We start from the raw sequence: 144,179 nt of genomic DNA on the forward strand, positions 1-144,179 counted from the left end.
CCGGTATTGTAGCATGGAAGTGCCACAATAGACATTCTTTTAATACATGTAAATGGATTTGTTACTTGCCTTGCAGCAGACGTGCAGAAACACACAAAATATTTCACTGCAGAGGAGCGCTCGCAACTATCGACAAGAAACTCGTTAGAGAAACCAAAGAAATTTCTTTAAATAATTTTAAATAAAACGAAGAGGCCACTTTACCCTCCCTGGCCAGTAAAGCCGTCGTTATCCCTGCTATAAAATGTACTGTGATGCTGTAGTTAATGTATCTAACTTGTGAAACAACTGTAAGATGACAGTGAATGTTAGGCCATTCATTCGTATAATGATACCTTACTGTTACCAATACTGTCCATATAACATTTTTCATAACGCAGTGTCAATTAGAATAATTACTAGCTTGATTTTTCTGCAGTAATTTCACGGGCAGATAGTGTAAAAGTATTTTAAAAAGATTAACACGTTCGCTGCCATCGGCACACCAGTCCGCCCGGCCGAGACTCAGCTGTTGCGAGGCATCACGGTTTAGTCGGACACAGCCATTCGGCGTGGTTTATGGCGCAGGCACTCTAAGATCGTATTGTTTTCAATTTTTACTGGTGCGGTTCGCATTTTTTCCCTACAGTTTTTCTCTGTTGTGAGACTGAATATGGAAAACAATCGTGACATGACGGGCCCCTCATAATCTAAGAAACGTAAAATACGGCGCACAATAAACGTACAAGAACTAACGGATGCGGAATTATTACGAATAAGAGAACAAAGTTTTCTTCTAATACTACATACATTGCATTTTTCTGAAAATCTAAAACAGGGCGAACCAAAACCAACCGACAGGTTGTATAAAATACGTCCAGTTATCAGTTTTTCAATGAAAGGATGTACCAAGTGTACTACCCTTGACGAGAACTGTCACTGGACGATTCAATGATCCTTTGGGGTGGAAGATTACTTTTCCGTCAATACATCAAAAATAAGAAGCACAAATATGGCAAAAGCTATATATTTTGACAACTCCCACTGGAATGGTCCTAAAATTCGCGGTATACACTGGCATGATGGACGATTTAGGAGGAAGAGGCCATGCGCAGAAAAATGTTCTTAATTTACTGGATGATAAGTTGAATGCTGGTCACCACGTGTACATGGACAATTATTATAATAACTTCACATTGGTTAAGTTCTCTTGGATAAGAAGACTCACTGCACGGGAACTCTGAGGGCGAATAGGAAGGATACACCCAAGGAAATACAGAAGGCAAAATTACGAAAAGGTGAAGCCGTTGCCAGATTTTCGGAAGGAGTTATGATAGGTAAGTAGCGTGATAAGGGGGAGGTTTGCTACATTTGTAATGCATTTACAAATGAAATGGTTGAGGTTGAAAACAAAAGAAAGGAGAAGAAATTTAAGCCCTTCGCATGATCAGATGTTATCATATTACCTGTCGGAACGAAAAACCATACGCTGGTACAAGAAACGTTGTATCCACGTTATGGAAATGATGCTGACAAACGCACATGCCCTACACAATAAATATTCTGACACAAAAATGCCCCTTCAAGAATTCAGACTCAGTATTATAATAGCACTGTTGCCACAAAAGCAGGTAGAACGGACAGTAAGAAATCCCCAACATGTTGTGGTAAAACGAGAATCAACTGAAAAATCAAAAACACCCAGAAAAAAGTGCAAATCATGCGCCAGCCGAGGACAACGAACAGACAAGATTTACGAGGGCCCAGATTGCCCAAATAAGGCAGGATATTGTTTGAATTGTTGTGTTATTCACCACCTCCAAAGGCAGATAGCATTTTCGTTGTTCTTTCATTTTTCGACAATTATGTGTAGGTACTATTCTTGAACATTGTATTGGTTTTATTTGTGTCAGTGTAATAGGTAATGTTCTTGATTGTATCTTTTCTGAGATTTGACATACATTACATTTCAGAAGTTTCTCCAAGATCTTGTGTTTGTTTTTGAATGCTGTTTATAATATATTTTTTGTTCAATAAATATGTCGTTTGTCAGTAGGGTGTTTCGTTTTATTTTTGAATATAAAATAAAAATGTAGTACTCTAAACTGTCACAGTTTTCAGGAAAAATAAACGAGTCGCACTAGCATGTCCATGGACACCCGCTACAGAATGTGGCCTGATATGCCACTGACGCCTTAGTCCGCCCCCAAAAAATTTGATTCATAAGAGTAAATTTTATCTTTTACTTATAAAATAAATACACTTTATATTACTTTTAGCAATACAATTTGAGATTCTATTTAAAAAAATAATTGGTTACGTAGCAACGCAAGGCCAATTACAGTGGCAGCGAACGTATTAAATTAATTATCTTGTCCACTTTTTTCCAGCTCATAGTATCGTCGAAATGCGCACATCAAGATTTTGTAGATTCAGCTTCACATATTAACTTGTGTTTATGATGAATCATTTGTTATTGGCTTTGTATCTTTTACCAGCAAAAACGGATGTTTCCGTTTCGTTAATACGAGAGAGAGGATTGTTTTGTGTAAAACTAGACAATAATTCATACAAGCATTTTTTCTTATAATTTTGCCTGTTGTCTAACTGTTGTGTGTCAGCTCCAGATAAAAAATGTATTCTGCTCTACTTGTACTACTTCAATTAGAAGACTGTTACATATTTGACAAAAACAGTAAATGTTGGAAGTAATGCCAGAAATGCCAGAAATGATGTGCCTTATCTCTAGTTGTTCAATATTTCACCCGATTTTCATATTCTTCTTGTGAAGTATGAGAGGAGCTTTACTGCTAATTACATGCGGTACGACATCAGCGATTTTAAGAAATTCTGCAAACCTACACACTTCGTATCAGACACAGAAAATGTAAAAAAGTTTTACAAAACTGCAACCAGTCGCTTCTTTGAATAATTTTGTTTTTGAATAATTAAGTTACATCATTGATGTAACTTCCCGAAACCATCTGAAGATGATCTTGAAAAGGTTCGAAAACCGGTTCTTGGAATAACACATAATTATTCCAAAAAGTGACTGGTTGCATTTTTGTATAACTTATTTACATTCAACATATAGTCATGGTTCTAAAATATCCGTAATGGATAAGCATAATCTAAGACATAGAAAATATTTACCTGGGCTGAAGCGGTTCCATTCTTGTAAAATTTGGTGAGTGAATTGGTAAATAATAAAATCAGTTACCCAACACTTATCGAATCTGAACTGGTTGAGAAAGTATGTTGTTGTTATAAAGGAAAAACACTATTAATGTGGGTCTTTATATTACAAAATGTTTAAATGTGTGTGAATTCCTATGGGACCAAACTACTGAGGTCATCGGTCCCTAAACTTACACCCTACTTTATCTAACTTAAACTAACTTACGCACACACACACCCATGCCCGAGGGAGGAATCGAACCTCCGATGGGGGGAGCTGCACCGTGACAAGAAGGCTCAGACCGCACGGCTACCCCGCGCGGCCTTTATGTAAAAAGAAAAAGAAATGAACACTTTGGACAATTTTCTTGTAAAGTTTCTTAAGAACTGTGTATTTGCACCTCCAGACAGACACATTAAGTGTTTGCAAAATGACTCTTTTTTAAATTACTTCCACTCTTCGTTAGGAGTACCATCAACTTTGTAGGATCTTTTATTTTGGTAGAGATTTTGTTAATTTTATTGAAACAGATTCGTGATAGCACCGGATGAACACTGAAATCCTTTACCTGTTACCTCCAATAAGATTCAAAATGATCATGAAAAGTGTTGAACAAAGCATTCGAGTTTTGATCTCAGTTCCTGTGCTTGCAGAATAATAATAATGAATTAAGGATGGCTCTGTCTTTATGCAATTACATAAATTATTGGTTTGTTTCATCACAAAAACATTTTTCACCACTGTTGTGGCATCCTCAGTGGTTTTTTCCTGAAATATATACATATTGTTTAATTTTATGATCAAGGAAGATAATACATCACATGTTGCTGTCATTAAAATTGTATGTGCCTTCTACCTTTTATTTTGCATTGTGTGTGACCTGTGGCTCCCACCAAAAATCAGCCACAGGTCTAAATTAGTACATCATGTCGTTTGCAAACATGAGGGCGTTAGACAATCATCTGCAATGGATTTACTTTTTATCATCCAAACTTTAAATGTATTTTTTATTATAATTCGTATTTTTGGCCTTCCCTCTCTGGTATATTGAAAGTTCTTAGCTGTGACTTATGTGAGAAAGATGGTTTCTTGTAATTGGGCTGAATATGAGTTTTGTGAAATTCAGGCCTGGTGAACTGTTTCGCGTTGTTTATTACTCATGGATTATGTTTCATATTTTGACGATGTTTGCAAGATTTCTCAAAGCTCGTTTCCAAATAATGCGTCCTGTTATGTTGCTGTGACTTGGACACACGATTCACTGCACAAATTTACGTCTCTGATGCGCTTCCGACATAGTGTCATCCGATAATTCGTTTAGAGCGTTGAATAGTCTTTTCTTGCAGTTTGCTGTTAGAACAGTGTTGATTTCTTGGCCTGTGTGATAGCTTACTGTATATGATAATTTTCTTCTATTGTTAGAATTTGCTGCAGATGATTATTGTGTTTTAGGATTTGGAGGTCGGTTATTGTGCCACTGGGGTGGTGGTTGTTTTTGATAAGATGGTCTGCAAATGTGAAATGTGTACTGTTACTTTTCAGTGGTCTTAAACGTTCTAAGTGTCTTGTCCTGAAATTTTTACATGTCTGTCAAACGTATACTGAATCACAGCCTTTGCAGGTTCGGTGGTATATATATGTTTTGTTTCCTATAGTGATTTACGTTGTAAGAGGTATGTGCTGCCTGCGATATGTAAGCTATAAGAGAATCTGAGACCAAAGAGCAGTGTTGACTGCCGTACGAACTGTGTAGCAGTAGCAGTAAGTTGTTGCTAGTGAGCAGTCGCTTCTTTGCGCTTGTCAGTCCTGTCTGGTGTGTCATGTTGGCTGGGCCAGTCACAGTGCAGCAATGCCGGAGCCTGAGTGTTATTGTATAAGGTGAAAAAGCAGCCTCGCCCATATCTAGTAATATTATGTAAACCCACATGTAAATGTTTTAAAAATGTCCTAATAATAATCTTTGTCTAATTTCTAACAAGCATTCATTTCAATTTAAAGAATTTAATATTTTTTTTTAATGCATGATCATTCCGATTGTTGCAAAAGAAAAATCATTTGCTTCCTTTCATAAATAACAAATGTATAGGTCAGCATTGCACAGAGCTGTGCCAGAAAAGAGCTATTGTAAGAGCAGATAGTTGCCTACTTTATCGAGGTGAGAATTTTTGCTTTTTATTCAGAATGAACTTACAGGGCCATGACGCAGCACTGCTGTCGTCCAAATTTTACCAGGGTACTGAATTTATTTTTTATTACGAGGTTTAGGAATTTTTCTGTTTTGAGCTTATATTAAATGAGAAAAGAATTTTGTGGGTACATTAAATGGGAACCAATTTGGTTCAGAGGTTACACAAAAAATAGAATCATATTATTATTATTATTATTAATTAAGTTATTTTGTTAGGTTACACAAAAATTAGAATCATTAACCAAATAATAATATAAAAATTCATTTCTTGTGGGGAGGTTACACTTGGCGACCCTGTCAGGATCGGATTTCCTTTGTGAATTTCTGAGAAGTAGTCAGATATATGCTCTTATTTACTTAAATGTAGTTTGCATCTGCCGCAATGCATTTACTAATTTGTCACTCTTTCTTTCACAGATCATCGGCAATTTATTGCTCTTTGTTGTAATTGTTTGTTTCATTTCGCTTTGTCTTTGTTTCATTTGTGCTTAATTTTGATTTGTGAAAAAATGCCGTGAAAAACTGTTAACAGTACATCGTGATGTGCAATGAGTGAAATTGCCGACTCAATTAATTTGACCGATAATACCTGCGACACTCAGTGTAATGGCGATAATCCTCCATTTACAGACAATCAGTGCATATCGATCACTAGTAATGATTTTAATGCTAATGATGAGCGAACAAATGCAATTATGTCCAGAGTAAACGTAACAATTGATGACGCAGCACATTCTGATACAATGAATGCTGCTCAGTTTGACACACCCGGTTTTGCAAAATTTGCATAGTGAACAGATACATTTTTCTCACGAAGATCAACAATGTAGGCAAAATACGTCAGACTTATATGATTCCGAGGTAGTGACCAACAGTGCACATACAATTGCCGAACCTTTTCAAGAATCAGAAAATGACCAAATGGTTACACAAAACGTGACAAATTCAGATACACCACCACATAGCTCAGAGAAAAGAGTCGCTAATTTTGGCTTGGATCAAATTATGGCAGTATTGCTACAACTTAACGAAAAAATAGACAACAATTCCAAACAGCCGAAGAAAGAACAAGATAACAGCTTCAAAGAACTTAAAGAAAATTACAAACAACTCAGTAAAAATTAGACAACAATTCCAAACAGCTTAGTGAACAGATTACAGCTGTTTCCGTGGAATGTCATGATGCTAAAGAACAATTACGTGAGGAAAATAAGGCTTGTGCTAGGAACAGTAGTGAAGAAATTAAATCTATGGCACAAGAATTAAGTAATACATATGCAGCCACAATTAAAATACTTAGAAATGAAATTAGTGCAGTCGCTAAACAATGCTCTGAAAACGCAACACAGTTACGCGACGAGTTTAAATCAATGTCAGCGGAACTTTCACGTACACTGGATGTGAAAGTAGACGCGAAATTTGACCAACAGAATAGCGAAATTGACGAACGTTTTAATCACCACCTACGAAACAGTGAAACGCGTTTCCGTAAATTTATGCAGGAACAGAATAAAGTAAAGCGACAAGTCATTGAAACAATTACTGCACAGAGACAGGAAGATAAACGTAAATTGTTTACGAATGCAAAAACATACGTAGACAACAATATTGCTACAGTATCAGACGAAATTAATGCTATCAAACAGTTGAACACCGAATTACATGATGAAATCTCTGATCTTTAAACAAAAACAGACACACACACAGTAGACTTTCAGACGATGACCGACAGACTTGAACAATTAGAACTAATACAGGATCCCGATGCCATCAAAGCAGACGTTAAAAAGTTGAACGAAACCACACATAAAATACAAAAACAAATTAATGCTTGTGATAATAAAAACGATGATCAGGTAAAAGCACTGACTGAAAAATATGATGAATTGGCCAGTCGTGTTGATGTTATCGAAAGCAATAATGACACCAAATCAGACGATACGTCACCTGTTTCGTTTAATCAAACACCCGAATTTCAAAATTTACAGCAGACAATCAGTGAGATAGGTTCGTCCAATAATACATTACGTAGAAAATTGTCAACTTTACAGCAAGAAGTGACAGAAATGAAAAATGTTTCAGCCTTTAACACATCACAGCATACGCCACTTTGGGAACATTTGTCACACTCACACAGCCAGTGTAACTTAGGTAATGCACAGAGACTACGTGAGTTAGATTCCGAACAGTCACAGACAAATAGATTCTCATACAATCCTGAACCTGTTCACACATTCAGAGACGATAACGTTGATTATAAGCAATTTTTATCCGTGAAAAAATTTAAGGTGCTTAATAATGACAGAACACAGATTCACGCTTTGGACTGGATACGACAATTTGCTTTTGTATTTTCATCAGCTTGGCCTGTAATGCTGAAACTAGAATTGGCCTGGATACAACAATTTACTTTTGAATTTTCACCGGCATTGCCTGTAACGCAGAAACTAAAATTTATTTGCAGCGCGTAAGAGACCTCATGGGATTCATTACACTTCGATGAATATGTGCCGTAGCGTGCACAGGGCCCCGAGCCGTAGTAGTGCTATTTCATCTTTAGTTTTCTGCACTGCCGCCTTGTCTTCTACTATCCTTTATATCTATCAAAACAGCTCTTCAACTATCGATCTATCTAGAATTAGAAACATGTAAAGAAAACTTGATATGACAAGTTTTACCGAAAGTGACGGTTTTCATTAGACACTCGCGAAATAAAAACAAATACCAGCATAATTTTAATAAGACAAAATTCAATCATCAGTATGTGTAAAATTACCAGCAACAGCAAGCGCATTTTGGCAACAATAGAGGCTTTTCCCCACAACAGCAACAAAACTAGCCGGTTAGCATACCTAACCAACAATGCAATGTGCAAGGTCAACCAAGCTTTAATGTTTCGCCGCCTACACGTATAGCGTCGGCTCCGCCAAATAGTAACGCACAGCAACAAGGAAATCAGTACGTACAGAAAACACATCATTTCAATTCCTATCGCAACGCGCCATGTAGCAATGACTATCATGACAGACGTAAAAATAATGGTCACAATTTTCAGCGTACGTTTAATAACAGTTGGTCTTATCAGCAGCAAAATCATCCGCAACAACATATTATCATGAACGAACCAGACAGTAGATATCATCCCGAGCGTAATACGTCAGGAAGAAATAACAGAACAGTACAAATAGTGGAAATGCCACAGCATCCTCCCGCAAATGATAGCACGTCAGATAGAATTAGACTAGATATAGTACAGGTTGCATCTTCCAGCAACGAAAGCAATACTTTTGACACAGAGAATCATGTTCACGAAAATGTTATTACTTTTGACGACATCCGAGACACTCTTTTGCAGGAAAAACCAGTTATTCAAAAAAACCATTTCCCACCCTGTCATTGAAGTAAAGATTGGATCATCTAAATTTTCAGCAGTAATCGATTCTGAATCACCTATGTCAGTTATAAATGAGGAAATTTTCAACGAATGTAACGAAGAGAATACCTATCCTACGCTATCATTAGGCAAAATTAAAGTAAAAGGAGCAGTATCTGGTAATGGAGTAGACGTAAAATTACAGACACATTTATCATTTTGTATTGCAGGTCATACATTTCACTCAAATTTTTGGATAGTTTCCTTATTGACAACAGACGTTATTTTAGGTACGAATTTTCTGGTACAACACGACGCAATTATTGACTTTCAAAACTCCTATTTAATGTTAAAGGATGAAAATGTACAACTGGCTTTAGAATTTCAGCACTCTTTATCTGTAGAAGAACAAACAATTAATCGTACAGAGGTCATTTCCACATCACGTAACATAGACTGTCATTCCACATTGTTCACAGATACGTACGTACACAACTATAATACTCCAGACGAAGCCGACTATGACGTTATACAAATGATTTCTGATAAAGTTAAACAGAGCAGTGCAAATACAGACGACGAACGCACGCAACTACGCAAAATTCTTTTACAGCAAGCTCTAGTTTTTGACAACGTCCCTGGTACTATGTCCGGTTTTATGTATGAATTTCAAGTTAAACAGCACGACACATTTAAAGCCAACCATTATCCTATTCCGTATATTCACAGAGAACAAGTTAAGAAAGAATTGCAAGCTATGCTTGACCAAGGAATTATTGAACCGGCAGTTAGTCCGTACATAAACCCACTCCATATTGTTAAGAAAAAGGATGGTTCACTTCGTCTCGTACTTGATTCGCATCACATCAACGACATTATTATTAATGAAACCGATCGCCCACAGACACTAGAAGAACGTCTACAGAAATTTCATGGTACTGCTATTTATTCCACGTTAGATTTGAAATCGGGATTTTGGCAAATTCGGCTCCATCCGAACTGCAGAAAGTACACAGCTTTTCTCTGTTTTGGTGACTGTTATCAGTTTTGTAAATTACCGTTCGGTTTAACTATTTCTTCAGCAGCATTTATTCGCGGTTTGAATAGTATACTTCCGACAGAACTTAAAGACAGAATCACAACGTATGTAGACGACATTCTTATTGCAGAAGCTAACTGGTCTGAACACAATCTGATTCTTGAACAACTGTTACGAACTTTACGTGCACAAGGACTCACAGTTAATCTTAGCAAAGCGCACTTTGGCAAAACTTCTATAAAATTTCTTGGACATGTAATTTCAGCAGAAGGCATTGCGCCTGACCCGGAAAAACTTCAAGCTGTACGTGACATTACTGTTCCTACGACGAAGAAACAACTACGCAGCTTTTTGGGTTTAATTAACTTTTTTCGTAAATTTATTCATTACTCTGCTTTAGACACCCCTAGATTATGTTAGTTGACGGGTAAAAACACTATTTGGTCCTGGGATAGCCAAGCACATTCTGAATTTGTGAATTTGAAAGAAACTTTGTTGAATGCACCACTTTTATCACATCCAGATCTTTCTAGAAATTTTTCCATTGCTACCGACAGTTCTAACACCGCTTTAGGTGTACACATTTTTCAGGAAATTGAAGAAGATGGTACTACAGTAATTAAAAACATCGCCTTTGCGAGTCGCATTCTGTCACCTCCTGAACGCAATTATTCCGTTACAGAACTTGAAACATTATGTGTTGTATGGGCATTTACGAGATTTAGGAATTTTGTTTATGGAAGACACACTACCGTTTTACACAGATCATAGAGCTATACAGTTTTTACTTTCCGCTAAATTTACACACGACAGATTAAGCAGATGGATACTTTATTTACAGGAATTTAATTTTACATTTGTTCACATTCCCGGTACACAAAATATTGTAGCAGACGCACTATCCCGTTCTCTCAGCAACAATAAGCAAGACATCGTAACCAACTTCTGCAAAGCAAATTTCAAAAAAATGGTTCAAATGGCTCTGAGCACTATGGGACTCAACTGCTGAGGTCATAAGTCCCCCAGAACTTAGAACTACTTAAACCTAACTAACCTAAGGACATAACACACATCAATGCCCGAGGCAGGATTCGAACCTGCGACCGTAGCGGTCGCGCGGTTCCAGACTGTAGCGCCTAGAACCGCTCGGCCACTCCGGCCGGCAGCAAATTTCAGCGTCATGTATATTCAACAAGTTGCATTTGAAAATTTCATTTCGTCGTCATTACGAGACATAGCACAAGAGCAGAGTAAAGACAACGTATGGAAAGAAATAAAACACCTTTACCATTAGAAACCATTACACTGTACGCAATAATATTCTGTTTCGCCGCTTTCACCCTGACAGCAACAACTGGTTACTATGCATTCCTGACGAGCTTGTTAACAAATTAATTTGGTATACTCATTTAAGTTACCCACATTATGGAGCCAGAAAATGTTTTCTAATACTGAGACAGAACTGTTATTTCACCAACATGGAGAAACGTATTCGACGAGTTTTAGCGTCATGTAAAATCTGCCAGAAAGCTAAGTCAGACATGGCTTCACATATTCCTCCGTTACATCCCATTGTACCTGTGAAATTGAGACACATGGCCGCTGTAGACATTTTTGGTCCGATTCCCAGAACTAATAGAGGTTTTTGCTACATCTTTATCGCTGTTGAACTCACTTCAAAATTTGTTACCTTCACTCCGTTACGCAAAGCTACTGCTAAATCTGTTTCGAAAGCATTTGTAAAACATTTTTTATGTCATGTAGGGCATGTATTGAAAGTAATTTCCGACAATGGACCACAATTTCGATCTGCTACATGGACACGTATGTTATGAACAAGAAACATTTCTCCGATCTATATATCCAAGTATCATGCTTCTTCGAACCCTTGTGAACGATTAATGAAAGAAATTGGTAAACTGTGTAGAATATACTACCATAAAAGACATATTGATTGGGACACACAAATACTCTCATTCCAGGAAGTAATTAATTCCATACCAAATGAATCTACTATGCTATCTCCGACTGTTATACTGAAAAATGTTGAACCACCTAACAAAATTAAAGAATTAATATCCTTTCCTACATCTCGTCGACTACGACACCATGAAATAATTGACATTGGGCTGAACAACATCAAACGTGCCGCAGAGCGCCGGAGAAGACAGCAAAAACAGGTTTGTACACGCCTTGACTTTGACATTGGACAGAAGATATTAGTGCGGACACACTATTTATCTAACAGAGGAAAGAGAAGATGTAGTAAATTTGAGCTTCTATACGCAGGTCCATATAGAATTCGCAGCATTCCTCACCCCAATGTAGTACACGTCGAAACTCTGAGAACCAGAAAAAGTAAAGGCAATCACCATGTCTCCAATATTAAACCCTTTATTGCATGAACATACTTTATGATTTATCACACTGTAATGCCATTTTCTGATTTTTATATGACCACTTATACAATTATATTAATGTGATTACTTACTGATGATTATTATATTTTTTCTTGGAAAGTGCCTGGCAAGGTAAAGTTAGCAGGTCGCTTTTCTTGTCGTTACACATCATACCGTGCATATTTTTCCAGATAAACTTACATATTTTATGACCACTTACGCAATTATATTAAAGTGACTACTTACTGTTGATTATTATATTTTTTTCTTGGTAAGTGCCCGGCAAGGTAAGGTTAGCAGGTCGCTTTACTCTTCGTTACACATAAGACCGTGCACATTTTTCCAGATAAACTTACATATTTTATGAACAACAATGCAATTCTATCTAGTGACATATTAATTTTATCAAATTCTCTCTCCATTAAAGTATTCAACTCTCGCCTCTATCAACTACACAACATACAAGCAGAACACAAAGAAAGTCATTTCTTGTCGTTATATATGAGACCGTGCACGTTTTCCATTTTTTATGTATGTATGATTGTTTTCTTGTTTCTTTGTATGCACTATGAAATCTTTAAGATATAACAAACACCAGTTGACTTTGACATTTTTGCCTTATGATATCTCAACATCGTGACTATTTTACATTTTTTTGCTACTACATTATGACAGTCTGTGTACATTTTTGCACCTGCACACTGTCTGTGTTTTGGACATATTACGTTTTCCGTCATGCTATGCTGTATGCTTAATTATGTCACTAGCAACCAGTTTTTATTTAATGGGTATATGATTTAAATGCAAGACATTGATCATTGTTCATCATTTTCAGAAAGCAATAATGTGTAAAAGAAATAAATGAAACAAACCACAGTGGATTACTATGAAATGGGAATTTCACCTTCGGAATGAACGAAAGAAGATGCAATACCTCGTCACGAAGAGTAAATGGATCAGAATTAACAATCATTAACATGAATATACTATACACATCGTACGAGAGCAGTCTTAACTAATTTTTTCTTTCAGAATACGAGGCGATTGATGCAGGCTGTCAGACAGAACTACACATCTTAGTTTTAGTGATGAAATATGCTAGAAATAAGAAACTCTATACTATGAGTAGTTATATGAAATAAATGGTAATATGAATAATGAATAATGAAGTGTCTTTTTGCAGATGATAATGAATGATGATGAATAGTGATGAAGAATATGGTAATATGAATAATGAAGTTTTTCTTTGCGGGTGATGATAATAATGAAGTTATGGTGATATGAATAATGAAGTTTTTGTTTACAGGTGATGATAGTGATAAATTTTATATGGCCACTAAACGTAACACTTTTAAGTTTTTCTTTGCAGATGAGAATAATGATGAAGTTTATATATTTACTATTAGTTGAGAAATGCTATGTAGTTATTTAAGTATTTCTTGCAGTTCGTTTTGACAGTATGTCTTATGTCGCATGGTATAATGACTGAAGGTTTTGGAAAGGACAGCTAGAGTACATATATATATTGAGTACACATTTCATTACCTGTTAATTCGAAGTTCACTACTTTTCAGCATAATATGCGTTTCTTCTTTCAGGTTAATAATCCATTTTGTATTTTTTCTAGGAGAAGGTATTCACGAAATTGATATGCTATAAGCAGTTAATCATTAAACCTGTTCTAGTACTTGCATTTTTTTTACCCATTTGTGTGTGTCATTCATGAATGTGATCACATATACTCTACTTGTTTCATAACCTTGCTACAGCTGACTCATGACAAATGGCGTTACCAATCCTCATTTGCAGCAATAAGTCAAAAGCAAATATTTTCATGCCCCAGAAATTAATTATCGATCCCAACACAATGCATTGCTGGCAAAAAAATGTATTACCAGTCCCAAATAATGCTACCAGTTTAAGAGAATTCTGAGTAATATTGAATGATGTTTTTGAATCACAGACCTTGAGTAATAGTTACAGTGTGTTACATTTTCAATATATCCTATGTCACTTGAATTATGAATTCTGAGTAATACTGAATGATGTTTTCTAGTCACAGACCATGAATAATAGTTACAGTATGTTACATTTTCAATATGTCCTATGTCACTGGAATGATCAATTCTGAGTAATACTGAATGATGTTTTCTAATCACAGACCTTGAGTAATAGACAGTGTGTTACATTTTCAATATGTCCTATCTCATTTGAATGATGAATTCTGAGTAATACTGAATAATTTTTTCTAATCACAGACCTTGAGTCATAGACAGTGTGTTACATTTTCAATATGTCCTATGTCACTTGAATGATGAGTTCTAAGTAATACTGAATGATGCTTTGTAATACCGCATAAATACTATGCCAATAATTTCTGTAAATAATATTTTTGTTATACTCTATAAATGCTATGGCAATAATTAACTCTCATTTTGAATGATAACTTCTGAGTAATACTGAATAAGGTTTTATAAAAATATAAGAATACTTTGTAACTGGCTAATGAGTGCCAGTAATTATTTTAAATATGTCATATGTCACTTGAATGTTGAAAAATGTTTTGTACTATTCAATACTTGCTATATGTTTAGTAACTGGCCAATGAATGCCACTGTTTCTTATTTTAATTTTGTATTATGTCACGTACATGGTATTATATATGAATACTAGTAGCTTGATGCTACATTCATTAGCTCCTATTTTGAATGATGACTTCTGATGGTTTGTAACTGGCCAATGAGTGCCAATGATTACTTTAACTTGGTGAATTATGTTAATACTATGCCATAATTAGCTCCTGTTTTGAATGATGACTTCTGATGGTTTGTAACTGGCCAATGAATGCCAATGATTACTGTAACTAGGTGAATTTTGTTAATAATATGCCATTCATTAGCTCCTGTTTTGAATGATGACTTCTGATGGTTTGTAACTGGCCAATGAGTGCCAATGATTACTATAACTAGGTGAATTATGTTAATACTATGCCATAATTAGCTCCTGTTTTGAATGATGACTTCTGATGGTTTGTAACTGGCCAATGAGTGCCAATGATTACTATAACTAGATGAATTATGGTAATACTATGCCATTCATTAGCTCCTGTTTTGAATGATGACTTCTGATGGTTTGTAACTGGCCAATGAGTGCCAATGATTACTATAACTACATGAATTATGTAAATGGTATGCCATTAATTAACTCTTGCTTTGAATGATCACTTTTAAATAATGTATAAAAATGGTTTGTAACTGGCCAATGAGTGCCAATGTTCACTGTAATCAAATGATTTATGAACATTATTCTGTAATACTTCATACATAGTACAGAAGTGTTCAGTAACTAGGCGATGAGTGCCAACAATTAGTCAAATCGGTTGATAGACTAGTGTAATTCTCAATGATGACTAGCATGAGACTTAATGTCCCTCACCTTCTGACCTAATTACCAGAAATTACTGCAATATACGTTTGTCCTGTCTATCCTTATGATCATGGAGCACTATATTTGGTTTCTGCGCTAATTCTACATTAATGAATGAGTGTGGTGTTGATACATCATGGTGTCCACCACCTTGAACAATGGAGATGTTACTATGGTTCCACTGTTTGGTGTACCTAATGTACTACCAAAATGATAACATGGAGTATTAATACGACATTTCAGTGTCTTGGCTACACTGATTAATACTTCAGGGGGGAGAGCTTCAGATTGTCTCACTTGGTGTTGTGCTTCTGTAGAAAGATATGGACTTTCAGTGTAGCTATGTGCAACCTAATGTGCTACAACCATGATGCAATCCTTCCCTTTCCTATCCTAGTTCTAGTAAAATGGTAAAAAAAATACTACAGTGCATATGCACATTATGTCATTTGTTAATATGTTTTGTACTCATTGCGTATGCATTTTGTCATTGCTTGATATGTTCTGTACTACAGTGTGTATGCACTTTATGTCATTTGTTAATATGTTTTGTACTCATTGCGTATACATTTTGTCATTGCTTGATATGTTCTGTACTACAGTGTGTATGCCCTTTATGTCATTTGTTAATATGATTTGTACTCATTGCATATACATTTTGTCATTGCTTGATATGTTCTGTACTCAGTGTGTGTCCACTATATTTCATTTCATCTTATGCACTTATATAGATGTATATACTCTGTGACTGTAAACTTAGTTAATTAAGAAAAATTGTGTATATATTTTGTGATTTCTTGATACGTTCTGTACTCAGTGCATGTGCACTCTATTTCATTTTATGTTCTGTACTTATATATATATGTATATACTCTGTGACTGTCAACTTAGTTAATTAAGTAGATTTTAGAAAAATTTGTTGCTCATGGCAAGTCATTTGACTCACCATCGCTGCCAAATTTTTGCCCCCCCCCCGCCCCCCCCACAGTGGAGGGTTATGTAAGAGGGATGTGCTGCCTGCGATATGTAAGCTATAAGAGAATCTGAGACCAAAGAGCAGTGTTGACTGCAGTACGAACTGTGTAGCAGTAGCAGTAAGTTGTTGCTAGCGAGCAGTCGCCTTTTTGCGCTTGTCAGTCCTGTCTGGTGTATCATGTTGGCTGGGCCGGTCGCGGTGCAGCGATGCCAGAGCCTGAGTATTATTGTATAAGGTGAAAAAGCAGCCTCGTGCATATCTAGTAATATTATGAAAACTCACATGTAAATGTTTTAAAAATGTCCTAATAATAATCTTTGTCTAATTTCTAACAAGCATTCATTTCAATTTAAAGAATTTAATATTTTTTTAATGCAGGATCATTCCAATTGTTGCAAAAGAAAAACCATTTGCTTCCTTTCATAAATAACAAATGTATAGGCCAGCATTGCACAGAGCTGTGCCGGAAAAGAGCTATTGTAAGAGCAGATAGTTACTGACTTTATCGAGGTGAGAATTTTTGCTTTTTATTCAGAATGATCTTACAGGGCCATGACGCAGCACTGCTGTCGTCCAAATTTTACCAGGGTACTGAATTTATTTTTTATTACGAGGTTTAGGAATTTTTCTGTTTCGATCTTATATTAAATGAGAAAAGAATTTTGTGGGTACATTAAATGGGAACCAATTTGGTTCAGAGGTTACACAAAAAATAGAATCATATTATTATTATTATTAATTAAGTTTTTTTGTTAGGTTACACAAAAATTAGAATCATTAACCAAATAATAATATAAAAATTTATTTCGTGTGGGGAGGTTACAATGTATTTTTTCTTGTTTGCTTTACATGCCACATTATACCTTGTTTCCTCATGACATTTCCTATTCTGAGTGTTATTCTGTTGTCAAATATCAGGGTGTGCCATGTTTTCTTGTTGTTTATGGCTCCTTCATCTTGTGGGCCTTCTGTGTTCTCTATTGTGTGGTTGTTGCTGGTGTGTTGTCTTGTGATATTGTTATGTGTATTCTGTGTCAATTATGTCTTTGTTTTATAGTTTAGTTTGTCAACAGCGTTAATTTTGTAACCATTCTCTGTGAAAATCTCTCTGATTGAGTGTAGCTATCTTTGTCATTTGAAACTCTGTTCAGCCTGTGTAGGAGATACCTAAGGCTGGCCAGCTTGTGGGCTGTCAGATGGTTTGGTCTATTGTGTACTGATTGATGTAGGTTCTCTGTATGTTGTTTTCTGTTGTGATGTTGAAGAAATCTACTTTTTTATCTCTTTCAGGTTGGATAAAGTATATTTTTGGGTGTGCAGTATTGATGTCTCTGTGTAACTGTAGTAGCTGGTGATGTGTTTCATCTATCAAGCAAATTATGTCATCTTCATTATGGTATCAACATATTATTCTGTGCTGGTTTTTCTAGTTTTGTTTTATTATTTTGTCAATGATTGTGTTGCCAAGATGGTTAAGCAAGGTATTGGTCAGTAAGGCACCTATGGGTGACCCCATGGGGAGTCCTTCCTGTTGGATGTAGAATTCATCTTTAAATATGAAATAATTTTGTTCTGTGATTACATTCAAAATATTTGAGACTTCTTGTGTCTGTGTTTGTGGGGATGGTGTTTGTGTTTGTGGGGATGATGTTTATCAGTCTCAGTGCTCTTTCAGTTATTTTGATTGCTTCTTCGGTTGGTATGAGACTGTAAATTAATGTGATGTCGAATGAGAGCAGTGTTCCTCTGCTGTGTATATTCATATCTTTGATTTTATTGAATAGTTGTTGTTTGTAAGAGTGTAGTGTTTTTACAGAAACATGTACATGAGCCTCGCTAAATGATATGGGGTGCAGTTGCAATATCGATCACAGGCCTGTTTGGAATATCAGTCTCTTGAATCTTTGGTACACTTCTAATTGTAGGTGCACTGGAGTTCTTTCTGTTCTATATACATGATGTTTCTAGAAGTTTTAGTATGTCTCTTTGGAATCCTTGGGGGGGGGGGGGGGCACTTTTCAGCTTTGTTGTTTAATTTTCTGTTTTCTCAGTTTAGTTATTTTCACATATGACAATCAAAGCTCTTCCTTTGTCTGCCCTTGCCGGTAGTGGTGGCCGAGCGGTTCTAGGCGCTTCAGTCCGGAACCGCGTGACTGATACGGTCGCAGGTTCGAATCCTGCCTTGGGCATGGATATGAGTGATGTTCTTAGGTTAGTTAGGTTTAAGTAGTTCTCAGTTCTAGGGGACTGATGACAGATGTTAAGTCCCATAGTGCTCAGAGCCATTTGAAGCATTTGGCCGTAATAACTGCCTTAATACACCCTGGCATTGAGTCAAACAGAGCTTGGATGGCGTGAACAGGTACAGCTGCCCATGCTGCTTCAACACGATACCACAGTACATCAAGAGTAATGACTGGCGTATTGTGACGAGCCAGTTACTCGGCCACCATTGACCAGACGTTATCAATTGATGGGAGATCTGGAGAATGTGCTGGCCAGGGCAGCAGTCGAACATTTTCTGTATCCAGAAAGGCCCGTACAGGACCTGCAACATGCGGTCATGCATTATCCTGCTGAAATGTAGGGTTCGCATGGATCGAATGAAGGGTAGTGCCACGGATCGTAACACATCTGAAATGTAACGTCCACTGTTGAAAGTTCCGTCAATGCGAACGAGGGGTGACCGAGACGATTAACCAATGGCACCCCATACCATCACTCCGTGTGATACGCCAGTATGGGGATGACGAATACACGCTTCCAATGTGCGTTCACCGGTATGTCGCCAAACACGTATGTGACCATGACGATGCTGTAAACAGCTCTTGGATTCATCCGAAAAACACGACGTTTTGCCAGTCATGCATCCAGATTCGTCGTTGAGTACACCACCGCAGGCCCTCCTGTCTGTGATGCAGCGACAAGGGTAACCGCAGCCGTGGTCTCCGAGCTGATAGTCCATGCTACTGCAAACGTCGTCGAACTGTTCGTGCAGATGGTTGCTGTCTTGCAAACGTCCCCATGTGTTGACTCAGGGATCGAGACGTGGCTGCACGATCCGTTACAGCCCTATGGATAAGATGACTGTCATCTCGACTGCTAGTGATACGAGGCCGTTTGGATCCACCACGGCGTTCCGTATTACCCTCTTGAACTCACTGATTCCATATTCTGCTAATAGTCATTGGATCGCGACCAACGCGAGCAGCAATGTCGCGATACGATAAACCGCAATAGTGATGGGCTACAATCCGACCTTTATCAAAGTCGGGAACGTGATGGTACGCATTTCTCCTCCTTACACGAGGCATCACAACAACGTTTCACCAGGCAACGCCGGTCAACTGCTGTTTTTGTATGAGAAATCGGTTGGAAACTTTCTTCATGTCAGCACGTCGTAGGTGTCGCCAACGGCGCCACCCTTGTGTAAATGCTCTGAAAAGCTAATCATTTGCATATCACAGCATATTCTTCCTGTCGGTTAAATTTCGCGTCTGTAGATCAGTGGTGTAGCAATTTTAATGGCCAGTAGGGTAATAATCGCGCGGCAGCGGCGTCGAAATTTATCATGCCGGGAGCAGGCAATACGCGTGCGCGGAAAGACGCTTGTAGTTGGAGGGGAGCGGCGGTCCTTGTACCCCTGCTGGGAGCCGCGGAAAGGCCGCGCGTGTGCTATGGGCAATGACTCTACTGCCAGACGCTCCCGTGGTTAAAGGCTGAATTAAATCTCAATAGTTTGTTGCGACTCGTGATGAATCGGGAGTTTTTGTTTTCCCTGTTGTGATGTAATGACATCCAGCACTGGATTTCAGGCGGCGCTTAGTTGATAACCTGCATGGCTGTAGATAAGATTATCCGCTGTCCGGATATATATGGCCTCCTTAAGAACAAAGTCCCAGAAAGATGACGCTGGGGATAAAATTTCAGTCTTTTCGCACCACATACGATGACCCATCTCCAGGCAATGCTCCGCTACTGCAGATTTATCAAGTTGCCCCAGGCGCGTATGCCGATGCTGGCAACGTTCTTGCACCGTTCGGGATGTCTGCCCAATATAAGATTTTTCACATTGGCCTGAGAGTTTATACACGCCACATTTCCTAAGGCCTAGGTCGTCTTTGACCGAGTACAATAAATTCCCCAGTTTTCCTGGTGGCCAGAAAACACACTTGACGTCGTATCTTTTGAGGATTCTTTCTATTCTTGAAGACATGTCGCCAAAATAGGGCAAGAACGCCGTTGCAGTGGGTTCCTCCACATCTTCATTTACATCCCTGCTTCTAATTTGCTTAGAACGGAATGCATGGCGTATCTGACTATCGGAATGGCCATTCTGTTGGAATACTGTTCTTAGGTGTTGTAGCTCACCAGGTAGACTGTCGGCATCTGAGACCACATGTGCTCTATGTACCAAGGAACGCAAGAGGCTTATGCGTTGCAAAGGATAATGACAACTTGTGACCTGCTCGTAGCTCCGTATAAGTTGATTTGCGATGGACGCTTTGTTCCAGTGTACCATCAGCTTTTCCTCTGACTATGACGTCCAGGAGGACGTCCAGGAGTAGTAAAATGCCATCTTTTTCCACTTCCAATGTGAGTAGTAAATTGGGAGGGAACAAGTTCAGATGGCAAAGAAACATAGGTAATGTCTCTGTTCCGTGGGGTCTCACCACAAAAGTGTCTTCTACATACACCAGGAGCAGGAAGGTTTGAGACTTGTCGACTGCAGCGCTTTTTCCTAAAATTCTTCAGTAAAATAGTTGGGCACCGTGGGAGACACAGGACTTACCATGCCGACAACCTCAACCTGTTCAAAATACTGGTCACTGAATAAGAAATAAGTTGATGTAAGTACATGTTTCAATAACGCCACAATGTCTTTTTCAAACTGGCTGTTGATAAGCTCTACTTTCGTAAATAAAGATACAACGTCAAAACTAACCAAAATATCCGATGCTTGTAGCTTAAAATCTTCAGGCGTCCTATGAACTGCTGCGAATTCAGGATATGGATTCATCCGAAAAACACGACGTTTTGCCAGTCACACTTGCCTATGACAGGTCCCAAAAGTGTAGTAAGATGTTTGGCCAGAAAATAGGTAGGAGATCCAATATTGCTCACTATTTGGCGAAGAGGAGTCGCGTCCTTACGTATCTTGGGTAAGCCCTACAGTCTTGGAGGTACTGCAGCCTACTGGCGTAGGCTCTTAGTCACTTTAGTCTTCTTGAGAAGACGTAATGGTTTTCTTTGGATTTTGCCAGTCGGGTCCTCTCTTAGCTTGCGATAGGCAGGATCGTCGAGCAGGGCTTCCATCTTGCTGTTGTATTCAACTCGTGACAGAAGGACGGTGGCGTTCCCATTGTCTGCAGGTAAAATGACGAGTTATTTGTCCGCTCTCAAGTCTCTCAGAGCCTTCCCTTCTGCTGAGCTGATCTTGTACTTTCTTGGTGGGACTCCTGTTAAAATTCGGCAGGTGTATCTCCTAATCTCTTCTGCAGCGTCACTGGGAAGCTACGAACTATTCTGTTCTATGCCAGCTATGATATCTCGGATTGGAACTGTCTGTGGTGTTGGTGCATAATTCAAACCTTTCTCGAGCACTGCAACAGCTGCGTCGTTCAGGATTCTGTCCGTGAGATTAAACACGATGCGTCGACGTGGTGCATTCCCATCTTGCTGTTGGGCCTCGAGACGACAATACTTTGACATTTGGCGACCCTTGGCTTATTGTTTTGACCAGTCAACTATCGCCCAGGTGGCGCTATCTACACAATCCCAGGTTAACGCTGAGAGATCTTCAGATGCAGTGACAGTAATTTTGTGGAGACCATGTGCAGTTCCCGTCCTGTATAACGTGCCCTGTCTCTCACTAGGTCTGCACTCGCCCATCGTAATCCTAAAAGCGGCCGCAGATTCAGTATGATGTTTAAACCAAGCAAAAGTTGGAACAGTTTACTTGTCATGGCATCTCAATAAAAACGCCATAGTGCACAGCAGTCTACCTCTCTTATTACGTAACTTGTCAGATTCACGTATGTCGGTGGCCATCTCCTCCCCGAAGAGCCACCAGATGTGACTTTTCATGCTTTCCCTACGGATCTGCTGCAAATACGATCTCGGATTTGCCGCCGGACCGTATTGTGTAACTCGCACAGTATTTCATCGTTGCAACTGCTCGCCATCATCAGGTGGCGGATGATAATCGTGCGGCGGCGTCAGAATTTATCATGCCGGGAGCAGGCTGTACGTGTGCGCGGAAAGACAGATGTTTCGGACATGTTGTTGCTTTAGAAGGAAACTTATCAAAAGGCCTATTGTGCTCGATTGTTCATGTCAGAGGTAAGTATGAAGCGACTTTGTTGAAGATGTCTGTAAACAGCACTTTGCTCGTGAACTGAAAAAAAAGAAAAAAATCACAAGAATGTACGCACTAAGCTGACCTTACCACACGAATTTCAATTAAACGTCTGTCGGATTGTGACGTGCGCCCCTTGGAAAATTGAATACCTGGACTAACCGTTTGAAGATGATTTTAATCAAACCAGAAAAGCTCTGCAGAAAGAAACTTCAGACTTCTGATTACTTCACAAATGAATAAATGTGTTAAATCTGGCCTTAAGTGCGTAAGCGAGAAGAAATTTAGAAAAGATCTGAAACTACGTTTAAAGATTGTTGGAAGTCGCTAAGTGCTCTCATTATCAAACTTACTATTCGTATACTCAAAATAATTTGCACTACGGCTTAAGCAAAATCCTATTTTTGTTGACACATTAGTTGAACTATATGTTGTACAAATGTAATTTTGCGCGTGTTTTTAGTGGTATGTTCCGATAACGGCTGAAAAATATTTTGTGAATAGAGTAAGTAGAAAAGAAGTAATGAATTAAAGCGTCATGTCTGATGCGACACTTCCCTGCATGAAGAGTGAATGTGTAGTAGGCAGTAAAGACTTTCCTCTTCATCATTTTGTGTGGCAGTGTCAGCGAGGAAAATTTTTGTAAAAATATTAAATTATGAGTATGTGTGAACAGCAAGTAACCGGTCTCTTTCTCTAGTAGAATATGAATATAATCTGTGTATTTGCGCACCCTGAGTTAAGGCTGTCCCAAGACGTGTAGACAGCTCTCATCAGTGCTAAATCCTTAACTTCTACATCTACATTCATCTACATTTATACTCCGCAAGCCACCCAACGGTGTGTGGCGGAGGGCACTTTACGTGGCACTGTCATTACCGCCCTTTCCTGTTCCAGTCGCGTATGGTTCGCGGGAAGAACGACTGTCTTACTGAGAAGATTATGACAGCATTTTAAATTTTTGAATTTGGTCAATAATTATACGAAATATTGAAAATCAAATTTTTGGTGCCCCTGAAAGACGTTAGATAGGCACTCCGCACGTGGGATTGTACATCATGAACCATGAACCATAAATTGTATTAGATCTTTGATTATATAGGGGGTGAATTCTGTCATTATGACTCTAACAGACGTATAGCAGCGTTTTCAAACAAAACTGCCAGAAATTCTCAGTGTCATATTAATCGACGCTGTTATACCTGCCGAATGCCCCAGAAGTAGCTTGTTACTACAGGACACCAGAAGAGCTTGTGGTGTGGTGTGATGTGGTGGGGTGTGAGTACAACGGCTGAACAAGTGAAGACCATTAATTTTTGATAAGCGTCATTTGCGTAATGTACCTGAATTGATGTCTGTTTATCATTCACTAAGTATTTGGTCAACAGTTTTACATTTAGGTAGCTGGAGACATAATGACTACCTACGTGAGGCAAGGGCCTATTTTGATGTAATTCTTGCGCAAGAGGTGCATTACGCAGAGAAGCTTCACTCCATACACTGCAAATTCATCGGTGACATAGAAAAACGGGAACTTTTTGAGACTTACGATAAAAAATAAAAAAAAACACACAACAGAAATTACTGACAAAAATGTAACCACTGCATCTTGCCTTTTAAGAGACAGTCACCAAAATTACCAGTGTTCGAAAATTACGTCCCTTAGAGACGTTCTGTTGTACTTATGCATTCCTCCAATTTGCTCTTAAAGTTCCTGATGAGTGCTGAAACATTTCATCTGAGATACCACGAGTTTCGTCTTGAATTATTTGTTTCAGTTGATCCCGTATTCTAGGCCGAGTCGTGTAGACACGACTCTTAAGGCAGCCTCAAAAGAAAAAAATCACAGACGGACGAACCTGGTGATGTTCGGGGCCAGGGAACATTATCGAATCTTGTCGTGTCAAGGTTACTAAACAACTCTCCCACAGATGCAACAGACTGCCTTGCACTGAGTGATGTCGCTCTATACTGTTGAAGCCAGGTTTCGTGATGTTGTGAAATACTGTTCAATTTAGGTGCTTCAAGAGATTGCAAGATCTCACCAGTCCGACCACAAGTGACAATCATTTTGATCTACTCTTCATTTTCGAAAAGGTTGGACCCGACGATCCCATATGCCGAAACTGCAGACCTTGCCGTAAACATCTAGCGTGTGAAGGTCATTTATAAACTCCATTAGGGTTGCTGTCTGTCCAGTAACGGTACTTCGGCTTATTCATGTAACACTTGAGATGAGAGTGGACCTCCACTAACATCCTTTGCTTGTCCCAGGAATTCCTTGTCCTGAATTTTGGTTGACATTATTTACTGACAGAATTCTAATCCAGCTGGTAATAGTTCCTCTCCAGTTGTTGCACGATCTGGAGCCTGTATGGACGAAATTTTAAGTGAAAATGGAGAATTCAACGAACGCCCTATCGGCACCCACTGCCTGAAGCCGTTAGCCTAAGAACTGAAAGCCGTGGGCTCCGTAAGCCTAAAAACGCGAACAGATTAGATATTCTGTGGAGTACGAGCACCACTTGATCGTTCTGTATGTTCTTTAAATCAGAGCCACACTCTTCAAAAGTCTTAATCGCACCCTATCTTGAAAAACGCCGGTATTCCCTCTGTGCACTTTCCAATCTATAGGAGGCAGTCAAATAAAATCGAGACATTGCAAAAAAAGTAAGTGAACTGTTTATTATTTCAAAAGTAATTGGCGTAACTCACATTTATCGCACTGTGAGACAAGACGGTCAGTGCCTTCATGGAAAATTTTAGCGGTTGCCTACAGAACTATGATGTGCCCAGGCGTCCATTTTCTCGTCTGAAGCAAACGGACGGCCATTAATGCCTTTCTTCAGGGCTTCAAAAATATGTAATTGTATGCGGAGAGATTGCGACTGTATCTAGGGTGAGTGAGGACATCCCAGAGACATTTCTGCAGCGTGGTCGAAACAACCTCAGCGTCAGGTTGGACTGCCCGCATGTCAAAAAAATAAAAAAATAAAAATAAAAATAATAAAAAATAAATAAAAAATAAAAAATAAATAAATAAATAAAAAAATAAAAAAATTCAAATATGGCTCTGAGCACTATGGGACTTAACTTTTGAGCTCATCAGTCCCCTAGAACTTAGAACTACGTAAACCTAACTAACCTAAGGACATCACACACATCCATGCCCGAGGCAGGACTCGAACCTGCCACCTTTTCGGTCGCGCGGTTCCAGACTGTTGCGCCTAGAACAGCTCGGGCGGCGCCTGCATGTCACAAAGTTTCAATCCCGGTCCCTCCGCATGCTATTTCCATATCTTTACAGCCCAGAAAAAAGACATTCGTAGCCGTCGATTTGCTTCTGACGAAAATGTGCCCGTCTGGGCGTAATCACGGTTCCGCAGCAACGGCAACCATTTTTTCATGAAGGCATAAACATTCTTGTACCACACTGGGATTAATAAATTAACGGCTATGGTGATTACTTTTGAAATGATAAACATTCCACTTAATTTTTTCTGGCAAAAACACGTTGTTGACCGTTCGTCCGACCAGTGATTAGCAAATGGCGAGATTAATTACAGCTCATGGTACCTGCTCCACAGTACTGGCTGCCATTACGAATTTCAAAAGTTCAATTTTTTTTGTGTCACCATGTAAGTTCTCATACATCTCAAAATTTACCTCAGCGAAAGATCCGCACCAAAAACTGGAAAGTAGCACAGGTCACATCAACACTCACTATAGGTAATCCGCTGAATTTCGGACCCACACCACTAACGTCGATTAGCAATAGTATTTTAGCACATATACTCTGTTCGAACATTAAGAAGTACCTTGAAGGTAACTGTCTATTGGCACACAGTCAGCACGGATTCAGAAAATATCGTTCTTGTGAAACACTACTAGCTGTCTTTTCGTACGAAGACTTGAGTGCTATCTACAGGGGATCTCAGATAGATTCTATATTTCTGGATTTCCGGAAGGATTTTGACACCGTTTCTCACGAGAGATTTCTAATCAAATTGCATGTTCATAAAATATCGTCCCAGTTGTGAGACTAGGTACGTGATTTTCTCTAAGAAAGATGACAGTAATAGCAATTGGTGGAAAGTCATCGAGTAAAACAGAAGTGGTACCGGCTCTTTGCTGTTGCTGTTCTATTTACACGATTTAGGAGATAATCTGAGTAGCCTTCTTAGATTGTTTGCCGATGATGTTGTCATTTATGGTGTAGTGAAGTGATGAGAAGATGAAAACGAATTGCAAAACGAATTAGACATGATATCTGAATGGTAGGAAAAGTGGCAGTTACCTCTCAATAAGAAAAAGTGTGAGGTCATCCACATGAACACAAAAATAAATCCGTTAAATTTCGATTACGTGGTAGATCACACTATTTTAAAGGCTGTCAATTAAACTAAATTCCTAGAAATTACAATTATGAACAACTTAATCTCAGACGATCACATAGTTTATACTGTGGGGAAGGCAAACCGAAGATTACGTTTTATTGACAAAACATTTAGAAGAGTACAGGTCTACTAAAGAGACTGCCTACAATGTAATTGTTCGTTCTCTACTAAACTATTGCTGTGAGGTAAGGGATTCTTACCAGATGGAATTGACGGAGGCCATCTAAAAAATTCAAAGAAGGTCAACACATTTTATATTTTCGTGAAATAGGAGAGGGAGTGTCCCGGATATGATAAGAGAATTGGGATGTCAATTAACAAAGCAAACGCGTCGTCGATGAGGCGAGATCTTTTCACGAATTTTCAGTCACCAACTTTCTCCTCCTGATGCGACAATATTTTACTGTCACCACCCTATATAGGGAGAAGTACTCATCATAACAAATTAAAAGAAATCAGAAATCGTACAAAAATATGTTTGTGTTCGATTTTCCAACGTGCTGTTAGAGAGTGGATCGGTAGGCAAACATTTTGATGGTTCGAAGGCCCCTCTTTCAAGCACTTACGTGTGTACTGCAGAGCAGTAACGTAGATATTTTTATATATGTTTATTCCATAAATTCGGCAAAATTTCAGAAACAGATAGCTGGAAAGTAATACCTTCAAATTCCAAAATAATGGCGTAGTATAATTCATGATTGCACTTCTCTGAGTTATTAGCTCTATTTGTACGATAATGGTCGTCTGTGTGAATACTTCCATATATATTCATACACGAACTGTTCTTTGGTGTTTAAATTATGCACTCTTTCATTATTCTAGAGGAAAATGCGTTCGGAAACTGTAAAAGCGTGAGTAAAATTTTTTGATCAGCCCCTATGTGGTCTCCCTGATTTACTTTCAAGGTACCACAACAAGGACGAAGAATACTGAACTGACTGTTTGATGTTAGTCTGGTATTCGATATTAACGCTATTGAAGTGACTCAACACAACGACATAAAAATGAAAATAATTTAATTGAGTTGAATACAAGTAGGTAAATGGAATGATACGGTGTTGATATCGGCACGACGTAGGGGACACGATTAGATGGTTTCAGCTCTTCGTAGACGACGGTAGACTCCAGTACTTCTGAGATGATCCGTAGTTGGTTGCGTCCTCCAGTGTCTCTGGCAGCTTCTCGTTGAGTGATTCGGGCAGAAACGAGGTGATGACGGCCGCCGACGCGAGGAGCGCTCCCAGTACGCCGTAGAGGCACCTGGAGTCCACTGCTGTCCCCTAGACACATGGAGTACATTTCGTGTTACCTGTCGCCTAGCACCAGTTGACCTGTCTGTGGAGCGATCTGATATGTCTGGTAAATTTCCATGGAAGAATGGAACCTTGTTCTTGAGCCTTCGTGGTTGGTAAGCTTGATTATTCCACGCATCACGTAAATAATTTCAACAACGCACAGCGTAAATATCATTTTTGATAGCCGTCTAAATTGGTGAGTGTGTCGACTGTGATTGAAAATGCAGAAAATCGAGTTTCGTTCTGTCTACTGAACGTATTCATTTGAAGGTTTGCACTGCCGCACAGAATTGCATCAAGTTCTCGCGGACTCTACACTGTCTCTGAAGACCATTGCAGTCCAGTTGAAGTCACGAAAGGGAAACCATTGATAAAATTCATGATATGGAAATGCAAGACCGCCGAATAAAAATTCGTGACATTGCTGAGGCATCTCTACTGAGCGAATGCATAAAATCCTGCGTGGAAGAATAGTTATGAAGGATCTGTGTGCGAGGTGCATGCTCTGATTGCTCACCGTCGACCAAAATCGCATCCGACACAACATTTCAACACAATGTCCGTACACGTTTAATCACAATCCGCAAGACTTTTTGTGCCGATTTGTGACTGTTGACGAAATCTGGATACAACATTACACACTAGAGTCCAAACAGTTGTCAAAATAATGGACAAAGTCTGATGAAAGTACACCGAAGAAAGCAAAAACCATTTCATCAGCCTGTTAAGTGATAGCCACTTTTTTTTTATTCCCGAGGAATAATCCTCGTATAATACTTGCAAAAAAGAAGAACCATAAGTGGACTTTATTATGCTTCACTGTTCGATAGTTTGAAACTTGCGTTGGCTGAAAAAAGACCAAGGGTGGCCCGCGAAAAAGTGCTGTGTCACCAAGAAAACGCACCATCCCACACACCAGCGACAACAATGGATAATTTGCGTGAACTGCGCTTTGAACTGTTTTTTCTTTGTTTTTATGGTTGTGATTTTAATAATTATGCTGTATCGTTCGTTTGCTAGATTAAGTCTTCTTTCTTTTTACATAGTTTGTGGCTAGATTCAATATTTTCGTCTCATGGTAAAGATTTTTTAAATCCTTTTGGATTGTCTTTATGTTAAAATATTTATTTATGGCTGCCTTTTTTCCCTATTTTTTTATTAAATAATTCGTTCCTCGTGTTCACCAGGCTTAGGCCCAAGTGGCTTCTTCTCGTTCCCTAGCTTGAAACTTTGACTTGCTGGAAAGGAATTTTCGTCAAATGAGGAAATGATACTCTCAGCCGGCGAACATTTTTCTGGGCTTGGCAGGAGCTATTTTTCCGATAGGATGAAAAAACTGCAGGATCACTGGACCAAGTGTACATCCCACGAAGTAAACTATGGCGAGAAGTAAGGTAAATTGTTTCCGAAACAAACATTTTTTCTTACTTTTTTCCAGACTTATCGAGCCACTTTCGTACATTTCTCCTGATAGAATGCACGAATCATTGTTTCGTTCAGTGTTCATCATCATTACCTGATCTAAAGAGTCGAATAAAAATAAACAACACTGGACAAATGAAAACAGTGATTTTCTCTCAGGCGGCAGTAAAGATGAGATTGAATTACTTACCAAGTGTACAATGTATGGTGCAATTCCTATTACAGCTGCAACAAATGCCCACTCCACAGCTGAACCAATCTGCCTAATACACGTTGGATGGATCTCCATGCTCTGAAGAACGTTGGTGAAGAGAGACATTACGCAGAAGAACTTGAGGAGTGTCACTCCACAAGCAACAACCCACGTCTGTCCGGAGACTGAAAGAAAAACAAATATAAATCGTTCATTTTATCAAAAGTTTAGTAAATATTTTAAAATACGAAGCAAGTAATTATTTTAGAGCATTAAAATAACATGTAAACGCGAGAACTAGTTTACAAAAGCAGTTATGCCGAGAGATATCGTACATTACCGAGTATGACATTCTTAGAGCAAGATTGATTTTAGACACTTGTGCCAAACTGAGTCCAAGGAGAGAGAATAAAACATTTGAGAATTCACACAATGTACCCGCTGGATGAATAGCGCTAAATTAAAATTAAAGGTCAAGTTTTTGAGGTTCTTAGCCATTAGACAAAATTCAACTTCTCCTAGTATCGAGGAGTGTCCACGAGCCTCATAAATATTACCTTTAGACTCAATTTATTATCTGCTGAAATCCTTTATATGTTTGGTGTTAATTACTTTTCTCTTGACAGCGGTTAGTAACGATTGCTGTAGTGGAAGACTCAGTAACTGCAATAAGAATTACACTACTTGATCAAAAATATCCGGACGTAACTATGTGTAGAGCACTAGGTGTCACGAGATGCGGATCCGCCGGTAGAAAAAAAAGCCGGGAGTTTTGTGTTGCCAGTGGAGAAGAAGTCACAGCCCAATGGGTCGGTCAGCAGCGCTCGGTAATTTACAACTTGAACTAATCACAGCATGTCACCTGAATAACTAATCAGTCCGAGACATTTCAACCCTTATAAGACCGACCAAGCCGTCTGTTGCTCGTGTGACTGAAGTGGAAACGCGAACGACCAGCCACAGCTAAGCGAAGAGCAGACAGACCTCATTTACTGAAGGACAGGGACCGTTGAGTTTTACGAAGGATGGTTATAAAATAACACGTGAAATCAGCAGATGGGATCGATCATTCGTGAGTTACAAAGTCCTTCCAGGAGTGCAGCTAGCATAATGATTGTGCGTAGTGAGTTAAAGAGAACGTTGTACAGTGGTACAGCCGCTCCTCACAAGCCACACAATTCTGTCGTGATTGCTAAACAACGCTTAAGGCGGTGCAAAGGGCCACGCCATTCAACAGTGGATGACTGGAAACAAGTGATTTGGAATTATGAATCGCGCTGTAGATTATGACAATTCGATGGAAGGTTTGGATTGGCCGAATGCACGGAGAACGTGCCGTCAGGTGCAGTGTCAACAGTGAAGGCATGACGGTGTTGTTCGTTGTTAGGGCGTGATCACCTTATGACGCCTAAGAGCTCGCTAAATACAGAAGTATATGAACACTTTTATAGCATTGAATTCTTCCTACAATAGAGGAGTAGAGACGATGATTGTTTCTATCAGCTTCGCAATGATTTGCGAACAGTAATGTTTCTGAAAGGGACGGGCTTGCCCAGACTCCCGACCTGAACCCAACGGAAAACCTCTGTGATGAGTTAGAACGGCTTTGCTTCAGACCCCAGCGTTTCTGGTTTCAACTATTGAGGGCAAATGGGCTACCATTTCCCCACAGACGCTGACACGCTTTTTCGAATACATCCCCTTCAGGGTTCAAACTGTCATGAAGGCGAAGTCTGGACATACAGCATATTAACGTCCACTAATAGGTTTCCGGATACTTTTTGTCAGATAACTTATTCGTATACCGATGCCGAGGATCTTCTTTCTTCTCAGTGAAACAAGCGATATTGTAAGATCTTCCACCTCTTTCTCATTTGCACCACTCTTCTAAGCCAGCAAGTCCGTAACCCAACACATGTGGCACATATTCCAGTCTGTGTCTCCCATCCTTTATCGTTGAGGAAGAACGACTGAAAATAAACTGATGCGCCAAAGAAACTGGTATAGACATGCGTCTTCAAATACAGAGATATGTAACCAGGCAGAATACGGCGCTACGGTCGGCAACGCCTATATAAGACACCAAGTGTGTGGCACAGTTGTTAGATCGGTTACTGCTCCTACAATGCCAGGTTATCAAGAGTTAAGTGACTTTGGACGTGGTGTTATAGTCGGCGCGCAAGCGATGGGACACAGCATCTCCGAGGTAGCGATGACGTGGGAATTTTACCGTACGACTATTTCATGAGTGTACCCAGAGTAACAGGAACAGTAACATACTGTAAAACATCAGATCTCCGACACCACTGCCGCCAGAAAATGGTCTGCAAGAACGGGACCAACGTCGACTGAAAAGAATCGTTCAGTGTGGTAGAAGTGCAACCCTTCCGTAAAGTGCTGCAGATTTCAGTGCTGGGCAATCAGCAAGTATCACCGTGCGAATCATTCAACGAAACATCATCGATACAGGCTTTCGGAGCCGAAGGCCCACTCGCATACCCTTTATGACTGCACGACACAAAACTTTAAGCATCGCCTGTGTCGGTGAACACCGACTTGGACTGCTGATGACTGGAAACATGTTGCCTGGTCGGACGAGTCTCATTTCAAATAGTATTGAGCTGATGGTCGTGTACAGGTACGGAGACAACCTCATGAATCCATGGACTCTGAATGTCAGCAGGGGACTGCTCAAGCTGGTGGCTCTGTAGTGATGTGGGGTGTGTGCAGTTTGAGTGATATGGGTCCCCTGATATTTCTAGAAACGACTCTGGCAGGTGAGACGTACATAAGCGTCCTGTCTGATCACCTGCATCCATTCATGGCCATTGTGCATTCCGACAGACTTGGGCAATTCTAGCAGGACAATGCGACATCCTAAACGTCATGAATTGCTACAGTGTGGCTCCAGGATCACTCTTCTAATTTTAAACACTACCGCTGGCCACCAAACTCTCGAGGCATGAAAATTATTGAGCATATCTGGGCTGCCTTACATCATGCTGTTCAGAAGAGACCTTCACCCCCTCTTACGGGAATTTATGGACAGTCGTGGAGGATTCGTGGTGTCAATTCCCTCCAGCACTACTTCAGACATTAGTCGAGTCCATATCATGTCGTGTTGTGGAACTTCTGCGTGCCCGCGGGGGCCCTACATGGTATTAGGGTAGGTGTACTAGTTTCTTTGTCTATTCAGTATATATCTTCTATGCTACAAAGCACACGCAATATGTACAATGTTGACGAATGCCACACTTCTGTGTAGTTTTCGTGTGCTGGGGCATTTCATGGTAACAACACTGGACGTTGGAACAGTAAATGTAGCACACATAGGGTGGTTTCCGAAGGATCATTTCCATGACTTCCTCTAGATTCAAAATAAATTATTTTCCCGAGAGCGCAGCAATTCTGATTTATAACTGAGGCGTTGAGAACCATAAGGGTATGCCTAAAGCAGACCGTTGTCCAGTCCACATTTAAGTGAATATCAAGGAAATTGGCGAGACAGCTTTTTGTGAATGTTCTTATACACCATAGGGGCTGACAGCACAGATAAACCTGACTCACTATAAGATCAGCAGATGTCAGAAGCGAATACATGATGCAGCCTCAGAACCGTCGACGATGTGCTTTATGCCCTTATGGTTCTCAGTGCATCAGTTTACGACAAATTCGTTAAAATTTGTTTAATACATAACGTACAGCAGGAATGCAAAGTAGCAGTCCGACGACGGGGATGGATTTGTACAACCAATAAGTATAGAGTGGAAGTGACTTGTTCGGAAGAAGGATATCGGGAACCGGAGGCAACTGTTGATTGCCATGCGCTTAAGATCGTAATACTTAATATAAGCTTGTAGTCACTCCACTGATTGATTTGATGATGACCGCAGACTACATTGTTTCAGAAATGTATCAATTCGAGATACGGAAACGGACCGAGAAACGAATGAGGAGAGCTTCAAGCAAAATGGGAAAGTCTCAAATTTACCGTTCGTCTTGAGACTAAGATAATAGTGCAAATATATATCTTATGTAATAATTTTATTTATATGTATATCTCCACAAATTGTTCAAAGTGGTGTCTCAGAGCTTGTATGCAGGCATGGCATCTATAGCTATTATCTATTACTAATAATAAAATCTTAAAACCATCGTATAAGTCTGTTTGAATAGGCTATTCTCCAAAACTACAAGACGAATTTTCATGGCATTTTCACAGGTAACTTGAGTATACCTTGGGCCAAAATATAGACTTTCATACATAAAAATCATATGACCCAAAAAAAAAAAAAGATATCGTGGTTTAAAGTTTTATCGAAAACCGTATTTTCTATCTGTTTGAACACGCTAATCTCAAACTACTAGAAGCACATACGGTTTTCATCGACAATTTGAGCATAGCCTGGGATCACATTTAGGCTTTATTTCATCAAAATCGTATCGAAAGAAAAAGATATCGTAATTTAAAATTTAACCTAAATTCGGCTGTTCGGCTTAATAGTCCGTATGTTTACTTCAGTGACACGATCACCAAGTTGTAGGCCATGCGGTTCTAGGCGCTACACTCTGGAACCGAGCGACCGCTATGGTCGCAGGTTCGAATCCTGCCTCGGGCATGGATGTGTGTGCTGTCCTTAGTTAGGTTTAATTAGTTCTAAGTTCTAGGTGACTGATGACCTTAGAAGTTAAGTCGCATAGTGCTCAGAGCCATTTGAACCATTTTGAACCAAGTTGTACTACATCAAAGAACCAATATGTGACGCTATAAGTTTTGTGGTACATCAAAAAAGCAATAGATGGCTCTGTCAGTTTTTTCTTTTTCTTTTTTTAGCTTAGTGACAGATGCACTTTCGGAAGTTTACTTCAGTGATGGAATTTAAGCTCACCAAAACTGTGTAATGGAACAACGCTTGAAGATACTTCTCCCCAATGTTAACTTTGTAAAAGTGGAATAGTTGACAGGAAGTGGCACGGACGAGGGAGGTTTTACCGTCTCGCTTTAAACGTGTTCAGTTCCTGGTGAGCTTGGACCTCCGCCCCTCCTACCTTTTACAAATCCCTTCAAATCCTAGAACGCCATGCGCTCCGCCTCACCTATTGCATCCGTCTCCCCTCTCCCAGGCGGATCCTACATAACCTTATTCCGTTCTCGCACCTCCTTCTTTTCCTTGAACGGATACAGATCCTCTACACCTCCCACAAACTTGATCCCCCTCACCCACTTGTCTCTCCCATCCTCTCCCACCCCGTCCGCTGCCGTGCCTGCATTCCCACATCCCACCTGCTCTCCATCTCTCCACTCTCCATACCCTCTCCCAGTGTGGCTTCCACCAACTCCCCCTCTCTGATGATGCCCTCATCCCCTCCATCTACCCCTCCTACCAACTTTGGTCCTCCTCTCCTGCACCCTGTGTTTTTCTCCTGAGGGCACCCTCTCTCCCTTCTCTCCCGCCCTCCCTCCTCCCCTTGGCTTCCCCAACCCCCCTATCTTCCCTCCTCCCCCTCCATTCTCCACTGCCACTGGCATCTACTCACTCCCCCCTCCCCCCCTTCTTTCCCCTTTTTGACAAGTCCCCGGACTCGCACATGAATAGTGAACTTTCGTGCGCCGGAGATCAGCGCCCAGTGTTTATGTGTGTGTCGTCGTGTTCGTGTTCAAGTGTTCCAGTGTAACTCGTTCGTGCTCCAAAGTTCGCGTGTGCCATCTGTCCTCACTGTGCGTGTCCATGTGTCTGAACATTTTTATTTTGGACTCTGCGCCCATGAGCAAAAGTGTTCAAATGTTTGTGAAATCTTATGGGACAACTCATAAGGTCATCAGTCCCTAAGCTTACACACTAATTAACCTAAATTATCCTAAGGACAAACACACAAACCCATGCCCGAGGGAGGACTCGAACCTCTGACGGGACCAGCCGCCCGTGAACAGCTCTGTGTGTTTTACTTTTGTATGTCTATGTTTGTATATCCACCCTGTCTGTTCTGCGATTGTCTTCTTTTGTCTTATTAGTTTTGTCTGTGGCCTACCTGTATCAGGTGTAAATTACCAATAAAGAAAAAAAAACGGTGAGCTTATATTAGGCCATGGCCAGAAACAAAGCATGAGGCCAGATTCTGCGTATTGCCCGTGTGGACCTCAGTGTTTGCTACTTCTCGCCCCGTCAGCTATACGTCGCTTTCCCGTTATTGAAGCACACCCGACAAAGATCGTTTGAAAGTCAAAAACAAATTCCACCCATACAATGTCTCTGGAACAGCTATAAATGAACACCCGGACAACGCCGTGTTTCTCAGCGACGTTTCTAACAAAATGTTACTTTGTATCAGATAGGACAATTAAGTTCTTTAAACGACGTCATTTTCCGCGTTGTTAAGTCCGCCCCACGCTGGCTGGCTTCGAGCAGCTACAGTTGTATTTCAACCTGTGTGTAAATAACGAAAATTTACGCATAATGTTATTCATATCATTGACAACAGTTGCTGACTACTACTTTCAAGGGTGACACAGTCCTACGAGGATGGTGGCAACTTGAAATTGATTCTATATCATAATATATCGAATCTTATTAGTGTTTAATAAAGGCACAGAGGCACAATAAACACAATTACATAAAACGCAGGAGATGACGTCATTTAAAGAATCAGTAGATGTCATAGAATAGCACCAAAAGAAATTAATGAACTCTCATCTTGTTCGCTAGTATCACAAACAGCGAGAATTCTTGCCATTGAAGCCTTTTTAAGTCTCCACGGCTCTTGCCAAGAGAGCCTTTTTTCACTCTCCACGGCGCTTGCACGCGAAACGTTTTACATCATCCCACAATTACAAATTAAATGGCATCTGATATCGTTGCAAAACATGCTGGGCATGCCCTCGTCGCTTTTGAAAAGGAGGATGTAACCAAAATATTAAAACTAGAAGCAATCTGCCACGTGGCTGACTTATCCATCGACTGACAATCTTTAATAGGCTAAGTAGTCATAATAATTATTTTAAAATTGGCAGAGCACGTAACTAGTTCACTGAACTGTCCACTACTCCTCCTCCAGTATTTTAAACCTGACATAGATTGAACATTTATTTAAAATGTAACTAATGAAATTCATGAATCACAAAAGGAGGAGGTGTACTTGGAAAAGGCCGGGAGATACGGAAAGATTTCACTTACATTACGTCATGGACAGGCAGAGATTCTGCCATCAGATACTGGATTATTAGGCGTACCCAAAAGCAGGCACAAACTCAGATTACAATTCAGTGAAGAGGCTACTGAAGTTTAAAAGGCAAGTCAGGAAGAATAAATGTGCAAAGAAGTGGGTACAGAAGAACTAAGAATTGAAGATAAATGCTTGAAGTTTTCCAAGGCTATACATACTGTGATAACGAATAGCTTAGTAGGCATTTCAGTTGAAGGGGAATGGACCTCTCTAAAAATGGCAAACACAGAAATTCGAAAGAAAACTTAGGTACAAAGAAGGTAAACGTGCAGAAATCATAAGTAACAGAAGAAATCCACCAGTTGATTGATGAAAGAAGGAAGCATAAAAATGATCAGGGAAATTCAGGAACGTAGTAATACAAGTCGTTTAGGAAGGAAATAAACAGGAATTGTAAGGAAGCTAAGACGAAATGGCTGCATGAAAAATGTGAAGACATCGAAAAACAAACGGTTGTCGAAAGGACTGACTCAGAATATAGAAAAGGCAAAACAACCTTCTATGACGTTAAAAGCAAGGGTGGTAACATTAAAAGTGCATTGGGAATCCCACTATGAAATGCAAAGGAGAGAGCTTATAGTTCGAAAGAGTAAATCGAAGGCCTCTATGAGGGAGAAGAGTTGTCTGATGTGATAGAAGAAGAAACAAGAGTCGACAGGGATGAGATAGGGGATCCATTATTAGAATTAGAATTTAAAAGAGCATTGGAAGACTTAAGATCAAATAAGGCAGAATGGGTAGATAACATTCTATCAAAATTTCTAAAATTACTGGGGCAAATGGCAACAAAACAACTAATCACTTAGGTGTATAGAACGTATGACTCTGGCAATAAATCATCTAGTTTTGGGAAAAATTTCATCCATGCATTTCCGAAGAATGCAAGATCTGCTGAATGCGAGAATTATCACACAATCAGCTTAACAGTTCAAGTTGCTGACAAGAATACTACTCAGAAGAATGGAAAAGAACACTTGAGTATGTGTCATCTGACGGTCAATTTTGCTTTAGGAAAGGTAAAGGCACCACAGAAGGAATTCTGACGTTGCTGTTGATAAAGGAAGCAAGACTAAAGAAAGCTCCAGACGCGTTCATACGATTTGTCGACTTGGAAAAAACGCTCAAGAGTGTCAAACACCGCAAGATGTTTGAAATTCTGAGAAAAATAGTGGTAAGCTATAGGGGGAGATGGGTAACATACACCATGTACAAGAGCCAAGAGGGAGTAATAAGAGTGGAAGACCATGAACGTAGAGCTCGGATTAAAGAAGGTGTAAGGCAGGGATGTAGTCTTCCGCTCCTACTTTGAATCTGTACATCGAAGAAACAATAATGAAAATAAAATTAAAATTCAAGGTGAAAGAATGTTAATGATATCAGTAGTAAGATTCGCTGATTACATTGCTATCGTCAGAGATATTACTGTACTAATTAGCACAGAAATGGATTGAGAGTAAGCCAAAGGAAGATGAAAGAAGTCAGAAGAAACAGAAGTGAGGACTGACGGTCACGAAGCAGAAGATGTTAACGAATTCTGCTAACAAGGTTGTAAAATCCCAATACGGACGGAGCAAGAAGGACATCAAAAGCAGACTAGGGCATTCATAGCCAAGAGTAGTCTACCAGTATCAAACGGAGGCGTTAATTTGAGGAAGAAATTAGTGACAATGTACGTTTGGAGCACAGCATTGTATGCTAGTGAAACATGGTGTGTGGGAACACTTGAACAGAAGATAATCTAAGCATTTAAGATGTAGTGCTACAGACGAATGTTGAAAATTAGGTGGACTGATGTTAGGAATAGGGAGAGGTCCTCACTGGAATAAACGGTTCTGTCCCGTAACGTTTATTTTTGTCTTGTATTTCAAGGACCTACACTTACTGCACTTACTGCACAGTATTCAGTTTACGTATTAGTTCGTACATGCGACAAACGCAAGTCTTTACCATTTCATATTTAATAGTTCTGGGGTAATAATGCATATAATTTCTGTAGCAGCATCGAGAATATAGGCATAACATGAAACACTAATAACGTTTCGAAGATCAGCTTAATTTATAGCACGATTTGAACGCCATTACAGCAATAAAGCACAACGGAAGATTGATTTTAAACGTTGAATTCACACGTTTGTATCACACTAGGAAGCTCTTTTATATCCCACGAGAAATAATTTCTGTCCGCGAGAGAAACCGTCGCTGCTGCCCCATACCGCAAAGTGTGCAGCCTGCAGAAACAATGAACAGTTATGTATTATATGTTTCGGCCGAGTAGAAGACAATTACTTTTTAGTATCGGAAAGGGACAGCTCTAGACCCTATTTATTGTATCGTTAGAGATCATAATTTAAATCATTGCCTTTCACACACCAGCCCTATAATGCTATAGTGTCTTCGGTTAGTCAGTGCTCCGCTCTACAGATTTCTCTGGTTACAATTATCCTGTATGACAATGGTTATCACTCTAAATACGTCGTAGAATCATCTGATCTGTATTTGTCTGCCAGTAATGCCAAGGGGAGTCTATAAAAACTGGCATTCCACAGTCCAGGATCAGCTGCAACAGAACCACGGAGAGCTCTAATACTGTCTCTCACACAAAACACACTATTAATATAACACTTTTTAAAAATTCTTACTGACAACGAATCAACGCTATCCATATGTGGTAAGGAAACAAATGACGTGCATGTGTTTTCATTGGTTGCTTTAGATCCGATGAAACTGTAAACTTGTAAACACGACTAACCTGCCGGTCAGTATAGACGTTCTGCTTGAACAGAAGCTTAAGGGAACTCGTACGTGAATAACTGTCAAAAAATAGATTTTTTAATTTTTGTCTTGAAAAATCCTTTGTAGTTTTCTAAATGAGAAAAAGTTTACTTCCAGCAAAATGGACCACAGAAGGTACCAAAAATAAAGGAATTCAAAAGTGGCTGCACGCAGCACGACGTCCCCATGACACACAGACAGCTCAGTTAAAAATAAAGTTTTGTTCTCATCTGTTTCGTTTTTATGACTTTTTAGTTCCTTAAGTTGGCTAACCAGCGAAAGCTTTACAGTTGCTTATCTTTTGTTTATACAGAGAGATTAGTCATTGTTTGCTGTTGTTTTGGCACGAATATTTTGTTTACAGCGAAATATATGTGTGAGTTTCTTATTGTGTGCATTAGTTTCTTATTCCACTTGAAACTGACATTGAGGGAATGAAAAAAGCAGTATGGGCTACCTTCTTTCATAAATCCTCCACAGATGACAACCCATGTCATGCAATCTGCCCTCGTGGCAGTGATTCATAGTTTGGCTACCAGAGGGCTGTTACTCAAGGTGAGACCTACAACCATAAACATTCTTTGCCATTTGCTATAATGGAAGTTTTAAAACCTGTATATAGGGATCTTAGTCACAAAGGTTATTAGAGAAAAGTTTACATGATAGGATTCAAAATCCGAATGAAAGTTTCAACAATCGTAAGTGATAACGGATACCAAAACTGTCCTAGAAGGACTAAAATCATGGAAAATAGATATGCTAGAAGCTGTTTTATGTTTTAATGACGGTACAGTGTCAAGGCTTAACGTTACGGAACTTACGGGAGGGTCTGGTGGACTAAATATTCATACAGCTCTAACAGCCATTGGCCGAAAGAGATTGACCGAAGGAGACTCTTTGAAGCAGAAAAATCAGTGTTGGAAGCCACCGAAGAAGCAACAATAAGAAGAAGAGGAAGTGTGAAAAATAGAAGAAAGGAAGAACAAGAAGAATGGTGATCCATTGATTGTGACCGGGACAAATATCTCACGAAATAAGCATCAAACGAAAAAACTACAAAGAAGGAAACTCGTCTAGCTTGAAGGCGGAAACCAGATGGCGCTATGGTTGGCCCACTAGATGGCGCTGCCATGGGTCAAACGGATATCAACTGCGTTTATTTAAATAGGAACCCCATTTTTTATTACATATTCGCGTAGTACGTAAAGAAATATGAATGTTTTACTTAGACCACTTTTTTCGCTTTGTGATAGATGGCGCTGTAATAGTCACAAACGCATAAGTACGTGGTATCACGTAACATTCCGCCAGTGCGGATGGTTTTTGCATCGTGATACATTACCCGTGTTAAAATGGACGGTACATCAATTGCGGAAAAGATCGATATCGTGTTGACGTATGGCTATTGTGATCAAAATGCCCAACGGGTGAGCGCTATGTATGCTGCTCGGTAACCTCGACGACATCATCCAAGTAACCGGAACGTTCGCCGGATGGTTACGTTACTTAAGAAAACAGGTACTGTTCCGCCACGTATGAAACGTCAACCACGACCTGCAACAAATGATGATGCCCAAGTAGGTGCTTTAGCTGCTGTCGCGGCTAATCCGCACATCAGTAGCGGACAAACTGCGCGAGAATCGGCAATCTCAGAAACGTCGTTGTAGAGAATGCTACATCAACATCGATTGCACCGGTACTGTATTTCTGTGCACCAGGAACTGCATGGCGACAACTTTGAACGTCGTGTACAGTTCTGCCGCTGGGTACAAGAGAAATTACGGGACGATTACAAATTTTTTGCACGCGTCCTTTTTAGCGGGGAAGCGTCATTCACCAACAGCGGTAACGACAACCGGCATAATATACACGGGCAACGGAAGATCCACGATAGCTGTGACAAGTGGAACATCAGCGACCTTGGCGAGTAAATGACTGGTGTGGCATTATGGGAGGAAGGATGTTGGCCCCCATTTTATCGATGGCAATCTAAATGGTGCAATGTATGCTGATTTCCTACGTAATGTTCTACCGATGTTACTAAAAGATGTTTCACCGCATGACAGAACGGCGATGTGGTTCCAACATGATGGATGTCCTGCACATAGCTCGCGTTCGGTTGAAGAGGTATTGAATAGCACATTTCATGACAGGTGGATTGGTCGCCGAAGCACCATACCATGGCCCGCACGTTCACCGGATCTGACGTCCCCGGATTTCTTTCTGTAGGGAAAATTAAAGGATACTTGCTATCGTGATCCACCGACAACGCCTGACAACATTTGTCAGCGCATTGTCAATGCATGTGCCAACATTACGCAAGATGAACTACTCGCTCTTGAGAGGAATGTCGTTACACGTATTGCCAAATGCATTGAGGTTGACGGACATTATTTTGAGCATTTATTGCATTAATGTGGTATTTGCAAGTAATCACGCTGTAACAGCATGAGTTCCCAGAAATGATAAGTTCACAAAGGTACATGTATCACATTGGAACAACCAAAATAAAATGTTCAAACGCACCTACGTTCTGTATTTTAATTTTAAAAAACCTGACTGTTACCAACTTTTCGGTTAAAATTGTGAGCCATATGTATTTGACTGTTACAGCGCCATCTATCACAAAGCGAAAAAAGTGGTCCAACTACAACATTCATATTTCTTAACGTACTACACGAATATGTTTTAAAAATGGGGGGATCCTATTTTGAAAAAAACGCAGTTAATATCCGTTTGACCTATGGCAGCGCCATCTAGCGGGCCAACCATAGCGCCATCTGGTTTCCCCCTTCAAGCTAGACAAGTTTCGTTCTTTGTAGTTTTCTCGTTTGACTTATTTCGTGAGAAATTTGGCCCGGTCACGATCAATCGACCACCCTGTATATGGACCTGGGATGCATTAGTGTCATGCAAGTTTAATAGATAAATCAAGTGTTAGCTTAAACTTGAATTTCCCGAAAGTTAAATTATTTCATGTTCTTGTAAATTTTCGCTAAAAGCTGTTAAAGATACAGAGCTGAAATTTAGTATACTGTCGTAAAACATGCTTACCTAAGAAGTAGTCTACTCTTGTGACTTAACTTTGAAAATAAAAACCTTTCTTGAACAAAAATCTTGAATTCATTTCCTAAATTTTTGATAGTCATACTAAAAATTTCTTAGTACCACAATTTATGACAGCACCGTTTTTTAAATACTCTGCTTTAAAGATAATATTGTAAAGAACTTACAGGAAAAAAATTAGCCTTCTACTTTATTTGTATTTTGAGTAATGTGTACCTATGCTGTACAAAAATAATTAGCATGTTTATTTCACCTGCAAAAAAAAAAAAATACAATTAAAAAAAGTGAGAGCTGAAACCGTGGTTCATACATATAAATATTACCAAAAGTCGTCTTAAAAGATGGTAAGCTTTATATGGGCTTACAAATCATATTCTTTGAGGTATGCTGTTTCGAAAACTGTCAATTTTTTCAAGGATTCCCTAGTATTTACGGACCAGTCCCCTTAAGTTTTTCCAGGTTAAATGTGGAAGAGAGTGGGCGCAGAATACACTGTCCACAAGCAAACGCGTTTCTGACCCTGTGCGCGTGCCATCAGAGTGGAACACTTTTCACGCTCGTATTTGTATGTTGGAGGCTGTATGGTTCCATGAGTGTTGTCATTTTCACTTAGTTGCTCGTTCGTAGTGGGTTCTTTGCAAGTGAAAGTGTTTTGAGTGTCTGCAAACAATGCCAGGTTGTACTGTTGTTAACTGCAATTCTCACAGTCGTAACACTAGGAGGACTGAAGTAGTGCTTCAAGCTTTTGATCGCAATCCAAATCTGCAAAGGATTCTCGAAATCCAGTAGAAAAGACGTTGTGAATACTGCAAATGCTAGAATAAGATGTCGTCATTTCAAAGAAACTGTTAGAGAGCTATGTTCGGAAATGCTAAATTTACAATGATAACGAGTGCTTAAGAACGAGGCATTTCCATCGTGTAATTTGCCTTGTAATGTTACACCTAGTATAAGAGAAGAAGGAAAGTAACTTTTCAACAAATGTGGTATCTGTAGAAACAGTACAGAGACTTTGCAAAAGCTTTCATCACGGGAGAAGGGCGCTGATAAATGTGCAGTTACAGAGCGCTGATAAAGGTGCAATTGCAGATAATTCAGATAAAGCCGCTTTAGAAAATTACGTAGCAGCATTATAGAGAAGAAATGCTGGTATGAAAAACACGAGCGTAAGGTTACAAGCACGTATTAAGGATCTCCATTGTCATAAACGAAACGACGTCTTCACAACAAAGACAATAAAAAAAGGAGCAAGTAAACGGTATTGTGTTTCATAAAATTAATCAAACACTGGGCAAAATATTTTCATCCAATCATATCAGAAGTTTGTTACAGGGGTCGCAACGGATTCTATGGGACAAAGAGGATATTATTTTGCAAGTTAATTTCTTTGCGCACTTTTGGGCAGGAAAGTTACAATTTTTTAGGGAAAAAGTCGGATATCGTCTATCTGCAGTGTCGACTTTGCGGTTATGGGTAAATCGCGGTTGCAGTTGTCACTAGCCGTTTTGAAGGATGTTCTAGTTTGATTAGGTAATTCAAATATTTCCTACAAATACGGCACTTGCAAAATTTCTTGAGTGAAAACGACCGTGTCAATCTGTTAGTTGAAGTTCCATTAAACTTGTGGTGAGTACAAAATCAAAATTTTTCTCAGAGCCAATTCAGAAAGCTGTAAGCTCATGTCGAACACCTATTGGAGTAAAAAACTGCTAAAACAGACTATACTTTGCGCTTTTTTCCCCATGGTTTGATACTATAGATACTTGGATTTTTTTAAAAAAAATCAGCAGTTTAAGAGCTGGTTAAGTTATTCGATCTTGAGGTAACATTCCAGCAATAGCAGAATATCAATTTACGTTTCATTAATTCAGTAGAAACTAAAATGTACCACAAATACGTCGCACAAATGAACGGCCCACACGTATCGCAGTTACCGAGGCAGACGCTGTTCCTTAGCGAGCCAATAGCGTGACAGAACTCTTACTTCCCAACTGTATTTTTCTAAGGTCTTTGGTGCCAAGGTTTCCGCATTTAAACCTTCTTTGACAATTTTCCGCTGCTTTGATATAATGTGGAACAGGAAAAGAAGTGATAAACGACAGGCCGAAATATCTTCCCCCACGTATTTGAAAGCTGCCAGAACTATTTCAAAGTTGCAGGTAAAGTTCAGCTCCACACACCCAAGACGGTAAGTCTATGGCCACAATATGATAGGTCATTATTTCCGAACCGTTGATATTCGCTAGAGCAGCGCACAGAGCTATCCTACTGTTGTTAACATCCAATACCGCGATCAAATACGTAAGACATCAGCAATTACAACAATATTACGCTTACCTGTTATTGCAATAATAATAACAATAGAAACGAGAGTTGCTGTCAGCAGCGACAACGCCTCTGTGAACCTCCGACCGAACTTGTTGCCCAGGAAATGCGCTGCCAAATGCGCCGGGGCGTCGACGACACCTTGAGCTATGAAGGCCAGGAACGGATTACCGCTCAGGTTCCCGACGTTAAACCGAATGCAGCTCGTGGTCAGGATGCATACGCACCTGTGGAAATAGGGTGACAGATGAGCCATCAGAAACATTCGAGTTCGAACGATGACTGAAAATAAGTGGTTTCCGCTCCTAAAATATGTATTTCATGTTAAGATTTTTTCGATATCGGAATGCGAATCCACACATTAATCTACCACTCTGCTGGGAGGTATCGGAACTTAGATTTCACATCACCTGAGGCGTAAAGCAGTGACAGTAAGACTATTACGAAGCTGGATATTGTCGAAAATTCGTTTTACAAGCCTTAAATTTCAAGTTTTTTGTTGTGTTTGTAGGGCTTTAATATCTGAAGTCGAGTAGCTGTTGCAACAGTGTCCACACGATTATAAACTTCGCAAAGTACTCTTTCATTCACTATACTTAATAGTCCTTCAAACCGAGCAGCGTAACTAGTGCGCTAGGTTTCTGGCGTGAGGTGGTTCTTTCCTAATATACGGTAGCACGCTATCTCATATTAGGCTAATTTCAACTTGTCGCCTAGGGGCTGGATGCAGACTCGTGTTATTAGTATGTCGTTTGATTATTTATCATTATTTTCCGATTTCTGTTGTTCCTTAGTTGCTTCAAAGTTCGTGCAGATATATTTCGTCTTTGCAATTAAATGAAGGGGAGATTGTTTTTTGCCATACGCTTTTCGCTTCAGTGGTTCTTCAGTGGCCTGTAATACATGTGTCTTTACGTAGTAGTTACCAATATGTTAATATGTTACGGTTTCTCAAGTAGCTCTCTTGTTTTTCAGGTTAGAAACAACTTTGCAACACAAATTTCTTGATGTTAAATTATCGCTTCGTGTTAAACATATAATGTTGTTAGTTCATGTGTGTCATGCTCGAAATGTGTTTACTTGGTGTCCAGACTCCAGCTGACAGGTTTTCGGCGTTTTCTCGCCCACATTTATCGCAACACGTCACTTGCAAGTTTCACTGTGTGTTAAATGTGTGTTGTTAAAGTGTGTAGTGTTGCCAACTGTCGCTGTGTGTTTATCTTTCGTCTTTTGTTTGTGTTGTGTACGTGTGGATAGATACTTGTTCATTTGTTGTGTCCCTGCGTTTTTCCGTTTCTTTCTTTTTTTTACAAGAAAGTACAAACACAAATCACCACAAATTCCACCTAAAACTAATAAACCTAGCAGACAGAGAATTAATAGCAAAAGAAACACAACTAGAGAAAGAAGGGCTCTAATGCAATCTCAGTACGAAGATAAACAACACGACATATAAAATCTGATTGCAGAATGAAAATGTAACCTTGTAGAGGAAGAGAAACAAGAGTATAGAGGAAATAAATATAATAACTGTTGTGACTTGGCAAGACAGCCAAGCCACTATGAGATAGCCGAAAGGCACGCGTTTAAGCTCACGCAGGCTGGCGTGAGGTCTGGAACAGTTAAAGGAGTTGAGTCTAGTAAAAAAAGTATGTAGCTTCTGAAATACTTAACTTTAATCCATAATTGGTGAACATCGGTCTGACGGTACATGCATCACAAGATAAATACCAATTGATAATGGCGCCTTGCTGGGTCGTAGCAAATGACGCAGCTGAAAGCTATGCTAACTATCGTCTCGGCAAATGAGAGCGTAATTTGTCATTGAACCATCGCTAGCAAAGTCGGCTGTACAACTGGGGCGAGTGCTAGGAAGTCTCTCTAGACCTGCCGTGTGGCGGCGCTCGGTCTGCAATCACTGATAGTGGCGACACGCGGGTCCGACGTATACTACCGGACCGCGGCCGATTTAAAGGCTACCACCTAGCAAGTGTGGTGTCTGGCTGTGACACCACAATAACCAGATCAAAGAAAGAGCAAAATAGGAAACTTCAAAAAGAAAATAACACCACTAAGGAATTAAAAGAAAAACTGCACTCCAATAACATCATAATTACAAGAGCTGATCTGAGAAACAGCTCAGTATTGATCAATAAAGAACAGTGATGTAAAAAAACCAAAGATTTCATTTCCTAAGGGAACATCACAGTGCTGATGAATAAAGCACAATAAACAGAAAGATTTCATCTCCTCTAACAACATTACAGAACTGAAATTTGATCCAATAGCATGTTTCCAGACAAATATAAAAAACGGCCTCAAAGACATCAGCCATATACTGAGAGACAAGCAAAAACAATATATCGCGCAGAAGAACTCGAGAGCACTAACACTTGGGACACAAAACACTTATTCCAGCGAGGCATGTTATAAATTTCATGAATGCACCATCATACCATGTGGTGAAACAAATGAACATAATAATGACGCAACACTATGAAATGTAGAATGTCAAGACTGTGAAAAACACTAGTGAACTCATTACACATATAATAGACTTACATATTCCACAAAGAGCGTCACTCAACATAGAAAACATGTACTCCTCCACAATAAAACTTACTGAAAATCTACTGACATGCAACATACTACCTGTGGGTAATATTAGACAAATAACGAAAACCTTACAGTAATCACATCTCAAAATTACTTCCAGACTGAAAAGGAATTTTAATCACAAAAAAGCATTCCAATCGGATTCCCTGTATCAGAAACATTGCCAACATATTCATCAACCACAAAGAAAACAAAATCTGTGATATAATCGTCATAAAGAAAGGAAACAAAACTGTCTGCTGGTACAAATATGTGGACGATATAATCTATACGGCAGATGAACCAACAGAGATAACAGATAAACTGCATACAGACGAAAACAGCACACAAAAAACAATTGAATTAACCATGGAAAAAGAAATACAGAAGAAAGTACATCTCTTGGATATAACGATAAAGTGAAACAGAAATAAGGACAAATTTGACATCTCTAGGAACCCAATAGCCACTGACACAAATTATTATACACGCCACGCCCAAACAACCATAAAATCAAAAATTAGTGACCCTATGGCATATGTTACACAGATTAAATAATATTCCACCCAGCAAAGAAAATTACGAAAAAGAATTACAGATAGTACAACTCATAACCACAAACAATGGTTATAACAGCCAAATAGTACAAAGTCTCAATCATAAAATCAAATCACAACTAAAGAAAAATGAAAACAAGTAGAGAACATGATATTGACAGAACCCCACAAACAATGCAGAAACCACAGCACACATAGAAACACAAAACAGTAACATAACATGAATAACGTAAAGAAATGGTACACTTTAATATACAAACACAAATCAACACACAAAGCAGCAAATGTACAAAAGAAAAGAAGATTACACATAGCTTACAGAACAAGAAGCCCACTCCGATCACATCTACGAACAACTACAGAAAAACTATGTACATACCAGGGAGCAGCTATATACCAATCCCAAGAATCTATATCAGTGTGTCGGGGAATGACAGGCAGGAATTTACAACTAGTTATTGAGAACATATAACAAGATGGTAGTATGAAGATAGATGTTCTATCTTCGCTGAACGCCTGATGAAACATGGACATGAACCATCCAGCATAGCACAAGACATGAAAATTATTAAGGAGAACAGTTGCAACAAAGAATTCACGACATTACAGGAAAGCCTTCATATACAAAGAATCCTTGCAATGTAGAAGAATGTAATTAATGAGGAAATTAACATAATCAATAACTCACTGATCATGTTAGACACGAAAACAATAATGAGCAGATAAATAAAGCATAACCAGACTAAATAATTAATTAATCCCTTCTCTCACACTTTCTGTCTCCCTCTCTTTCTTTGTCCCTTTCTCTCTCTCTCTCTCTCTCTCTCTCTCACACACACACACACACACACACACACACACACACACACACACACACACACACCAAACTAAAAACAGATACAACAAATGAACACATATAAAACCGCACATGGGCAAGTACATGCAAACAAAAGACGAAAGATACACAAACAGTGATAGTTGAAAACACTACAAACTGTAAACGCACACAAATTCAATTTACAGTGAAAAGTGCGAGTGAAGTGTTGCAATAAATGTAGGCGATAAAACGCCGGAAACCGGTCATTTGGAGTATGGAGACCGAGTAAACATACCTCCAGGACGACACACATGAACTAACAACACTGAAATTAGTAAAGTAACACTAAAAGGTAATATAAACCTCACGAAACTTGTGCTGCAAAAGTTGTTTCTAATCTGAAAAACAAGAGTGTGACGTGTGCAAAGTACCGTATTAAATAATTGTAATTAACTCATGCAAAGAAACATGTATTACAGGCCGCTGAAGATACTTAATAAACAAAATGCGTAATGCAAAAACCAAACTGCCATTCATTTAGTTGAAATGACGGAAGCCGGCCGCTGTGGCCGAGCGTTATAGACGCTTCAGTCCGGTACCGCACTGTTGCTACGGTCGCAGGTTCGAATCTTGCCTCGGGCATGGATGTGTGTGATGTACTTAGGTTTCAGTAGTTTTAAGTCTAGGGGACTGATGACCTTAGGTGTTAAGTCCCATAGTGCTTAGAACCATTTGAACCATTTTTGAAATGACGGAACATTACTCCGTGAAAGTTTGACAATATTTTGAAGTTTGTGAATCTATTTGATGATCTTGTTCTGCTAGCTCTTCATGGGCGTCGTATCATATTTGTGTGAAGCCAAAGCAATATAAAACTGTGCCCATATCATCTGTATATTATAACAATTCACTCATAAAATATAGCCTCTTGTGTGGAGTACATTGCACCGTTGAAAACGCGCTATCCTCAAGAAATAGAGACCTGGTGAGGAAATAATCCAGATCAGGTAGCAACCTCATTTTTCATTAAGAGGTTATCTGGATTGGCCTACTTCAGAGCAGTCACTATGGAAAATGCTATAAACGGCCTCTGGAAAAATGGACTCTTCTCACGTAATAGTCGTATACATAGAGTCTGATATGCAAGATGCAGAGTACTAAATGGTATCCAGCCAGTTCGCAAAATCATAAAGCCCCATCAAGAGTCACCTGATCAAGAAAAATCAGTACGTTCTGCATCTGTTGTGTAGCTAACCTCATCTACACATGGAGAATATTTCAAATAGTTAAAAAAAAAAGATGAAAACTGTAGCGGGATCGAAGGAGACCGAATCGAAAGTTTTATTCTTGAAAAGGAAAAAGAGAAAGAATCAGGAAACAATCTTCCAGTTATTCGTAGTCTGATACAAATTTGAGGGCAGTGCTTCAGATGTGCAATATGAAGAAGAAGCCGATGAATGCACATTCTGGAGTGGTTCTTTTCTTTGAAGACTAACATAGAGAAATGAGCACAGTCCATGGAATGCTGTACTTGAGCTCCCTAAGAATGTCAGCTTGAAAGACAGCTTTTGTTTTCCCTTACTGCAATTCTTTTGCACAAAAAAGGCAGAAAATGTTGGAGGGGCAGTAAGGGACACAATATTACTATTTTAGGGTGCACCTGTTTTTCGTTTGATCGGTGTTAAATGTTTTGTCTGACTGTCTCATATTAGGACACAATTTCAGTTTCTTTCCAGGCTGACTTGTTTCAGCTTTTTCCAAATTTACTTGTATTAAGTGACAGGTAGCACAAATTCCATAAATAAAATGTAAAGTATAATTAATTCACGTAATTTGCAATTAACAAACATGCAGTTGCATGTGGTCTGGCGTTGTTATGCTGAAGGAGGTGGTGCTCCATGTGTGGAAGAACTTTTCGAAATCGAAACTCGATAACAACACGATGTTGTCGCGCACGACATAATTACCATGCTACACACAATATTTTGGCGCCCTGTAACACCAGAGGGATGCAAAGATGCAGAAATGAAGAGTAAAGATGTAGAATGTCGATGACGTTTGTTTTATTTAAAAAAAGATTTTTCACACAAAAATTCGGAGGCATTACCTTTTTGCATGTCCTGGTATAGTTGGATTGACAGATTCAAGAGTGATATAACTATGGGGCTTGTTATACTTGTCACAGAGACAAATGAAGCAACAGTAAGTTACCAGGGAAGTGTGGTAGGTCCGCTGTTGTTTTCTATCTACATAAATGATCTTTTGGATAGGGTGGATAGCAATGTGCGGCTGTTTACTGATGATGCTGTGGTGTAAGGGGTTTCGTCGTTGAGTGATTGTAGGAGGATACAAGATGACTTGGACAGGATATGTGATTGGTGTAAAGAATGGAAGCTAACTCTAAATATAGATAAATGTAAATTAATGCAGATGAATAGGAAAAAGAATCCTGTAATGTTTGAATACTCCATTAGTAGTGTAGCGCTTGACACAGTAACGTCGATTAAATATTTGGGCGCAACATTGTAGAGCGATATGAAGTGGGACAAGCATGTGACGGCAGTTGTGGGGAAGGCGGATAGTTGTCTTCGGTTCATTGGTAGAATTTTGGGAAGATTTGGTTCATCTGTAAAGGAGACCGCTTATAAAACACTAATACGACCTATTCTTGAGTACTGCTCGAGCGTTTGGGATCCCGATTAGATCCGATTGAGGGAGGACATAGAAGCAATTCAGAGGCGGGCTGCTAGATTTGTTACTGGTAGGTTTGATCATCACGCGAGTGTTACGAAAATGCTTCAGGAACTCGGGTGGGAGTTTCTAGAGGAAAGGAGGCATTCTTTTCGTGAATCGCTACTGAGGAAATTTAGAGAACCAGCATTTGAGGCTGACTGCAGTACAGTTTTACTGCCGCCAATTTATATTTCGCAGAAAGACCACAAAGATAAGATAAGAGAGATTATGGCTCGTACAGAGGCATATAGGCAGTCATTTTTCCCTCGTTCTGTTTGGGAGTGGGGGAGTGAGAGAAGATGCTGGTTGTGGTACGAGGTACCCTCCGCCACACACCGTATGGTGGATTGCGGAGTATGTATGTAGATGTAGATATGTTCTATATGAATGCTGCAGAATCCGAAACTGTGAAACATTATACGTATATTGAAGGGGGATCACTACTGATGTCAGCTGCAGCGGGACATTTAGCGGAATCAGCGGCGAGGAGAGAAAATGTGTACCGGACCGGAATTCGAACCCGAGATCTTCTACTTACCTGGAAGGTGTGGTAACCAATGCGCCATTCTTGACACAGCGTTGTCGCAACTACACGGACTACACATTTTCGCTCGTCGCCGCTGATTCCGACTCCGTCCAGAATAAACAGCTATCGAATTACAAGTACTTCAGAAGGTATATATTTTGTTAATAATATTATCAATATGCCAAGCATAAGTTCAAAAGTGAACAGAAGTTAAGTTTTTTTTATCTGTTGTTGTCAGAAAATAAAATGGACCACTGAAGATGGTGAAACATCTCCGAATCATGTACGGATGTAGACTGTTCGTTCAAGACGGAATAATTTCTCCATACGAAAATCATTCAGGCTGTGAAATGACTGAGCGTACTTGAAACAAGTTGATCTATCGACTGTAGTAAACCAAGTTGGCCTTTTTTGATGATGATTCACTCCACCCACCTGCCGAAGATCAGTATGAGAGTGTTTCTGAACAGGCTTCTGTTGGTGACAAGGCTCAGCACTCCCATCTTGGGCGACCGCCGCTTCGTGATTGTGTTGAGCATAGCGAGCGTGTCGTCAGGAATGGGCTTCTCGTTGGTTTCGGCGATCCTGCTGACGACGCGGAACGCCTTCTTCGTGTGTCCTTTATTTAGCAGCCAGCGTGGAGACTCCGGCAGAAAGCTGGGACATTTGAGGCGCTTAATGTAATTTAATTTATGACAATAGGAGCATTTGTAGTGGGTTGTTACAGAAGAATACTGAAAATCAGATGGCCAGATCGAGTAACTAATGAAGAAGTACTGCATCGAAATGGCGAGAAAGGATCTTCAGGGCACAATTTGACTGTAATAAGGGGTGGGTTGGTAGGACAAACACTGAGGAATTAAGAAAACATTGATTTCGTAGCTAAGGGAAGTGTTGGGGTAAGAATTCTAGAAGGGGACGAATGTTTTACTGCAGTAAGACAATTCTCGTGGCTCTAAGTCGCATTAGTAATGCAGACATTAACAGTGTTGTACAGAACAGACTAGCGTGGAGTGTTGCATCAAACAAGTCTTCAGACTGAAGACCAAAACAGTAATATTGTAACGTCCTTTAATTAAATAAAATCTTTTCGATACTTAGTAAAATTATTCTGACTTTTATGGAAAACATTGAATGATGACAAGTGCATACAAAACTAGATACGTAATTCTAATTATCGTGTAGCGTGTTGTAACTGCAAGTGGTGTGCTTGCTCTGTGTTATTGTTAGCAAACTTTATACGAACTGATTGGGCAAAGCAACTCCCAATACCAATAAACAAATACAGTCACTGCAAAAGTCATTCAGCCCCTTAGGCACTGAATCCTCTGGCCCTGTTCAAAACTGATAACCTTGGTCCCTGTGCACATAACAATACATGAAATTGTCTTACCTCAAAACCAGCAACGTTGGAACACGATATACTCCAATCTCTCATAAAAAAAAAAAAATACTAGCTACAATCTCAGTAGTGCGCAATGCTGGCCATAATAGTTTGAAATTCACATGAAAAATGCTGCTTCTGGTCTGAGGTAAATGAAAACATTTTAAAAAAATCCAACTTGTTCGAAAAACATATGACCTAAACAGGAAGATGATGCTGATCATGGTGAAATACTAACACTGATTGTTTTTTTTAGAAAAATTATATTGCAAGTTAAGTTTGTCTTTTCAGAAACATTTGACAACTGAAGTTTGATTGATTAGAATAATGTTTTATATTTACTAACTAATTCACGAACAATGAGATTTATGCAGCAAGTATTATCTAACCTCACTAAAATCGCATAAATGCAAATCGTCAGATTACATATAGCTCTGTTACCAAATCTTAGAAACATTACAAAAGTGAAATATCTAACTATCCTTTTTATCAGATCAGTTTACTTACATTCTGGAGTTGCTCAACAATTGACAGTTATCAGCCAACTCATCTATACTAACGTGCTGGCAAAACGAAAATCATAATTATTTAACGTCTTTACTTTGCTTGCAAGACGACTTCTACTTAAATATTCTCGTAGTTCCGATATTAATCTAACACATGGTGGCTTCCAGGAGTACATCACAAAAACTGCCTCTTCCATCGTCTTTCGCTAACAGACAGCTACCCACGACTGTGCGCCTAACGCTCTCTTACTCTAATCCGCGATCCGCTTTATAAAACCTATCAGAGAGATACATCGCTTATGAAATCACAGTCAGTTTTGGTTTACATTAATATTATTATCATATTCGGATGCCACATAGGAGTGCAACCCACTAGACTCCTTTCAGTATATACACCATGTGATCAAAAGTATACGGACACCCTCAAAAACATACGTTTGCTATATTAGATGCATTGTGTTGCCACCTACTGCCAGCTACTCCATATCAGCGACCTCAGTAGTCATTAAACATCGTGAGAGAAAAGAATGGGGCCCTCTGCAGAATTTACGGACTTCGGACGTGGTCAGGTGATCGGATGTCACTTGTGTCATACGTCTGTACACGAGATTTCCAGAATACTAAACATCCCTAGGTCCGCTCTTTCCGATGTGACAGTGAGGTGGAAACGTGAAGGGACACATACAGCACAAAAGCGTACAGGCCGACCTCGTATGTTGACCAAAAAGACCACCGACAGTTGAAGAGGGTCAAAATGTATAATAGGCAAACATCTGTCCAGACCATCACACAGGAATTCCGAACTGCACCAATATCCACTGCAAGTACTATGACAGTTGGGTGGGAAGTGAGAAAACTTGGATTTCATGGTCTAGCGGCTGCTTGTAAGCCACACACCACGCCGATAAATGCCAAACGACGCCTTGCTTGGTGCAAGGAGCGTAAACATTGGACGATTGAACAGTGGAAAAACGTGTGGAGTGACGAATCACGGAACGCAATGTGGCGATCCGATGGTAGAGGGTGTGGGTATGGCGAATGCCCTGTTAACGTCATCTGCCAGCGTGTTTAGTGTCTAAAGTAAATTTCGGAGGCGGTGTTGTTATAGTGTGGTCGTGTTTTTCAGGGAGGGGGCTTGCACCTTTCGTTGTTTTGCGTGGCACTAATACAGCACAGGCCTACACTGATGTTTTTAGCACCTTCTTGCTTCCCGCTGTTGAAGAGCAATTAGGGGATGGCGATTGCATCTTTCAACACGAACGAACACCTTTTCATAATGCATGACTTGTGGCAGAGTGGTTACACGACAATAACATCCCACTAATGGACTGGCCTGCACGGAGTCCTGATCTGAATCCTATAGAACACTTTTGGGATGTTTTTGGACGCCGACTTCGTGCCAGGCCTCACGCGACCAACATCGATACCTCTCCTCAGTGTAGCACTCCGTGAAGAATGGGCTGCCGTTCCCCAAGAAATCTTCCAGTACCTGATTAAACGTACGTCTTAGAGAGTGGAAGCTGTCATCAAGGCTAAGGGTGGGTCAAGACAATATTTAACTCCAGCATTACCAATGGAGGGCGCCACGAACTTGTAAGTCATTTTCAGTTGATCAGTTTTTCAGTTTTTGATCATACAGTATATCTGTAAAAGACTTGTACCCCGTGCTAGCGTTCCTACAGCTATTACCGTAGTCAGAGGGTGCTGCACTTCGCTGTTTAATTACAACCGACAGCCAACAACAGCACAAGCGCCACATAGCTCACGTACCTCAACGCCCTCACCTTCAGAGCTAGCTACCCCACAAGCTCCTATCCACTTCCCGATAGGTACCGAAACATCGCTTTATCTTCCATTCATAATACGATGATCAATAGACATACACTAACCCCCATCCATGATTCGAAGGAGTACATCGTTGTTCCACAGATAAAAGACCAGAATTCCTCTTAGAGAATGAATATATATGCGAATCCCGTCAAACAGATTACGTCATTCTGCCAATACAAGTACTAATTCCAAGCGACGTCACCCGTCTAATGACAAGCTTGAAGACCACTATAAAGGAGACAGACTTCGTTCCAGGCAAAAAGCCAACGAATTACAAAGATGGCGATTATCTCGGAATTATCGAATTTTTACTCCGATTTGACGAGGTAGAATGGCGTTTGCATTTGACCAATATCTAGTAAATCAGCATCGAAATTTAATAAAACGAATAGCATGTATTTCAGGTTAGAAGAAAAAATAACGTTGCCTCATGCAAACTAGATTTTATTCCATGGATTACACAACAAGCGGAAAATTTCGATAGAAGGTTATTATTGTGGTGGCCATAGACGTGTGTTGTTAGTGTCTAAAGCCAGTAAATTGCCATCGTTTCACAAAAATAACAATTTAGTTTATTTGCTTTCTGAGTAAAGGAGAAACGTGTGCGCTAGAAGTGATATCTAGCGGTCCGTCAAGTAAATGCTGTTAATATGACAGCTGGCAGATGACAACCGAACCGTACCACACGATTCATTTATTTTTATTCAGTAATAATTAGTCTGAAGACTGGATTCGTCGAATATAGATAATTTTAAATCGTTTTTTGTCTTCTATGATTTATATTTGACGGTAGCCATGGACGTATTTTTAAATGTAACTGCAATACGTGATATATCAAATGTATCATGCAATTATGAAGGCGCCTGACGGTTTTTACTGCCGATATCTCCTTAACTGGCGGTTAATTTTAACGACTCGTTCCATGAGTGATGTGTTTGTGATAAATTTTCAACACATCGTTTCCTTGAAACGGTGCATTGTCGCAATGCTTGCTAGCTACAACGAAGTACTGACGACGAAATCCAGTATGCCGTCTGCAAACTTCACCATTCGCCAACTGCTATCGAGTTTGATGTTCGCATCGAGTATTATGGGAGACACATTCAGATCTCACTTCCAAGTAAGCTTAAGGTAACTCTCGCGTCTCCTGACAAGCTAAATGGAAAAACAGGAAGTATGACGAGACAGTTATTTGAACTATTGTTTTATCGTGTACTACTGTCGGAAATGAAGAAGTTAAATAAATGACAGAACAAAGGAAAACTTTCGCTAAACATGCTGTAATTCCTACAAAAGCTCTTCTTTCATCTATCACAGTTGCCTGCGGTATATCAAAGAGCAAGAAACCTCAGACCACAGCGTAATAACTTATTTTAGCAGCCAATGTGGGCAATTATTTACTACCATAGCTGAGTTCAGCTGTCATGCAACTGAAAAATGTTTCTTTCCAGACGGCATTACTAGTCGTCGAATACTCGGTAAGGCTAACGATAATAATGATCACTTGGCTGAAAAACTCAAAGATCATGGTGATTTCGCAACTCAGTAGGATGAAGCTACAGATAACCAAACGAGCGGGTTAGACAAGGCAAGAAATGTCATGAGGATTTTTTCTTCAGGAAAATTGCTTTCGGAACAAAAGCAACAGAGCTATTCGAAACACTTCATCTACATCTACATCTATACACTGCGAGTTATGTGAAGCGCATGACAGAGGGCATTATTAGCGTTTACTCCTGTTCCATTGATGTATGGAGCGCGTAAAGAATGAGTATTTGAATTCATCCGTGAGTGCAGTAATTATTCTAATCTTTTCATCACGATCCCTATGTGAGCGATACGTAGGGGTTGTAGTATACTCCTCGAGTCGTCATTTAAGCAAGGTTATTTAAACTTTATTAATAGAATTTCTTGGGATAGCTTATGTCTATCTTCAAGAGCCTTCCAGTTCGTTTCCTTCAGTATCCCTGTGTCACTTTCCCACGGATCAAATTAACCTGTGACCATTCGTTTTGCCCTTCTCTGTCTACGTTCAGTATCCCCTTTTATTCCTATTTGGTACGGGTCTCACACACTTCAACCGGTTGCATGAGTGATTTGTAAGAAGTCTCCTCTGACGGAAATTCGCCAGCATTCTATCAAGAAACCAAAGTCTGCCGGTCGGTGTGCCCTAGCGGTTCTAGGCGCCTCAGTATGGAACCGCGTGACCGCCACGGTCGCAGGTTCGTATTCTGCCTCGGACATGGATGTGTGTGATGCTCTTAGGTTAGTTTGGTTTAAGTAGTTCTAAGTTCTAGGGGACTCATGACCTCAGATGGTAAATCCCATAGTGCTCAGAGCCATTTGAACCAAAGTCTACCGCGCCCTTTACAACCGACTGAGCCAATCATTCCAAATGGTTCAAATGGCTCTGAGCACTATGGGACTTAACATCCGAGGTCATCAGTCCCATAGAACTTAGAACTACTGAAACCCAACTAACCTAAGGACATCAATCCGTGCCCGAGGCAGAATTCGAACCTGCGACCGCAGCAGCAGCGTGGCTCCGGATTGAAGCGCCTAGAACCGTTCGGCTACAGCTGCCGGTTCATCATTCCATTTCGTATTCATACAACGTGTTGCACCGTTGCACTAAGGTATTTATATGAGTTGGCCAATTCCAAAAGTGACTCACTGATGTATTGGTTATCGTGAAGTGCACAATTTTACATTTCTGAGCATGTAAGGGAAGTTGCCAATCTTTGCACTTCTTCGGAACTTATCAAGGTTTGACTGAATATTTATACATCTTCATTAAGACAGTAATTTATTATATATAACTGCATAATCCGCAAAAAGTCTGAGTTTACTATTAATATTGTCTGAAAGGTAGTTAATATGCCACATGCGCGGTAAGGGTTCCAACACACCCTGGGCCATACTGGCAGTTGCTTCTACATCTGATGATGACTTCCATACAATAGCTAGCCGCTGTGGCCGAGCGGTTCTAGGCGCTTCAGTCGGGAACCGCGCTGCTGCTACGGTCGCAGGTTCGAATCCTGCCTCGGGCATGGATGCGTGTGATGTCCTCGGATATTAAGTCCCATAATGCTTAGAGCCATTTGAACTATTTTTCCATTCAAGATAAGACGCTGCGTCCTCCCTACCAAAAGGTCCTCTATCCAGTCACAAATTTCGCTTGATACCCCATATGATCGTACATTGACAATAAGAGTAGGTGTAGTATCGAGTCAAATGCTTTCCAGAAAGCGGAAAACACTGCATCTATCTGACTGCCTTCATCCAGAGCTTTCAGTATGTTGTGTGAGCAAAGTTCAAGGTGGATTTCACATGATCGAAGTTTTCGGAATCCATGCTGGTTAGCATTGAGGAGAGCATTGTGTTCAAAACACCTCATTACGATTGTGCGCTGAATATGTTCTAAGAATCTACAATAAAGCCATGTCAAGGATATTGGATACACTTTTAAGAGAGAAATCAAAAGTAACTGGGTGAATTGTGTAGGTGTGGGTGCAGATGGTGGTCATGGTATGACTGGCGCTTACTCTGGACTACAAGCTCTGCTTCTCATGCTATGTGGACTTACTGTTTTATGCGCCGAGAAGCACTGGCATCAGAAAACATGAGCCCTATCCTTCATGAAGTACTTCAGTCAGTGATCGAAGTAGTAAAGTTCATCAAAATTCGCCCAGTTAAATAGAGATATTTTCTACAAATGTGCGTAGACATGAGGGCTGAGCACAGTCCTCTAATTTATTACGGTAACTCTTGCTCACTTTTTCGTGGTAAATATTCCGAAAAACATTTATGAACCCTCATTTGTACTTTACGGTTAACTGGTTCTAAAGAATCACTTTAGTTCTAGGAAACCCGTAGACGCCGATTTTGTTTTGAAACGGGCATACCGTTGTACACTTCTGAATAATTCAGCTCACTGACTGTATCCTTTAAAGGTAATGAGAACAACACTCTGAAATTATCAGACAAAATTTCAGCATTCAGGAATAAATTACTATTCTGAAGAAAAAGTTGGATGATACGGATGAAACTTGCGTTTTCTCTTTTCATCATGCAGTTTTAATAGGCAATGGAGTTTCATTTGAGTGAAAAACCGAAGCCAGTGTTTGTGGATCATTAAACGTAACTCTGCGATTACTTTCTGAAGTACTTTTCAAAAGAAGTTAATGAACACAACTAGATCACAGATTATTTTAGTGCAGATCTTCATTCATCACTTACCACTGAAAGACAAAAGCGTTTTATTAATATTTTTTCAGAGTCCCATTGACATCGAAGATCGTTTCCTCACCATTGCTTGAGTTTTCGAGTGTAGTGAAGCAGAAGCAGGGGCAAGTAGATAACAAAGCACTACTTTGGTGACGTAGGTTTTGTAGCAATGGTAGTCATCAACGCGAATTATAGATCACGTATGAATGAAGATAAGTAGATATGCGTCGTAATTTCCAATACTATGTCGAGGTTTAAAGAACTAATGATCACGAAACAAGCTCATCCTTTGCAATGATTTCTTTCAAGGATAAAATGTAATATTAGTAGTTGATTAAAATGTGTAAAATAGTTAATACTATACTTAAATTTACCCCGCACGTAGAGTGAGATGTCATGTGCAAAAGAATCCCCAGGCGGCCTTGTTCAGCAGTTGACCCGAAAAATTAGAAAAGCACTGCTGTATTCTACTCCTATATTGTTCTAAGCTGTAGAATTTCTTCCAGTGATGCTAGTTCCACTACATTATGACAGAGATTCTGTGTAATTTGAAAGGTTTGTAGAATACCTTGCGACAAAATGAACCCTTAGTGGACGCATGAGAATTGGCCACGTAGTGCTGCTATTAGTGCCTTTCCTGCTATAGGGAGATGAGAGCGTGGACCGTTGGTCTTTCACAAATACTTTGTTTTACATAGATGCTCATCTTGTTATTTCATTTACCTCCTTTCACAAGCACCATCTCTACTATTTCAACCATACCATCCCGCTAACGTATCCACATTAATTGCAGCATTTCCACCAGCATCATTAGCACAGACTTATCAAACTTAGTTATTACCTCACTCAGATGGAACAATACTATTGCTTTGCACCTAAAATATTGTATTTCATGCTGATCTTTTCATTTGGCCCAAACAAATTTCCTTCTTGATCTCACAAGTATTGCTCAACGATTTTAGTAACGGTTCAAGACACAAATTTAACTTAGATTGGACTGACCATCCGCATTCTTTCTTCCAGCTGTAATGGAACCGGTCAGTGGCCCTTCTTTTGTCAGGTTCTCGAGTACTCGATTCTTGAGATAAAAACACGACAAAATCCAATAAAGTTCAAATTGTAGTCCTGGAATTAGAATAGTTTCAACGATATTGATAAATAGCTTTATACAATTTTAACAATAATATGTGTTCAGACATTAATCTGAAATATTGGTTTTATTATTTTTCGAAGAACTAACTATTTTTCGTATAATGTATGAATTCAATTTCAAGCCACTGACATCGAAATCGTTGGTTACAAACTTTCAAAATAACTTGAAAAATGATAAACAATTACTTCTTATCTAAGAGATTTTGCTTGAGATTTACGTATGATCTTTGTTCTTCTTGGTTAGTTGTTGAAAGTTGTATGTCAATGGGAGTGAGATTTAGTTGTTGGCGCATTCTGCCATGTTGAACAGTTGTAATTTTATGATTTTACACCGGAAAGGTAATTAAATTTGTTCTATGTGATGAAAATGGTGAGAGTAATTGTGCATTGATGTGTTAGTTTACTTACGTAAATGCTTTTCGTGAAAAGATAATGTACTTTTTATTTGTGGAGCTATTGTGACTGACTGTAATGAAGACGCTCTAATTCTGAAGGCAATGTGGAAACATTGTAATGAAACAAAGGAAATATATGAACAGATGACTGCATTTTAACCACACATTGTCCTTCTCTGAAACTCAGAATCTAAATCATACCACAAAATGCAAATTAATCTTTCATCCAGCCACGATTTCGTAGATGAGCCCTAAGGAGAAGGTGAGTAATAAAACTTTTACCGTACGACCTTCCTTTTCAGAAATTTCTGGCTGGACTAGACTAACTTTGCCATGTGATTAAAACGATAATTAAAGAACTTTTTAGAGTCCGTACATTTAATCGGGTTGTACTTCAATAGAAGGAGGGTCACCTCACAGTCCAGATGACCAGGCACTATAAAGGTTTTTATGGGGACAATACATAACCTATTAGACTTCTTAGAACACTGTCCAAGAACACTGTCCACACTCCTGCTGCGACATGCTTCACTAACCTTCAGCATTCTGAGAATTGGAGTAACCTGTTTCGATTCCTATCCTCACACGTCCACAACTGCAGAACCTGTCCACACCACACCACACGCTTTCCAAAGAAATCCTGTTATGGTACGCATTTACAAACGCTATATCTAAAAATTCACAAACTAAAAGTTAGAGTAGCTGACATACATTAACAGCGCACCTCACTATACACGCATCTGTCGAACTAAAGCAACCATCGACATTTTGTAAGAGATTCTATACAATCAAAACAGTGTCTATATTTTGCTTCCAGTTGGTCATTCTACAAATCATTTGAATTCAGGGTGGAAGGTCTTATACATTTCAAATTTTTCTAAAGGGTTTCATTTTGTAGTCCTTGTCATCTACTGCTAAATTTCCATATTAAGTGAGGATGGAGTAGGATGACTGTGTTTCTTGATCTTTAGATGTTTTGTAAAAGTAGCCTTATATGAATTGAGCAAGTGTTCACGAGAGCAGATAATAAATTCCTTCCCTGTCTATCCTATATAAAAACTCATGCATTATGTTGGTGTATAATACTAAACTCTAATGTTTTTTTAGGCGTCCAGATCAATGGGAAAGGTACATCATTGACATCTTCATCCCAGCGATTTTAAAGGTGTTAAAATTTATTTAGTCTAAAAGCGAAATCTAGATAACCACCATATGTACTGTCATGTCTGTATACACCACGTCTTCGAGATAATGGCTCTCCCAACTTCTGTTTGCTTTTGGTATAAGGCATCTGTTTTATCATACAATGGTAATACAGTTATTGTTGCAAGTGACTGAGAAGAGGTCTTGTATAATTCAGTCATGAATTCACAACTTCTCGGATAGCTCCGGTTGTTTTCTTTTGCTGTCACAATACTGTCAGTGTACAGTGTAGTCCCAACAAGGAATAATACAGAGAGGAAAACTTAAATAGAAGATAGAGAAGCATGTGATCAAGTGATTTTCATTTACAGAGGTTGGTAATTTGCGAATGGTGAAACGACTTTTAAGAACTTAATTAATACCTGCTGAGTGCGTGCCTACCAATTTGAGATCTACGTGTATGACTAACTGTATGACTGAGGATCCTTAGTAACTCCTCACAGAATATAAGATGGAAAATATGAATACCATCAGTTTCAGTATTATTTAAAAGTTGGATGTCATATGGAGAAACAGCTAAGACGTCTTATTATGTGTACTTTCTATCCCGTCTTAAATATGTGGTCATATTCCGAGGTAATTTGGTAGCAACTAAGCGAGTTTTTAGAATACAAGGAAATTGGCCAAGAGCGACTAGGACTCGCACCCATATGGTTCAGTGCAAACTTGATTACGTATATGTACATAGTTCATCTATCCCGGGAATCGAGAATCTTAAGGATTTTTGCCTATTTTCGATATATATATTTGTAATATATATGGCCCAGGAATTCCAAGGCCATGTCAGAACCTCTTCAGTGGTTTCTCAGACTAGCCTGGACATACAAAAAGAAGTGACCAGGGGACTTCAGTTATACAGATAGATATAGAAGATTTAGTAAAATATTGTTATTTATTTACTAAAACATGACCACAGCCCACATTTTATGTTTGCATGCAATAATTTTCATCTGTTATGCTTTTGAATGACGATGCAATGTATATTCTAATGGAAAAACGGTTTTCTGTGTGATATAATTTTTTTTACTTGTACTGCGAAACCTTGCTTCTTGCCGAATTTCATGATTCCAGGTCAACGGGAAGTACGTATAAGGTTTTATGAGTGGGTTTGAGAGTTTCGAAAAACGTGACATAAATGGCCGAATCTTTTCATTGAATTGACTTAGGAGCTTAAATGTTTTACACCGCCATGGAATCACACTGTTTAGTATGGGATGTGAATTCGAACTTGATATGCCAACTTGCAGTGTGAAATGTGCATTTTTCGCAAACTTCATGCTTCTAGGTTGACGTGAAGTACTCTATAAGTTTTGATGAGCGTGTTTTTGAGTACCGAACTATGTGGCATAAATTTACGTATCTTTTGAAAGCGTTGAGCTAGAGGCTTAAGATTCTCTCATCGTCAGGTGGACTATAGGCCTTAATATGTGACATAAATTTGATCTTGGTACACTAGTCCTTTCAAGAGGAAATGGGGTCATAACAGACGAAGAGACAAAATTCCAGATCAACCAGAAGTACCATATGGGTTATGATGAGTGAATTTTCGAATATCAAAATATGTGACACAAATGGCAGTATCCTTTTATTGCAGTGGAAAAGTTTTACACCGACAAGGGACAGTACATCTTAGTACGTGACATAAATTTGAACTCGGTAAGTCTATCTGTTAGTGAGGATAAGGGTTCTCAACTGTAGGAGAGACAGACAAAAGGACAACAAAGCAATCCTATAAGGATTCCGTTCTTTCAGATCGAGGTATCGAACTCTAAACAGGCCATTATAATCTTAAAGAATATAATCCAAGAGACTCCCGTAAGCCTCTGTTTAAGAGTTTAGGTTTTCTACCTTTAAATTTAGTATTGGAGGGCAGCGTGGAGGGTAAAAATCGTAGAGGAAGACCAAGAGATGAATACACTAAGCAGATTCAGAAAGATGTAGGTTGCAGTAGGTACTGGGAGATGAAGAGGCTTGCACAGGATAGAGTATCATGGAGAGCTGCATCAAACCAGTCTCAGGACTGAAGACCACAACAACAACAACAACAACGTGTATCTACATTATGGAAACTGTCGTTTTTTTCTTTTTAACTAACGGAATTGACAAGGAATAGCAGACTATTTAAATGTTGATAATCATCACCATAACAATGTTGGTTAAATTCTCCGGAGGTGAAATAGTCCCACATTCGGATCTCCGGGTGGGGACAACTAAAGAGATACCAAAATCCTAAAGCATTAATGTAAGAAGGATAGCAACATGGAACGTCAACTCACTTCTTAAATGTGGTAAACTGGAAAACTTGAAAATGGAAATGAAACGAATGGATATTGATGTACTGGGAGTCTCAGAAATGAGATGGCCAAACGCTGGCGACTTTTGGTCAGGGGATTACAGAATCATACACACTGGAACAGCACAAGACAGTCCCGGGATTGCAGGAGTGGGAATTATCCTCAATAAAGAGATGGGGTTAAGACTAAAAGGATTTGTTCAACATAGTGAGAGGATAATTTATGTCCGATTGGAAACTAAACCAAGAGAAACAATCATAATCCAAGTATACAGGGTGATTCAAAAAGAATACCACAACTTTAGGAATTTAAAACTCTGCAACGACAAAAGGCACAGCTAAGCACTATCTGTCGGCGAATTAAGGGAGCTATAAAGCTTCATTTAGTTGTACATTTGTTCGCTTGAGGCGCTGTTGACTAGGCGTCAGCGTCAGTTGATGCTAAGATGGCGACCGCTCAACAGAAAGCTTTTTGTGTTATTGAGTACGGCAGAAGTGAATCGACGACAGTTGTTCAGCGTGGGGCACTGAGAATCCGCGGGAAACAACTCAGTATGAACGTGACTCGCCTAAAGTGAACGTTTTCTGTGCCATTTCAGCCAATAAAGTTTTTGGTCCCTTTTTCTTCGAAGGTGCTACTGTAACTGGACTACAGTATCTGGAGATGTTAGAGAATTGGCTGTTCTCTCAGCTCGAACAAGAAGCACAACAATTCATATTTCAGCAGGATGGAGCGCCACCACATTGGCACTTATCTGTCTGTAACTACCTGAACGTCAACTACCCGAGGTGATGGATCGGCCGCCAGGCAGCCCGTGACAGAGCACTTCATCACTGGCCTCCAAGAAGCCCTGATCTTATCCCCTGCGATTTTTTCTTATGGGGGTATGTTAAGGATATGGTGTTTCGGCCACCTCTCCCAGCCACCATTGATGATTTGAAACGAGAAATAACAGCAGCTATCCAAACTGTTACGCCTGATATGCTACAGAGAGTGTGGAACGAGTTGGAGTATCGGGTTGATATTGCTCGAGTGTCTGGAGGGGGCCATATTGAACATCTCTGAACTTGTTTTTGAGTGAAAAAAACCTTTTTAAATACTCTTTGTAATGATGTATAACAGAAGGTTACATTATGTTTCTTTCATTAAATACACATTTTTAAAGTCGTGGTATTCTTTTTGAATCACATTGTACATGCCAACTACGAGGCACGAGGATGATGAAATCGACATGATGTATGACCACCTTGAAGAAGTAATTAGCAGAATTAAAGGAGCTGAAAACCTTGTCATCATGGGAGATATGAATGCCGTTGTTAGGGAAGGTAAAGAAGAGGATGTGGCAGGGAATTTTGGATTAGGATTAAGAAATGAAAGAGGGGATAAAGTTGTAGAATTCTGCCAAAGAAATAAACTTTGCATTACAAATACCTTCTTTAATCATCATCCAAGAAGAAGATATACTTGGAAAATGCCTGGTGACATTAACAGATACCAAATTGACTTCATATTAGTGAAGCAAAGATTTAAAAACCAAGTTAAGGACAGCAGATCATATCCAGGCTGTGATGTGGAAAGTGACCACATACTCGTTATGATGACGACTGAACTAATATTCAAGAACATTAAAAGAAGAAGTACATGTAAATGGGATTTGACAAACCTGAAAAACGAAAATACACTGAAGCACTATCAACTAGAAACAGACAAGAAAACAAATACACAGGGCTGCAATGACATCCAAAGCAGCGGGGAAAAAATAAAAACTGGTATTTTAGAAGCAGCAGAAAAAGTAATAGGAAAAGAAAGGACAGAGAAAAGGAAGGAATGGATCACTAATGACCTACCAAATATGATGGAAGAAAGAAGGAAATTAAAAAAAAATCTCTGAAGAAGGAAGAGCAAGAGAAATACAAGAGTCTGAAAAGCAGAATCAACAGAGAGGCAAAACAAGCAAGAGAAAAATACCTTGATGATCTCTGTATTTCAGTTGAGGACAACATGAGCAAGGGAAATATCGACAAGGCCTATAAATGTGTGAGACATTGCTTTGGAGACAGAAGAAACAAATGTAGGGCTGTGATGGATGAAAATGGCAATATGTTGGATGACGATGATGAAGTTGCAAGAAGATGGAAACAATATATAGGAAAACTGTACAGCGGACCAGATCTGTCTGAAAACATCGTGGAAGAAGAAACAGAAGTAGATGCACACAACATAGGTGAACCTATATTAAAGGTAGAGTTTGAACTAGCTCTCAAAAAATTGAAAAACAACAAATCGCCTGGTATAGACAATATCCCAGCCGAACTTCTGAAATCTGGAAGAGCAAAACTGAATCAGGAGTTGTATAATCTTGTTTTCAACATGTACGAGCAGGGTAAAATTCCTACAGACTTTGAGAAAAACATTATGGTCCCCATTCCAAAGAAGGCAAATGCTACAAGATGTGAAAATTATAGGACACTCAGCCTAGTTACTCACGCCTCTAAAATATTAGCCTCAATTATCCTAAAACGCATAGAACAAAAAGTCGAAGCTACACTCTCCGAAGATCGGTTTGGATTCCGGAAAGATAGAGGAACCAGAGAAGCAATATTTGCTCTAAAACTAATAATAGAGAAACGACTAGATAAGAACCTGAAAACATACATAGCTTTCATAGACGTAGAGAAAGCCTTTGATAATGTTAAATGGGATAAGATGTTTGAGGTACTCAAAAAAGTAGGAATAGACCATAAAGATAGAAAAATGATATGGAACCTGTACAAAAACAAGACAGCAGTTATCCGTGGACAGACAAAACAAGAGGAGGTGCAGATACGGAAAGGTTTCCGGCAAGGTTGCGCACTATCCCCTGTTATCTTTAACGTATACATTGAAGAGGCACTGAAAAAAGTAAGGCAAAATTCACAGACAGGTGTAGTAATTCATGGCCAACGAATAGATATGATAAGATATGCCGATGATATAGCTGTCCTGGCTGAAAGTGAAGAAGGTCTTGTAGTTCTACTGAATAGAATGGATAAAGTTATGGGTGAAGAATATAATATGAGAATTAATAAAGCAAAAACAAAAGTAATGGCATGCGACAAAGAAGATCAAGTGAAAGTCCAAGTTCATGTAGGCAATGAACTGCTTGAACAAGTTGATAAATTTACTTATCTGGGCAGTAATATTACCAGGGATGGAAGGAGCAAGGCTGAAGTGAGAAGTAGAATAGCTCAAGCAAAGGCTGCTTTTAACAAGAAGAAAAACATATTAACATCTAAGAGCATCAGCCTTGAAACAGGAAAAGATTTTTGAAATCATATGTGTGGAGTGTGGCATGCTATGGGTGTGAAAAATGGACTCTCGGGACAGAGGAACAGCAGAAGCTAAATTCTTTTGAAATGTGGTGCTATAGACGCATGCTCAAAATAAAATGGATCGACAAGGTCACAAACGAAGTGGTTCTGGAAAGAGCAGGTGAGAAGAGGAGCTTCTGGAGTTTCATTGTTAAAAGAAGAGTGCAATTTACAGGCCATCTATTAAGACATAAAGGACTCCTGAACACAATCATAGAGGGATATGTAGAGGGAAAAAGACCAAGAGGAAGACCACGACTGAGGTACATGGATCAAATCGTGAAAGATGTGGGATGTAACACCTATAAAGAAATGAAGAGAAAGCTGAAAAACGCCCAGAATGGAGACAAGCTGCCATTGTAGCTGTTGCAAACCAATCCTTGGATTGACCACTACAGAAGAAGAAGAACAATGTTGGTGTTGTTGTTGTTGTTATTGTTATCTTCAGTCCGAAGATTGGGTTGATGCAGCTCTCCACACTACTCTATTACGTGCAAGCCTCTTTACCTCCGAATAACTGCTGCAAACTACATCATTTTGGACCTGCTCTCTGTAATACCATAAATAAAATGAGTAAATTCCAACAGAAAATATAAAACAACAAACTATAACAGAGAAAGCAAGCGAAATGAGAATATGCAAACGATATGGAAGTAGGCAAGCGATACAGACGTGTTAGCAGCTACTTTCGGAACACCGAATGGCAGAACACTGGCAGTTAGGTATTTTCTGAGGGCAGTTAGGTATCGCCAAATGACGTCAATTTCCGGTTCGAAACGTCAGTGCAGCCAGGCGTTTTACTGGCAGCGATACATTCCCGGTGTCCAGGTAGTTACTGTCGCTAAATACTTGCGAGGTCTTCTCTCCTATGCCTGGTCTCGCTAGAGCAGAACCACCTGTCAACCAGTGTGCGTTTAGCCGCACCTTTCTATTGTGTCACCCTGTGCTTCGCATACCAGAAAACTCCAATTCAAAAACAGCACCTCACGATCTAGCTTATGGCGCCTACGTTTTAATACCTTCAAAACAAGATAGTCCTACACCATAACCTATGATAGGAGACGTGGGAAGCTTCTACACAAAGGCGAAAGGACGTAAAAGAAAATCTGAGACATACATTTGATGGCGAAGTACAATGCAACTAGTTTCTCGTATACAAGGCAATAAGTAATCTAAAAAAAAATAATCGATTTTGTATTTTAATAGTACTAGTGTTAACAACTAGATAATTAGGTTTTCAAAGAAAGCATTAACAAAACAGGTAATGGAAACAATAAGCTTTAGATCAAGGAAAGAAGAGACGCTAGAACGTGGTAATCCACCCATCCTGTGCTTTGTTAAGGATTTACCTCTGACAGGAGACCAGAAGAAAACATGGCAGTGATGACACCAGCGTAAACGTTCTCCAGTCGCCAGCTGCCCATGCGGTGAGAGGGCTCACTATTGAACCCACACTGTGCATTAAGGAGAACATGAAGTTCACTGTTGAGCGGAACATGATGTCCGACAGTTCCAGTCCTGAAAAGGTTTGACTTGAGTCACTGATTAATATACTGTGTTACAACATAAACATTTACATTCTAATTAACTGCTCAAGAAAATGTACAACATGGTAAATGTCTTTCGTACATTGCTGTAACAGAAGTGTTTATACAATTATTACCACATTTTAGGAGTTATTCTTCTCCCCTGTACATTTAAACTTATTGTAGTAATTATCATTGCAGTTATTTATTCAAGAAATTATACATGGTGTTGAGAGGTGGCATGAGCCCTCTCTCATATTTCTATCTTACGATTTTCCTCTCTAATTGCATGCAGGGAAAAGTCGCTATTCCTTCACACGCGGACTTCCCACGCAGCGTCTCTCGTCACCCGGGTGGTCCGGTGACAGGCGGGCTCTGCTGATCTGGAAAGGGTTAAGCCGACGGGTGTGTGGAAGTCGAGTGAATGCTTTGCAGACGCCCGGAGGGGTCTGAAGTAGCGGCTGGGCTAGAAGTTCCGTTACTTCGCAGAAGCTTAGCGAAAACACTTTCTGGCGGGCTACCAGCGAGGCGTGGGAATGACTTGTGTACCCAGGCAGTTGTTGCGGGAAAATTCCCGCGCTTTCTGCAAAATAGTAACTGTGATTGGCTTGCTCAGGGCATAGCTCCGTGACGTAGCAAAATCAGCGCAGAAATTGGCGCCAAGAATCTCCATTGGTGGAATGGTAGTGCTCCGGCAATAGAGTGGAATTTTCCGCCGGTTTTCGAGTTGCTGATTGGAACGTTTAACCACGGCCACTGTCGTGGGGGCGGGAATGTTGTGTGTTCGGCCTGTACGGGTGCTCTAGGTAGTCGGCTCTCGCCTTTCAGTCGAGGACGTCGAAGCAACCAGCCATCGCCTCCGGTACGCCAAATCGTGTTCTTGAAGTTAAGAAGACAGATTGGTATGGTATGTCCGCAGCACCGGCAGACAGGGATTTTCCTAGGTGATAATCAGAGCTCAGCAGAGCGCGCCTGTTCGTCTTTTTCTAACTTTTTTTCTGTCTTGGGTAGCAGCAATTAATGTTGGGTTGGCTATGTGTTTTCTCTTAAGATTTGAGTTGCAAGGAATTGGCTCCACATACCACTTCGTCATAATCCTCACGATCTAGTTTAGGGACAACTTCACATTCACAGCGTTTGTTTGAGTGTCCAATTTGAGCCAATTTGATGTATTGTAAATGTTTCATGTGTTTTTGTTTATTATTTTGTGTTTAGTCTTAATAAATCATATTGTTATTTTGGACAGAACTTTCATTCTGTTAATCGGTAGAGCAACCCTATCATTCCTCACTATGTTAATGAAATCTTCGTTTATTTAACTTATTTATCAAATTAAATTATTGCAGGTGCCAAACTCTCTTCTACTCCACTGGTAGGGTTGATTAGAGTCAGTTCACGTATTTTTTTAATCCTTGTGCAACAGCAAAAGTCGGAGTTAGAATAGGGGGGCTTAGAGCATCATTTACATATGTAGATTCTAGAAGAATTTAGTGTTAAATACACTGCTAGCCCCGGCACCTCGCAGTGTTATGCCTTTCTCAAAAACTGTTATCTCGCAGGTAATTCTAAAGTTCTCATTAAGTTGTAATATTAGTTCTCCTCACAATATTCTTGCCGGATCTGCAGCTGGGTCATACGATCATCTCGCCACGGTATTTTATCATATCATCCGGCCGCCGTCTCCAGGTGAGAACATTTTTTGCTGAATCTCGCTGAAACTTATTTCTGTCGTAAACAGCAGCCCTTAAGCACGGAAAAAAATCCACCACCAAAAAGAAGTTGTGGGAGATAAAAGAAAGTTGCCAGGTGTGTTTCTACATCCGACGGATGACTTATATCCAGATATAGCTCCAGTCCAGTAAGAATGATGCCAGTAGCACCACTACGAGAATGCAAACCAGGTTTGCCTTAAATATGCACTGTCACGATCGTGAGCGTTAATTAACTTTGCGACTGCAAATAGGGAATTTGTGTTATTCAAGAATGTCTTTAAGACGACGAAGACGCCATTATACGAAGAAAACGCCCTTATCAACAGCTCAATGAGTTTGAACGAGGTTGTGCATCACGGCTGCAAGAAACTAGATGTTCGTTCCGCGATACCGTAGAATGACTTCGCAGGAATGTAGCCGTCGTACTCATTGCCGGCAGTGGTGTTCACTGGAAGGTACGGTCGCAAGAAGCCCATGTTTCGGACAGCCACGGGGCATTACCGACAGGGAAGACTTTCTTGTTCGACGTATGGATCTGGCGCATCTTACTGCAGCAGGAATTTGATCAGCAGAGAACTGTTGCAAATCGATTAAGTACAGTTCCGAGCAAATCACCCTGCAGAGTGCATTCCAATGACCCCAAACCACCACCAATTGCGACTTCAGTGGTGGCAAGTGAGAGCTCACTGGAGGACGGGATGGGGGTCTGTTGTGTTTTCTGATGAAAGCCGCTCCCGCTTCCGTTCCAGTAATGGCGGTGTATTGGTTAGAATGAGGCCATGAGCGCCTGAAACAAACCCGCCTGCGGCCAAGACACACTGGACCTTCATATGAAGTTATGGTCTGGTGTTGTTACTCCACGAACCCTGACTGCAAATTTCTACTTTAGTCTGGTGATTCGACATTCATGAATAGCATGGCAGGGGGTGTTTTCCAATAGGATAACGTTCGTTCACATACCGATGTTGTAACTCAACATGCTCTGCAGAATGTCGACTAGTTGCCTTAGCTTTCGAGATCACCAGATCTGTCTTTAGTCGAGCACGTGTGGGATATCATTGGACGACAACTCCAGCGACATCCACAAACAGCATAGACTGTGCATATGTTGACCAACCAAATGCAACAGACTTGGGAGTCCATTCCGCAGACTCTCACCCGGCTCCTCTTCGACACAATGAATGCACAGTTGCATTCTTGCATTCAACATTCTGGCGGCTACACATTAGCTATGGCTTCTCTCGTGTTTACGTTAACCTGTGAACTTTCAACTTCAATCACTGCATTATGTTACCTAGATAAATATAGCCCCAAAATTTCATTACTCCACAATTATTATTTCTAGGCATTGTGATTTTTAACCGTCGGTGTATATGCCGTGGGAAACCAACAACATCTGCGCCAAAATCCGCCACGGCTTTCACCCTGCTGGAAAGTGAAAGTACAGCACCCCAGGGGTGGAAGCTGAAATCGCTACCGGGTGTGTTGGTCAATACATTCTGCTGGGTGAGTTGAAGACAGTTGTTTTTTAATGACAGATGAAACAGGAGTCCGTATTTGACTCAAAGAATAATCATCGTCTCCATTTATAACGTTATCTACCAGTCTAAACTTTTTATCCGATTCTTACGAGTCATGGTGCTACCAGCGATAAGCAGGGAGAAGAATCTGCGTATCATCATACGTCATTCTGTCTGCAGTGGTTAGACAGTGTTCCGACACCGAACTCTATAAAGTTGTGTGCAGTGCAAGGCGGCACATACGGACTTCCCACCTCGTGAGCGGGCTTGGACGCTGACGTCTTTGGGCCGTCCTCTCGCGGCGAGGCGGAGTGACCATGAGTTCATTCCGAATTAGCGCCTGGACAGGATATGATTTGGCAAGCAAAACACGAAGACAAGCAGTAGAAACTCTCGCCGTGTGCTGGCGGGTATTATCTGTTGAAATGTAAGCCCAGGATGACTTGAAACAGACATCAAAATTCCTACTGGGCTCAAATAGATCGTCATTGAGCGTGACTCTCATCACCGATAGCTGTCGACATCTTTTTTCGACCACCTTTCTTACGCCGCCTTACGTGGCTGCAAGTGGTACACCACTCCTTATACACGTGTTTGGCGGTCCGCGTCGACACACCAACAAGTCGAGCAACTTTATTCATGTTTTGGTCTTCGGCAGGTCCAGGCACGATAATTTTCTTTTGCCAATCTCTCACGTTCCCACTGATGCCGCACAACTGATGAGCACATCACTGGTAGACTTTCGCCTGCCTTGGAGGGCCACGTGGTTACCTGGTACCGTTTGTAAACCGTCTACAGCGCTTCAGGGCGACAAGTGTGTGCTCTTCTGAGGGTACGCCCAATGGCCTTATTATTGCCATGGCAGTATATTAACAAATTATTGTATGTCTAAGTTTTTGACGATAGACTCAAGAAAAAACCGTCTACAGCGCTTCAGGGCGACAAGTGTGTGCTCTTCTGAGGGTACGCCCAATGGCCTTATTATTGCCATGGCAGTATATTAACAAATTATTGTATGTCTAAGTTTTTGACGATAGACTCAAGAAAAAAAATCAGAAAAATTGGATCGTTTATTGGAAAGAAAGAGCTTCACAAACTTAGCAAGTCCTTAATTGGACGCTATGCGAGCTGTTATTCGGTCTGGCATTAATTGATAGAGTTGTTGGATATCCTCCTGAGGAATAGCGTGCCAAATGCTGTCCAGTAGGTGCATTAGGTTGTCAATATCCGCAAGTGACTGGAAGGCCCTGCGCGTAATGCTCCAAACGTTCTTAATTGGAGAGACATCTGGTGACTTTGCTGGCCATAGTATGGTTTGAAAAGCACGAAGACAAGCAGTAGAAACTCCCCCGTATGCCGGGGCGCATCATCTTGAAATGTAATCCCTCGTTAGCTTGTCATGAAGGACAACAAAACAGGGAGTAGCATATCGTCGTAGTACCACTGTGCTATCAGGTTTCTGAGGATGAAAACCGAAGAGGTCATGCTATGAAAAGAAATGGCACCCCAGGTCATTATTTCTGGTTGTTGCGTCACATTGTGGGTGATAGTTACGTCGATGTCCCACCACTATCCGGGGCGTCTCGTCATCGGTGCTCAGTTCGAAGTGGGACTTATTGCAGCCAGTGAGATTCTAAGCTGTAAACGTGTCAGAGACGCCACAGACAGCAGTCGGACACCAGCCTAACTGTCACCCGCAAACGTCCTGACAACCATGAGTGATGGCCTGGGTGTCATTTTATTTCATAGCGGGACCCTTTTGGTTCTCATCTTCGGCACCCTTACAGTACAGCGGTACGTCGACGACATTCTACGCCCCCCTTTTTTTACCTTTCATGGCAAGCCGCCCTGGGATTAAATTTCAGGAAATTAATACCCGCCCGCACATGGCGTAGTTTCTACTACATGTCTTCGTGCTTGCCAAATCCTGTCTTGGTCAGAAAGGTTGCCGGATCTCTCCCAAATAGAGAACGCTCAGAGCATTATGTGCAGGACCCACGGACCCGCTGGGGATTTTGACTATCTAACTGATCAGTTGGACATACTTTGGCAGGATATCCTTTAGGAGCACATTCAACAACTCTGTCAATTAGTGCCAAGCCCAATAGCTGGTTGCAAAAGGGCCTGGGTTCGAGCGACGCGTTTGTGTCTGTCTTGCTCAGTTTGCGAAGTTCTAGATCTTGACTAAATCATCCGATTTTTCTGAAACTGTAATCAATTCGTTGCTGTGCATCTACATCACATCTACCGATTTCGGTCACATTCGTGGTACTTTCCTTTTTTTGACTTGGCGTAAATTTGTAAAACGAAACACTTCGCTCTGGACTTTCACATTTGCGAGGGCGATGGTACAAAACTCTATCAGGTCATTCCGATTCGTGTTTACGGTCGTCTTGCTAACATCGTTCAAAGCAAGCGCCGAGATAGTTACTTTGAAAAAACATGGTAAATTTCCTTCCGCATCTTTCCCGATAGTACGAGAGCCCAGGACCAACACCAGGTCTCACCGTTTTACGGACAAAAATCGTTAGCGTAGATGATTCTGAACCCAACTAGGTGGACAGTAACGGTCGAAAGTGTCGCAGTTGCACGGCGCTCCATTTCTGATACGTGAAACAAAATTTACGGATAGTGGTACTGCAGCAAGTCTGCTATTAAACACTTTAATAGATTCTGTCGTTTCATTAAGAACATATTTGTATTCAGTTACATTACGCGTTGCATCTGGCTTGAGAGCATTTTCTAAATCGCCGTAAAGTTTACCGGTCTGGACCATAGCCACATGGTTCAATTTTTTTTCAAGAATTTTGAATGGTTATAATGATTACCGAAAACTGTTTTTAGGCATTTTCGGTGTCACATACACTTCCAAAAAGAAAAGAACATTCCAGCGCTTTTTACCCCTGTGGTCTTCAACCGCTGTTTACTTGATACGCTCTTGCCCCTCGATTTATATCTCACGAACGCAACAAGCTTGACCTTCGGATTTCGCAAAAGAAATGAAAACCATTAAATGAAAAGAAGCTGTTGCCGAATATTTAGTTAATAATTGGTCACAACAGGACTTGTTGCAGATTTTATCGCAAACAAAACAATCTATAACAAACACCACATATGCTGTGAATATTGGGTTGATTATGATACTGTTAATCAAGCAAGTTAATGAAAATCTAACTTGTTAAGAGCACAAGATAGCAGATACTAAAATTGTTTAACATGTTTGTCAAATCAGTTAACAAGGTCGAGTATCTATTCAGTATTCAACAATGACTTTTTAACTATAATGTTTGGTAATATGGAATTTGTAAAATGTTCCTTAAAGATTTGGATGAATATTACCGTTGTTAATTCCTCCCGTTACATTGAAGTTTCGCGTTTGCTTGAAACGATCGGTTGCTCTAGCAGTATTTTTACCTGGGATTAATATCGCGCGTTCTATCGCATGGCGCAAAAGTGGCAGCAGACATCGTTGAAAAATTATATATGCTATCAAAAGGCTTTCACAGATTGAGGCGGATTTACTTCTGACACTCGAAATGTATGCCGGCCGGTGTGGCCGTGCGGTTCTAGGCGCTTCAGTCTGGAACCGCGTGACCGCTACGGTCGCAGGTTCGAATCCTGCCTCGGGCATGGATGTGTGTGATGTCCTTAGGTTAGTTAGGTTTAAGTAGTTCTAAGTTGCAGGGGACTGATGATCACAGATGTTAAGTCCCATAGTGCTCAGAGCCATTTGAACCATTTTGAACTCGAAATGTATGGAACGTCTTAGAAGAGTTCACGAGCAAATTATACAGCGAAAAACAATTAATAATGTCGTTTCGGCTAAATTCAACATTCTTATATAAATATATAAAATGAAAAACGAACATTCTTCTACAAATCTAAACCTGGATTTATGTAATTTTGAGGCCTGCAGTCTACTGCACGTAAAACAGAACTGGAATAGCATTTATTGAACACAAGACATATTCCGAAAATATGTGACAGGTCTTGACCGCACGGATTTCTGATGGTATGATGTCGAGGGGTGTAACGATTTTTCAAGATTCTCAGGTAGCCGACTACCAGAAATAAGCGACGTTATTTTAAACGAAGAATCAACATCCACAAAAGGTGTAGTTAATATGAATTTAACTGTAATATTTTTATATAGATATGAGTGACTTTGAGTAATTATATTTGTTTTCGAAGAGAAGACACTGAAGAAATTGGTTGTGAACTGAAAGGAAATTTTAATGATGACGATAATGTTGATGAGTGCAACAGTGACTAAAATGATATATTTAAATAATCGTATTTTTTGAACCTTATCCCATTTTCTTCTTGTTTAATTCATTTAAAACATCGTTCAGTACGATGGTTTCTAGTAAGCTAGTTGTTAATATCGGAATTTGAAGGTTGCATCTTATTCATCGGCTTGCAACATAGACCTTCATACGCCTCAATGCGACCTTGTAAGAATTGTAATATACCGAAAAGTTGTCTGATTAGTAAGGTACTGCAGTAAACTTGTCTAATATCAATTTTATATGCATCTGGGCAACGTAATTTATCGTCTGGTAAAGTTTTTTTAACGTTTGCATAACGATCTCGAAATGGAAAATACTCGTTTTTCCTTCAGAAAAATGATTCTGGCGCATTAATTTACTCAAATCTGCTAATAAAACAGGCTTCCAGACTGTTTACTATGATTTTTTTTATTTTTTCAAATCATTCTCCTGTTTTTCGTATCTTAAATCTATCATTCAACTGCATTCTCAAAATTAGACGTATTGCTATGATAAATTTCAGTAATATTTGTTGACATTTTGGAACATGGGTCATCATATGTGACGCAATTTTTTTTTTAAATTAGTAATTTTTCGTTTAGGGTAATCGAATCTGTCGCTTTTATACTGTTTTGACCATACTGCTATGAGACAAAAATTTTGGTCGTAGGCTCTCGTAGTACGAGTTCGAGTTTGTGCTTCATCTCTGATGACCTCGGTGTCAAAGGGACTCTAAACCTTACACTTCTCTCTTCCTTTATGTAGACACCTCCATCGTGACACGATGTGCTTTACAAAGGGTGTAAGAGAGTGATTAGAAATCAGAGTCTCAATTAAGTATAATCTGTAATCTGCAGACAAAAGAAAAAACACACATAATTCCTTATGCATATTTCTTGATGAAAACTGTATTTCCATAGTTAAAACATTCTGACAGTATGTTCCATAAACTACACCAGAAATTAATTAAATATGACCTTGAAAATGGTCGGATTTTTATATCCGCAATGATATTTTCCTGAAGTTTAATGTTAGCACAGAATAAATAAATGTGGGGAGCTTATTCAAGAATCTTCTAATGTTTTCTAGATCGAAATCTTAGAACTAGCAGTGAAGCGTTAACATACAGGAGTATTTACACTTATTCATGGTATCTTACCAATAGAGACGGTTGCTTCTGTTGTCGAGCTGTCTGCGGCAGTCCCAATCACGGACAGCACAATAAATAAGGAATATATTGCTGTCGCTGGTACGCTAAGACTGCGGCAGGACGCTATCAAGATAAGAGATACAAAATACTGAATGCGCCGGCCAAACCTGGAAACAAAATTTTACACTTATATGATTGCGTAGCGACTGTCAGAACGAGGCTGAGGTACTAAGAAAAAACAAATGAGACGTAACGAGAAATTAAAATATTTATCTAGAGCACTTCTTTGAGGACATACACTCTCTAAAAAAAAGAAGACAAGAGTAAACAGTGCACTACAAGTGGATTATCGAAATATCCAAATGGGACGAAAGTCGATAGATCTGACGTACGGGTACAGGCAAACAACGGATAACTGACGTACGTGTACAGGCAAACAACGGATAACTGACGTACGTGTACAGGCAAACAACGGATAACTGACGTACGTGTACAGGCAAACAATGGATAACTGACGTACACGTACAGGCAAGCAACACATAACAGTTTCAGAAAAAACTGGTGATTTATTCAAGAGATGGAGCTTCACGAATTGAGCAATCGTCTAATGCATTGAGCTACCTCCCACCATAATGCAAGTATTTGTTCGGTTTACGTTGATTCACAGAATTGTTGGACGTCCTCCTGAGGGATATAGTGCAAAATTATGTCCAATTGGAGTGTTAGATCGTCAAAATCCCGAGATGTTTGAAGGGCCCTGCAAATGATGCAGCAGATTCTACTGGGGGAGATCCGGTGACCTTGGTGATCAAGGCAGGATTTGGCGAGCACGAAGACGAGCTGTAGAACCTGTTGCTGTGTGCGGGTGGGCATTATCTTCTTGAAATGTAAGCCAAGGTTGGACTGCCATGAAGGGCAAGAGAACGGGGAGTAGCATATCGTCGACCTACCGCTGTGCTCTAAGGGTGTTGTGGATGACAACCATAGTGGTCCTGCTATGGAAAGAAATGGCAGCCCAGACCATCACTTCTGGTTGTCAGGACGTATGGCGGGTGACAGTCATGTTGACATCCCACGACTGTCTGGGCCGTCTCAAGACACGTCTTCACTGGTCATCACGGCTTGGTTCGAAGCGGTGCTCATCACTGAAGACAATTCTGCTCCAGTGGATGAGATTCCAGATCAAGTACGTATCTGAAAATGCCTAGGGCAGCGGTGGGAAAGACGTACATCACGTCTACCGATTTCCGTCCCATTCGTACAACTCATTTGTGGTTCGTCGTTTACCTCTCTTTTGTTCACAGTGTGTTTTCGCTTTTGTGTGGATCTTTTCTGTACCACAAAAACAGTTTTCTCTATAGAATGTAAGCGTTAACGTAATAGCTGAACTACTGTAGCTGACATAACGAAACCAGGCAACTGAAGGTCGCACGTGTCACCCCGATACTCCCACCCAGCTTCACTCCTGGTCTTGTATTGTTGCCTTGTAAAGTACCGACTGGTCACGCGTCACAGTTCTCTACTTCCGAGTGTTTGGTTTCTCTGTGTTCCATGAATTCATTGTGTTTTTGCAGATAAGAGTGATACAGTAAAACTACATTTGTGCATACCATAGTTGCTAGTTCGTGTCTTTTTTGTGGACGCCCATTCTAAATGGACGTTAGGGAACAAATAAAACATGTAATATCTATTGCCTTAAGGTTTTTTGACAAACTTGATCCTGACGGAAAAGAGAGACGGAACATTAGCTTTGGTTGAGCACAACTGATGACAGAAGCCTGTGAAGTCTCCTTAGAAAGAACAGAACAATATGTTAGCGTCACCGAAACTTCTGCGAAGGTTGTAGGCTTGTGTGCTGTCTTCTATTCGTCATGACAAGGATTTAAACGGGAAAGTAGGTTTATTCAAACGGACTGACTATCTTAATGAAGTGGTCCGAAGGACTGTCTTAGAGTTCTATAATTCAGTACCTCACAGCCAGCAAACTTAGTGCCCAGCTACGACACGAAATCGAGTACCACACGAGAGCTTAGAAACGTCAGTTTTTACCTTTCTAAAAGGCAACGCTTTTTAGCACAGAAAGGGTAAAGATGGACGCAAATTTCTTATGTAACGAAGGTATGTTGCTGCCTCGAGACCTACGTTTTGGAGACTGTTCATTTATTGAATACGGTGGACAACAAGCCACTGTTATGAACCGTCTGTAACAGCTGCTAAAATGTAATCGCTTCTGGAGGAAGGTAACATTTTCGGTCCTTCTAAGACAAGCCGTCGGAGCAAATATCTTGGTGCTCGGATTCTTTAGTAAATAAATAGTTCTCAGCGGTGAGACGATACACCAGTGACATGGCAGATGTTACCAAAATTAATTTCGTAGTTTTCTTAACAACTTTCTGGCTGGAAGTTTCTACCAGATCCAACAAAAGGCCAATTCAACAGAGACGACATTGAACACTGCTTTCGATATTTTATTTCCTATCTCACAATACTTTTATGTTATATTCCATACTAAAGAATACAGATATCTATTATTTTTCCGGAATGTTTACTAACATTTGAAAATTATTACCAAATGACCATGTTGCAATTGGGAAAGATGACCTTCACTTGCTCAGTTTGGTGATGGTCACTACAAATAATATTTTAGAAGCATATTTTCAGTATTTGTCAATAAAGAATGAAATTTAGAACCATATTGTGCAGAACTGCAGAGTCTTACGGCGGTAATACTGAATACAATGTGCTCCGGCTTCCAGCTGCGTTTAGTAATTAAAATACCAGGAACCTTCGACCAAGCACTCCTTGACCATTGCCAGTAACAATGACATTTTAAACGTTTAACACGGTTGCAAGCCCGAGTACATTTTATTCAAGAACCATGTAGCTTACTTTTACTAGCAGTACTGTAATGAAAAACTGATTACCACATTACAACTTTAATTCAAATATTCACATAAAACAACTGGGGGTCACACACAATTAGATTCATTGTTACCAGTTTTTCTCTTCAGTCGTAAGCATCATCACGTATCGTTATATCCAAATGGTTTATAAATGTTAATCTACATTCAGATGCGATGATGGCACCTTTAGTGTGTTGAAACCGGTTATCCAGTAAACAGTATTTAAGCGATCTTGGCTTTTCAGTTATTTCTACAACAGAGTGATCGCTCCACTACGCACTATGTGTTCACTGCATCAGATAATTGTTGACCTGGGATTGAAAACGCAGTTGGTCTGAGGAGCGAAATGGTTGCTGTGTAACCGGCAGGCCATTTATGCATTTCCTAACTTTGATTAAAGATACAAATTCTGTATAAATGCAGTATATTGATAGACGTTATTATTTCCGCGGGGACTATATATTTTATTGATCAGTATTTAAATTACAGTTGGGCATTTTCGACTAATCGGTATTTTCCGGTTGCGCGATTCTGTGGAACGTAGTGCAATAACACATCTCAACAATTCAAGTCATCTTCTCCTACAACGTACCGCACTCTATATAAATATGTAAGAATGGGCCCCACAAAAGAAAACTGAAGAGAATAGAAAATAGAAGATGTAAGCACTAAAACCCTAATACGCTGAATATTGCTTCATTAGAGGAAGGATTGGTAGATGTCAAGTTATTAAAATAAAAATTTTGAAATAAAAAATTAGAAATGCTTCGAGGCCATAATAGACTAATGATTAAACATTTGAACAAAGAATAAGGTTTTGGTTTATATATCTATTGCCAATTAAATAATGGATATCACTAAATTCTGAAAGGAGTTATTACAGAAGTAACACATTCGTTGCTTATCTCAAATGTTGACGCTAACAGATAGTGTGACAGATAGTGGCATTTGGATGGGTCTGTGCAGTCCCATCAAACCAGGCCCATCCCAATGTGCGAAACACTATAAAATGTGAATTTACAAGAATTTAACTTTACAGACGGAATAGTGATGAGTCACGAACATCGAGTCAGCCCATTCACACAGCTACCGATGCTTTAACTCTCAAGAAAAGGGGAGATAACAGAAACAACAGAAATGTCTCCTAACTTGTTTAAATTCAAAGTTAGCTAAATAAAACTCATCTGCTTATTTTCGTAAAGCCATATTTGTTTGTCTATTTCTTATTTTTGTCAATTTCTCGGTGTTACTCCGTAACTAATTGACTTCGCAATGGAATGGTCTTTGAACCAACAGTTTGCTTCGTTTGTTATCGGTAATGTCAACTGAGTAGTGATGGGTTTCTACTGTTCATTCAGTCTGTAATTATAGTAGTAAAAAGAAGAAAGTTTTATAACTAACAAAAATAATATACGTAAGGTGAAACCTACTTACCTGTCTCCTACGTAACAGAGAGCAAGGCCCACGATGACGGAAAGACCTTGAACAGTTGCCATAGTGTGACTAACTACCATTTTCTTCCCACAAACCCAGTTTTCTTGAGATGGCAGAGTCAACGAAAACCATGTCTCATCGTAGTCCCAACCGTATTGGCACGGTATTGTCTCATTAGTATGGTCCAGACTTGCAAACATGAGGCATTTGCTGAAGGTGCCATTCTCCCTATAAACACACAGACTGTGATCACCTGGAAACACTCAGTGATTGCAATGTAGCTCAGTAATAACAAATTTTGTCACAGGTCGCTCTAACTCCGAGTGGACACTGTACTTTTTGGTTTTGCATCGGTAGGTGAGAAATTTTAAGGTAAATATAAAAGATCAAAGTAAGATTTTGAAATTAGCTTCAGTTCATATATATATATATATATATATATATATATATATATATATATATATATATATCAGCACTAAATGTAATGGCATAGTTTCTATAGTCAATAATCATTGAGTAACTTGGAAAGAAGAACAACGCACTACAGATATTGTCTACCTGGGAATTGTTATGCTCTTCCAATCCTCGATGCTGACATTAGCTGATGCTCTCCCAGGAACATGGCACCAATGGTCAGGCACCATCATTGAAATTACAAACATCTGACTCGGAACAGAGCATACAAGAACAGAAAGGCCAACATAAATAAGATTCAGCCGAATTTGGAACTTGCCGCGGCTCCCAATTTTCTCGAGAATACCTTCAAATGTCACTTCATGATGATTCACATTATTTAATCTCTCCGTTCCGTCTTCTTTGCTCTTGGCAGTCATCTGCAACATAAAAAATAGCTAGAATAAAACATGAATGTATGAAACCATCGAATTATTAAACGGCCTTATGAGACGTGAAAATTTGAAGTGTTGTAAATATTCAGAACGGAAAAAATATCGACCGTTAAAAGACGATTAGTCTGACTGTAGGAGAGAGGAGCGCATAGGGAGGCAGTGCTGACCAACTGCCGGAAATTGGAGGCAAGAGTTAAGAAAAATCAAGACATGGACACGAGATTCTGTCGATCTAAAACAACTTTAACACTGTAAACTGGAATTCTCATTAATATAGGAATATAGTGTAAGCGACAGGGAAAGTCTGTCAGTACATAATATGTACGAGAACAAAAAGGGAAAAATAAGAACGGAAGACCAAGAACACGTTCAGATTAAGAGAGTGTAAGATAGAGTTGCAAAATTCAACCTCTACTGTTGTATCCAATAACGGAAATGAAGGTACAGAAGTATGATTAAAATTAAGGCAGTAAGAATGTCAATAATAAAAGTGTCTGATGACATTGCTATCTTCAATGGAAGTGAGGAAGAATTGCAGGACTTGCCTAGTGGGAAGTCTAATGAGCAAACATTATGGACTGAGAGTAAACTGAAGAAAGATGAAAATGTTGAGGAGTACCAGAAATGAGATTAGCGGTAAATTTAACATCAAAAGTGGGGACCGCGAAGTAGACAGAGTGAAGGACTCCTGCTACGTTGAAACTAACGAAAGGAGGACGAAGCAAGCACAACGTAAGAAGAAGAATAACGAACATCAAGAGGGCATTCTTGGCCAAAAGAAATCTATTAGTTTCAACATGAGCCTTATGTTGAGGAAGAAATCTCAGACAATATACATTTAGAGCAAAGTGTTATTTGGAAGTGAATCACGGACTGTGAAAGATGGGAATCCAAATGTTTTAGATGTAGTTTTATTGAAGTGTGTTGGAAATTAGGTGGACTAATAGGAAATAAGGAGGTTCTTCACTAAATAGGCGGAGAAAGGATAGTATCAAAAACACTAAGAAGAAAAAGAGATAGTATGAAATAAAATCTACCACGTTACTTGAGGGAGCTTTAGAAAATAAAAACTGTAGGTTATGACAAATATGACAAATGGCCGGTTATCGATACCAATAATCTACCTATCGAGAAAGGTGCCAGTATGCTGACTCTTTCATTTCCTCATAATTTTTTTACACTTTTCAGGAAACGTAATATTTATTTTACAACTATCTCTGAGATATTGACTTAATCAGTTTCAACATACAGTCGAACATGTTGATGGGGAGCTACCGTTTTGAACCGTGTGTATGACATCAAAAATGACCGGTAAGATTATTTCAATTTGTATTCAGTGGTGATATACGTTCTATCGTTCTTCATTAGTCAGATCGTCCATTTGCACTAGTCCTCTGGCCGCTGTACTTCAGCGTTTTCACGTTCTTTCTGTTATATACGCAATTCTTCGGTATTAAAGATGCAAGTTCTGTTTTCTATGGACGATACTGGATTATTTTATCCGACGATAGAGGCTTGGAAGTGAGCTGGATTTTCATCAGATAATAGTAATTCGTGTCGAAGCTTATGAGAAACAATACATTTATTATCAACAACATGTGTTGCATATTGATTTACTAGAAAGGCCATTCCTTCTATTAATGTTTTGATTAATGTGCCTCAAACAGAGCACCGCCATCTTATTTTCATGATCTTAGACGAAGAGAAGACAGAGTTGAGAGTCGTTCTGATGATTAACTTTACACATAGTGAGCTATTGTTGGAGGCTAACTACAAAATTAAGTACAAAATTTTTGCGTCCTGGTTACTTTTTCAGGAAATGAACAAGGTAATACAAGGTACTTGACCTTTAATAATTGATTTTTCAGATAGTTAGTTACTGAATTCACTCTGAACTGTTGGGTACATGACTGGGGAAACTGCCCCATAACGCAACAGATCTCTATAAGAGGTAAACTGACACATGTTGGTACAACTTGGTGCTTTGGCAAAAATCATTCACTTATATACTATGTGCTATTTTCAGATATGCAGGCCCTTATCATCCAGTTGTGCTTATGTAAAATAATGAAATTAGGTGCTACTAGCTATTAGCTATACACACTCGCACCTTTCATTTTAGGATGAGACTGCCAGAATTTTTTGGTTCCTGCGAATTTTATGATAAGTTATGTGCTACAGTTTATTTCATGTAATAACTTTCCTTTTCTGATATGCAGAAACTTCCAGTTTTGGAAAACATGTCTATCACTGTTTTAGCCCATCTTTAGAATGTTTCACTTTCTTGTGAGTTTAGGTTATTTTGTATACAGGGATAGCTTTATATATTTGCAATATATTCACTTTTCTTTGTGATTTGTACTTGTGGAATCCAGTAGACAACATATTGCTCACATTATAGTGATAACAGTTCAGTGATGCTACTGTGAAGATTGTTACGTGGATATAATAGGGAATGCAGTTTATTTCTATTTAATTTCTGATTTGGATTATCATTTGTGTTAGTAAAGCGTAAGATATTAACACTATTTGGTGGCATTAGATAGTGAGGAAAATATTTCTTTTGAAGTCAAAAACATAGTAGAATTGTTGTATTTTATTTGAGAAATAGGAAAGTGTGCAGATTGTGATTCATAGGGAGGCATTATCTGAGTTTTTTGGAAGGGCAGTGACATATTTTCTCAGAATTTCTCTCAGTCATATCGTTCTACGTTGTGTTCTAGGGAAACATTAATTTGTGCTGCTAAGGTTTCTTCTGAAACGTTAATGTTATATTTTTTATCCGTTCTGTGTCATCAGGGAGGTAAAGGTCATATCTGTGTGTTTATGTACCGAACATGTCAGTTGATGATCGGGGATGTTGTGTATTTCATTATATTCCAGCAGAAAACGATGGTGATTGGGGATGTTGTGTATTTCATTAGATTCCAGCAGAAAACGGTTAGTACAGGTCATTACATCCATCAATTCATAGGCATAATACATAGACTGGTGGTATTAATGAGCAATTTGGAATGTAGTTCTTCGTGAAAAATAAAAATTTTGGATTGCAACAGTGAACTGAAAACTTCAACCCACCTAATTTCCCCCCTCTCACTCGATAAGCTTGCTAAGTGAATTTGGTTACAGAGCTGATTGTTGAGTCATTACCACATAATTCCTACATTCTAAATATGCTGAGCAAATTATAATGTATCTCACCTGGTTGTTTACTTGCTGATTTTGGAAAATTTATCTGGGCTTAGGATTGTTGTGTATCATACATGGTATTAGGTGAGGTTCGATATAATGAAAGATTGTTGAAAGTATTTAGGTTCTTGTGGATGACAGGACAGTGCTTTTGGTGAACATTTTTCACAGAATTTTTGAATGGTTCAATCTTAAATTGATGTATTACCCAAATTTCAGCTCATATTGTAGTAAATAGTTTTGTTGTGTTTCTATTTTGGATGCTCACTAATGTTAGTGGAATGACGGTTTGAGAGCTATTCTTCACTGTTGGGATAATTATGTGGTTTGTGGTGAGTTTGTGGAGATACGAGTATTGTGGATTCTTCCTCATTTCTTGCGAGGGGAGTTAGTCTTGTGAAAATTTTTAATTCCTTGGTATCTTGTGAGATCAATATGAGATGGTTTATTGGTTTATCGATGTATTTATATTCTTTGTATGATGGACAAGTCCACAGTAAATATGAGATAGAGACAGCAAGCACTGATTTACTACTGTTTTATGTCATTATTCTGTCCTTTTGAATAGAAATTATGGCATCACAGAGGAAAATGGTTTTTCTCTTGGTCTCAATTATTTGACTTGTGAATACTGTATTTGTGTGATTTAGTGTAATCTTGTAAGGCCAGTCAAAAATTTTATTGTTTGTTTTAATTGTTGTGACAGAATGAAGAATAATGAAAACAAGAGAGGTAAGAAAGCTAAGGCAATGGAATATTCTGTTTGTTGTGTCTTGTGCAGGGTTGCTACTCAGAGAGATCATAATATATTTAATAGTGAGTCAGTTATTATATCTGGAAGTCAAAGAGTGTATGCTGTCGTCAGTGAGTGCAGGGAGTTGATTGATAAATTGGAGGCTAATGTTACCAATTTAGAAGAACACATACATGGTTTAGAACGAAATGTGAACTAATTATTGTAGAAATCACAGGGAAATTTACAGAACTGAGTACAAAACTAAGAGAGAGCTTGTATGCAGACTTCGCTGTGAAGATTTCTAGTTCTGAGGGTAAACTTGCTGATGTTGAATGGAGTCAAAATCAGTTTCAAGTCGTTGTTAATGAACAAGTTAAGAAAGTTTTTAGAAATTTGAGGGAGTAATTCGAAAAGAATGAAACGGATTAATTAGGAACGTTTCTACTGATGGTCAGTCAAGAAGTTGTTAATCTAATTCAAGAACAAATGTCACATGCTATATTACTACCAAATCTAGAAAATAGCTCTGTGGAGTTGAAGGTCAGTGTAGAGAAACGACGGTGAAATATTAAAGAAGAAATTATGCACACAGTTAAGGAGGATGATTGCTCTGGTTGATACAATCGTGATGAAGTATCTTGCATTGATAATAATGTTACTCATCTGTAAAAAAGTTTCAAGAGAACAGCAGTACATCAAATGGTATTCATTCTTGTTCTTGGCTGGAGCAATATGATTTTTCACTTGCAGTAACTTGCTTTGGCGGTGAAGATACAATTTGTGCGTCTTTACTTGGTGGGGGGTCAACCTCCAACGTGCGTGTGTGCATCGTCGAATCATATGAAGAATTTCGACATCTATTTTTGTCTATGTATAATGTCTTTGGGAGTAAGATGTTAAAAAATCAGTTCTTGAACAATGCCTACAGTCCAGATGAATTGATTCGTCTTTGGCTTATGAAACTTCTTCCATATACGCTTCCAATTATTCTTGCGGGTCAGTGTGAAGATGATCTAGGAGATTTCCAAAGGTTATTGCGAGAGATGGAGTCTGAGAATCAAGGTGAAGGGCATGGTCACTCAGTTTTCTCACTTTGTCCCACAGCCATAGGGAGACAGAAAGTGTGACTGTGACGACATGACTCACACAAAGCTCTGCGAAAATTAACAACGTCATTTCTATTGTGGGCATCCTTCTGATGAGTCCATCTGTTATTGTCACAAGAGTCGATAGGGAAATAAAAGATGGAGACTTCAGAAAGATATCCTAGATAGAAATGACTGTTGATTTAGGAGAGAGAGAAGTGAGTAGAATTTAAGAAAAATATATGGGAGCACAGGACTTGCTTTTGCTATTGAGTTACTCAGTGTGGAATCGGCTATGTTTTTTACAAAAGAAAACAAGGCCCATTGTAGGCTGTATATTACAGTTTTTCATTTAATTTGTGCAGTTAGCTAATTTCAGCCTTGCGTCATTTGGAAGTACTTGCATTTGAAATAAACGAACTTAGAAGAGAATAACATTGTGTTCATACATCGCTACATAGGTAACAACATTACACAAATCGAAATGGCATAATCACATTATAGTGTGGTAAACCTTCTTAAATGTGTGCCATAAACTTACGTGCATCACATTTAACACTGTATAAGTATTGGAAACGTCTTTCACATATGTGACCATACGCCGTAAACTCTAAATACATGTGGACAGATTCCAGATAGTAATAGTACACTATCACATGTCACATAACAGTAACTCAAACAACAACTACTGCAACCTGACAACTGCAGATAGCTGCATGATTCTGTCAAAGATACCTACAGCTAACGCCGCAGAACCATCTATAGCAACATGAAAGGAGTACATTGCATTAATAGATGGTATACCAGTTTCTGCTCGTGTATTGTAATCAGTGACAGAAGGATGTACAAACAATTTTGTCAAAATTTTTGTACAATACGTTCGAAGTAGTTCTCAAACTAGTTACAGCTTTTGTAAATTATTTACAAAAAAGTATTGATATATCATGCAGTACAATAACTCATAAAAATACGTTATTTCATAAACTGTTTTAAGGTTAAAAAGAATGTCTATGTCATAATTCATGTCGGCATGATCTGACGTATTGGTTGTTTATTAGTCATTGTAAAACTATGTGCACTGCATTTCATTCAAGAAGCAAGTCTGTTATAATCATGTCATAATTTCACATATAGAAGGGGCCTGAAATTATAATAAATCTGAAATTACACACATCAAAAAAAGTTTTGCATCATCCCAGTTCCCAGAGCTGTTCATATATGTCACTAAACACGCCCAAAGATGTAAACAACCTTGCATGAGTGGCGCCTTTTGGACGGAGGGGGTCCGACAGCCGCTCAGTTCCAGACATTCCACCAGGAAGGAGGTACACGCCTCGTGTTATCTGTAGTTCAACCATGCCTAGACGCTCAATACCGCTGTTCGATCGCGTCCGGATTGTTACTTTGTGCCAGGAAGGGCTCTCAACAAGGGAAATGTCCAGATGTCTCGGAGTGAACCAAAGCGATGTTATGCAGACATGGAGAAGATACAGAGAGACGGGAACTGTCGTTGACATGCCCAGGTTGCCCAAGGGCTACTACTGTGGTGGATGACCGTACCTACGGATTATGGCTGGGAGGAACCCCGACAGTAACGCCACCATATTGACTAATGCTTTTCGTGCTGCCACAGAACGTCGTGTTACGACTCAAACTGTGCACGATAGGCTGCATGATGCGCAACTGCACTCCCGACGTCCTTGGCGAGGTCCATCTTTGCAACCACGACACCATGCAGCGCGGTACAGACGGGCCCAAGAACATGCCGAATGGATCACTCAGGATTGGCATCACGTTCTCTTCACATATGAGTGTCGCTTATGGCTTCAACCAGACAATGCTTTTCTTCAGGGTAACGGCATCGCTCGAATAGAGTGGCCAGTATGTTCCCCAGACATGAACCCTGTCGAACATGCCTGGGATGTATTGGAAAGGGTATTTACGGACAGCGTGTCCTACTAACCACTCTGAGGGATCTACCTCGAATCGCCATTGAGGAGCGGGACAATATGGACCAACAGTCCCTTGATGAACTTGTGGATAGTATGCCACGACGGATATAGGCATGCATCAATGCTAGAGGACGTGCTACTTGGTATTAGAGTTACTGGTGTGTACAGTGATCTGGACTACCACCTCTGAAGGTCTCGCTGTATGGTAGTACAACATGCAATGTGTGGTTTTCTTGAGCAATAACAAGGTCGGAAATGATGTTTGTGCCGATCTCTATTTCAGTTTTCTATACAGGTTCTGGGAACTCTCGGAACCGAGGTCATGCAAAACGTTTTTTGATTTGTGTATATTTCCCTTGAAGAGTAAGTAGAAAGTCGTCACATAGGACATTCTATAACAAGCAAATATGTGTCTGTTTGCCTTCTTATAATTTCAAAAGAACTCAACTATTAGAGCCCGATTACATTCATTGTTCAGTGCCTTGAAGTATTACGACGTGCCAGTTTTCGGAGGTATATTTGAGCAGCCATGCTACTCCCATAAAATCATATATACAGATGGAGATCCATCATTTTGAACAGGCTGTATGACGTTCAAGATAACCGATGAGACCATTACAATCTATTTTCAATGCTAAAATACGCTGTTTGCGGTTAAACAGGCAATTCATTCGTATGTCCTCGCGTCGATCTACTTCCGAGTATTCATGTGCAGTTGCGTAGGCTTATAGAGACTGCCTCTCATTAAGTAGTTGGAGACTGGTTGCTGCGTCACTTTAATATCATTTCATTCTGTTACGTCTTCAATTTTTAGATGTTAAAGATGCTAGAAATGCGATTTCTCTTTTGTATGGATGACATTAGTGGCTTCGTTTTTGTAAAAAATATTGAGAGTTGGATTGTCATCACGAGATTGAAATTTGTGTCCACACTTAAGAGGAATAATACATTTATGATAAACGACATGTGTTGCGTCGTGATTTACTAGAAAGATAATTCCTTTTCTTCACGCTATACTTAACATGCATCAAGTAGGATGTCACCATCTTGTTGTCGTGACCGTAGCTAAAGAGAAAGCTGTGTCGAAAGTTATTCTGATGGTTAAATTTACGGACAGTGGCCCATGGTTGGAGGCCAATTATAGAATTAAGTACAATCTCTTTACAAGCTAGTTATTTTTTCAGGAAATCAGTATGGTAAGACGATGCAACTTCCTATGTTCTCGGTTGCTGGCGTGTTTGTGTGGTATCTCTTCGTCGCAGAATAATTATCGTTTAACGTACAAAACATACTGGGGCAGTATTAAATGATTTTTCAACTAATTATTTACTGTATTCGCTGTGAGTTGATAAATACATGATTGGGGAAATTTCCCCATAGCAGAACAAATAACTTTAAGTGACAAGCTAACACATGTTAGCCATTATGGTGCTTCCACTAAACTATTCACTTAGTACTCTGTGTTATTTTCAGATATGCAAGCCCTTATCATCCCGTTGCGTTATGTATGAAAATGAGTATTGTGTGACTAGTTGAGAGGTATTTATTTGAGTCAGCGTTAGGAAACTTTTCTTGGCCACTATTTTGCATATCACTTGGCTATTGAGGCTTGCTAATCACAAGATATGAGAGTGGTAGAAGTTTTTACAAAAACGCACACACACACATACACACACACACACACACACACACACACACACACACACGTAAACACATACACATTTCAGGGTTAAGTGCTACAGATACAGATGTTATAATTAATTTCACGTAAACACTACAATTTTTATTCACATTTTGACAAAAAATTGGATAAAACACTCTGAAGCGCCTTTTGAGCTAGATTTGTACGCCGTTTATGTGTAGCAAGAACACGCATGCGTTTCACGAGTATTACTTTGGCCGATGGTGTTCGCTCTGCGTTCTAAGTAAACCGGTATATTTCCAATCTGTATTGTTGCTTCTGAGTGTCATAATGTCTTCAGACTGAACACCAACTTCGACAACTAATTCCTCTTCAGTGTCGTCGATATGCGCAGATGGTAAAAGCCTTATAATTTCGTCATCAGAAATCGTATCGTAATCAGCCTAATATTCATTTCGCAGTGTCATTTACGCCATTAACACTTATATCTGAGCCCCGTATAAAGTTTGTAGATGAGTCAATGAGCTGTATAGTACCCATACATACCACAAAAATGGATGTACATATGTATGTTATAATGTATGTATTTAAGTATGTTCCACAACTTCTCCTAAACCAGCTGACGATTTAAACCAAAATTGGTACACATACCACTTACACTTACCGCGTAAGTGTGAGTGTGGGGGTAAGGAACAACAGCCTCTCAAAGGGGTGTGAGGTCGGGGTGATAAAGCAGTGTAGCTCACGACGTGCAAATACACGTATTTTATTGATCCACTATTCAAGTATGAGAGCAGGTAGCGACTTGCAGCAACCGTTACACGTAATTTCAATCCTTTACGAAAGTTTGACTCGATGCTATTCTCCACGAAACGACGAAACGGAAAAAGTTAATCGTTTACCACACTGTCGCTATTCATGCACTGAAACTGCCGCATGAACCTCGAGGTTTCAATTTTTTTACCTCTTTGACACTAAGTGTATTCGCAACACTACACATATTCACGTATACCTCTGGATGTACCTGCAAAATTATATCATCGTACGGCACATAGTTCAAGGTTATGGCGTTACAAAAACTGCATTGCTTTAAAATGAAACTACACAAAGAAATTCGATACACATACAGTTGGAATTTGTGTACAGTGACTCGAGAAATATTTTAAATATATGACATTTGCGTACACCGGCAAATCTACGGGTAAAGAGTTCCTCCTAAACATCGGTGTCGATTTCAACCAAATTTGATACACGTATTACTGCTATCTGAAGGTAAAAACTAGCAACTTCCTGTTTGTATGGGGCTGATAATGTAGACACAAAAGAGGGAGGACGAGATGGACATACTCAGAGGAGGAATAATAAGATGGACACAAACAGGGGGAGGAGAAGATGGGTAAAGAGAGGGTAGATGAGCAGAGAAAGGAAAGAGAAGCTGAACAGAGACCAACGGTGGAGAGGGGGTGAGATGGGCAGAAAGAGGCGGACGAGGAGAATGGCCACTGAAGCGGAGATGAGGGGATGGAGAGAGAAAGAAAAGAGGAGGAAATGGGCGGAGACAGGTGGAGGAAGGAGCTGGGCATAGAGAGCGGGAAGAGGAGAGGGCAGGATGAGATGGACAAAGAGTGGGGTTAGAAAGGTGGACAGAGAGAGAGCGGTGAAAGAGGTGGACTGACAGGAGGGAAAGAAATAGATAGATAGAAGATTGGAATGAAAACACACGCTTGCAACTCTGGGTACTTAACTGGTCTGTACGAAAGAAGACGATCTGGAGGAATCGGAGATCCAGATTAATGAGGAAATGGTAAATGAGGATCTACCGTAGCTCCTGTAGCCCGATTTAAAGTTTGTGGCTTTTGACAGCGAGCCGGTCAGTCGCTGCCGCCACCGGTAGGCCGCCTGCATCAGTGTAACGCCAGTCCTCTCGGCTTCCATTGTGCTGCCGCGCCCCTTGTGCAAAGAATTGTGTCTGTCAGTTGTGAAGTATGCCACTGTCTAAGCACCGAAAATTTCCTGTTTCAAGAAAAAACGCGGTTCCTGCCATAAACAAACTTTTTCTTTAATAATTTAAATTCAGACAGGTTTAACACTAAGTTTCAAGTGGTCCGAGGTCATACGAATATATTTTTGGTTACTGTTCACCAATGAAAATAAGAGATGGCCATGTTTGTGTACATGGCGCAAATCAGGTTTATGAGAGTAACCATGGTGCAAATAATAAGCCGTTTGGGATGCAATATTTAAAATTATTCTTTTCCCAGATTTTGTTACGTCAATTGCAACATTTTTTGCAAGCAACGTTCTTTTTTTTTATTTTTGGTCCTAATTTGCCTTGATGTTCCTTAAGGTAGATTTAAGCTGCGGATACAGTAATCCACTGATACTTATCACTGGAATTGTTGGGTCATGTGTGTGTCATAGCGATCACTGACTTCACAAGTGACTCTGCCTTTTTTCCCTGAAAAAGATATAGAAGATATAGTGCGTCTTGCTTGGCTTTAGACGCAGCACATGGCAAGAGACTTCGTTCTCAAGTCAGCTACTAATTTGTCTATTTCCTGTTAATGATATCTCCTCTTCACATTTATTTGAGGTCAACTTCGTAATTTTGCGATTTCCTTTTCTGTATAATTACCTTAATCTGTTTATCAAGGTCAAAGAAGCCTTGAAAATCAGTCATGTTCATCTCACTTGCAATCCAGTGTGCTCAGTTTCATAGATCTCCCACGGTAACTGTTCATTGATTCATAAGAGCAATTCTAAATCGTTGGAATAGTTTTTCTTTCACACATTTGTGAGTTTCATTTTGGCACATATTTCGCACTTAGTTTAAACCCTTATTTTATTCACTCTTAGAACCAGTTAAACCTAACTAACCCAAGGACATCACACACATCCATGCCCGAAACAGGATTCGAACCTGCGATCGTAGCGGTCTCGCGGTTCCAGACTGCAGCGCCTAGAACCGCACGGCCACTTCGGCCGGCTACTCTTAGTTGGTTGATCGTTTGATTTTGGGGAGGGGACCAAACAGCGTGGTCATCGGCAGCATCGGATTAGGGAAGGAATTTGGCCGTGCCCTTGTAAAACAAGCATGCCGGCATTTTCCTGAAGCAATTTAGGGAAATCGTGCGAAACCTAAACCAGGATGGCCGGACGCGCGTTTGAACCGTCCTCCTCTCTAATACGAGTCTAGTTTGCTAATCACAGCGCCACCTCACTCGGCGTTTTGTATGCGAACATAGTGTTATATACCCAGTAGAAGTTGAATAACAGTTTTATTAAATTTATTCCCTGTTCATTCGCTTGGAGAAGTATTAATTTGCCATTACCTGTTGGTTAGTTTCTTTTATAGCCGACAGGATTTACCCAAACTTTCTGACTTTTTCTTTAGTAGCTTTCGAAGTTTAATAAAAATTTTATGGATATGTGATAGCTTTATTTCATAACTCTTTCGATACCATGTATGTAATGTTGTATGGATGTACGCGGAAGAATCAAAGCACGGTACAAAGCATCCCAGATATGCTCAATAATGTTCATGTTTGGGGAGTTTGGAGGCCAGCGGAAGTGTTTAAACTCAGAAGAGTGTTCCTGGACCCACTCTGTAACAATTCTGGACGTGTGGGGTGTTATACTGTTCTGCTGGAATTTCCAAATCCGTCGGAGTGCACAATGGACATGAATTGATGCAAGTAAGCTGAAAGGATGCTTACTTACGTATCATCTGTCAGTGTCGTATCTAGACTTTCACGGATCTCATATCACTCCAACTGCACATGCTCCACACCATTACAGAGCCTCCACCAGCTTGAACAGTCCCCTGCTGACATGCATGGTCCATAGATTCATGAGGTTGTCTCCATACCTGTATACGTCCATCCGCTCGATACAATTAGAAACGAGACTCGTCCGACCAGTCAACATCTTTATAGTCATCAACAGTTCAATGCCGGTGTACACGGGCGCCGGCGATGCTTAAAGCTTTGTGTCGTGCAGACATCAAGGGTACACGAGTGGGCCTTCGGCTCCGAAAGCCCGTATCGATGATGTTTCGTTGAATGATTCGCACGCCGACACTTGCTGATGGCCCAGCATTGATACCTGCGCCGGCCGTGGTGGCCAAACGGTTCTAGGCGCTTCAGTCTGGAACCGCGCGACCACTACGGTCGCAGGTTCGAAAACTGCCTCGGGCATGGATATGTGTGATGTCCTTAAGTTAGTTAGGTTTAAGTAGTTCTGTTCTAGGGGACTGATGACCTCAGTTGTTAAGTCCCATAGTGCTCAGAGCCATTTCATTTATTTTTGATATCTGCAGCAATATGCGGAAGGGTTGCACTTCTGTCACGTTGAACGATTCTCTTGAGTCATTGTTGGTCTATTTCTTGTAAGATCTTTTTCCGGCCGCAGCGATGTCGGAGATTTGATGTTTTACCAGGTTACTGATATTCACGGCACACTGGCGAAATGGTCGTATATGCTACCTTTTCGGTATCAAAGAAATGTATTTCAAAACTCCAATTGGATAACGAACTGTCATTGGAAGTAATAAAAGTTCTGTGTAGTTCTCGTCGAATTTAGTTTTTGGTGAACGATATGATTTCTAACATACCGTCACATTTACATCTAAAATTGCAAATTTGGAAAATTACTCCCCCTAGGAAAAATTTCTGCGGGTGCCCATGGGGCTCTCTGTTGCAGGGGTTAGACAAAAATATGGAAACACTACGGGAATGCGTTGTTGAAGACATATGGAAATACAGGATTCGGCTGCATTTTGTACTGTTGTATTTGACCACAGAGACACCTGTTCAGTTCAGATTCAGATTCTTTATTTGCAATTGGCCACATACAGGCTTCATCAGTGATAGCAGGTTACAATTACAATCAACATATGAAAATTAATGTTCAAATCACATGTAAAAATTTAAGTGTCTTACATACAGTTATAATCTTAAATATTAATATCAACATTGTCCAGACCATATAACTCTTTTATATTGTGACATGATTTTTTAGTCAGTCATATTTTAGTTTTGATTTTTTTTATGGATCAAGCAGCGAGAGGAAACTTGTTAAAAACTAATAGGGTACTGAGTTTATGGGAATTTCCTGTTGCTGTTAGCTTGTGCCCTTCGGTGTCAATCTTTGGTATATTACTAGTGTCATGATTGTGAAATGTTTTCATTATGCCACACACTTTAATGTTTTTCCTGACAAAAACGTGCAGACACAGATTTATAGCCTCACAGTTTCTAGTATCCTAAGGCTGGTAAAATGCGGGTCGCAGTGCTCTATAGTACAAGCCGTGCATATTGCATGAACGGTTTTTTGGTCTTTTAAGATATTACTGATTAGAGGAGAACGTCCTCAATTCAGTGGACCATATGAGATTTGTGACTGAAAGAGCTTGTAATATGTCATATGGAGATAATTATTGACGACAATATTTCCTAGTTTCCACATGAGGTGGGACACATGCGATGCAGGGTGGCCAGCTGTTGTGCCCGAGCGGTTCTAGGCCCTTTAGTCCGGAACCGTGCGACCGCTACAGTCGCAGGTTCGAATCCTGCCTCGGGCATGGATGTGTGCGATATCCTTAGGTTAGTTAGTTTTAAGTAGTTCTAAGTCTAGGGGACTGATGACCTCAGATGTTAAGTCCCATAGTGCTCAGAGCCATTTGAACCATTTGATGCAGTTCGGAGCGGGCGCGCGGTTACAGGCGCCATGTCACGTATAGCGCGGCCAATCCCGCCGGAGGTTCGAGTCCTCCATCGGGCAAGGGTGTGCGTGTTGCTCTTAGAATAAGTTAAAGTAGTGTTTAAGTCTAAGGACCGATGACCTCAGCAGTGTGGTCCCTTAGGAATTCACAGATATTTGAAATCATGCTCTTCCCAACTGAGTTTGGCGTCAATATGTATTCCTAGTAGTTGACATACTTATTTTCTACATTTGTGTGTGATCATGGGTCCTTGTAGACAGACGAACGTGCCGGGAGGCGGCAGACCGTGCATACACCAGATATGGAGGACCGGGTTCTACGAACCGTAGTACAAGCTCAAAATCTGGTGTATGCACAGTCCTCCGCCTTCCTGCACGTTCGTCTGTCTACAAGGACCCATGATCACAGAAACGTCCAAAAAAGACGTGAAGTGTTGTGTGATGTGTTTAGTTTCTGTGAGGGTATTTGTTTTGGTACAGCCATGCTGCCCCTCTGCCGTTTCCATCTGATTGGCCGTACACAGACGCCATCTCGGCTTGTTAGCGACACGTATGCAGTAACATTCTGTTGCTTACAGTACCGTGCGCCAATTACACAGCTTGCAAGACAAAAGGAACAGGTGGCGCATCGTTAGAGGGACTGCCATTCGTCAACTCCATCTGCTGTGAAAACCACGCATTTCCGGACACATGTTCATAGGACTTTTTTCCTCTCCATTTCCAATCAGGGATCCTTCCCTGTTCTAGTCTTTGAACCTAACGAAACAGATAGCACACCGTAACTCAGAATGCACTATGGATTAGCACATATGGCAAGAAACATTTTTTCTTCGCTTCATGCATCACCCTTTGAAAGTGTTAACCAAAAAGCCTCGTAGGTAATAGTGGAACTCTACAACATTCCGCAGCTTATGCACCGTCTCGGTGATTTGCGGCTATTTCTCATTGGCTAACCAGGTGTCGAGTTCGGATATATGCGTCCACGCGAACGTGTCTCTGGCGATATAGCCAACAGGGCACACCTGAAGGATTTCCTGTTGCCACCGATTACTCTCCATTCTCTCTGAACTGACTAAAGCGATCCAGGCCTGTCAGTTTAGTTTGAACAACTCTCGTTCGGATGAACTGAACGCGCTATACACTTTCAGATTAATCGATTATGTCATTATGTTGTCACTCCCTCTGCCCCCCCCCCCCCCCCACTAACTGCTGAAGATGCGATCAAAATTGATGTATTATCTGTGTTATCAGAGTAAGAGATGGAACAAATAACATAAGTTATGTTTGAAAGAGTAGTAACTGAAGAGACAAGCGTATTTGCACTTAATTTACTCCAGGAACTGAAGTCAGCCACAAAACACAGGCAGAGTTGCCTTACAATGAGTGGAAGTACTTTTTTGTAACTCTTGTCGTTGGAAGGACTGTTAACTCGGAGAAGAAATACGCTGATGAGAAATTTGATCTGTCCTAATGAGTTATTTACAGTAACTCTGGGTTTGCTATCCACGAGGAGACATTTGGAGGACATCAAAGTTTCTACTACCATATTACCTCAGGTATCTTAAAATCTGTGGAGCAGGTTATGCGTAGGCACCACATACATTGCTTTACTGTCTACTTTAGCGTCATCCAGTGCGTATTATAAAAATCGATGTACTTATGCATGCCTGTTTACATGTACGCATGTATGTATGTTCTTCATCTTCTCCTAATTCAGCAGCTCGTGGTCTAGCGGCTAGAGTTGCTGCCTCTGGATCACGGGGTCCCGGGTTCTATTCTTGGAGATTTTCTCTGCATTGGGACTGGATGTTTGTGTTATCCTCATCATTCCATCATCTTCATCATCATCATTCGTGCTGTGGCTAGATTGGACTGTGCAGAAAAAGAAATTGGACTGTGTAAAATTGGCTATTTGTCATTTCGCTGATGACCGCGCAGTTGAGAGCCCCAATAACCAAACATCATCATCTTCTCCTAAACTACTGGACTGATTTCAACCAACCGTGGTACACGTATCACCTACTGTCTGGAAAGACCTACCTATCAAAGGGATGGGGTGGGAGTAAAACAGCAGCATAGCCCACAATACGCGAACACCCAGACTTAATTCACCCAGTATTTGAGAATCATAGCACTTAGTGATTTGCAACAAACTAAATCTTTGCCAGATTTTGTCTCGTTGGCAGCCTCCACAGTAGCATGAAACGAAAACAAGCTTAGCCTTTAGTACATTTTCGCTGTTCACGCAGTGAAACTGCCGTTTGAGGGACGACGTTTAAATTTATTTCTTCTTTACTGCTAAATGCATTTGTGACACATTTTGCAAACAGTATTCACGAGTACCACTAATTGTAGCAGCAAAATTAAATCATTGTGCGACACATAGTTCAGGCGATATGTTATAAACACTGAGATGCGTGAAAACTCGCGCATCATGATTGACTTTGAGATAGGTTACTGCTTTGCCACTAACACTATTTGCAAGAAATTTCGCAGACGGTATCCACATGTGCCTCTGAATGTACCTAGAAAAATATATCATTGTATGACACCTAGTTTAGGAGATAGGACGCAAGTACTGTGCACGACGTTTTAATTTATTACTTACTTACTGAAACCTCTGTTCACTACACACTTCGCAGGCAGTAGCTTCATATGCCACTGAATGTACCTAGAAAAATATATACCGGGAAAAATATATCATTTAACGGCACACGAATCAACTGGAGGACTGGGCGTCGCTCCAGGAAGAGGCCGACGACCGCTTGCATCACAAGTGGTTGATGGAATTCCTGTTGTCATGGCAGGCAACGCCACGCGCAATTCCCGATCGTCAGGCAGTGCGCGTGCTGTGTACAGTTGAATACCCGGTGGTCCACTGTATGGAAGATGCTTCGAACTGTTCTCAAATGGTAACCATACAAGATCCATATCGTACAGAAGCTTGCACCACAGGACCCACAACGTCGTGTAGACTCTTCTCGCCAGGGTTGAATTTAACGAAGGCTGGCCCGGACCATCCTACGGATAGACGAAGCTCATTTTTTTCTGACGCGTGCGGTGTACATACAGAACTGCCGAGTGTGGACAGCTTCATCATTGGCCCAATCTTTTTTAAGCAGTTTAGTGCTCAAGGACCAAATACTTGCAGTGTGACTGGCCAGCGTTGCTGCGATACGCAGGATAGCAGACCCACTCTACAGGAGAGAGACGCACTGAACTCAACAGTCTTCATGCCAGATAGGGCCCCGTTGCACATCGCTCGCGAAGTTCACCTGCTTCTCCGAAACACACTTGGAAACGATCGAATTATCAGCCGATAGTTTCCAAATGCTTGGCTGGCACGATCACCTGCTCCATGTGATTTCGGGTTGTGGAGCTACCTGAAGGACAGTGATTACCATTCGAATATTCACACATGCGCTGATCTGAAGCGCAGCATATCAAGAGAGGTAGCCAGCATATTTCTGGACATGCTTCGATCTGCTGTGCAGAATGCAATCCTTCACTTTCGGAATCTTATGGAAACTGATGAGCACCATACTGAGCCCCTCGATTCCGCATTATTTCTCTTCCCATGTGCTCGAAATTAATGTTACCAAGTTCAGTACTCGTATGGTAACTAATTTCCGTGTTATAACGTGTCAAATAGGAAACGTTTAATTACGACCACCGAGTATTTGTACAAATACGTGTGAAATATGTTAAGCATCTGTGAAACATATTTGACTTGTGCGCACGTGGGCAAAGCCAAGGGTAGAAAGCTCATCCTACGTCGAATTTGGTGCACATGTTAGTTACGATCTGGAAAGAATTACTGGGGCGTAAAAACCACAAGCCTCCTATTGGGATGGGGAGATAAGTGCAGAGAGTAGGGGTAACGAGCAGTTGGACGGGAGAGGTGTAGGAGGACATGCACAGAAAGTGGGGGCGAAAGAGATGGTCAGGGCAGTGGAGGAGGTGGGCAGTGAGCAAATAGTAGGTGGAAGTAAATACGTATCCGAATAACATCGGGTACTCAGCTGGTTATAAATAAAGACAAATATGAAATAGGTAAAATCATTGTACGCAGACGTAGACGTGAAAAGTACATTACTGACTCTTTGTTGCTGTTCGTTACGACAATAGTATAGGTTTAAGTTAGGGTGAGAAGAGTCTGAACATACTGAGTTTGTCTGGTGTGCTTTTTGCTGTGTGGTGGATTGTGAACTGCTCAAGCTAGGAGAAGCGTAATAGATGTTGCTGTAATGATGTGAAGGAACTGGAGAAATTTGCGATAATGAATGGTTGTTACTTAGTTACTTCTTCTTCTTCTTCTTCAGTAGCGCTACAGCCCTTGGTGAGCCTTGGCTTCTTCAACAATCTTCCTCCACACTTCTCGGCTATTTGCTGCTCTTTTCCACCTCCGGACTCCCGTACTGGTGATATCCATTGTTACCTCGTCGATCCATCTTCTTCTAGGTCTCCCTTTTAGCCTAACTTAATGTATCACAGCTTTCATCATTTTCTTTGGAATTCTATCCCCTGCCATTCTCTCCAAGTGTCCTAGCCATCGTATTGGCTGTGATTTCACAAATTTTACTATGTCCCTGCCTTGTATTAACTCTTGTAATTTGGCATTGTAGCGTATTCTCCAGCCTTCTTCCTCCCTTACTGGCCCATAGATTTTGTGTAGTATTTTCCGCTCAATGGCTCTTAGTGCATTTTTATCTCGTTCAGTCAACGTCCGTACCTCTGACCAGTATGTGATAACTGGGGGACTAGGGAATTATATATTAGCAGTTCAGTTTTCCTTGTAACAAGGCTATTTTTGAAAAGTTGCATATTTGCAAAGTAAGCTCTGCTTCCTGCTTGTATTCTTTCCCTTATAGTCTTTCCAATACTGTTATCATTTGTTATTAGGGCTTCCAAGAAGCTAGAAGAGGACACTCCTTTGAAGCATTTCCCATTGGTGTTTAGGTTTTTAGGGGTTCTTCTGGTCTCAGATTGTGACATTATCATATATTTGGTTTTGTTTTCATTTACTATGAAGCCAATTATTAAGGCTTCTGTTTCCATTGCCTGGTATGTTTCTGGAGTATATTGGTATTTCTTCTTACTATAGCAATGTCATCAGCGTATGCACATATCTGGCTAGTTTTCATAAATATGGTGCCTCTTTTGCTGATATATTTACTTAGTTACTTGGTTAGTTTCATGTTCACTGAATCATTTGTGTGATAAATCTTAGCGAGGTGAAAGAAATCATTTTATACTCACATCACAAATTATTTTGTAAATATAACTACAAGGTTTATAAATTATAGAGTGCAGCAGTCAGTCGTCCATTTCTAGATTTTATTATGCATATCCAGATTTCGGCTAGTGGCTAGCCATTCTCAATGCACTATATTCTATTTTCAATGCATGTCAGTCCGTGTTGTTCGGGCGTCAGTCACATTTTCTTCCGAATGGAAGATAACCAGATACCTATAAGGTGGCCATTTGCAAATGGAAAAAATAAAGACACGCATATGTGAGTTAATAATTCATACTCACCACTTTTTACACATTGCAACGAAAAATAAATTATTCTGCGGGAACAGAAGGATCTGTCAAGGAAAAACTTTTTCAGTTTATTTTCAGATTTTACTTTGCTGTCTGTCAGCAATTTCATATCACTGGGTAAGTGACCAAAAGGTTTGGTTGCAGCACTGTGCACCCCTTTTTGTGTTAACCACAAACTTAGAGTGGCGTAACGAATGTAATTCTTTTCTTCTTGTATTGTAATTTTGCACATCATTGTTCCCCTTGAACTGTAGTGGGCTACCTACGACAAATTTCATGACGGAGTAAATATAATGCTAAGTAGTAGTCAAAATGCGTAACTCCTTAAACAGATGTCTATAAGATTATCGTGGGTGAGCATCAAATGTTGCTCTTACAGTGCGTTTCTGAGCAATGAAAACTTTCTTGCTTATAGATGTGTTACCCCAGAACATTATTCCACCGCAAAATATTAAATGAAAATATGCAAAATACATCACCTTACTTATTTGTCTTTCCCAAGCTTTGCTGTGATTCTAACAAGGGAACCTCCCCATCGCACCCCCCTCAGATTTAGTTATAAGTTGGCAGAGTGGATAGGCCTTGAAAAACTGAACACAGATCAATCAAGAAAACAGGAAGAAGTTGTGTGGGACTATGAAAAAAATAAGCAAAATATACAAACTGAGTAGTCTATGTGCAACATATACAACATCAAGGAGAATGTGCGATCAGGAGCGCCGTGGTCCCGTGGTTAGCGTGAGCAGCAGTGGAATAAGAGATCCTTGGTTCAAGTCCTCCCTCGCAGTTATGATCTGTCCGTTCGTTCATTGACGTCTTTGTTTACTGTAATAAGTTTAGTGTCTGTGTTTTGCGACCGCACCGCAAAACCGTGCGATTAGTAGACGAAAGGATGTGCCTCTCCAATGAGAACCGAAAACATTTGATCGCAAGGTCATAAATCAACCGATTCCTCCTCAGGAAAACACGTCTGATATATTCTATACGACACTGGTGACGGCATGTGCGTCACATGACAGGAATATGTTGTCGACCCACCTAACTTGTACACTTGGCGAATAGGTAAAAAGATTCTTCTACCTTGCCCGATTTAGTTTTTCTTGTGGATGCGATAATCGCTCCCAAAAAAGTGATGAAAACATAAGGGTTTGTCACATAAACTGCAACAAATGACTGCAACAGTCGCACAGTTTTCCCTGTGCTCTGTCAAAACATATGTTTTTAACGTTTTCAAATTTTTCCGTGTGTAGACCGTCAAATCCTGCATATGTCCAAGCAAATCTGAACATGTCCTGGAATTTTGGAGAACGAAGTTGATTGTGTGTGTGTGTGTGTGTGTGCCTGAACTTTGATAATTGTCTGAAAAAAAAATTAAAGTTTTCACTCGAGGGAAGATTCGAACCAAAGACCTCTGGTTCCACAGCTGCTCACGCTAACCACACGACCACGGTGGTACTAGGGTAGTACTGTCCTTAATGTTACATATCGTAGCATGGACTACTCAGTTTGTATAATTTGCTTTTTTTTTCGTAGTTCCACACAACTTCTTCCTGTTTTCTCGATTGATCTGTGTTCAGTTTTTCAAGGCCTATCCACTGTGCCAACTTATAACTAAATCTGAGGGGGGTGCGATGGGGAGGTTCCCTTGTAAGTGCAAATGTGGGTGAAGTTCCAAAAAGCGCTTTTTCCCAATTTAAATTCCCAACAACATGCACACATAGGAATTTTCAAATTGTGCCCTGTTTATTATTTCCTCACCACGTGTTACACTTAACATTGGTGTAGTAACTCTTGATGCGCAGAACGGAATACGTTGTGCCTTTTTTAAAACTGGGAGTGGCACCATTCGGAGGAAACCAGTCAATGACACTTTTAAGAACCTTGTCTATCATTTATACTGTTTCTCTCTATTTGATTGGTTTACAATACTAGTGTCTTTTGCAATAAGAACTAATTCTACTTGTTATATATTAGACGGAAAATCGTTTACACATATGAGGAACAATACCGTATATAACATTGAGCCTTGTGAAATCCCACACGTCATTTCTCCTCAGCCAGCGTAATGTCCGCGGACCACATTGGCTGAATTACTAAATACTACTTTCTGCATTCTTTTGGTTAGAAGTGACATCATCCATTCGGGCTGTAACATAAAACCCATAAAGATCAGTTTATCTAAGAGAGGGACGCAGGCGAATGAATGTGTAGTTTCCATCTAAACTGCAACCTTTAGCTTATAACGACACGTCATTAATGCATTGCTCCCCACCCGCGGTTGGCTGGCATCTAAATCGCGGAGTTTCAGTTCGATCGTCTCGTCCCACACGCGCCAAGTTGCGTTCTCCGGCAGCCGGACCAGTGGTAGCGGACCGTGCACACCAGTCGCACGCCAACGCTCGTTCCCGCCGCCGGTCTTGCTACGGTATCTTCAGGCCTAAATGATGGGTCTACCCCAGCAACGCGTATCGGGACCTTAAAAACGTCGCGTTAACGCACTTCATATCACTTGACGACCTACTCGCTCGTCCAGTACGTCGACCGTTTGCAGACATCAGCTTTCATTGCGGCCCAGAGGCAGACAGTTGTCAAACCGCGTACGCTTATTGAGTTTACAAGACACATTTCTCATCATTTTCCTTCACGGTGAAGAGAGGAGTTACATGAAGCAGCAAGTAACTGACATACTGGACAGAATCAAACCATGACCATTAAAGAAGATATTGCAGGAGTCCGCACAATGCTCATAACACTGTACTGGAAACGTAATATGGAAAGAATTTCGAAATTTTATAACCCTTGTTTCATGACCCCCTACGATAGAATCAAATCTCACATACTGATTATTAGCTAATGCATGGGGAGGAACGATGATGGTACCGTATATATTACACTAATGAGCCGAAGGAATGGAAAGAAAGCACTCCTGTCGGCATGGCCAATTGAAAAACTCCGTATGTCACGTGAGTGCCATGTCATCTCATGCTCTTGCCGTCAATCACTCCGCTGCCAAGACCGGTTTTTGTAAAAATGATATCGTAATAAAGCTTCTGGTTGGTGACAGGAGGCAGCGTCGGGACTACTACATTTTCAGCCGTGTTCGAAACACAATTATTACATATATTATTGTTTTTTGTTTTTCATTTATCTACTCACGTTCGTATAAAATTACTAGACGAATGTTTTCCTGTGTGCCGCGCGGGATTAGCCGAGCGGTCTAAAGCGCTGCAGTCATGGGCTGTGCGGCTGGTCCCGGCGGAGGTTCGAGTCCTCCCTCGGGCATGGGTGTGTGTGTTTGTCCTTAGGATAATTTAGGTTAAGTAGTGAGTAAGCTGAGGAACTGCTGACCTTGGCAGTTAAGTCCCATAAGATTTCACACACATTTGAACATTTTTTGTTTTCCAGTGCATGTTGAAAAGGCATTATCTTATTCGTCTACTAATTGTCTGTCTGGTGCATGAAGTAACAAAAAAGAAAAAGCAGTAAATGACCGAGTAAATTATTTGAAACTGTTTTCAGTGAAGTTCCTGTAGTGTTTCTCGATTCATAATGAGTCGCAAACGTTAATTTCCGGTAAAATGATTCATTATGCATGGTTTACCGCTAAATTATTGCCTACGCGTAAAATCTTCAGCAATGTTAAAGACATTTCTTCGCGCTATGATCGTGGTCTTTGGAGTTTCTACGTTTCGAATGCTTCTACGATCATTATCATGCAAGGGAATGCACCAAATGTTAGTGAAAAATGAACATAAAAATGGTAAGAGTTATCTTTGACGATCTGACGGGAACCGGTGTTATCACTGCGGTAAGGCCGCTGGCAGAAGAAAGCATTACAGTGATGGGAAAAATGGCGAAACAAGAAAAGCGCTATAACAATTAAATATAAGGTTACGATAATTTAAAAAGATTGTAAGTCTTGAGAAATACCACACACACATACCCGTATATTATATATTAAAAGCATGACACTTCTCGCGGAACGCAGGTTTAATTTTATAATTAATTTGACGACCTTGTATCGTCTGATTTGATAACAAATGTTCGTTTACATAATCTTCTACGAACAAGGGTATATAAACGAAAGAAAAAAGTAATAAAATGAAACTAATAACCGGGTTTCGAACGCGAGTACACGGTGCGCAAAGGTAGGAAGCTGCGCCCCCAATCACCGTGCAACCATTTCGGGTGAAGTGACTGCGATCTAAAAGGCACATAAAATACGACGAAAAATTGACGGCAGTTTTCCCAGAAACACTCGGATAATACGAGACACGTGTTCTTTTATTTTGAGCCCTCTTTCACCAAGAAAAGTTTCTGGGAAATCGGGCTACGGCACTTACCGTGTTCCCCTCGCCAGCAGCGGACGGCACCACCCACCCCTCATCTGTCCTCGGGAATAAATACGACGGCGGTACCACACTGGCCTGGTACTACTGTCGCATTCTTACTACTCCTAAAACATTAGAGTGGTAATATTGCGTTTCTAGGGTCATTACAGCAAAAATGGTAGCTCTTTTCTCGTATAATTTCACACAGTTACCTGAAATTGGAAGTGTTATTACATACGAATACTGTTCGTGGTCTTGCGGTTGGCAGACACGCAGACCCCCGCACACAGACATAAACACACAGACAGTTCCTAATGGAGGAAATCCGCGATCAGGCGGTAATGGAACCCAGGACTTTGTGAGCCAGATCATGATCGACGCGCAATTTGCCGACAGGGTGCCAAATGAGAAGCATTGTACCAGGAGGCCTAATTCCCAGGAAGGGGCTCCCATCCAAAAATACCGTACACAGAAATCTTAATCTAATAGTTCGCACATCCTGCCCAGGACGATCAAATACACCTAAATCTATTCGCTACGAGTAAGATGCTGCAGTGGGCAATGTTCTGCAGCTACAGTTTAGAGGAGAGGAATCAGATCCTGTTCTTAAGCTGTAATCACCGTGGCAAAGACGACGCCACCAAAGATCTCCAGATAACGTCGTCCGACAATTTCGTCACAGTACGTCCTATATCCTTCGCCAGTTTTTGCCGACAGCAAGGAGATTAGAGTTAGATCACCTCTGTCTCGCCATGGACTTGCCGAGTACTGGAGTTTCTTTCCTTAGCTACTTGAATAATCAGCAAGTTTCACGAAAATACTCTGACGGAAAAAAACCGCAAATCCAAAACATAATTAATGCAGAATAATGAAACTTCGGGAGTACATTTGTCTAGGTAACATACACTACTGGCCATTAAAATTGCTACACCAAGAAGAAATGCAGTCGATAAACGGGTATTCATTGGACAAATTATTATACTAGAACTGGCATGTGATTACATTTTCACGCAATTTGGGTGCATAGATCCTGAGAAACCAGTACCCAGAACAACCACCTGTGGCCGTAATAACGGCCGCGATACGACAGGCCACTAAGTGAAACAGAGCTTAGATGGCGTGTACAGGTACAGCTGCTCATGCAGCTTCAACGCGATACCACAGTTCATCAAGAGTAGTGACTGGTGTGTTGTGATGAGCCAGTTGCTCGACCACCATTGACCAGACGTTTTCAATTGGTGAGAGATCTGGATAATGTGCTGGCCAGGGCAGCAGTCGAACATTTCCTGAATCCAGAAAGGCCCGTACAGGAGCTGTAACATGCGGTCGTGCATTATCCTGCTGAAATGTAGTGTTTCGAAGGGATCGAATGATGGGTAGAGCCACGGGTCGTAACACATCTGAAATGTAACGTCCACTGTTCAAAGTGCCGTCAATGGAAACAAGAGGTGATCGAGACGTGTAACCAATGGCACCCCATACCATCACGCCAGGTGATACGCCAGTACGGCGATGACGAATACACGCTTCCAATGTGCGTTCACCGCGATGTCGCCAAACACGGATGCGACCATCATGATGCTGTAAACAGAACTTGGATTCAACCGAAAAAATGACGTTGTGCCATTCGTGCGCCCAGGTACGTCGTTGAGTACACCGTCGCAGGCGCTCCTGTCTGTGATGCAGAGTCAAGGGTAACCGCAGCCATGGTCTCCGAGCTGATAGTCCATGCTGCTGCAAACGTCGTCGAACTGTTCGTGCAGATGGTTGTTGTCTTGCAAAGGTCGCCATCTGTTGACTCAGGGATCGAGACGTGGCTGCACGATCCGTTAGAGACATGCAAATAAGATGCCTGTCATCTCGACTGCTAGTGATATGAGACCGTTGGGATCCAGGACGGCGTTCATTATTACACTCCTGAACCCACCGATTTCATATACTGCTAACAGTCATTGGATCTCGACCAACGCGAGCAGCAATATCGCGATACGATAATCCGCAATCGCGATAGGCTACAATCCGACCTTTATCAAAGCCGGAAACGTGATGGGACGCATTTCTCCTCCTTACACGAGGCATCACAACAGCGTTTCACCAGGCAACGCCGGTCAACTGCTGTTTGTGTATGAGCAATCGGTTGGAAACTTTCCTCATGTCAGCACGTTGTAGGGACGCCACCGGCGCCAACGTTGTGTGAATGCTCTGAAAAGCTAATCATTTGCATATCACAGCATCTTCTTCTGGTCGGTTAAATTTGGAATCTGTAGCACGTCATCTTCGTGATGTAGCAATTGTAATGGCCAGTAGTGTATTTAAGTGATTCACATTGCAAAATCACAGGTTAAGGTAAGGGCTTGATAAGCCATCGCAAATGTGAAATGCTGGTACTTTAATCACCTGAGTAACCGCCAGAACGCTGAATATAGGCATGTAAACATGCAAGCGTTGGGTTGTACAGGTGCTGGTTGTTAGCCTGGGGGATGGAGTTCCATGCCTGATGCACTTGGGCAATACAGGATCCGTTAATGCGTCTGGGGATGACGCTGGAGTTATCCATCGACGACAGATATGCCGATCCAACAGAGCAAGGCTACATGTCGACACTCTGTAGAGAACGTCAGGTTACAACAGCGGTATGCCGCGCGGGATTAGCCGAGCGGTCTGAGGCGCTGCAGTCCTGGACTGTGTGGCTGATCCCGGCGGAGGTTCGAGTCCTCCCTCGGGCATGGGTGAGTGTGTTTGTCCTTAGGATAATTTAAGTTAAGTAGTGTGTAAGCTTAGGGACTGATGACCTCAGAAGTTAAGTTCCATAAGATTTCACACACAGTTGAACAGCGGTATGTGGGCGACCGTTATCTTGTTGGAAAACACCCCTTGGTTGGTGTTCATGAATGGCAGGGAAGAGTGTCAAATCACCAGGTTCACGTACAAATTTGCAGTCTGGGTGCGTGGAATAACCAGGAGAGTGCTCCTGCTGTCATCCGAAATTGTCACCCAGACCATAACTCCAGGTGTATGTCCAGTGCGTCTAACACGCAGACATGCTGGATGCAGGCCCTCAACTGGCCTGCTACTGACTAACACACCGCAATCACTGACACCGTGACAGAGCTCTCGCTTGACACCACTCCAGTCGTTAATGGCGACGGTTTGGTGACAGCGGAATGCGCGCTATAGGGCGTCTGGCTCGGAGCTTTCAAGTAACCGTTTTGTGACAGTTGGTTGTGTCACTGTGGTGCCATCTACTGCTCAAATTGGTGCTACAGATGCAGTACGATGCGCCAGAGCCATGCGGCAATCACGATGGACTTCCCTCTCCGTAGTGGCACTTGGCCGTCTGGAGCCCGGTCTTCTTGCGCCCGTACATTCTCGAGACAAGCACTGCTAGCAATCATGTACAGTGGCTACATTCCTGCAAAATATTTCTGTAGTATCGCAGAGGAAACATCCAGCTTGACATAGCCTTATTATATGACCTCTTTCAGACTCAGTGAGGTGCTGATAATGGCGCCTTGGTCGCCTTTAAGGCATTCTTATCTAACGTCACCTCACAATGTCCAGTCTGAAAGATAACTAACGCTCACGACCGTTACAGTGTCTATTCAAAGCAAACCTGATTTGTATTCTCACAGTTGTGTTACTAGCGCCACACTTACGCGACTGGCGTGAAATTTGAATAACATATTCTTACAGTTGTAGAAAAACGCCTGCCGAGTTTCGTTTATGCCCCACAGTTCTTTCTTGGTGCTGAGACTTGTTTCCCAGTGCAAGTTGAAAAGACGTTGCCCTTATTCCTCTATTAATTGTCTGTCTGGTTAATGAATTAAAGGAAAAGAAAAAACAATAAATGATTCTTGTTGACACTGTAGAGCAAGATTACAAACACTCTGCGCAACTTCAAATAAAATCAGCAAAACAAACATATGTCCATTAACTTTCAATGACCGTCATTCAACGTATATGTAAAAGACAAAAAGAAAATTGGATTAAGACTTAACAGCTAAAGCACTGAAAATTGGAACCACATAAGTCACATTTGCTAACCACCTCATACAACGGAATCACCGCTCTGCTGGCATAAAAACACCTGTTGCTAGTACTTATAATTCGTAGCCAGCTAATGCCCACCTGCCACAATAAAAAAATCCACTACAGTAACTTTTAAGTTTCAGAATTCACATGTGCCACTTTCTTCACTTGAACACATACTTTTTGAAGTTATAAACAAGGCCTACAACTTCTGTTACGCATTTATCCTGCTTGACATACTGTATTTTAAGTATAGACACGATGCTGAAATGGCTGGATAGCCATAGAAGACGCGTAATGTAATATAACGTTCAATTAATTAAAAAAAAATATGTTGCTCGAAACTTGTGATTTCCAATAAAGTGGCGATTTCAGACCTTAGGTTCGGAGACATATTCCTATTATTATATAACAGGATGCAAGAAACTCCTTCTTTCTTATACAAAACTTAAAAGTTTCTCACGATACGAGATTTGCGTGGTGGGACGTCGACTGAAGAAAACGGATATGATTTCCACCGATCTTCGTCCGAAGTCTACGTTCTTGAGTTGACGTCGGTTGCGCTCAGATCCCGCAATTACTGATCTGAAAAGAGTGGACGTGTTCGGCCAATGTCGGGTGTAGGCAAAATACGCCAATACTGGTGGCACTGTGATCGCAGCTTTAGACTCAGATTTCAGTTTAACCTGATTTTAATTCCGTGATTGCACAGGCTGGGAGGGCTTCCCATTTCAAAATTGCCCTTTATATCTATTGCCTTGTTGCCGCTGTTACCTCAAACGCTAAAAAACCCATCCTTTTTTTATGGTTCCGCGACTCAGTGAGTAGAAACGAATCCCATATACGATTATTTCGTTGTCATCTGTCTATCTGTCTCTAAGGAACGGGTAGACTCATTAAAACCTATAGGGTACTTTCTGTTGACCTACGATCAGTAAATTTGCCAAAAAGCAAGATTTCACAGGAAAGGTAAAGGAAAGAAACCCGAAAATCGTTAATTCGCAATTATATCGGTTAAAAATATTTTTGTACGATTACAAACTTCCATTCGTAACCCCTCAAAAACCTTTGGAACCGCTGTGGTGATTGTCATGTGGCTCTTAGTTGTGGGCTGGGTTACGCTTAAGACCCTTGTCGCTGTGAGAACGATGTCCTTCCCATCTATCATTGATAGGAATACGGTCTGCCGACTACCACGCCACGACGGCGCTAGCATCATGGTTCGTTTACAAACTACTCATTCTACACCCAAACGTTCCCTGACAGTCAGTGCTAACAACACGTTCAGTACCTGTAATATTTCATATCAAAGTAATACTGTTACCTGATACAGAACTAAACTTCACCTGTTGCGATGGGGTAACGATGTCCCATACAACACCAGTTGACGCATTCTGCAAAACAGTTCGATATTTACGTAACGGTCACTATCGTATGGCCTGTTTTACAGTTTTCTTCTCTGGAGACTTATGTCAAATCGTGCCAGCAATCGCAACAGGGACGAGAGCAGACGAAGTCAACGCATCGGAAGTTGCCAATTAGCCAAACGTTTTAATCTAACTCCAGAATCAATAACATTAATGAAAAATTACACAGCGAATTCAAAAATTACACAAAAAATTTAAACTTGAATTAAAACGTTTTCGGAAGACTTGAAGATCCCTGGACCGATATCTTGCCAGTATCGATATCGATAAGAAGAAAAAATCTTCGAGATTCTCGATTCCTTGGATGAACTATCGGGCAGCTCAAGCCGGAGTTGGCGGTCATGTGTGAATGACGTGTGCTTCCTTGATATATGAATGGTGTGTGTTTTTCTTCTGATGAGGAAGGCTATGACCGGAAACTTTAAGGAAGTGCCTCGTAATTGAGTCTGTCTGCAACTTTACGTGTCTTCTTTACGGTAAGCATCAATCTACCTTTTCCTACATTGTTGACATTTCTACCAAGACTTTTCATTGTTTCACACATATAATCAAGATTATACGGAACTCTAGGAGTGCGGGGCCTACTAGCATTTATGTATTATAACTAGAGACCGGGTTATATGCATCACAAAACCCTTAAAATATGCATTCAAATATGGTTGAAGAATGCTTAAAAATTCGTGAAAAATATCGAAATATGCAAGATCAAATAATAAAAAAAACATCATAGTCAATGCGTGCATTATGCCTCAGAGTCGAATCTGTGCTTATCAGTTACGAGGAAGAGCGCCTGCCACGCGAAAAATCGGTACATTTAGAATGCTGATATCATTTTCTGAATACTCTCTAGTAGAGGATAGGAAGGGGGGCTTTCTGGGATTATTTTCTAAAAATTTGCAAGAATTGTTCCTTCCTTTCCATTGTTGTTGGTAATAAGCTGATGCGATGTGAGTGAGTCGCAGCGAAACAATCAATATGTACATGACCAACTGCGAGATATATCGCACGCTGAGGGCCACTCTCATAAACTTCGAAATATTTTATCTAAGAAACAACATAAACTCACGATATGTTTGAACAGCATTAACTTTTAATTAATACTGTTGGACCAAAGCATCATTACGATTTATTTTACATTTTTCTACTATTGTAAACATAAACGACCAAGTACTGTTCCGAATGTTCGGTCGTAAGATTGTGTCTTCGATCACTCAAGACATTTTTATAAGCAGAAAAGGATCGTTCTACGTCAATTGTGGTAACTGGGCACTATTTGAATTTGAGTGCTATGTTGGCAGTTAATGTTTATGGTAAATGTTCACGTGTCCCATTAACAAAACTATCAATTTGGCACAAGGGTTCAAAGCTTGGCTTATTGTATAAATTATTTTCAAAATTTTCTTTATGTTTTCTTGGGAATATATACAGCAATGAGAAGTTCTCTAGAATAATTTTATTCATTGACTGAATAGATTCATTCAGTGCCAAACCTTGGGTTTCACGGTTTTTAATACTTGTACATGGAAAAAATGCACAGCAATGTCTTTTTTAGTACCGGAATAATTGAAAACGTCCTTGCACTGGCAAACTGCCAAAGCCTCTGGCACTATCGAAGTAGTTTTCTACCTCTCCAGTGGCCTCGAAATGCTAATTGTAAAACAACACAGTTTCGACTCACGTACCCCAACGAGTTACTACCGGTTCGGGAGGTAAAGGCACATTTCGAAGTTTTCCTTTGTAGGTCTTGAGGCGAGCAAGAGCCTTTAGAAACACTTTCTTTATGGATGAAATCGGTTTATTTACATTCACAAAGTGGAACTACTTCTTCAGCAAGGCGATGTACTCCATGAGCAAACCACGTCACATGATTCAAGTTGGGATAAAATACTCAGAGAGTTTTTCTGCTTTGGTCATATAGGGAGCAGATCTAAAATAAACACAAACACCCTTTCATCTGCAGAAGATTTTCGAAATATTTTTCTGATACCCTCATTCACAACTCTGGCGATCGTAGAATGATTTACTTTTTCAAGTTCTTTGCAGGCTGCTAAATAGGAAGAAGAAGGCTTTTCTTTTAAAGTACTAACATTGTAGTTTGCAATGCAACGGCCACAAATGTCTGTAGTTTCGTCAACTGAAATCCAGGTAGTGCTGTCCTTGACTTCATTGCGTATTTCTTCCAGAACATTTACGTAAACTGTCGGTATATAATTTTTACGCTATGTTGATTCATCTGGTATATTTTGGTTCAAACAATAGTTGCGTAGGAAAACTTTGAGGGTAGGGTTTGTAAGTTTGTGAAGAGGTATATATCCATGTGAAGCAGACTTATTTGGCTACCTTTGGACAAATCCCTGTTACTGCAACCTGCTATTGCCAGAAGTTGTTGTCGTGGTCCTTTCTTCTGCATTCGTGCGGAATGATGACTTTTCTTGACATGATGGTCTATTTGATGCTTTGTTTTGAACGTAACGTTTTTCTCGCAAACTCGACAGTATAAAACAATTCTGACACATGTAAATGTTCCAGGATGGTCAGCTATACACGAAACGAGGTTTCTTTTTCCGTGCGGCATGGCGCACAACACGTTACATACTACACGTCGTAAAGACGTTCAGCTGTATACAAGTAAACCTGTGAGACATCGCAGCTAGATGGAGCTGGAGACAGTCTTTCTAAATTTTTAAAATATTGTAAACGTAGAGCGAAAATCTGCATCGTGACTAGTTTTTTGTTCAAATATGCAATAATCGGTGAAAAGGAGCCAAATATGCAAATGCATATGCAACATACAAATGCATATAATCCGGTCTCTGACTATAACCATTGCCTAGGGAGCGCATTGTTGGATCCAGTAGTATTGAGGCCTCAAGTAAAACACTGAGCGCCACTTTTACTGAGCAGCGAATTGGAAGTACTTGTTCTTACAAAAACTTATAAATTTTGAAATCCCTTTATCTGATATGTAAAAAAATAGACGACAAATAAAATTGTGGAACAACAAAAGAAGGCTTCAGTTAGAGAGCAAAATCTGTTAAACTGAAATAAATTTGTAGGCATTCATAGAAATTACATTCGAACTGTCCGCAGCTCGTGGTCGTGCGGTAGCGTTCTCGCTTCCCACGCCCGGGTTCCCGGGTTCGATTCCCGGCGGGGTCGGGGATTTTCTCTGCCTCGTGATGACTGGGTGTTGTGTGATGTCCTTAGGTTAGTTAGGTTTAAGTAGTTCTAAGTCCTAGGGGACTGATGACCATAGGTGTAAGTCCCATAGTGCCCAGAGCCTACATTCGAACTGGAGAAAAATACTCAAATGTGTGTAGGCAAAACATACCACTTCGACTCCTCCATGAACCATTGCCGTGAACCGACTGGAGTTCTGAATGACAATGTGTGGCCTTAAAACGAACTGGTGCGTTGGAGAGATAGAGAAATCGGCGGCGCTTAGCGTAATGCGCCCGTCGTGCAAAATGGCACTCGCGCTGACAAGAAAGACAGCAATCGTCAGTTTTCCGGCAAGAAGACACCGTCAGAGAATGAGGAAGAGACAGCTTAGTCACGCAAGAGATTCTTGGCATACTGGTTAGATAAGAATGACACGATAATTAACGTTTATGAGTTCACACTTCTTGTTAGGTGTTTCAGCGATTTGTTTCGATTCCAGTCCATGAACCTCATTGACAGTGGAAAAAAGTAAAGCTTTTCGTCAGGATTTTTCTAGGTTTTGTATCCTGATTGTATTTATGTGGCCATTCTCATTAGATGTCAAGATAGAACCTACTATCCGGGGTACCCTACTTCGCTCAGGGAGTTGATATGAGATCGTATGGTAGTTGGAATAAAAGGAAACTCTTTAAAGTATAAGAGCTGAAAAATTTTTATTGAAAAATATTCTAACTATTTACAATACTTGTAAAAGTACAAGGGACAAAAAATAACGACGTATTCTAACTATTCACAATACTTGTTTGTAAACAATATCTTTCATTTTGTTTTCTGAGAATTTGTATACAAATATTTTGACTTTCGTACTCGACAGCAAGCTATGTATAGTTGACTTTGAGAGAAACAGGAGTCTTCGTGGTTGTTGTCGCAATATTTTGAAGTTTATCCTTGCGCTTTGTTAACTGTTAATCAGTAGGCTAATTTGATTGGAAATTAGCTATTTGACGATCATCCTAGTACCATTACATAGTTTTGGTGAGTTGAGATTTCTGAGTAGTATGCTCGGAGATTCAGTTTCAAGTCGAAGACAGTGTAATGGCTTTCTGGTACTTGCAAAGAGTTCAGAAATTCTGTACGGGAATTTTCTTCTGAATATTAATGTAATATCATCGGCAATATTATTTTAAGTTGCCAAAATTGTCCTTTCAAAGAGCCAGTCCGGATTGGTATAGTTGTGAACAATGTTTGGATAAATTTGGTCGATGAGACCGTTTTCAGCAGTGGCTGTTTTGTGGAAATCATTGTTGTGTTTAATGAGGCCGATCGTCAGGTCAGTAGGGTATGTACCTTCGCCTGTTTGTAAATGTTGTTGAGCAAAATATGCTTTTGTTTCGTCTTTCGATAGTTAAACTCTCATACTTTTTGTTAATCACAGTGTTTGTGTGTTTGATCAAAGATATGATTCTTAAGCATGCATTGATCACTTCTGCTGGTGCTGAATTGGGAATAACTGGAAGTGTTTGTCGAAAAGCTCCCGAGAGTATCATTAGACATCCATCAATTCATAGTTTCCTCGCAGGTCTTGTAATGTTCTGTCCATGGCTCCGACTGATGTTTTATGTGCCATAATGAATTCGTCTCACAAGATATCTTTACCTTGCTTGAGAAGTTCACCCCGTCCACATGCTCTTCCGGTGTTACGTGCCGGGAATTGTTCTTAGGCTGTACTCACCACTAGTTGTAGTGCGAAATCATCAGTTCGTCCTCCTACAGCACCGGATGATGCCAGTGCAAATGAGACTTGGTGTCTACCACGTACTTTTACCAGAAACAGATTTATTAAAAACGTTTTCCCGGTGCCGCCTGGAGCAGCCAAGTAAATACACTGAAGATCTAAAAAAAAAAAAAAAAAAAAAAAAAAAAAGGCACACCTATCCAATGCCGTTTAGGATCCCGTCAGCACGCAGAAATGCCGCAACACGACGTGGCATGGACTCGACTAGTGTCTGAAGTAGTGCTGGAAGGAACCGACACCATGAATCCTGCAGAGATGTAGATAATTCCGTAAGAGTACGATGGGCTGGAGATCTTATCTGAACAGCACGTTGCAAGGTATCCCAGGGTACACGAGTTGGTCTTCGGCTCCGAAAGCCCATATCGATGATGTTTCGTTAAATGATTAGCACGCTGACACTTGCTGATGGCCCAGCGTTGTAATCTTCAACAATTTGCGGAAGGGTTGCATTTCTGTCACGTTGAACGATTCTCCTCAGTCGTCGATGGTCTCGTTCTTGCAGGATCTTTTTCCGGCCGCAGCGACGACGGAGATCTGATGTTTTACTGGACTTCTGATATTCACAGTACAATCGTGAAATGGTCGTACTTGAAAATCCCCATTTCATCGCTACCTCGAAGATGCTGTGTCCCATCGCTCGTGCACCGTGTATAACACCACGTTCAACGTCGCTTAAATCTTGATAACCTGCCATTGTAGCAGCAGTAGCCGACCTAACAACTGCGCCAGTCACTGTCTTATATAGGCGTTGCCGACCTGCCGGCCGTTGTGGCCGAGTGGTTCTAGGCGCTTCAGTCCGGAACCGCGCGACTGCTACGGTCGCAGGTTCGAATCTTGCCTCGGGCATGGATGTGTGTGATGTCCTTAGGTTAGTTAGGATTAAGTAGTTCTAAGTTCTTGGGGACTGATAACCACAGTAGTTAAGTCCCATAGTGCTCAGAGCCATTTGAACCATTTTTTTTGTCCTTAGGTTAGTTAGGTTTAATTAGTTCTAAGTCTAGGGGACTGATGACCTCAGATGTTTAGTCTCATAATGCTTAGAGCCATTTGAACCATTTGTTGCCGACCTCAGCGCCGTATTCTGCCTGTTTACATATCTCTGTATTTGACTACTTATGCCTGTAGCAGTTACTTTGGCGGTTCACTGTAATTCCGCCAGTGCTGTGGTCAGTCCGGTCCATAATAACGTTGTAAATTTCCTTTTGATTGTCATTGCGGAGTGGCTTGTTGTGAGCAATGTATTGAAGTTGTTCGTTGATATTTTAGCTTTTTCCCTTTGTAATTTCGAGGGGTATCACACTGATAGCATCTTTTAGTGATGTTTGCATCCCAAGCTGTACCAAGGTCTGGTTGTTTATTGCTATTCACCTACTAAAAACATTTATCTTGTAGGCGAGTGAGTGTTTCCTTAAAGATATCGTCGTTGAATATGTTGGTCAGATCAGGATGAGCTTGTCGAAGTCGGTACAGCATGTCGTCACTCATACTCTCTTTGGAGCCCCATTGCTGTTTTGGATTCCATGGGTTACATGTCAGTAGTACGGCGAATATGTCTCTCATTTGTTCATCTGGGGCTGTGAGTGTGGCTTCTTGCAGCGTTAATTCCTAGTGGTTGCCGTTCCCCAGTAGTTCTAAGCTTTGCCATGCTTCTCTGTTCATCTGGCATAGGTAGCTGTCAACATTCTTGAGATCTGTGAAACTTTTTGATCCCCGTACTTCGTGTAGCAACATCCGGAGATAGAAACATGCGGCGTTGTTCTGTTGTACGGTGTATACTCGGCCTGGGGCCACAGTCTCCATGATTCCTGAATGATCTACTATATTTTTGTTGCTTTCTCCACGTATAGAATGTAGGGATGTTGACATACAGTAATGTTTTCGCGAATGGACCCGTTTGGCACAGTTGGTAAAGAGATGTTAATGTTGTGTCCTTAGGTGGTTCACTTAGTTGTTCTCGTTTTTCTGGCAACGACGAGTTGCATGTGAATGTTGTGAGGAGGTCAGGTCGTCCGTATGTAGGTCTTGGCATCTTCAGAGTATTCGTGCATGTGTCTCGCACTTCATATGTGTGTTAACGCTAAGATTACCACTGTTACAATGTCGTCATGTTTCCGTCATTTATGATTGCGTCTCTGAAGTGGATATATTTTTCCGTGCATAGCTCTTTCTAATTCAGTCTCGTGTAAAGTAAGCGTTCCGCTTCTGTTTTCGCATACATATATACCAAGAACTGATGGAATAAACGGTGATTGTTTCTATTGTTTCATGCTGGATCTGTTTCATATTAAAATGATATCCGTTTTCTCTCTGCAGAAATTTTAGTGGATACTGCGTGTCTCTGCAAAGAGTTGTTCTTCTCTCTTCTTCGTTGTACAGTTATGTTTCCACTATCCTCAATTACGACGGTGACTTCGTCTATCTGAGGTGCATTAAATCGACATTCGTGTTCTCCATGTGATCTTGTGTTAAAATTCTTGCGGAGGTGCTTCCTGTGGTGGTAATCAAATTTTTCCCTTCATGCGACAGAATCCTGGTGTTTCTCTACTGAATTATTTCGCCTTGTAAAATCTGCATATGTTGTCCGTTTTTCTGATTCGGTCATATTTTTGTTAGTTATATTCTTTCGTCGGGCCGCAGTGGAAAGCTTCATTTCTTAGGTTGTACTGTTTACTTGTTCTCGTTCACTCTTCTCGTAGGGTGATGTTTTCATGGCTGGCTTGAGTTCGCAATCTTTTATTACAAGATTGTAACGCAATTCTTGATACTTCAATTCATTCATTTCGCTGTTCTTCTGTTTCTCCGCTTAACACGGTGCTCATTCTCGTTCGTTGGGAACTTGAACGTGTTTCGCGCTCTTCGTCCATTTATGTTTTTGCTGTTCTTTTCGTTTTCGTCATTTTGCTTGAGACCTGGTAAGATCTCCTCCTCTTTTACGTTTGGGCATTGTCAAAAATGTAAATCAAATCAACATTTTATTAACAAATACACTATGTACACTTCGCACACTTTTCACATTTTATTCTTGATTTATATTCACTTTGACCACTCACAGCTCACTGTTATTTATTCATTTCATATATTCATTTTACTGTTATTTATTCATGCACTGCACTACTTTTTCGGTTCCTCCTTTTGTCAGTGACATGAATCTGACGTTCGAACCCACGCCGAGTCTTGCTTTACGCACCGCTACCATGGGTAACCCGACCATTGGCGAATATCAGAACATACCAAAAGGGCTTCGACTGGTCCACAATGTTCCACAACATTCCACAACATTCTAGAGTGATTGTACACAATAATCTGGGATGTTCTCGTATATTCTGGAATCTTCCCGAATGTTCCTGAGTATTCCCGAACATTTCAGAACAACCCGGGTCATTGTGGAATATTCCGGAACATTCTGGAATGCTCTGAAATGCTCTAGAATACTGTCCAATGTTCTGGAATGTTCTAGAAATTCTTTCCCAACCTCCTATCTGCAAAAGCGCGTCCTTCAGGTAAAAACGGGAACCTTTTTAGCATGAATAGGGGTAGAGGGCTACCGCTACCTCTTAACGTATATATATATGTATATATATGTATATATATATATATATATATATATATATATATATATATATATATATTGTTGCAGGATTGGATCCCAGATGCTATATATATACACCTAAGAGACAAGGAAACTGATACACCTGCCTAATATTGTGTAGGTCGCCTGGGCGCCCACGAGCACTCAGAAATGCCGCAACACGACGTGGCATGGACTCGACTAATGTCTGAAGTAGTGCAGGAAGGAACTGACACCATGAATCCTGCAGAGCTGTCGACAATTTCGTAAGTGTACGATGGGCTGGAGATCTCTTCTGAACAGCACACTGCAAGACTTCCCAGTTATGCTCAATAATGCTCCTGTATGGGGAGTTTGGTGGCCAGCGAAAGTGTTTAAACTCAGAAGAGTGTTCCTGGAGCCACTCTGTAGCAATTCTGGACGTGTGGGGTGTCGCATTGTCCTGTTCGAATTTCCAAGTCCGTCGGAATGCACAATGTACAGGAATGGATGCAGGTAAGCAGACAGGATGCTTACGTATGTGTTACCTGTCGGTGCAATGTGTAGACGTATCAGGAGTCCCATATCACTCTAACAGCACACACGACACACCATTACAGAACTTCCACCATCTTGAACAGTCCGCTGCTGAGATGCAGAGTCCATGGTTTCATGAGGTTATCTCCATACCCGTACACGTCCATCCGCTCAATACTATTTGAAACGAGACTTGTCCGACCAGACAACATGTTTCCAGTCATCAACAGTCCAGTGTCGGTGTTCACGGGCGCAGACGATGCTTAAAGCTTTGTGTCGTGCAGTCATTAAGGGTACACAAGTGGCCCTTCGGCTCCTAAAGCCCGTATCGATGATGTTTCGTTGAATGATTCACACGCTGACACTTGCTGATGGCCCAGAATTGATATCTGCAGCAATATGCGGAAGGGTTACACTTCTGTCACGTTGAACGAATCTCCTGAGTTGTCGTTGGTCTCGTTCTTGCAAGATCTTTTTCCGGCCGCAGCAATGTCGGAGATTTGATGTTTTAGCGGATTGCTGATGTTCACGGTACTCTCGTGAAATGGTCCTACGGGAAAGTCCCCACTTCATCGCTACCTCGGAGATGTTGTGTCCCATCTCTCGCGCACCGCCGGCCGGTGTGGCCGTGCGGTTAAAGGCGCTTCAGTCTGGAACCGCGTGACCGCTACGGTCGCAGGTTCGAATCCTGCCTCGGGCATGGATGTGTGTGATGTCCTTAGGTTAATTAGGTTTAATCAGTTCTAAGTTCTAGGCGACTGATGACCTCAGAAGTTGAGTCGCATAGTGCTCAGAGCCATTGAGTCATTGAGTCTCGCGCATCGACTATAGCACCACGTTCAGAGTCACTTAAATCTTGATAAACTGCAGTAGCCGACCTAACAACTGCGCCAGACACTTGTTGTCTTATATAGGTTTTGCCGACCTCAGTTCCGTATTCTGCCTGTTTATATTTCTTTGTATTTGAAAGCGTATGCCCATACCAGTTTCTTCAGCGCTCGTTTCTCCATTAGGGGTACACAATCATTTTGACACTGGTGATTTTGGGAGATGGTGTTCAAACTGTGGTGTGATGAATTTTGCTTTAGAGGTGACTGTCGAAAACGTAGTCCTTTTATGCTAATTCGTAACTGGAATGTGCTTGATAATAGTAGTATGAGACGCCCAAAACAGCCAGGTATCTGATGATTAAAATTCTTCTGAGAGTTGTACCGCTTCGTTGTATAAAATACTTTATTTCTAAACTCTAAAACCAACGTTTCGGCTGTGTTACAGTGGCTTTCCTCAGGGCAAGACTAGGTCTGGTGGAGGAAAGGTGGCTCTATTTATTGCAGAAGATAGGTGTCAATAGGTTATAGCTGTGAAATTTTATTGCTCTTAGAATACGACAGAATAGTCATGACGAAAGGGGAGAGGGTAGGAGAGGAGCTATTGGTGGGCTAGTCGACTTGTCAGTGACTGGCGAGAGTCTTGGCTTCTGGTGGGCACGTGGTGTTCCTGGCGTGCGAGGAAAGACACTGACAGCTCCGCCATAGCCGTTTGTTTCGGTTGTCGCGTCCGTGCCCGGTGAGTACGACGGAAGTCTGTAGCCATCCTCTCTACTGATGTTGTCTGGCTGCTTAATAATTTCAGTCGCCTGTCAGATTTTGCGTTGGCGTGTCCACGATTCTTCCGCCAGCACAGGGGCTTTCTGGAACACGATAGGCTGCCCATAGTCACGGTTATGTTCCGCTGTCACCGATTTATTACGCTGTACTAATCGCACATACTGTTTATGTTCTGCTACCTGATATTTGTGATTTGGTGAGCCTATGCCTATCGTCAACGTACTTCACCTTAGGGAAGGGGGAGGGGGGGGGGCAATTAGATGGAGTGGCCATGGGCTGCCCCTCTGACCAGTCGCTGCGGATGTCTTCATGGAAGCTTTTGAACAAACAGCGCTAGTTTCTGCGCCGTTACGCCCCCGTTGCTGGCTACGGTATGCGTACGACGCCTTCGTTACATGGCCACACGGGGAGGCGGAGTTGGAGAGCTTCCTTCGGCATTTAAACAGTCTGCAAAGGAACATGCAGCTCAGTCACGAAACCGAAAACAACAGTGCTTTACCATGTGCGGACGTGGAGGCATGCTGTATAGAACTGCGTACGGTACAGTTGGACACAAAATGTACTGGAAGTAAACCCACACAAGTCGATCCTGCATCCACCACCACCCAGCTCAGAAGAGTTCAGTTCTGCACGCGCTGACAGCCCGTGCCGGTGGTAAATGACATTAACAATATCAAAGAGGATTTAAGGTAGCTTCTCCATACTTTCTGCGTCAACGATTACGACAACAACATTATAAGAAAGACGACCAAGCCAAACCGCAACAAAACAAGAAAAGAGGACAAGGACAAGAAGCTCCCGCTAGTGCACTTACTATATGTGAAGGGCGTCGATGAATGGCTAGGCAACGTCCTCCGCCGACGAGGTTTCAAACCGATTTTCTGCAGCAGCCACACGATCCACAACACGAAAGGTTCCAGCAAGGATGCAAACTATATGAACTACTTTGTGAGTGCGGAGAACAGTTAATCACAGCATAATAAATCGGTTACAGCGGAACACCTTCATGGCTGTGAACAGCTTATCCTGTTCCAGGAAGCCTGTGTGCTGGCGAAAGAGTCGTGGACGCGCCAACGCAAAATTCGACAGGCGACTGAAATTATTAAGCAGCTAGTCAAAATCAATAGAGAGGACGGCTACAGACTTCCGTCGTTCTGACTGCCAGCTGTCCCTCGGCAACGGGCGGCGAGCGAACGCGAGGCGGACACCTCACCGGGTGCGGACGCGACAACCGATGCAGACGCCTATAGCGGAACTGTCAGAGCATTTCCGATCACACCAGCAAGAAAACGCGCCCACCAGAAGCCAGGCGCTGATTCTCAAACTGTCACCAATCACTGACAAGCTGGCTACCGCACAAGTAGATAGCTACTTTCCTGTCCCTTCTCCAATCGTCAAGACTACCCTATTATATTCTACGGCCAATAAAATTTCATAAATGTGCCGTGTTGGCACCTATCGTTTGCAATAAATAGAGCCGCGTTTCTTCCATCAAACCAAATCCTGCTCGAGGAAGGCCGTTGTAATACAGCCGAAACGTTTGTTTCGGAGTTTACAATTGAAGTATTTTATACAACGACGCTTTACAGCACCCACGATAATTTTAATCATCAGGACACTGGCCACGGGAGTCTATGTAGTTACGTCAGCCAGGCATGACACAAATAATGGCTGCAGCTTCTGCGTAACAGACAATCACCTTTTTTTGGGTTATCTATTGGTATCTCCAACACCTGATATTTCATCTTCCCCCTTAAAAAGAAATCCACAGCAGTGACGTCGAGTGAACGAGGTGGCCATGGTGAAACCCCCCCCCCCCCCAGCCCCCACCACCCCCCCCGCCCCAGCCCCAAATCCTTTCCTAATTCAGATTCAGTAGTTGACGCCGACATCATCGGGAAAGTATGGTAGGGCCCAATCATACTGTAAACATAATCGTTGCCTGACTGCTAGCGGGATATCCTCGAACTGTTCCGGTAGTAATTAATGGAGAAAGATGCGGTAATTTCATCCACCTAGTGTGTTCCCAATCAGACGGTTGTCGACAGTAACAGCCTATACATTTATTGTAAATCTCAGTTGATGATGGAACACACGAACTGGCCTTAGGATTTTCCCACCGACAATCTTGGCTATTGTGGCTGTTGAATATTCCTTTCCTCCTGAATACAACCTCACCAGCAAACGAAACACACATTTCGAAGTCATCAACTGATAGGTCTTGTCTCTTTTGACACTTGAAGAGATAAATGTAAGCCTCGAATGACATTCCCTACATTGCCGTTGGAGATATTTAATTCCTTAGCTATGTATCATGTGCTGGTGTTGGGGTTGTCTTTAGTTCGCTGCAATACACTTTTCTCACACTGAACAGTTCGCACTCTATGAAGTCGACCATATCCCAATTGGTCTCGTGTAAGGGAAATGTGACATGATTTGGTAATCTCCCACCTGGAGAATGTTCTGTGTGCAGGTGCCTTGCTGCTCGACTGTTGCATTTTTGCTCTTCTACGTAAATAAGATGAATGTCAACTAACTCGGTTAGAGCTAACCAGTATCGAGGACCTGTAAATATTAGTAGAAACTCTCATGTAAACACAACATAACATAGTGAATGATAATGCAACCGTTTATCCAGGAGCTTGCATACGACACAATAAAAACAAGTGTTAGCGTTCGCTTACGGAAATTCCAGGATCAAAACCTGCAAGTCCACCTAGTGACACATAACAGAAGTGCTTTATTTAATCTACTGTAATAATACCACAAATTTGTATACGTACTTTCTGCACCATATACAGGGTGACAAAAATTAACGTGCCAGTTTTGAAAGGCTCTAAAAAAAAGGACCTCCGTTCAGAACGACGTCAAACTGCAGTGGACTGTTATAGAAGAAGGGGAAAACGTTACGGAAAAAAATATGGGGGAAATTCTAGCATTGGATGGTTCTGTTAAAGACGCGATGTGCACTGTTGTACCTCACTTGGCGTCTGAGGCTCTCCACAAGATGGCCACAGCGCAGGATCGCGCGCTACCAGTAAGGCTCGCTTTGAAGAATGGTGACAAGACGCCAGTAGCTCTGCAGAAGCTCCGTACAATTCAAGCTGTGAAAGAAGGCGTTGTTCCGATGTCTGTCAAGGGTATGGAGAACATGATTACGAAATTCGGAAAGACAAGTTCTTTGGAAGTGCACTGGGGCAGACGAAGGTAAACAGTTGGTCCGACATCAGTATAGGATGTGCCCACGGCATTGCAGAAGGAGTCGAACGGTTTATGTGCAGATATGAAGTGCACGGCTAAATGCCGAATCTTTGGACATGCCTGTGAGCACGGTGCATAAAGTTCTACGAAACATCCTGTATCGCTATCAATAGTAATCACCCATGTTCAGGAGTTGCTTCATGCTGACCTGTCACTTAGACAAACGTTGCTCTATAGTTAAATTAAACCAACTTCTTGTTGCTTTTTGGGTGGTTTTTGGCCTGAGAACGATTGAAACCCGATGTTATTGTAGCTTTTTATGCCGTATTTGGTCTGAGAATGATTGAAACCGTAATTCATTATTGCTTTTTATGCAGTCTTTTGCCTCAAGACAATTCAGAACCGATTTTCTCCATCCAACGTGATAGGACATCGCCGTGGTGGATGGGATTACCTAACGAACAGTGCCACACCTGTTGGATGCCAAACTTATGCTGCCGTGTAAATTGCACAGTACAGTTGTCTAATGTACAACTCACACCACGGCTGTCGTACTGCAAATCATCTGATATTTGTAGCCAAATCCTTTTACGTCATCTCGCTTACAGCATCATCTAATGGGAAAATTTTCGTTGTTTTCCTTTTCTTGTTTTTTGTTTCTATAGCGGCGTTCCCCCTGCTTCGATAATATTCCGTTCAAATGTGACGTCATTCTGAGCAGCGGTTCTTTTTTTTACGGTGTTTTGGAACTGGCACTTATATCATAATCATCATGTGTGTACATGGCGTTCGCAAAATAACCACGAATATGTGGACACCAGCCTCCACTATCGTTAGTATAAAACAAATATTATCTACTTAGTGCGCCGGCCGTTGTGGCCGTGCGGTTCTAGGCGCTTGAGTCTGGTACCGCGTAACCGCTACGGTCGCTGGTTCGAATCCTGCCTCGGGCATGTATGTGTGTGATGTCCTTAGGTTAGTTAGGTTTAAGTAGTTCTCGGTTCTAGGGGACTGATGACCACAGATGTTAAGTCCCATAGGGCTCAGAGCCATTTGAACCATTTTTGAACTTAGTGCGTTCCAGTTTAAGAGGAGCATAAACCAATGTCAGTCCACTGCACTCTTATACCAAGCTGAAAATTCTGCAGAATTTGTGACAAAAGGTTAAAAGAATTTCATTGACTTCTATGTATGAAATCTATAACAGCACAAGTTGATTAAGGTGGGGACTATGGCGCCGCTTATAATGTGGAAACTACCTTTATCTACCCACGAAAATCTTCTAGAAGTTACTAAAGATTAAGTATACACGTCACTTGACCTACGGCCAGACGGATAAGCAGCTCATTGACGAGAACAACCGGAAATCAATGTAATAAATTCAGAGGAAACCCCACGAAAAAGTAAGATACCAGAATCAAATATGGAACGGTGATGGTAGAAGAATGCAGAAGCATGTCGTCTGAGAAGAATGCAGTTAAAATTGCAGAATCTGTGGCAATCACTAGGGCAGTTGAATGACTATGCTGGAACGGAACACGAACGAGGCGAGATGACTAAGCAGGGAATTGTATACGTCCAGTCTTGAACGGACGTAACGGGACCAGTAGGACAGATAATACAGAAAACGGGATGGCGAATTATTGTGGGATGAAGGTGATGAACATGTGCAGCCAGCGGTAGAGCTCAAAATTTTCGATATAAATCTAGAAGTTCTTAAAGATTTGGGTAGCCAAGTCAGTGCAATATCTCAGAAACTAAACAATACATGGTTACAACAAGGAAAGAAGATACCCACTCTCCCACTCACGAAGGTTTCATTGCTGGTGTTGTGGGGATTGGAAGCAAGATTCCCAAGGAAGACATTTTGTTGCTGTTTAAATTAAAGGAGATAATTATGATGTTTAAGCCAGTCATGTTGGTTGAGATAGGACCGTCCGTAATGTTTGGAACAGAGCAGATGATGAAGGAAAGGAAGATATATTAGCATTTAACTCCCTACTGTCGGTGAGGCCATTAAAGACAGAGAATGAACTCGAATTGGGGAACGACAGGAAGGAAACTAACAGTACCTTTTCACCTTGTGTGATTTAGGTTGACCACGAAAAAGTAAATATCAATTCCCGATACATGGGATTTGAACTAAAGTCCTCCAAAATACAAATCCAGTTTACTAACCTCTGCACCAGCTCGCTCATGTTCGTTTGGACTTTCAGAAAGGATGCTTCGAAGTGAGAAAAGATGCATAAGGAGGAGAGATTAAATTTAACGAAAGAGTAGGAATGGGAGCAGAATTGAGTATCGGAACTATGATAGTAACACTGGCGCTGAACAAGGCAGTAGTGGCAGCTTTAAAAAAAAGAAGCATAGATGGGAGAATAAAGTGAAGGTAGATGATATCATATAAGCTGTAGAAAATAAACCATCTTAGATCAATCAAATCAGTATAAACTTAAAGGCCTCATCATCATTTTAAGGAAGCGTAATGAAATTGTTAAAATGACCCAGAAATGATGCAAAGACAAAAAAGGGGAACATGAACAATTTTCATATGCCCTTAACGAATCCCACAAGCAAAACGTCAGACAGTGAAGAGAGAAACAAGAAGCATATTTGAAATGGAATTTGCTGAGTGATCGACTAACCAGCATAATAACACAATTATTTCAGCGTTTAGGAGAAATGGTAACACAGCGTCATTGTAGATGTGCAGCCAGTAATTAATACATCCTTACTGAGAAAGACCAGGATGTCTGGAGGAACTACTCCAAAAGTTTTGGCGGAGTCATGAATTTAGTAGTAAAAATACAACATACCACTACTTGAGAATTTTAGACAATAATGTTATTAGGATTTTAAAATATCCAGAATTTTTATTGCTGTTTGAACTTAACATAAACATTTGAGTCTTTGTTAGGTCAACCATTACTAACGAAATTCATCTGCAACTTTTAATGATATCCTAACAGCCATATAAGTATGATAGGAATATGAGAAAATGCTGGAAGAAGCAATGAATAGATTCGATAAAGCTAGCATGGTAGTAAACACAGAAAAGTCTGACAAAAAAGATAAAATCAGATATGAGGAAATGTAATTATCGATCGAGCGACAGCTTGAACTCCATGAAATGGACAAATAAGTTACCAGAGGTTTCACAGGGTTTCTTGATTTATGTGGCTTCTATAGAAGATTCATGATAGGTCAAGCCATTAAATAACCCTCATTTGTCGAATGCACTCAAAAATAAATGACTTGATAATAAACTAACGAATATCAGATAGGCTTCAGGAATATGAAAGGACAGTTGTATAACCCTATATTTTCTCCCATCTTGACTTAACGGAGAATTCCATATGGCAGTTCGTGGCTCGGATTATGATTCAGGTATGCAGATGTATCAAACAGTTGATGTAGCGAACCACAGGTAAGGCCTGGCGTAGTTGCAAGCACAGCATCACAAACTGGGATTGGAAATGCACCAGTACTGAGAGAAAAGCGATTGTAGTACTATTGGCACTCACTAAATTTAGATACCATCTAACAAGCAGTGTAACAAAGGTTGTAACAGCCTTTAAGGTAGTTTCATTTCTCCTCATTACTATGTTATCATGCAAGATTACTTACTAATCAGGTGCATCACGCTGGTGTGATACGTACGTTTCAGTAAAGGGCTCATTGGTAGGAGGAATAGATCGGAAAACTGCAAAGCATCTACATATTTTGCAGCATGAGCAGGAAGATCTGGAAAATTCTGCTGACATGCAATGTTTGCTGGAAACAACATCTATGGCCAGTCACTAGAGTTCAATAGATCATATCCTCCCAAGAGGTTTTAATGACATCCATTTTATGTAATGCGATCTCTTCAAAACATACGAGAACATTTCATGCGGATTATGGTAGTTGTCCGCTCCACAGGTGTGTGGCCAGTGTTGCTGACTGCAGTGCTGGGGATCTGAGACCGATAGAGTGGGATTTTTCCATGGTGGAAAGACTGGAACAGGATGCACTGTGAATCGTGATGCCAGTTGAGGAGGTGCCTGACCGGATAGTGCGACACCAGTCTGCTGATCTGGCGACGACCAGAGGAGTGGCTTGCTGACACCGCATCCCTCCATACCTCATCTCGATGACGTCGATGGTTGAGGATGACATGGCAGTTGGTCGAACCCCACTGGAATGTCTGTAGCCACAACGACGGTGCTTTCTTCTGGATGGTAGCGATGGAACTGGACTCGAATTTGGTTAAGTTATAGCCCCATAGGGAATGAACAGTAAATTAGTGTGCAAAAGTGTGTATGCGGGAGACACGAATTGGCGGCGGGATTTGAACAGGACGTACTTAGCCTTGTGATGCCAACTGAGGACTACTTTACCGAATACTGCCAGTCTCAAGGTCTGCTAACCCGACAACGGCCGGGTGAACGGTGTGCTGACCCACCATTCCACACCTCATTCCGATGAAGCCACTGGTTAAGGATGAAATAGGAGTTGGCCAAGCCCCACTGCAATGGGTTTTGCCGCAACGGTGGTGCTTTCTTCTACATGGTAGTGACGGATCTGGGCTCCACACTGGTTAAGGTGTACTGCCATGGAAGGTGAATATCGAAATAATGTGCAAAATATTGTAAATACTTCACATAGTAAATATACACAAGACAAATACACTATTGAAAGCCAAAAGTCCTCAATTTCTATTGAAACAACAAGAGGATATGTTCAGGGAGCATAAATTCTGATAGCAAACCATAGATTTGTCGTCACCAATCGTCATTAGAAGAATAGGCAGAGGATTTTAAGGGTGTGAGAAACAGTAATGCCACATGCATCAACAGAACTTACAGGTAATAGGATTTTGTTGAACCAATGTCACATCGTGTATTCAGCGAACTCATTAGTGATCTTTAAAACACGAACAAGACTTGAGAAGAGCAGATACAGTTGGCCATGAAATTTATTTTTGAGAGAAGCCCAATCAAGGAAGGGAATGTTATGATCGTATTCCCTTACTTAATGTAAAAGTGTTGATCAAAAAACATACAAAATTCATCAAGAAGGACGATGAGATTATTTAGTTTAACATGGAATAAAAATGGTCATTTACTGTTAAAAGTGTGGAATGCCCAAATGCCGTTGACTTAAAGGTTGGGATACTGAGTACAAATGAAGAAAATTATCATGTTGAAAACATGAAGCCTACCTCAAGAAGTAAGTCTGAATGAAATTCAACGTGAAGAAAAATTTTCTTTGTATTAAACTTGGGATCAGTTAATTTTTCTTTTTTATTTCTTTTGTTTGTCATGTTTTACCACGTTCTGCGAAATACGTAGACAGTGTTGGTCATAGATGCAAGGTTTCACAGTAGTTCATGAGCAGCTGTTCGTGATATATAAGCAGGGCCATTTTTTTTCCCAGAAACGATTAGTTATTTTTCCTTCCTACCCCACTTTTCTCTCAAATATTAGTTGTCTTTAGCTCTGGTTTTTGGTGTGATCTTCAGAACTAAGCCTAAATTTAGTGATCTTGGAAAAGGCCTACTTCTTCTCTTAAAATAAGAACCACATAGACATTCGTCTGCAACAGAAATAAATTTCAGAGTCGTATTCCAGTGCTTCATGTTAAAGGAAGAAACAATTAGTGTTCACTTAAGGTAATTCCTTAGATTGTTCATAGCCTTTCTTACAAGTGGAAAGAACTGGCCCTACTGCTCGGTTCCAGAACCAATAAAAATCTATTAAACTGAGTGGAAAGAATTTCTATATAGAATTTGTGTTTTTTTTAGTTTAATAAACGGAACTGGCTAATTCTATAGTTTACAATTAATCAAGTTTCCATGGGAAAAGATTAGAAAAGAAATGCACAAAAATGTCATCTAATTTTGTGTTGACATTTTAAACATAAGACTCTGATTAACTGTGTAAGTTGTATTTACATGTGAAGGAAACTCACAGTTAAATTTAGAAAATTGGTAAACAAAGTCAAATTTTATTTTGTATGAAACTGTAAAGGAAACACAGTTTAGTGTTCACTACAGAAGTGAAATAATTTGATATGAAGGTCATGCATATTTGTTTGGTACACTTATGTCTACTGACATTTTTGTTCTTGGCAAAAATATAGTATTCAAATTATTATAGAGATCGTGTGAGTAAAATATGTGATTCCATTTCAGATACTGAATTTGACAATACCTAACTCATATTAAGGAAGAGTAGCCCAGAGATAAATCTGTAGCAACTAGTGTTTTGATAACTTCTTTTCACCACTAACTACAAATATAGATAAAGTTCAAATTATCTGTAAGCGTAACAGAAGTACTAGTGTTGATGAAATGTCACTAACATTGCTTTTTGTAATGTAACGTAGTTATCTCTGTGAAGAACATCCAGCAGGAAGAATGAACGCTAAGAAGGAGACTACCCAACAATAGGACTTTTGTAATTTTTTATTTATTGTAGATGAAATTCAGAAGTCAAATATCGGTATTCCGAAGCAATTCGATACAACTCGCAAAAATTCTCAGAAACTTTAATTCACTAAAAGAATGAAAGGCAGGATGGCTCAGTTGACTGCATTTGAAAATGAAGTGCTGGTTCGATTCTCCCTGTAATATCTTTTTCATTTTATTTTTTCATTCATTTCGAATACCAACATAATTTAATATGAGGGTTGGAACTTTAATAGTGGCAACTATTTATTTACAGCTCGTTCAAAATAGATACGTGTTTCAAAGTTTTACCGACCTTCAAAGTAGTCACCAGCATTGTGTATAACCCGTTGCCAGCGATGTGGCAGTCATAGGACACAGTTGGAGGGCGCGGTCTATTGCCCGAAGAATTTGTAACAGTTCTGAAGCGAATGCCGTGAAGTGTTTCCTTCAGTTCAGAAATCGAGTTGAATCACGAGTCAGGGGAGTGTAGTAGGTGGTATAGCACTTAGCATCCCCATCCTTCAAACAAATCAGTAACAGTTTGCACTGTACATACTTGAGAATTGTCCTTCAAATTGATAGTGAGGCCCCGCAGAAAGTGTCAAGAGTTCTGTCTCTAAGCTGATCGTATGTTGTGTTCCATAAATGAACAGTATAGAGACAGAAGTGATAACACTTTCTGCAGGACCATGCCATAATTTTGCAGGACAATGCTCGAGCACGTACAGTGCAAGCTGTTACTGATTTGTTTGACTGATGGGGCTGCTAAGTGCTATACCATCTACTACACTCCCCTGAGTCGTGAGTTCAACTCGATTTCTAAATTGAAGGAAACACATCACGGCATTCGCTTCAGAACTGCTACAAATTCGTCGGGCAATAGACCGCGCCGCTCGAACTGTAAACACAACTGGCACTGCTTAGAGTATCCTACGACTTCCACATCGCTGGCGACGGGTTATACACAATACTGTTGACTACTTTGAAAGTCAGTGAAACTTCGAAACACGTATCTATTTTGTACAAGCTGTAAGGAAATAGTTGCCACTGTTAAAGTTCCAACCCTTGTATAAAATTCGTCATATATTTGTTAATTAGCAAGCATCTAAATTTTATGAAAAATAAACGTTTTCTTGTTTCTAATTGCATGCCACATGCAAAATACCATTTTATTGAAAATTTAAATTGTGAGTTATTGTTATTTTACAGTGAATTGCTAATAAAGATTGTTTAAACTAAAAGTACATCATAAGTTTGTTTACAATATTTCATAAATCGTCGATAATTAAGATGTTATACCTATAATAAAAACTTACTTTTGGTAATTTCTAAACTGAAGGAAACACTTCATGGTATTCGCTTCAGAACTGCTACAAATTCGTCAGGCAATAGACCGTAATGGTAATTAGAAACGAGGAAACAATAGGCTGGAAAAACTGACACATTTAAACACTCGACACAGAAATAAGAAGTGTTTTTTCATAAAAATAGTGACTAGATATGTTTTAATTAGCATATATTTGATGAATTTTGTATTAAATGGTGTGAATATTCGAACCCTAAAAAAAAAAAAAAATAAAAGAAAAGGAACATAGCGAGATTTGAACCAGCAATCCATTGAGTTCCTCATTACCATTCACCAACGCTTCTCTTTTTTCCGACTGAGTCACACTGTCTATTATAAAAATGGCCAGAATTTTTAGAAAATTACCGGAACACTTCGAAGTCGATTTTATCGAGAATTCTTGAGACTTACTGCAAACTGATATATGATATTGATATTTGAGTCCTGTACTTCACCCATCGTATAATTTTCAAAAATTACAGTCACACTATTCATCATGGCTGGCGAAGAAGAATGAAACTGTAGTCTCAAGGGCTTTTCTAGATAAACATGAAGATATTGTTGCTTCTACAGATAAGAAATCAGTGTACTGGAGGAGAAATAATATGGGAAGGAAAAAAGATAACTGTGATGATCCTGCTGCATCTAGTGGAATTGTTCACTTGATCTAATTGAGCGGAAGGTGGCAAAGCTTGCTGGATTGCCTGATACACAGCGATGAGAACTGGTGTACATTTTGAAAAACAGTAAGCCCTTATTCTGGAAGAAAGTCGATAAAATTCGAGGATGTGTACACAAACTGAAAGTCAGAGGGAGAACGTGAATAGTTTCATTCGAAATCATACCCAATACAGTCAGCAAAGAGAGCAGAGGCAGAAGCAGGAATTCAAAAAATGCTGATAGAAGATGTAATCCAGAGAGCACTTAGTGCAAGCTTCTACATAATACGAGGTGCATTCAAGTTCTAAGGCCTCCGATTTTTTTTCTCCGGACTGGAAAGAGATAGAAACATGCGCATTGTTTTAAAATGAGGCCGTGTTCATTGTCAATATGTCCCAGAGATGGCAGCACCGTATGGCAGATGGAATTCTACCGCCACCGGCGAGAATGAGAACTGTTTTAAATACTTAAAACGGCGACGTTTTCCTTACTTGGACAGCGTGCAATTATTCATTTTCTGAATTTGCGTGGTGTGAAACCAATTGAAATTCATCGACAGTTGAAGGAGACATGTGGTGATGGAGTTATGGATGTGTCGAAAGTGCGTTCGTGGGTGCGACAGTTTAATGAAGGCAGAACATCGCGTGACAACAAACCGAAACAACCTAGGGCTCGCACAAGCCGGTCTGACGACATGATCGAGAAAGTGGAGAGAATTGTTTTGGGGGATCACTGAATGACTGTTGAACAGATCGCCTCCAGAGTTGGCATTTCTGTGGGTTCTGTGCACACAATCCTGCATGATGACCTGAAAATGCGAAAAGTGTCATCCAGGTGGGTGCCACGAATGCTGACGGACGACCACATGGCTGCCCGTGTGGCATGTTGCCAAGGAATGTTGATGCACAACGACAGCATGAATGGGACTTTCTTTTCGTTGGTTGTGACAATGGATGAGACGTGGATGCCATTTTTCAATCCAGAAACAAAGCGCCAGTCAGCTCAATGGAAGCACACAGATTCACCGCCACCAAAAAAATTTCGGGTAACCGTCAGTGCTGAAAAGATGATGGTGTCCATGTTCAGGGACAGCGAGGGCGTAATCCTTACCCATTGCGTTCCAAAGGGCACTATGGTAACAGGTGCATCCTACGAAAATGTTTTGAAGAACAAATTCCTTCCTGCACTGCAACAAAAACGTCCAGGAAGCGCTGTGCGTGTGCTGTTTCACCAAGACAACGCACCCCGCACATCGAGCTAACGTTACGCAACAGTTTCTTCGTGACAACAACTTTGAAGTGATTCCTCATGCTCTCTACTCACCTGACCTGGCTCCTAGTTACTTTTGGCTTTTTCCAACAATGAAAGACACTCTCCGTGGCCGCACATTCACCAGCCGTGCTGCTATTGCCTCAGCGATTTTCCAGTGGTCAAAACAGACTCCTAAAGAAGCCTTCGCCGCTGCCACGGAATCATGGCGTCAGCGTTGTGAAAAATGTGTACGTCTGCAGGGCGATTACGTCGAGAAGTAACGCCAGTTTCATCGATTTCGGGTGAGTAGTTAATTAGAAAAAAAATCGGAGGCCTTAGAACTTGAATGCACCTCGTACATGCAATGTCAGGAAAGACTGATGGCGTATAGGTTTGTCATTAATGTACAAGCAATGAATAAAATAATTAAACAACAGGAGCGTTCCATAGAAAATCAGAAATTTTACTTGAAAAGAAATTGTTCACATGTTGTAACAAAACGACTAATATTACATTTTTACACTTTAAATTGAACGCATTGAACAAAATTTTGGTAAAACTGGCAGTTATGAGTTGGTAACACTGAATCAAGCTGGTTAACCTTTAGATTCTTCTGAAGCATTCAAAAACTGATCAATTACGGAGGTTTTGCGAAGATAGAGCAGGGATCTTTAGAAATCTGGGCTGCATATTTTCTAGAGTGTAAGTACTTGAAAATATATTTTCAGTATTCAGTACAGTGATGTTTATAATTATAAGGGGTAATTAGGCATAAGTAGTTAGTTTCTTTGTCTAACACGTGATAGAAAATAACATATTGTTTGCCCCTTGTGCATATGCTTCAATAATTTCATATCTTTTACTTATTTTGTAAGTTATTTGTTATATCACTCCCATAACTTTTTATGATTTTCACCATATTTTATTACAGGTTGTTTTAGGTACTAAAATGTGTCCCATATGTACCAACTGCATTTTTTATGCTACACATATTCGCATATGTCTGTGTATTTATGCATTGGTCATACTGATTAATTTTTATTGTTGTTATTTTTGTTACAGTTTGTCTTTGTTTTCTAGGCGTTGTCTAGTGTGCAACCTCAAAGCTATAGAGGATGAAGCTTTATTGAAAACAACGTATGGAGCATCTGCCATATTATCAGTTACAATATTTTCTCTCTTTCCAGGACTGCACAAGTGTTAAGTCGGACGCAAAAGACGTTGAAGAAAATGTTGGTCTTAACATGCTTGGTAGAGCGTGCTGGTTTACCACCACCAGGAACGGTAGTGCATTGTTCGGATGCAAAAAGTGGGCGATTTCTAACTCTGGCTAGGTATGGTATACGCATGCTTAGGAATTAATGACTGTGTCACTGTCTGGAAGAATGGAATCAAGGAAAGGTTGCAAAAGTCCTACGTGGCAATGTTCTCAATTTTTAATAAAGAAAACCCAGAGTTTGTTATCGGTTTCTCCAGATTGCATTGTTTGGGATCAAAGAATATTTTCTTTCTGATAAGAACTGCATATGTTCAGTGCAAGTGTAGAGTACATGGTATCTTATTTTCAGACTTAAAGCCCCAGAATACAATTTTTTAAACTCCTTCTGCGAGGAAATAGTGTGTAATGTGAAAATCAGCTATGCCTGCTGGAAAATTGTTGTGATACCTGGTGTAAAGGCAAAATTTTGCAGAAAACGTCCTCCACTATGTAATAGATTACAAGTTACAGCCAGTGGTATCGTCCACATATACACGTGCGGGAACTCTCTCCTGCTGTCAGGATGATTACTGTGACCCAATCACAGAAAGCCTTACCGACTTTTGAAGAAAGTTTCCAATTACCTTGCCCGAACCTAACGACTACCTTATGCTTTACCAGCCTTTTGTTCTCTCTTGTCATCCAGATTTTTATCTCTGCTAGAAACGGTTTCTTTCACTTGGTGCACAATAAAGTTTTACGGCACAAAAGCCGACCTCACTCATCACTCCTGCTGGGCCCGAGTGGTAAGCTGTTGTTCAAAGTTGGATTTCAGTAGAAAACACCTTTATGACTAGTGCTGTTCTCCCAAGAGAATATTCCCTTTTGGCAGTCGGATAAGAACCCCGAAGTTGCCGTAATTACAAGACTTGTTATTTTTGCTTTCATTTATCATGCAGTGTTAGAGATTTCAGTTGATTTAGTAGTCAAGTATGTGCACTGGGTTAATAAACGGGTTACTTATATTGTAATCATTTATGAAACTATGTTATAATGTTTCTGCGTTTGTATCTTGCTGTTTGTTTTAACGTACATTTCATTTAATAATTACTCTCAGTTTGTAACTTTTAACAGTCAACATCCTGCATGAAAACTGTTTATTATATTACATTTATTTATTTCAAGTATGCACATTTACTAATTCACATTTTTATAGTTTTACGCCTTTTTGGATTTTCAATGGCTGTATTATATAATCGATATACACTTACGTAACAAAAGTCATGGGATACCTCCTAATATCATGTTGAATCTCCTTTCGCCCAGTGTACAGCAGCTCGACATGATATGGGCTCAGCAAGTCGTAGGAAGACTCCTGTAGCCGTGCTGTCTCTATAGCCACCCATACCACAATTGCGAAAGTGTTGCTGGTGCATGATTTTGTGCACGAACAGACCCCTTGATTATATCCCATAGATGTTTTATGGGATTCATGTCGGGCGATCTGGATGGCCAAACTATTCACACAAACTGTCCAGAAGGTTCTTTAAATCAGTCGCAAACAATTGTGGCCCAGTGACATGATATCGTTCTTTGGGAATATGAAATCCCTGAACGGCTGCAAATGGTCTCCAGGTAACCGAACATAATCATTTACAAGCAAAGATCGGTTCAGTTGAACCAGAAGACCCAGTCCATTCCATGCAAACACAGCCTACACTATTATGGAGCCTCTACCAGCTTGCACAGTGCCTTATTGACAACCGGGACCCATGGCCTCGAGTAGTCTGCGCCACGCTCGATCTGCCCCATGAGCTATTACAAGCTGAAACTGGGACTCATCTGATCAGCTTACTGTTTTCCAGTCGTCTAGGGTTCAATTAAATGGTCAAGAACGCAGAAGGAGCACCGCAAGCGACGTAGTGTTATTAGCAAAGGCACTCGTGTCGGTCGTCTGCTGCCATAGCCCATTAACGCCAAATTTCACCGCACTGTCCTAAAGGATACGTTCGTCTATGTCTCACATTGATTTCTGCGGTTATTTCATACAGTGTTCCTTGTCTGCTAGCAATGACAGCTCTACTCAAACGCCGCTGCTATCCCTCTTAAGTGACTGATCTGTCCGTTGTGAGAAGTAATTCCTGAAATTTGGTATTCTAGGCATACCTTTGACACTGTGTATTTTGGTATACTGAATGCTCTAACAATTTTCGAAATTGAATGTTCCGTTCCTCTAGCTCTAGCAACTATCATTCACGTTCAAAGTCTGTTAATTTTTTGCTTTCTTGTAACTATTGATGGAAGCTGCTGCTCACAGTACGTATTTTTTCCTGAGGCATATTTTTGTATTATATTTCTCTATTTTTACCACAGCTCAGCTGTATCTGATGATGATCAAAGTGCATGAAAAAATTAATTTTCGATCAAGATCTTTCAGATGTCACTGTGTGCCGATTCTGAATGGTCGCCTGCCTCATGAGCGGAAGCATTGGTTTATCAAGTGAAGCAACCATTCTTGTTTTGGTGTAAATAGGAGCCTACACGTGGGACGGTAATTGCCTAGTCTCGGTGCTTCTAACCTCCGATCAATGTTGCTGGATGACACGCAGCGTTGCAAGGAGACATTTATTGTTTCATAAGGATGCATACGAACAGCTTTATATTGGTAATCGCCATTCTTTACTGTAAGTGCAGATGTTAGAGCGGTGACGGGGCGCTACTTGTTACCTGCAGCGCTTGGCATAATGCTGTGGTATGAGGTCGCGATCTGACTAAACAATAACCACTTCCGCCATGTTGAATACGAAGTCAGATAGCATGAAAAGATCTAGATATTTTATCTTGCAGTGCGGCATCGTGTTTCTCATTCTATCCTCACTCTGTGAGTGGTTTATAAGATGCATACAGTAAAACTGTTACCCAGGGTACTTCGAATACTACTTGTATATAAGTTTCAAAGGAAGGAATTAGCCTTTCTTCCGATGACACCTATTTATTTGCCTGAACTTCTGTGTTATAATTTCGTAGCGTCTATATTGGCCAATTACAATGCTGAGACAGCGGTTCTATTTTCCTCGTGGTCTTTAGTCAGACGATTCGAAGAAACGCTGGAACAGTAAATCAGTTAATACCACACGCTGTGCATTACTTTCTGCGACGATAACTCACCACAGTATTACTGGATGCTATATATGCTCCACATTTGCACGAGGTGTGTTCAAAAGAAAGGTATGAAACAGCACTATGGGAATAGGTGAACTTTTTATTCAAAAGTAATTACCAGAGGCCCGAGAACAACTATCCCACTGTTTCACGAGCCGAAGGATTCCTTATTCCCAGAATTCCTGCGGGTGTGACAAAATCCAGTTCTCCACTGCGTTCTTCCATTCGTCGTCCGAGATGAAGCGCTTCCCTCTGAGATGTTTTTGAGCCCACTAAACACATGGAAGCTGTAGGGTGACATGTCTGGGATGCAGGGCGGACGCTCAAGTAAACATACATAAACTCAGATACGTTATCGTGGAGCACAATCACTCCCTCCGTGACCAGCCCAAGCCCTTTGCTCTTGGTGGACTTGGCTAGGCTATTGAGTGCTGCTGCATGACCGAGGAAGCGAGCACACAATGCGAGATGGGTGAGCACAGCCTAACTGGATAGGCTACCCACATCAGTTCATGGGGCCGAACACATAAACCATGACCGAATCTACATCTACATTTATACTCCGCAAGCCACCCAACGGTGTGTGGACGAGGGCACTTTACGTGCCACTGTCATTACCTCCCTTTCCTGTTCCAGTCGCGTATGGTTCGCGGGAAGAACGACTGTCTGAAAGCCTCCGTGCGCGCTCGAATCTCTCTAATTTTACATTCGTGATCTCCTCGGGAGGTATAAGTAGGGGGAAGCAATATATTCGATACCTCATCCAGAAACGCACCCTCTCGAAACCTGGCGAGCAAGCTACACCGCGATGCAGAGCGCCTCTCTTGCAGAGTCTGCCACTTGAGTTTATTAAACATCTCCGTAACGCTATCACGGTTACCAAATAACCCTGTGACGAAACGCGCCGCTCTTCTTTGGATCTTCTCTATCTCCTCCCTCAAACCGATCTGGTACGGATCCCACACTGATAAGCAATACTCAAGTACAGGTCGAACGAGTGTTTTGTAAGCCACCTCCTTTGTTGATGGACTACATTTTCTAAGCACTCTCCCAATGAATCTCAACCTGGTAACCGCCTTACCAAAAATTAATTTTATATGATCATTCCACTTCAAATCGTTCCGCACGCATACTCCCAGATATTTTACAGAGGTAACTGCTACCAGTGTTTGTTCCGCATCATATAATCATACAATAAAGGATCCTTCTTTCTATGTATTCACAACACATTACATTTGTCTATGTTAAGGGTCAGTTGCCACTCCCTGCACCAAGTGCCTATCCGCTGCAGATCTTCCTGCATTTCGCTACAATTTTCTAATGCTGCAACTTCTCTGTATACTACAGCATCATCCGCGAAAAGCCGCATGGAACTTCCGACACTATCTACTAGGTCATTTATATATATTGTGAAAAGCAATGGTCCCATAACACTCCCCTGTGGCACGCCAGAGGTTACTTTAACGTCTGTAGACGTCTCTCCATTGATATCAACATGCTGTGTTCTGTTTGCTAAAAACTCTTCAATCCAGCCTCACAGCTGGTCTGATATTCCGTAGGCTCTTACTTTGTTTATCAGGCGACAGTGCGGAACTGTATCGAACGCCTTCCGGAAGTCAAGAAAAATAGCATCTACCTGGGAGCCTGTATCTAATATTTTCTGGGTCTCATGAACAAATAAAGCGAGTTGGGTCTCACACGATCGCTGTTTCCGGAATACATGTTGATTCCTACATAGTAGATTCTGGGTTTCCAAAAACGACATGATACTCGAGCAAAAAACATGTTCTAAAATTCTACAACAGATCGACGTCAGAGATAGAGGTCAATAGTTTTGCGCATCTGCTCGACGACCCTTCTTGAAGACTGGGACTATCTGTGCTCTTTTCCAATCATTTGGAACCCTACGTTCCTCTAGAGACTTGCGGTACACGGCTGTTAGAAGGGGGGCAAGTTCTTTCGCGTACTCTGTGTAGAATCGAATTGGTATCCCGTCAGGTCCAGTGGACTTCCCTCTATTGAGTGATTCCAGTTGCTTTTCTATTCCTTGGACACTTATTTCGATGTCAGCCATTTTTTCGTTTG

General features: G+C 40.5%; 1 protein-coding gene across 1 annotated transcript; it reads right to left on the reverse strand.

Moving 5' to 3' along the window:
• Positions 1–28,312: 28,312 nt before the first annotated feature.
• On the reverse strand, positions 28,313–117,575 carry LOC124789692 (solute carrier family 22 member 7-like). Its single transcript, XM_047257134.1, has 9 exons — positions 117,528–117,575; positions 84,248–84,522; positions 83,690–83,917; positions 79,362–79,519; positions 70,526–70,694; positions 53,271–53,492; positions 45,620–45,834; positions 30,221–30,408; positions 28,313–28,593 (listed from the first exon to the last, which is right to left on the reverse strand). Exons 1-9 carry the CDS (start codon positions 117,549–117,551, stop codon positions 28,411–28,413), a joined length of 1,662 nt encoding a protein of 553 aa, XP_047113090.1. The 5' UTR covers positions 117,552–117,575; the 3' UTR covers positions 28,313–28,410.
• Positions 117,576–144,179: the final 26,604 nt, after the last annotated feature.

The sequence above is a fragment of the Schistocerca piceifrons genome, chromosome 3, assembly GCF_021461385.2.
Source record: "Schistocerca piceifrons isolate TAMUIC-IGC-003096 chromosome 3, iqSchPice1.1, whole genome shotgun sequence".
NCBI lineage: Eukaryota > Metazoa > Arthropoda > Insecta > Orthoptera > Acrididae > Schistocerca > Schistocerca piceifrons.

Bases quoted from the DNA above. Each gene is read 5' to 3' on its own strand.
- LOC124789692 (XM_047257134.1), bottom strand. From the start codon at position 117,551: ATGGTTCATGGAGGAGTCGAAGTG. The intron at 83,918-84,247 runs GTAGACAATATC...GTGTGTTTATAG, and splicing joins AAGAGCATAACAATTCCCAG to GGAGAATGGCACCTTCAGCA. The intron at 79,520-83,689 runs GTAAGTAGGTTT...TTTTGTTTCCAG, and splicing joins CTCTGTTACGTAGGAGACAG to GTTTGGCCGGCGCATTCAGT.